Source organism: Boleophthalmus pectinirostris, unplaced genomic scaffold (assembly GCF_026225935.1).
Source record: "Boleophthalmus pectinirostris isolate CB_2022bp ecotype Guang Dong unplaced genomic scaffold, ASM2622593v1 HiC_scaffold_19, whole genome shotgun sequence".
NCBI classification, from domain to species: Eukaryota; Metazoa; Chordata; class Actinopteri; order Gobiiformes; family Gobiidae; genus Boleophthalmus; species Boleophthalmus pectinirostris.
The window spans coordinates 24111387-24255565 of record NW_026571140.1 but is presented as its reverse complement, the minus strand read 5'-3'; the positions used below and the strand labels follow the sequence as shown (position 1 = coordinate 24255565).

At 38.1% G+C, this 144179-nt stretch overlaps 6 protein-coding genes and 1 long non-coding RNA gene across 7 annotated transcripts in view; 5 read left to right on the top strand and 2 right to left on the bottom strand.

Annotated features, from left to right (window-relative positions):
* Positions 1-54459: 54459 nt before the first annotated feature.
* On the bottom strand, positions 54460-57133 carry calca (calcitonin/calcitonin-related polypeptide, alpha). Its single transcript, XM_020939037.2, has 5 exons — positions 56819-57133; positions 56305-56387; positions 56120-56236; positions 54824-55005; positions 54460-54629 (listed from the first exon to the last, which is right to left on the bottom strand). The coding sequence occupies exons 2-4, from the start codon at positions 56379-56381 to the stop codon at positions 54843-54845; spliced, it is 357 nt and encodes a 118-aa protein (XP_020794696.1). The 5' UTR covers positions 56382-56387; positions 56819-57133; the 3' UTR covers positions 54460-54629; positions 54824-54842.
* Positions 57134-61105: 3972 nt separating this feature from the next.
* On the top strand, positions 61106-63956 carry LOC110172818 (vitamin D 25-hydroxylase). Its single transcript, XM_020938753.2, has 5 exons — positions 61106-61404; positions 61842-61983; positions 62067-62699; positions 62783-63112; positions 63201-63956. Exons 1-5 carry the CDS (start codon positions 61168-61170, stop codon positions 63416-63418), a joined length of 1560 nt encoding a protein of 519 aa, XP_020794412.1. The 5' UTR covers positions 61106-61167; the 3' UTR covers positions 63419-63956.
* A 635-nt stretch (positions 63957-64591) lies between these two features.
* On the bottom strand, positions 64592-93416 carry pde3b (phosphodiesterase 3B). Its single transcript, XM_020938752.2, has 16 exons — positions 92371-93416; positions 76411-76461; positions 75551-75799; positions 74751-74899; positions 74295-74395; positions 73921-74146; positions 73267-73361; positions 72101-72258; positions 69087-69221; positions 68901-69012; positions 68680-68793; positions 68403-68602; positions 67638-67841; positions 67367-67528; positions 67024-67282; positions 64592-66946 (listed from the first exon to the last, which is right to left on the bottom strand). The coding sequence occupies exons 1-16, from the start codon at positions 93256-93258 to the stop codon at positions 66729-66731; spliced, it is 3321 nt and encodes a 1106-aa protein (XP_020794411.1). The 5' UTR covers positions 93259-93416; the 3' UTR covers positions 64592-66728.
* LOC129409143 (uncharacterized) lies at positions 78406-81750 on the top strand. Its single transcript, XR_008632268.1, has 2 exons — positions 78406-78640; positions 79492-81750. It is a non-coding gene; the product is annotated as an uncharacterized LOC129409143 (long non-coding RNA).
* Positions 93417-94267: 851 nt separating the features above from the next.
* On the top strand, positions 94268-100938 carry copb1 (COPI coat complex subunit beta 1). The gene is made up of 22 exons (XM_020938828.2): positions 94268-94417; positions 95473-95624; positions 95700-95929; positions 96006-96175; positions 96267-96381; positions 96481-96573; positions 96671-96808; positions 96892-97011; positions 97090-97197; positions 97275-97421; positions 97537-97682; positions 97978-98074; positions 98172-98332; positions 98411-98531; positions 98608-98835; positions 99067-99246; positions 99336-99480; positions 99562-99681; positions 99773-99918; positions 100027-100116; positions 100210-100365; positions 100693-100938. The coding sequence occupies exons 2-22, from the start codon at positions 95534-95536 to the stop codon at positions 100750-100752; spliced, it is 2862 nt and encodes a 953-aa protein (XP_020794487.1). The 5' UTR covers positions 94268-94417; positions 95473-95533; the 3' UTR covers positions 100753-100938.
* A 1343-nt stretch (positions 100939-102281) lies between these two features.
* rras2 (RAS related 2) lies at positions 102282-123089 on the top strand. The gene is made up of 6 exons (XM_020938779.2): positions 102282-102706; positions 118637-118724; positions 119911-120013; positions 120666-120774; positions 121155-121273; positions 121358-123089. Exons 1-6 carry the CDS (start codon positions 102605-102607, stop codon positions 121443-121445), a joined length of 609 nt encoding a protein of 202 aa, XP_020794438.1. The 5' UTR covers positions 102282-102604; the 3' UTR covers positions 121446-123089.
* Positions 123090-138711: 15622 nt separating this feature from the next.
* Positions 138712-144179, top strand: part of tub (TUB bipartite transcription factor) — a 17050-nt gene continuing 11582 nt past the window's right edge. Inside the window, exons 1-2 of the mRNA XM_020939052.1 lie at positions 138712-138749; positions 142412-142463. Coding sequence (XP_020794711.1) covers positions 138712-138749; positions 142412-142463 — 90 coding nt within the window. The remainder of the gene's footprint in view (positions 138750-142411; positions 142464-144179) is intronic.

Sequence of the window (144179 nt, the reverse complement as noted above, 5' to 3'; positions counted from 1 at the left end):
GATCAAAAGTTTCCATGTATTTCACACAGATGTGACTGGATTACCAAATGCCTTCTTCCCTATTTTAGTTCTGACGTGTGGCATATTAAATCATCATCATAACAATGCAGGGAATAATAAAAAAAAAAAAACAATACAAAAAAATTGCTAGGTGTTGCATTTGCCATGAAAAATAAGAAAACATTTGTTGATGTTTTTTGCCCAACAATGCACTCCATACTAACATAGCTTTGAAAATTTTGTGTTCTTTGAGTTAATTCTTCTGTTTCTTCGTTGTTACAATCTGGCTGCTGTTTAGTCCATTTTACTCCTATAACAATTGTAATCTACAAAACACAGTAGATTGTTACAGTTCCAATAGCATCACTCCGTGTTCTGGGATGAGCCCTATTTACTCATTGAAATCAGTAAATCAGTGCTTTGTCTTGAAAACCATGCAAATTGTAACAAAATAACACAATTACAAAGTTTTCATTGTGCTTCAACAAAACACAGAAAAAGTCTCATATTGTCTAACTACAGGCGAACAACATCATTACGAGGAGATCCGGCATTTCCGCAGAGAAAGGCTTCAGGATGATAACAGCGTAATAATGAAGCTGATGGCCTATTATGTGGCACTGCAAATCAAATATGGTGTGTGTTTGGCAGGAATGATCGTGGGGAGTTGGCATGTATCCAGCACGTTCTTCCCCTGTACACTGGGACAGGAGCAGGTGCGATGCTACAGGAAGAGAACTGAGTGGTAACAATGCAGGATGCTGAGAGGAGAATGATTGTGCAGAGAGGATGGCTGTAGATGGCTTTGTAAAATGCAGGTGTTCAAATCCGTGACCTTATCATCAACTCGCTACAATCTCTCATACTCCTTCCTCTTGCACTTATTTGATTGTCCCCATTGAAACTTGTTTATGACTAAGATAAGAGCGCGTTCTAGCTTTGAAGATATTGTCAACTTTTCACGCCACTGTTTACCATTGCAGCCATGTTTGTTTGGTGGAGTTTTGTTTATCGCTTGAATCTAGAGCCTTATTTGCCCGGGTATTGGGATGTTGTTTGGTTGTCATCAAAAGGGAGCCCCCCATCTATGAAAAGTTCTTGTGTTTTTGAAGGAGAACTGAATTTTGAGCATTAAAAATTAAATGGTATATTGCAAAAACATCACTTCTTAGATTCGGGGCAAGTGTTGGAGCAGATGTTCCTCCAGTGATCTGTAAATAAGTGGGGATTGTAGATAAAGACACTGAGGAGGCTGTAAGATATTCAGGAAGCGGCCCAGCCCTGCTTCACATCCACTCTTAGAAAAATAGCGCAAAAGCAAGTCAAAAACAGTTAAAGCGCATTTGATTTTTTTTCCCTTCATTTTCAGTTTTAGTTCCTCTCCCTTTCTCCTCAGACCCTCTCCGCTTGAACTGGGATGCAGTGGAGGAGGGGGGACCTTGAAAAGAGGGGCTGTGAGATGAAATTAATCATTGGAGGGAGGAAAAATATCACTAAAGTATGCATAAGTGTAAAAGAAATGAAAACAAACAAACATATATTAAGAGCGTATCTCGGTGGAGCGGATGGGAGAGAGATGGTTGTGTTAGTTGTGAGTTGTGTCTTGCTGTGAAGATGGAAGAAACTGGCCTCCGTGCTGTTACTGTTTAATGATAATATATAACAATTGTTGCTCAATCAGAAGGAGCGCTTGTTTAAAATGCAAATCAGCTCTTGTCTGTGACACACTGCAATTAGACAGAACAATGGCGTATTATTTGTGTGATCTTTCTGGGCGCTCATCAAGGGCTTTGAGAATGGGACAATGATTGACCACCTGGTCTTGCTACTGTAGCTAAATTTATTAAGCGCGCACTCTTTAGAAAATCAATGTGCGATTGTACAAGTGTTGCCGGGTCAGGATTATTTCTCATAAGAAGACGTAATTAGGCTGACCTGTGACTCTGAAATGCTCGGGATTGTTCAGCGCTGACAGTTTCCACAAAAATGTTTTACGTGTATAAAATGAGGTTTTACATGGAATATGCAGTAGTTTCCTCAAGTTTATATAATAGAAATTACCACACTAACCACACTATACAGTACATTATAAGGTGTTTACTAATATCAAGTATTATGTACAATTATATTAATATTTAAACAATTGTTAAAATATCAATATAAGATCATTCAATATTATTATGTTATTGTAACGTTAACCCCCTACCACACACACACACACGCACACACACACACACACACACACACACACACACACACACACACACAAAAGTAATAATAAATCAAAAATCTAAATTCTAAATAATCTTAGAATATTGCAATATTACAGTATATTGCATAAGTCAAGTTTACAGTCATTCACCTTGCTTGAAGCTTGAACATGATTTAAAATACCTAAAAACAATGTCAACTTTTAAAGCTATTCCCAACTTGAACATACTGTAGCCACTTTGAACAAAAACATCCTCAATTCTTTTTTGCCTCCAATTCCTAATCTCCTTTCCTTAACAAAATGGCTGTGTGAAACTCTCCCTGTCTGGTCTCTGGAGGCAGTTTATAATTATTACATTGTGCCTTAATTGAATTTCATTTGCGTGCTCTCGACACATAACGCTCTATAAAGCCAGGCTGATGGATCCGCTCATTCTGCTGCCTGGATAAATTAATTGGATTAAAGGTTTGATTACCAGTTCCTTTTGTGCAGTCGAGCTGAAATGTGCACAGTAAACACATTGGGAATAAACACCAACATATGTTAGCGACTCCCAATTATACACCAGATCACACCAGAGACTCAGAATAAGCAATATGAAAAGGACGCACCAGTAACTTTTTACACAGACGCACTGAAGGTCTAATTCCCCAAACGCTTTCATTTTGTTTTGTATCATAACTTTAGATTCATAATGTTGTCTTATTTACTAAATGATGAGCTTGTTCCCATTAGGTGACTGATTGAAGCTGTGCACGCTACATAAACAGCAAGTTAAAACTGGCAATATTTAAATGTCTATATTCAAAGAAGGAAGAGGTACTAAAAACTCAAAAGTAGAAAAGTATGTTTTTTTTTTTTCAAATAAGTTTTACTAAAGGAAAAGATACAGTAACCACAAAAATACAAAATAATATACTTAATATGGCAATCTAATGCTCTTTGGAAGACCATATGGCAAAATAGCATGTAACATAATGATTCGTAAGTTAAGTAAAAGAAGTGTTAAGTTAAAAATATGAAGATAGTTTTTTTTTTTTACAAATCTAATCATAATAGCTATTTTATTGATACCTAGACCTATTTTTGTTCCTTTTAGCCATTGATCAAAGTTCAAACTTCACCACTTAGAAATGACAAAATATATAAAATATTTAAAATTCCACAAACTGTCTTGTTCCTGACAAAACATTCTTTTAACACATATTTCACACGACATAGTCTCTTTATCCACACATTTATAGATCCAGTTGTGAGTGGTGACAGTAGCCGCGGTGGGTGCTGGGTGTCAGGAGCAAATGAAGCAGGGAATCATGGGAACAGGAAGTGCGAGGAGGATGAGGAGTTCACAGCCCGGTCTACTTTCACACCTGCAGCCACTGAAGCACGCTTTAAACCCAAATCCACAGCCATGTACGCCGCCACACCATGCCACAACACTGCAGCAGCACAGCACGCCACTCGTCAGGCCTCTCCATCACCGGAGCGCTAATCACATGCTAATGAATACCCCACTGTCCTCGGTCACAGCAGTCACGTTCACAAAGTGTCTCAAAATCCTTCACATGCAACATCTCTCCATTCCAGCTGGAGCGTTTGTGGAACCTAGAGTGTTTTTTTGGAATCACCAAATCAGTGCAAGTACAGTACGGTGTCAATAAATCAGGATATGCAAGGCAGAAAAGTTTTTTGAATACAGAAAACTTATTTATGGACTGAAAGTTGGAGAATTTGTATATTTGTTATGTATGGTTTGATTTGACATTTTAGTCCTACAATTTATTTACAAAACAGCTGTATTGTAATATTGTGCTCTTTAATCTTCATATTTTCTTATGTATTATCTTTTATTCCTTCTGACTTGCATCCTGAATCGGGGACATATTCAGCATCAAGCCATAAAACTGTAAAGAGTATACAGACAATTTCATAATTTCACAAAGTTGAACTCCAGCTGTAGCTTAGTAGAATTAATATGCAAACTTTCAATAATATACGTTGGTGACCCTGAAAGCAGAGGTCACATGGAAAGACTCATTACAATAAATATTTCCTAATATTATATTTAACAAACCAGATTTAATTATATTTTTCAGTTTGTGGCCTTTGGAGCATAAAACCTGTTAATGAGTGCAGATATAACTAAGCCATCTGATTTTTTTCTATTTAAACATTCTGTGAAAATCTACTCCTTACATCCTCATATTGGATAATGTGAAACCATAGTGTTTTGATCTTATTTTTGAAATTGTACCTTTTGAATGAAATGGATGATTATTCCTTTGTGTGGCACATCAAACGCCCTGGTCTGGACCTGCAGTGTTCTAGGAGCTCCACAAACATGACTGATGTGCTGGAGTTTGTCACACTGACTTGCATCTCTCTCTTTGAGATTTAATTTCATTTGAATACATCCATAATCATTATCACCATTCTGAAAGGAGCCTATTACAACCATTTGCTGAGACTTCAAAATGTTTTACAACAGGCCTGAAACATCAAATGTGAGCATAGCTGAATAGTCTTTAAATGCACTCATTAAGGCAATTGAATAATGTTGTGGTGTAGTGATCAGAAGGCAGCTTGTGTTCAACCACGGGTTAAATCAGAGCCACAGCACCTCAATACAGATCCCCTTTTAGAGTCATCAGATAGTTTGGAAAGTGGAGCTTATAGATTGTGCTTTAAATTGAAAATAAAATGATTGTTATTTTAGTTGTAAGGATGTTAGAGGGCCATTAATCTGAAATGCAAATTCAGAATTGAGTCTCTCATAGTAAAGCTGGCAGTGTAGCTAGGTAAAGTGAACAATGTATCCATGGGCCCTCCAGAAAGGGCCCTGAGGTGTGTGTGTTTAAAGTTTTTATAGTGTGTATCAGTGCATGTGTGTAAAGGAGGATCCTCTGGTCAGCATAGTTATAACAACAGCAGGGCCCCAGGAACTTAGATTTGTCTTGTGCAACAATGTATATTATATGTATATTCTGTGTGTGCAACTTATTAACTTTAACTTTTTTTATTAGTACATCGAGATGAAAGTTTAATAGTAAAGCATATTGTGTATATTAATGAAAATGAATAATTATATTAATTGTTTAAATAAAATACTTTTTTTTTTTTTTTTTTTACTTAAGGCCCCTCCACCAGCTCCACTTTACTTAAAAAAAAAAAAAAAAAACTGTATGTAAATGTTACATCAGTCTGTCAGCAGCAGCTGTCTCTGTGCTGAACCTTTGAACTCAAACACCACAGACCTCATCACGTACAGAGGGAAAGTTTGCCATAACTTCAGTAAATGGAGAGACTGGTCATTAGAACATAAGAAACATCTATCCATTAACCTTTTTCGCACATATAGTAATTTTAGCCTTTCAGCCCAGTGAAAAATCATATAGTTTTGGAGTTGTTCTGTGCTGTATGCTCTATATTGATATTCATCTGTGAATAGAATTCAATATGTCATTCCCAAACATTTCCACCAGAGAATCACTCCTTTCTCTATAATTTCCATAGAAATTTTGTGTGCAAATGCGGTAATAGACACATTTATAACATCAAAAGGATTCAATTTTCTTTTCAATCACATAACAGTATGAATAGCTTTTTCCATTGAAGCTAACAACGAGAGGCCATTACCACATGCTAAAGGATGGGTTGCCGCCACTTGCTTTTATGAAAGTGTGTCAAACAATTTTTCATGTCTCACATTTGTTCTAACACACGGGCCTGTCAAACAGGTTTATTTCTAATATGTCAGCCGGAGGTCATTTTTATATTCAATTGGTGTGTGCAATCATCAGTGATGCACACACATATGTACAGGACATGCACGTTGTATTTTAGTCCCTTTAATACATTAACTCCGGTAAAGACCAGCATACTTCCTGACAACCAGACTGGGCTAATTGCAGCTGGTAAATTATTTGGAAATGATGACATGCAAAGCACACAGTGATTGCCACACAGTGAGCGTTCGGCTGCTGCCAGTGGCCAGTGTTCAAATAGATGGTGATAAAAGCAAATATTTTCACCTCAATGGTGTAATGGCTCCGTTTGGAGCACTTTGGAGAAAAGGTTTGTAGTAAATGGCTGGAAAGGGCTGAGTTCCTCATCTTTCAGGCATATTGTGGCTGGACCATTCGTCCAGGCTTTTTGTGCTTCTGCAGAAATCAATTCTCAAAAGGCAATTTCAATGGGATGCCAGCATGTAAATAAAGAGAGATGAAAATATGAACTAGCCACGCGCCACTATATTACTAAAACTATGTGTGAATACCACTCTCATTTAGAACATTTGTAAAAAAGATATTAAACTCAACATATTCAGTTATAATAAAAAGAAAAATATGTAATAATTTTAAACAGATGAATTTAATTTCTTAATATGAATGTTTATATTTTGATGTTAATTGAGTGGCTTGCAGTAATTGGTAAAATTAAATAGATTTGTACAATTATCCTTTCGTTTAACAATAATAAAGAAAAAATATGGATTTTTAAAAATTCGTTTTATATTTTTCTCACTCCCTGTGCCTGTAGAAGCTTCGAGGGTCTATACCCATGCTCAGTTCTTTCTGTATTGAAATAAAACATGTATTGACTGTGTCTCTAAATGTGTCCATAACCATGAGCCTATAAATCTTTGAATCCTACAGAGAATGATACGGTAAAGGGAATACCATTGTATCCTTATTATACAGTTGAAGGCATTTTACTCATTTATTTATGCAGCCCATAGTCACTCCCATTCAGCATGCTCTAGTCTTTTTTTCATATTATCTGTGCTATATGCCTCTGTTCTCCTCCGATCAATCAAACAACTCATTAGATAAGAAAAGCCATGTCAAAGCATTGATGTGGTGCAACACAACCTATAGACAAACTTTAATTGAATTCATGGCTGCTTTACGTGAGCAATGAGCTCTTCATAATTGCGTGAAACATCTCAATATCCAAAAGACAGAGCTGAAGGAGTTTCTACTGAAGCGTGGACTGCTGCAGTCAACAGCGGTATACTTGTCAGATTTACTTAAAAATGACTCCATACTTGAAAGATAATTGTAATTAGGATTAAATTAGGAGTATGTGAAGAAGAAGTGACAGGATATGCAACATTATTCTAAATGGATGTAAAGTCTAATTAGATATGTGCTCAATAGTCAGACAGATTTTTAGAAAGACTTTGTAAAAAGAGAGGTGCATTGATTTAAACAGTGTCTGCTGTAACCTTCTCTGACCTGAGCTCTCAAAGGTAAAGATAAAACTTACATGTCCGAGTAAAAACTGCACTTTTTATTTTGTATATAATTACTAAACTAAACATCTTTGACCAGTGTTTCAAAATGTAATAATTTAGTCCTTGGCCCATCATTCACTTTATCTTATTCTTTCATTAGGTTCAAAGGTTAATAAAATCTATTATTGTTTTCAAATACTACATCACTACAGTTTTTACTATATATAGTCATGGTCACTATGATTTTATGAACATGTTCCTACTCTAGATTGACTTTTTAGCTTAGACATGTTTTCACGCCCCAAAGCCTTATGGGTACTGTGTCCCAGCTTCTACTTCTTTTTTGTGCCCTGTGAGACCATCCCGAGTGCTGTGAGGAGGACTTGAATGCCACTGCACCTGACAGCGCGTTGACTCTAACTCTCATTGTAGTGACATGGGACGTTGTGGAGAGTGGATAATTGTATCTGGGCTCTCCTGCATGCTGCTCCTTATTTATTCATGGACCAACAGAAAGAGCTCCTTGTAAAAACGTATGAAAATGCTTTTAAGTGTCCTTTCTCCTATCCCCCAAATTCACAGCTGCAGCTATCTGCTTTTGTCAGTTGCAAGCACTGCCAACTCAGCTTTTAAGGCCCTGGCAGGCCGATGGTGGCTTATATTTAACAAAGCTGACAAGGCGGACAGTAATGCAGTTGTCCTCAGCTTTTATTTCTTGCTCGGGTCTGGATTTTGAAAAGGCCCAACACATTAGAATAAAGTGGCTTCCGACAAGAGCCACATGGAAGTGGAACTGTGGCAGTACGCACCCAGCTGCAAGATGGAGGAGGCTGTTCACAAACTTTGGAGATGAGCAGTGAAGAAATGCATCATGGAAAGTAACAAAACAATATTCTGGTTTGTTTTGAATAATTGCAATGGTCAAATTGAGTTTAAGATGACTTTGCTTATTCACTTGCATTTAGTGTGATGATGAGCATGATTTTGGAATGGACATGACTTAGTTCATCATGAGCAAATAGTTTATTAAGAATGATTCAAGCTTAGTCACTTCTTAAGTAATACCTATTCCTAACTTCTAAACCCTTAATTGAGTAGTTACTAAGCCTGAATCATTCTTAATAATATTTTTATAATATTATTAATTAAAAAATCATTAATTATTATTTATTCATTATGCATTAAGTCTTTCTTTGTTTTTGTCATGCTAGTTAATGTGCAATCATTATATAGTTAACTTTCGGACTAAATAATGATAGTGTGAACCATCAATAAACAGAAATAAAATTGCTTTAACAATCACCAATAATTTTAAGCAAGTACTGGTAACCACCCACCCAAAAAAAAAAGAAGTAATTTATTACAATTTTTTTTATTTATAGATGGTTCCCTCAACCTCTTTAGCTGCTTCTTTATTTTGTTCTTTCTCTTAACATCTAAGGGTAATGCCATAAGTGACTTTTTGCATTGCCTTACAGTACCAACACACCCTCTCTGTAGCCTAGTGGGTGGGAAGGAGCCCAGTGCCAGGCAGCTGGTCCTCTCCATTCTCACTTATGGGGACACCCATAAAAACCCTGCCCTAAACCAGAACTGTAACAATGCACAGTGCTACAGCTGGAAGCTATCAGAATGAACAGTCTACACAGTAGGCTTCCATTTTCCACCAAAGCCGCAATGTTACTGTGAAAGTCATTGTGCTGTTGTCAATTTATTCTCCTCATTATCCATAAATAAAGAAATAAAGCAAGACGTTTGCTTTTACTGAAAGCATGTTTATTGGATTTGGGCCTCTGATTGATCAGTCATGAAAATACATGTGTCACTACATTGATCTTTTCCTCCAGACAATTGCACTGGGTTTGAATATGGGATTTGGCCCGGGGCTGCTCCACGGCTATGTAGTTATTGTGACAAAGGTTAAGACTCCATTACAAAACATAAATTCATACAAACACCTCACAGCTTTTGCATCGCTGACCAAGTACTTTTCAGAAATATAAAGAGACTATAATGATCTGAATTTTTGGGATGAATGGAAATCGCCAACAACAATCGCTTCAATAGGGAAATAGGAAATTACTAAGTATCCTCTGCCTGGTCCATTAATGTGGCTGGGACTTGAACCAAGACTTCCTGAATTGACAGGAAGCCATACACATGTTGCCACAGAGTGATGGAGTGTGTACAGGAAAGAGGCGGGGCCGCTGGAGGACTCACGGACCTGGCAAGCCCAGACAAAAACATTGTGTGCTTGATGAGCTGGAGATGGCCATTCATCCACACCAGTCAGGCCTCCATGGCAGTGATTAGCATTGTCATCCAGATGGCCCATGTGCTGGAGGTGCCAGCCTCAGAGTGGCTGTTCTCCCCTCGCATAATCACTCTCTGGCCTCTGCTCTCATCTGTCCTCTTTATCCCACCAAAAAAGTATTCTTCGGAAATTTCTATGGCCATTTCATATTCATTCAGTATGGCACTTGGATTGTCAAGAATAGACTTTCCAGTTCTAGTGACGCAATTGTGCCGCTCACTCTTTTGGAGAAGCTTACACTGGCATTACCAACATTTGATCTTTTTAATCAGGCAAAATCAGCTTTCTGTTGCAATCTTAAGAGCATGTAGCGTAGAAGATGACAGTTTAAGGCAGTGAAAGGAGAGGTGGGATCAGCACACTAGCCTGGGGCTCTAACAGGGCTGCCCTGGGCTCTGGTGCAGGCCTCACAAGATACACACAGCAATTAGGCCCTACCACCATCAGGCCTGTGAAGAAGAAAGCATCAAGCCAACAGGATGCGGATTGAGTTTGAGCCCTCATCTCCATGCACCCATGTCTATAAAGTCATCCACAGACTCTGACAAGCACCTTGGCCTCCCCCTCTCCACATGATAGGACTAATAATTAAAGCAATTCTATATGGGCTGAAGAGCTGCAGAGCCCCCTGACATGATACAGAGGGACAGCACCAACTATTAAATATCCATCACGCCACGCCACATCACTTCTAATGCAATCAGAAACACATGAGTACGCCGGCTGAGTCTCCCTCCATCCACAATGATTAAAGAAGTCTTTAATTTCAAAGACAAATAAAAAATGCAGGATAATTTTATCAAAAATGTAAATGAGCTGTCTCTCTGGATGGCAGGCAACATAGTGTGAGCTAATGTAAAACTTTGTACCTTCATGCTTGTATCATGCACGGGTTGACACCCATTTTACGTTAGCATTGTCTGAACTTCATTTCAAGTCATGCAGCCATAAACACGACCACTTAAATTTGTACAGTGATTGCCATAAAAATAGAAAAGTTACACAGTACTACCCAAAACTGTCCAAAATGTCAACATTTAGATCTGTGTTATAACTGAATTAAAACCATATTGACCAAACTGTGTACATCTCTGTAAAGGAATTGGTTAAAGTAATTTCTTCACTGAAAGGTTTTGTGTCTCAAAAGCAATTAGCTCCCTGCGTGGAGTTCAGGTTTAGGGCACTTCACTATTTCCATTGCGAGATGTCCTTGGTAGAGATTTTCTCCAATGGCCTCTGTATTTAATTTTTAAATGTGATTCTGTACATTTTTGTACATTAAAATACATGTTTTTTCTCTTTCTAGATTTATTTATTTATTATTTGAGTTATTACCCTGAATGAAAACTTTTTTTTTCTCTCACAGAACTTCCTGCAGTGTTGCCTGTACTCCATCTGTACATTTTGGTTTTAGAGGAAGGATATATGACAACACAGCATGTCGAAAGCACAGGCAGATATCAGAAGTGGTTCACGTGGTGCTGCTCACTACCACCTCCATAGCACTCATGTTTATGCAGAGAAAGACTGCACTCTTTTGATTCTCTTTTTGATTTGGGGCTGAGTGTCTGCTGGCAGCCTTTCAACGCTCTACTTCAGCTCTTCCTAATCACACTCAGGTGGGGCCGGGCTGGGAGGGTGAGAGGGCGGATGATCTAAATGAGTGGTAAATAGGAAAGATTTGGAGAGAAAGTGCACCACCTTCTTGGTAAAAGTCAGTTTTCCGTGGTGGATTCAGTTGTCCCAGTATCGTTCCAACTGTTGTGTGATTGATGTACACAGAAGCAGTGTCTCTGCCAAACAGGGCATGAGGCCTACTTATTCAACTTCATTCAGGCATAAACAACATAAGAGACAAATCATGCCAGCATCATCGGCTGTGATGAAGTTTCTCTCAAGATTATCTGTTGGGAATTCAGAAACTAGACGATGAGAATAAGTTTGTCTATATAAGTAGGTCACACTTGCCTATATTCAACCAATTTGGTATAAAAAAAAATTCAGTAGTAACATGTTGCATTTAATACTTTTAGAACTACTTGAACACCCCTTCCAGAGGTAGTCTTTCATATTGTGTATTTGTTTTTCAAATCAGGGGCCGCTTTGTGCCAATCTCTATCACTGGGGAATATCCCTCTGAAAATGAGAATCACACAGTTTAATTGTTATTGTAATCTTTGGTGTATTTAACAAACACCATAATTATGCCAAATGGCTTTCTGGTAGAGTGAAATAGTGAAATTATTTTGCTCATTGTACATCTAACAGTTGGAAATGTAACTACTAAAAAATGCTTGAATTGCATGAAATTGTATGGATCTTGTGTTGCATATAATAGTAGTCTTGTCAGGACATGTTATATAGTCTGGGTAGGGATTTTGCTGTCCCAGACACAAAGAGCCTCCCACATCTCATAACAGGACTGCTGTGCAGTATTGATTAGTTGGCTGCAGCTTAAAGAATGGAAATGGGAACAATTTCACAGAGCCGGGGTCAAATGCAAGGGTAGTGTTATTGAGGAGTGCCCTGGATTACATTAGGCAGCATCTCACCTAAAGATTCCCCCAAATGATCTACTAAGCCTGTCAGCAAGAGGGCGCGGGGGCGGGGCCTGGGGCGAGTCAGTTAACATGACGAGAGGACCGCACAGATAAATCACAATTCACTCAGGGAGCAGTCACACTCAATGACATATTCACTGGCTGCCTCTACAGCTCATTTGATAACGCTCCTGCCACGCCATTCATTTCAGTGAGGGATGAAAGGGAGGCTGCAAATGTCATCAGCTCACTGAGGCAGGGACGCCACTGACTCCGAATAAAGAGGGAGGTGCCTCATAATTAATTAAGTTTTTTAACCCCTGCGATATTCGCACACAGACGTCCCACTATTTTCCAGGGATCTTTCAATTAGACATGCGTTGTAATTAAATGCTATGTCACAGTGCTATTGGGGCCTGCCAGATTTATGCCCTGGGATAAGTTACTGCCATTCATTATAATGATGGATCACTCCACCTAAAAGGGATATTGTCAGGATCCTTTGAGCAAAGCTAGGCCTGTTGCATAATACACATGTATCTTGTATTTTTGTGAATACTGCCATAGCGTTGGTGTTTGGCTGCAGGCATTAGAATTTCCCAATCCTTATTTCACAAGCAATTTATTTTTATTTTTGTGTGATATAATAATTTCCACATATCTTCCTGTTTTTCTGTCTTAGAATAGTTCTTAACTATTAAATATGTCATAGAGCTGAAATACAATTTACAATCCCCCATCTTAAAAAACATCAAAGTCTACAGAATACAGTGACAGTGGCTGCCTGGGACTTGCTTCCAGGTAAAGTCTTGTAGTACATCATAGAGCTGCTGCCTGGTGATCTGGTCCAACTTTCATGTTCAGAATGGCCCCCTCTCTGGAGAAAAGCCTGCAGTGTGCACCAGTGTCTTCTGATCACACACCTTCTGTTTCATAGGACTGGGATCACAACATAACGCAACAAAGGTCAAAACAACTCCTGGTACTATTATGTGGAATTTCTTATGTTTTCATCATTGGGTGGATATTCTGTAGATTATACAGTTATAAAATTCTTTAAATGCATTTTGTTGACATTGTAAGTAGGGCTGGGCGATATGGTGATTGAATTGTGATCTGATCCATGACTCAGGGGTAATTGGTTATACTTTTCTGTTAGCCTAATAGCCATACAGGAGTATTTAAATGTATTCTGTATTCACCTTATATGACACAGGATTCTTCAGCTGACATCTCTTGCACTTTAAGTATGGTACAATCGAGGTGCATCATTTCTGAAATTCAAAATACACCCTTAATCTTTCTTCTGTCATTCAAAAGAGACATTTAACCATTTCCATGCCATTTTTGTATGATGTCCCATGACCTGTTATTTCCTTGGCTTTGTTAGAACACTCTTTCTGTCACTCCTCCTTTGGTTTCTGTCCGTCTCTCACCCAGACTCCCAGTAAAATTGCTGCATACTCTTGAAAAGACTGGATCATTTGAGGGCCGCATACAATAAATGTAGTTGTAATTCCCCCTGTCATGGCTGCAATGAATGTTCCATGTTTTCTATTTTTCCTTTTGCTTGTTTCCTATGTGTTGACAGCAATTTACATGAGGACGTTAATGTAACTGTCATGTTCTATCCAGAGGCAGTGAGGCAGAACTACTAAAAGACAGCCGAGACACAGCACTGATACTCCAACCACCAAAGATTGAGACGCAGTACAAAGGTAATGGAATTAAGGAAGGACATCCACCAAGTGCAGCTGCAAGGGAAATAAAAGTAGCATTTGAAAGAAAAATCTTGGCTCCAAAGAAACAGGGAAAATACTGTTCTGGTTCAAAAAGCTTCAGAAACATGAGTTATAATAGACTGAGTTGTAGTGCAGTTGCCTTTGCCAGTGAAGTTATGTTGGTGTTGTTTGGTTGCTTTGTTGATAAATAATTTATCTATATACACTTTGCTGACCTTTTCTGCTCACAAAAGGCAGAAATTAAAAAAAAGTATGATAAACCAGTTAAAAAACTGTACAACTTCATTCATTATTCACATTTTTTGGTATTGCTGTGGTGAAGCTACTGAGGTAGACTGACAAAAGCGAGGCTGCCAATCTGTGCCAGTGACTCCTCCAACCACCACACGCACACACACATGCACACAGACACACCACATTTATACCAGGCAAAGTGGCTGAAGTGTCTTGCATAAAGAGGACTCAAAGGCAGTTTGCATTAGAGGCACCGCTGCCCGACTGTGGCACCTGGTATTCCCAGTGGTCTCCTATCCGTCCCAACCAGGCCTAACCCTGCTCAGCTTTTGAGATCAGGTGAGATCAGGCCTTAGTTTTAGTGAAAATGGCATCTTTGTTAGAGAAAATGGCATTTACCCCTGCATTAAGAAAGCAACACAGTTCAATTTTTCCCATCCCTGGCTATTCTCCTAATGGAGGAATATTGCTACATGTATTGCGGAGTTAGCTGTGGTATTGAATTGAGGTAACATTGGGACCCTCTTAATGGTCTTCTGCTGTATGTTGAGTTGAACCTTGGTCCTCATTGAGGGCTTGTTTTATGTCAGACAACAAGAGGCAGCCAGGGACCCGGACAGACTGTTCGAATGCTCTGGGAGACATGACGGAGAACCAAGGTTGTTTACCACTGTTTTAAAGCGGCCTTATTTTCACCAGGGAACACACGTGCAGAAGCAACACTAAATGGAAGGTCAGGGTGGACTTTGCAACAGAATCAATTCGGAAAAAATATAGACTATCGAGAAAAATGAAAATCCTGCAATATTCATCCAAAACTGAAAAAAAGTTAATAAATAATAAAATAAACTACAACACAATCCTTTTTTAACATTGTTATGTTAGAAAACCTCATGCAGTTGTCATATAATTGGTGGTTTTAAGAGCTGTGGAATTATTTTTTACTTTTTTTTTTTTACTTTTTTACAATTACAGGACAAGTTAAGCCTCAGCTTCAAGGGCTCAGAATATAATGTTATTTTATGGGCTAACCTGTTTATGCACACCATGTAATAGTTATTGTTATGTGCTCTGTAATGCTTGTAATTGTTTAATTGCTTGACATCACTGCGTGACTAGTTTGTTATACATGCTGAATTGTTGTGTAAATAAACAGAATTGTAACATTATGCCATCCATAATTTCTATTCCATATCATTAGAATTCCTATTACATGGAGTTAATGGAATATGCGGCCTATATGTAAAGTCAAATATGAGCTAATGATGTAAAAAAAAACAACTGTCAGTTATTCTTATTATTTACAATGTTGAAGATGCATGTGGGAACAAGCATTATATTTATATTTAATTCAGTTTCAAAACTTCACCTGTCACCACCAATGAGCAGCAACAACATGCTTGTAATAAATGAATATGATATCTATTCACTTCTGATTAAGCCCTGAGGTATTATCCAGCCATCGACTATTACCTCAGTAATCATATGTATATATATTCTTTTTATCTTACAAGTGTCACTGTCTCCTCCATTCTCATAAGCATTCTCGGTTAACCCTGCCTGCTCACTACTACTATACGGGACCTGCATTAATTCACAGAAGAAAGGGAAAGTCAAATCAAAGACGCCTCGCTCTTGATTCGTGCCTTTGAGCGCATCACTTAAATATAATTTCTTGTTTTATTTCAGATTCATTTCAAATCAGCCATAACAAACAAAGCATTCTTTCCTCGATAGAAAGGTAAGATGCAGAGATGGTAGGGCGCATATGACAGCATCTGACTTCAAAAGCTTGTGAATGTAGGGTGCAAGGGTGCAGGGCATGATTAGCAGCACCTCTTGTATATACTACATAGCAGCAGTCACCTTGCAGTCGCCTAATTAACTGTGTCAACCTTTACACAACAAAGTACAGTGTATAGCACCCACTTCACGCTCTTGCCTGACTGGTTTCTGAGTATTGTTGGATGAAAGGTGATGTTCAAGATGGCTACTTGTTTTGAAAAATCATTAGACCTGGCAGCGTTTGAAGGTCCACACACACTAACAATTTTCTATAAAACAAGCGAGTAATGCTGAGAAGTGTGCACTTGGAGGTAAACAGGTCGGCCTAGACTCACTAAGCTTTGTCTTGGCTCACACAGAGACTGGACCAGCGGCAGGTAAAACTTCGGCAAATTATAGCCTGAGGGCAGCCTTTGCTCCTCAGTGTTCAATGCTGTTTGATTCTGACTGCGTGCACTTTGTGAGGCACTGCAGGTTTTTTTAGTTTGTTGTTTGTTTCTTCTCGAGTTGTTTTGTGATGTGCTCGAACTTATGATGCCATATTGGGGTTAGTCATTATTACAGCAGGTAAACTATCAATATCTGAAGTCGGTATTGTTCAAATGTATTTTTCTCAGTCCAAAGAGATCTCAAACCCGTGTGTATTCGAGCTAGCCTTGAATCTGGAATATGTTGTCTATGGAAGCGTGTCTTGTGTGAAATGATTGTACGTTTTTTTCTTGTTTTAAGTTATATTATCAACTCTCTATTCTAGTTCCATACAAAAGTGCAATAAATCTCCAAAATAGTTTCAGTTTTTTAGTTTTAGTTTTTCACTGTGCCAAGAAAAGTAGCTGTATCGTGTGGCTTGGCCCTTGTTAAGATTTGGACAAAGCCTTTGATCCTGCTAACCTGCAGGTTGATTATTCATGTGTCCGTGGTCTTTCTAAATTATAATACTCGGCTGATGAGAATACCAGGTGGCACAAAATAACCTTGTCTGTTTTTCCTTCCAAAGAAGAAATTATTTGGTACATGGAAACTATTGCGTTGTACACTCTGGCACTGGTATGTACACATTCTATGCATTAATAGCGCATATGAGCAAGCTTTGTTGTGGGTGGTTTTACTGTTCCGGGTAGGATAGGCCTACTCTGTAGACGTGCTCGGGGTGGGGGGTCCGGGCAGACTCAGGAGATGCTGGCCCCATCTCTCTCCCTCTCTCTCTCTCTCTCTCTCTTCCCCTCTCTTTCTTTCTCATTCTATGTCTCTCTCTCCCTGCTCGGGAACTGCTTGGGATGCTCTGCGCCTCTCCCCTCACCGCTATAGGCTCTGCTGGCTATAGCTTGTGGCGCTCCCGGTGGAGTAAGCTCTTTCCACTAACAAAATGCAAAATACAAAATTAATAAAAACACCCTTTGAAACTGACAAATATGCCTCAGGCAAACTATCGGCCCGCCGGCTGCTTAAAATTTAATCAGTATTTTTTCTTTATTTATTTATTTTCCACGGCCATGCTCATCTTTTTAATAACATGTTGCTCAGACTGTCTGTATACAAAGTTTTCCTCTGTCAAGAATTACATAGGGCCTGTCAGTTCATGGCCTGACTCCCTCAGGGCCTTTCCACAAAATAAAATAAGAAGATTTTATTTCATCTGCTTTCTGTCCTTGTCCTTTATAATGAGGTAAGGCTCTAATCCATTTGGCTCTGGTGTGACCTATGACCTCAGCTAGGGCAGGGCTGCGTGGATGTACGTAGACCATAGAATTCCTCTGCATTGTGTTCTGGAGCAGGAATCTAAATACTGTTCGCTCAAACTGTAGAATTGTTAATGTCTAAAGCAACATTGAACCCCCCATAGCCCCCACAAAAATATAATATTCATGGTCTCATTTATAATTTAATTATATTAACACAGGGCTGCAGTGTGAGTGATGACAGCCTGTCAAAGTGTCAATCACACTTTCCTAATACCAAAGGAACAACACAGGACCAGTGGAGACACTGGGGACTCATCTGCTTTTACTTGGTTTATCTCCTATTACTAACACTTTTTTCTTGAGACTTAGTTCTCACGGTGGTACAGCCATTTTATTTCTTTCTTTGCTATTTCTGGAAATATTGTGCATAAACTATTCTATATTTTATTTTATGTGAAATACATAGGCATAGCACCACAATGCACTGAGTTTTGTTACCTTTTATTCCCATTATTATTTTAGTGATTATCTGCTCTTCTTCAACTAAAATGTAAAAGTAGATATGCATGTCATACATGTATATGCCTGTATGAATATTTGTTAATTTTTCGTTAATAGTTTAAAAGTATTTTAAAATAGTCTTGAAAGACAGAATAACTATAAAGACCATTAATTCAAATATTACCATTTGAAAACACACACACACACACACACACACAATAAAAATAAAGGAAAATTGATAAATGGATCAATTGCATTTTGAACATTTTGAGGCTGCAAAGTTGTATAAAATTGCAGACTTTTTTGCTGTCTCTCTCCTCGTGAGCAGCAGCCTCTTGTTCTTACACATAAGTGCGCCTGACGCTGACTCAAATTCCCCTTAGCAGCTTTTCTCCTCTGTGTAAAAAGCCTTCAGTTTTGTGCTGCTTCTTCCTTTTCTTACTTTCTGAGTTATTAATTGAGATCATGAGAGTGAACGTTCTCAGCAGAAGACAAGAAATGCGTGAACTTCTCTCCGCTATTAATATTCAAAACCAATATATTATGCATATTATTCTTTAAATACCATATAAAATGTGTTTTTGTGACCAAGTCTTAATTTTGCATATGCTTTTAAGTAGTATGCATTAAATAATAATTGCTATTAAATTGATGGCAGCGGCTTCTCTGCTGGTGTCAATCATGTTTGTGCAAACGCCCTGTGACACTTGCTGTCACCACTGCAGCCTCAGAGCCATCATTGTTCAGTGGCACATCTCAAAGTGCAGCAGATTCAGCACAGGGCGTTCAGCACTCTCCTATCTGTACACTTACACAGGGTCACGCAGGTCATTAGAGGAGTGCAGATATTTCATAAGCACGGAAGAGGAATTAATATGAGCTACTGCAATATTCAGCCTAATGTATGGAAAAGGCCACAACAAACTTACTTGGTTAACTAACTTGGGCCTAGTTCTGCCTCATTAATAAGATGGGGCTCTGTTATTTATGTAAAATTATTTCAGATGCATAGAATGATACAGTGCGTTATAATTAAGTAAATGGCAATTTAGTGGCTTATTTCCACTGCAAATAATCTAACTCTACCCATTCCCTAGTGTCTTGATTTATAGACATTTTCATATAGCAAAGTTTCACATTTACAGTGACCACACTCTCCTTCTGAACAATTGTAAAGTAAAAAAACATAATGATATAAAGATAACAATCTTCTGTAACTATACTTGCTTCACAATACTTTTTTCATTCCTATCTGTACATTTTTTGTACGTTTTTGTACCTACAACTTAAAAATCACATGCCATAATGAGACATTTACATTCTCCATAGATTTTCACTGGTAGAAGATTTTCTTTTCAATTTCATTCTCCCATTGGGAAACTGCAGCAAGTAAAAACAATTATACATTATAACTGCAAAACAGATATTAATAAATCACATGCCCTGCCTGGCCTGGGAGAAATCTGTGAAGTTAGATATATGAAGACTCAAGTTTTTTGTTTTTTTGTTTTTGTGCTTTGTTATCACTTAAATCTCTCAGCAGATAAACAGGAATTGAAACAACTGCCAGCTTGGTGGCGTAAGATTCTCCCTGATGCCCTGTAGACTTTCAGTGTGTCTCTATGGGACCAGGACCACAACACACTATTCTTTATTAGAACAGAGGCTGCTGGGGACTGAAGCTTTGATGTGAGCGATCCTTATTCCACTAATTATACAAACAGGGTAACAACAATGGGGCTGACAAGCTGCTGTGTGTTTACTGCTAATAAAGATCCTTAAGCCATTTAGAGAACACACACACACTGTCACACATTGCACTAGACAGCTGGGCCAAATTCTCAGTTGTTCCCTGTTCAGAGCATAATAACAACAAACAATGAAAAACGCCTCACATCAAAGACAAAATGATGATACATTAACATTTCTTTAGTTTTAAGAAAGAGATTGTTAATGCGCTGAATTCCTCTTAGAGATAATTGATGTTGCCTGATAGCTGCAGGACAATGCTTGTATTATGATATAAACCCTGTGCTTTTGGGGAACACGTCTTGTTGTTTGCATATTTATTATCAATTTGTGTTTTCTTGCCCTGCCTGAACTGCTAATGTGTATCTTGTGTGCATGGAACTTGCAGGTATCTGATTTTGAATAGTATGGTAGAAGGATAACAAGCTTCTTTGTAACATTTGTTCTCAGTCTTGCACAGTGGCTGAATACAAAAACCTTCAGATGTTCTTCAAAAGTACTGGACAACTGCTTTAAATTTTTCATTTGAAACATGGATTCTTTCTTTTTTTACCTGTGAGAGTGTAAAAGAATGGGTATGACTGCATGCATCAACCTTTCATCATGCCAGTCTGTCTAATAGGCCTGCCTATCGCCCCATGCATTAGAGACACATTACATTTGGAATCACAGCACTCCTCAGGTTCAAATAATGAGCATTTAATTATTGACAGGGAGTATGAATATTTAACCAAGACACTGGTGGTTCACTTGGTCCAACTCATAGAAGAGGAGGACATGAGGTCCCCATGACCCAGAAACATACCTATTGTAAATGTTCAACTACATGAACAATATCTCCTGTACAGGTTGTGTCAGCTTACTGTATAGTAGGAATCATTTTTCACTGCAATTGCTAGATTTCAATGGTCTAGACTGGACCATGACTAAATCAGGACTAGAACAGGATATAACCAAGTCTAAACCAGGACCAAACTGCCCAAAGTTAAATATTAAAAATAACTGCAACTGAAAAAAATAATCACATGTGCTTCTATTTTCTCTTGCTGTTTAGTCCATCCTTTCATGTGAGCCATAAGTGTGTTTTTATTCTTTTAGCCATCATAAGCATTAATATATATATATAATGATGCACCAGTTTTCTCTGTTGTGTTAAAAGATACTTCCAAAGGTCAAAAGTTTTTAAAAGTTAACAGTTCCAGAATGTCATATTTAGTTTGACTGTATTCAAAACTTTATGTTCATATCATAAATCTGGACAGGGGAAAGAGTCTAAAAGAACAAAAAACATAATGTCAAGAGAGAACACTATGTCACTGGATATATCAGGCCCTGAGGTGTGTTGTCAAAAGCACAGGAAAAGACAATATCACAGCACAAGAAAAGACTGACACTTCCTGTTTTCGGCTAACTTATACTATCATGATTCACGTACTGGTCTGATGTTGAGAGGCGAGGATACTCTTGTGTCTTGTGTTCTTTCTGTGGGACCTGCTGCTCATGACCTGTGGCTAGGACACTCCAGAGAGGCTTGTATTTGAAACAGAAGCGCTTATACAACAGCTTGTGATGGTGGTGAGGTCCAGGGACAGTGACCTCCCATTTGTAAAGCTCTTTGTCGTCTTCACTGTATGCACCACTTTAGATTCTATACCACCACTGACCTACATGCTGCATTTTAATTAAATCTTTTCAAAAAACCTGTTGAAGCCTTTTATTCAGCCATAATCATTTAAACCAAAGAAAAGAAATAGTTATGCGAAGTGCTAATGAAACAATCTATTTAATAAATTTTGGATGTCTACATACCTTATCCCCAAATGTGTCCTTTGGTGGAATGGTTAAATCATCGCAGTGCTCACAAGTAAACCCCCTGCGATGCCTCTGACAGCTGAGAAATGTCATTACAGGCCATAACGAAGAATGAAATCAGTTATAGCATCGCCACACGCCCAAAATTTAATTAGCACTTTTGAAGGTCAGCTCTAGTGCGCACCGCGTGTGATGTTTTCATACGAGGATGTTTGGTGGTAAATTTCGCTCCCACTTTATTTTGTGTCGCAAATATCCCCCAACAAAAGAAAAGTTGGCCTTCTAAAGAAATATATGGCAATGAAAAGTAATTAAAAGTGTTAACTGTGGAACTTGTGAATGCCCAACAGCGAGCAGTGTCGCGACAAAAGCAACTGATAAGACATTGAGATTGAAATGAGGTGCGGAGAAAAGGCTTTTTATCATCCAATGCCATACCTTCACACAATGTACAATTAGAGCTCATACGCTGGAGTGTTGCATCAATTTGCAGATCATTTAGTCTTTTCACTTGCATTGGGCTTCTGATAAAACAGCAGGAATCAAAGCTGGATAAAGATGAAAATAGAGCATGACGGAGGGGTGAAAAAAATTGTGAATGCAAATGACTTTTGTTATTGCACTGATTTTATATTTGAATTGTAAGCGATCATTCTGCCTTTTAGTTACAGCTGTCAGCGCTCATTAATGTGCATTATAAATTGCATCAAAGTGCATAAGGCTGTGTTTGATTAATTTATACAGCTCTTTACGTAGGAGGAAACTGCAGGTGCTGCATGGAGCCTAATGACTTGGTTTGGGTGCAGCCGAGTCCTGCGTCTCTCTCTCTCAATAGACCATGTTGTGTGTCAGCTCTGGGACGCATCTGTCACAGCACCTCTGTATTTACACACTGCTCTAATAACACACTGTAACCAACACTAATGCATAATGCCTGCGGCTGCCTCCACAAGAACAATCAGGACAGCCCCTATTACCTCAGTAAGTCCTTTAACCTCGTGTCATTTTCAATTAACACATGTAGCCACAATGCACATGATTGACTCGCAGATCTAGAGGCCCTTTGCATGTGAAATTACATAGTGGTTAATAATAATAATAATGCTTTAGACATATGTAGCTCTTTTCCAGCCACTCAAAATCTGCTAAACACTATATTCATACTAGGCAAAGCGGGTTAAGTGTCTTGCCTAAGGACACAATGATAATACAAGTCCTAACTATGACCAACCTTACTTAACATCCAAAAATAAATGTGATCAGGCACTGGTATGCCACACTGCCTAGCCTATTTCTTGTTAAGATAAATAGCAGTGTGTAAAACCAATTTGTATAACTGTTTGTATGTATCCAAAAAGTTTCAATAAAATGACAAATTCTACAGATAGAAGTAGGGGTGTAATGATATCCAAGTCTCACGATACAATATTGTCACTGTATGAACCTCACGGTACGATATTTATTGCGATATCATAAGAAAGCTCACAATATGGAGGAGAGGCTCACAATTAGGGATGTAACAATATCTAAATCTCTCAGTATGATATTTTCATGATATACATCTCATGGTACAATATTTATTGAGATATTTTGTGGAGGCTAATAAAATTGTCAGTTTGCTACTTTTTTTCTCTTAAAATGCCTTGACAAGACTTAATCCAAAGAACTAAGACTTAAAAGTGCTTACAACTGTTATTATAAAGGATTATGGTCTAAGTAGTCCCCTCTGTCTTTTTTCTATTGCTGCACTATAACTCTTAATTTAAGCAAAGAGACGTGTGATTCGATATATTTTGATGGTCCATGATATTACTGTGAGAAGGTTGACGATACGATATCACGATATTTTGGTTATTGTTAAATCCCTAGTTAGAAATGATATGAACACTGACCTCTGCCAAGGCAATGGTGCTATCTTGGGATAGTTGTCCAGGCTATTTTTCTACTCTTTTCTCTTCAAGATTAAAAAGGTTACTTTACCATTTTAATAAATCTGGAGTCTAATTTGATTATTTTTGCTCATCTCAGTCAGGGTTTGTGTTTATTGAAGCTCTTAAGAATTGACCAGTGGCAGTGGGGACAAAGGGATACAGGCAACTAAATGTTCCCAATCTTTCCATTATAAATGAAAACATACTTCCAGAGTACCTCCATGTTACTTACTAAACCTTTGAGCACTTTAAGACCTTAGTCATAATAGGATAAAGATATTGTTCTCTGACTTTTCTCTTTAATTTGTGATTTATAAGACCGCCCGAGCTGAGAGAAGAAAGAAATGGATGTAAGAATATGAAACTATCAACAGTTCTATAAATTATGCCTTCTTTATAGACTAAAGAGTCACTGAGGACTTTGCAGCACATATGCATTGTTCCACAGGTCTCTGAGGGAAGATAAAGTGTGCTTCTGTGAACTTCACTTCCCACTGTTGGAGGGCATACAGTCATCTCTATAAAACCAAAGTCTTTTCCCATTCTGTTGTCTCAGCGTTGTGCCTTATGTTGTGAATTAATGTTTGAAATGTGGAAAGCGCATGCTAACTGTTCACAGACAATGCTTTTTTGTTTGTTTCAACCACCATGAAAATCCCCAACCATCTCACTCTAATTAAAAGATAGCACTCCATCCATGCAAAAATTACACAGCCTCAGAAGATAGAAGTCTGCCACTAATTACATAATTACAAAGAGATAATTGAGTTGGAGATTACTCATGAAGGAAGAATACAGGCTTGGACCCCAAATGTGAACACCCTGCCACACAACACACACTTAATACTTTTATTTACTAAAATGTTTATTTACCTGTCACAAGAACATTATGTTTGCAAAATAGGTTATAATTACTTTATATATTTCAAATGGAGTGAGTGGGAGTCTTATTATTGGAGGCTTTAATTACCCAAACAGTATAGAAAGATCAATTAAATTCTTATTTTAACACATTCAAAGAAATGGATTGTGCACAATGCATGCTTTGGCATTTGGATGTAAAATAAATCAACACAAACAAAGGTACAACAAATGATCTGAACATTTCAGCTGTCATTCAGATGGTAAATTTAATAATGATGTAGTATGTATTATCAAAAGCACCAGGGCATATTACTGGTAATGTCCATAAGAAAGACTAAGATAAAAACTATGAAACTTTTTTATTACTGATATTAAAATACAGAGACAATATTAAGGTTCATTCATATGTTTGATATTTTTAACCATAGATCATCTTCTAGAAAATGTAAAAGAATTAGACCAAAACAAAGACACGACCAATGATATGAAATAGTGCACAGCTTTGGTCATGTAATCAAAAATTAAAGCATTCCTGATGCGAAGGGATTTGGGGGGTAAGGCACGACCATTAATTTAAATCTGCATATATTAGCAGTGGTTAATTCAAAGGTTGAGCTGTGTGTTTTGATAATTTTGGCTTTAATAAATATTTAGGCTTTGATATAGTGATTGTCCTGTGGCAGGCTGTGTGGGGCAGAGGGGAGGGCGTGAGGCTGCACAGTCTCGTGGCTCTAATGAGAAGGTCAGAGCGCACTAATTATCTCAGGCAGAGCAGAGGCACCCTTCAAAAGGACCCCAGGAAATCTGCCGCTCCACACAATCATGGGCCCGGACACAAACGCAGACAAACGCAATTACGCTTTTATATAGAGCAGGTAGCAACTGGTAATTATGTCTTCTGTTTTGCACACTGGCTATTTTTAGCCCTAGGTCAGCCATTTTATCAGAATAATGCACGTTAAATATTGTTCATGTATGCATCCACAACAATGTATCATGTTTCATGTATGAATTTATGATTATTGGGCCAGTGTGGAAGAGCTGTGCATGAGTTTGTGGGCAGGACGGCTCTCAGGGGGTGAGCCATGACCCCACCCCCACAGGTCCGTTTAGGAAGAGTATTCAAAGGATATACACATGCAGTTCAACCACTGATCACTAAACTGAGTGGGACTGTGGAATATTTTACAGACATACTGTCGTCGTGGTTTCAGCACATTATCACAGGTGTCTGTTCTCAGAGTCTGCAACAAAGACTTGGTTATGTGGACGAAAAGGCTTCACTTAAAGAAAACATAGGCTTTTTTCTACTATATAGCTATACTCTATGACACTATCTATGTTTATGCAATTTGTTGGACATTTTAAATTTAATTCTTGATCTAGAAGAACTTAATATAAAAACTTAACTGCTGTCTTCCAGTTGAAAACTGACACACTTTCCCCCCCTGCCTTTATATGGTACGTCACTGTAAACGTCATCACAACAAAGTGCTGCACCGACAGATGATTCTGACTGCTCGCCTATAAGCTGTTGTGTATGACCACGTATCACTTCCATGTGTATCACCAATTAAGATAAAAAGTACAGAACAGTGCATGAATGCAGGAGAATGATACAGTTATTAGATAATTATTTCATTAATCTCACTAAAATAATTTTTCATTTTCACCTTAAAAATAGGTCTAGATTTTGAATGTCTTGAAATCATCTTAGGCCCCCATTTCATTGTCTCATGACCCATACACCCCTTTGGGAACCCATGTGTTAGGTGATTAAAATGTTCTTAAACGTAGGAGTGACTGTGCATGTATAATTAAGTGAAACCTGTATTCAGTTGCCCACAGTTCTGGGTAATAGACAAAAAAATAAAAAATTAAAATACTAGGAGAAACAGATCAAAATGAGGTGCTAAGAATGACTTCTGTCATGAGAATGATCTCATCACTCACCTCTCTTCATTATCCAACACTACCAGTGTTCTAGGTGACTTCAGTATTCATGTGGACAATATTAGTAATACTGTCTCCAAAGATTTTTCATCATGTCTTGATAATTTTGGTCTAAAGCAATACATCCCTTTTCCTACCCATTGCAATGAACTTGGTATACTGTTCTGGTAAAACGATTGAATGCAAACTCCATACACTCTCCTTCACTGACCACCTGCTTATCACTTTTAATGGTTGATCTTAAAAATTTTGGATAAGTGCATTATCCAAACCCTCCCTCACACCATCTCATTCTGCAAAATCAAGCACATTAACATCAACACTTTTTCATCTGTTATTAACTACTTCCCCTGTACAGATGCCAACACCCCATCTGGTGATGTAATCTCTCTTTACAGTAACAAATTTCATACTCTCCTGAACTCCCATGCTCCACTTAATAGCAGATCTGTGTCTTTCTCAAGCTCTGTACCCTGGTGCACACTTCAACAACTCAAAGCCAAAGGGTGACAATTCATAAGACCTCAAAACAAACCTGGACTAACACTACACAAAGAAATGTACAACTAATCTTAACCTTGTATCCAAGATCACTTTCATCCATCATCACCTGACCTGCAGTATCTGGAGTGGACTCCTCACATCTAAAATTAACATTTTCAACATCCTCCCTCCCTTCCATCTTAGTCGTCCCTGAACCTTTTCTCAAATCAAATTCATTATTATATCATCTCATCCTCACACCACTGCCATACTTGTCCACAGTCTTGTCACCTCCCGGATCGATTATTGTAACACTCTCCTCTTTGGTCTCCCTAAGAAATCCCTCCAGCAACAGCAGCTCCTTCAAAATTCTGCAACAACTTCATTTGCTTCACATAAAACAAAGAATCTACTTTAAAACTCTCCTCACAACATTCAAAGCTATTCATAACCTGGCTCGACAGTACATCTCTGACCTTGTCCATATAGCTACTCCTTCTCACTCTCTCCACTCCTCGTTTCCTCTCTAGCCTTCTGCCCCTTCTGCCTGCCTGGTCACTATGGAAGGCAGAGCATTCAGCCGCTCTGCTCCCCAGCTCTGGAACTCACCTAACCTACGCAATATTGACTCCCATCCTCTCTTCAAATCCACACTCAAAACTCACCTGTTCAGAGAATCCTACACCACATAAACATTATACCATCATACAGTCTTGTATTGTATTGTGTGCTTTTATTGACATTTTTATGTCTTTTTTTTAATGGTTCTGTACAATGGGCATTTGACAGGTGAAACTGAAGCGTTATAGATAGATATATTATTCATTTTGTCTGATAGGTCTTGAGCTGAAAACAACACAATACATTATCCTGCTCTTCTGACTGATTTGTCTAAGGACTGGGTGTTCACTGGTCCCTGATGCAAAAATATAATAAAAACGGAAATTAAAAGCATATGGATTGCCTCTTAACTACCCAGTGGCTCCCAGTAAATTGCCTGTAAATTAATCTAATTAGCAAAGCCACAGTATGAGTCAGTGCTCGCTGTCACTGAGACTAAAGCATCTTCTATAGTTCACAGTGGAGCTCAGTATTGAGAAATAAAATTTGTAACAGAAGTTTTGACATTTTTGGCAGCCATGGGCAATGAATTAAAAAATAATGGGGGCGGGGCGAGGCGAGTAAACAAGCTACAGTAGATCTTGCACGTTAGCATGAAAAGAAGGCGAACAAGCTGCACAGTTTGTACCAGCCACTTTTGACCAAGAGACTGCAGAAGTGATGCTTTAAGAAGTCCCGTTAGTACGTTTGAACGCATCCTACCAAACACACTATCCTTATATATCTTGTTCCTTCACAGACAGCAAGAGCATTTGACATGTTTTGGATTACACCAGAGACCACTTTCCTTGCAGCTGCACAAGAAAAACTTACAAGCCATGGCACAGAAGTACAATCGTAATGTAGAAGACAGCATCAATTTTCCAGCCTACTTGAGCCTGGGTCACCGTGGAGTAACAGTGCAGGCGCAAGATGAAACATTTCTTTTTCTTCAGCCGGTCCTGCCTCACTGCAGCGTTTTATCAATTGAACGCACCCCCGTGTGTCCTCTACCTCTAATGGATTCTACATGACAACAGGACAAGAGCAGGGCCCTCCTCAAACTTGACAACCATTAGGCAGTTAAAGTGGGAAGGACTGATGGTTTTTTTGTGGGTGGGTAGCATCCTGTACAATACTGCCACAGTGGGATGTCTGTGGCTCTAGTGTATACTATTGTTGTGTCCTTTGGGAAGGCACACTCCTTGTCTTAATTTGATTTGTGAGTATTGGAGTGTTGGTGGTGATAAGAGTGGCCCATGGCGCAGACTGAGAGCCTGGTTTTCATCAGTCTGCCCCAGGACAGCTGTGGCTAGAATATTAGCTTACCACAACCCAGGGTGGAATGCATGAATAATGCACTGCAAATCATTATTTATAATTGATATATAAAGCCAATACAGTATTTTTAAGAAACCATATTTTTCATGTTTGTTTGTAATAAGAATTATAATGGTGTGATGAGGGTGGATGACTTTGGATGAGCCCCCAATTTGCTTTGCTGTAGAGGAAAGAACAGTATTTCTCAGTCCATGTAGACAGTACTTTTACTTAACAAGTACACATTTGTTCAGGATGTACCCTGAGTGATACATCACAACAGGACAAGATCACTGGCCTGAGATGACAACCATTAGTCAGTGCGTGGGGGAGGGGCCAGTGTGAGGGGAGGGGGTAAAGCTGATGTGTCGCGTGGCGCTCCGTGTCCCGTGGGTGCTCCTCCGATGGATCCACTCTGACAACCGTCTCGTTCCTGTCTCTGCTGTGTCCCCGCCAGCCTATTATCATGAGGTCCTGTATGTGAACAGTGGAGCATTCTGGGAAGTGGTGCCACATAAAAGAATGATCAGGCAAAGCTTTCAGACATAAGTCATCCGCACTGGCAGCCTCTTTGTTGAACAAAATGGAATTGCAGCTGTCGTGAGAGGTGCACCTGTTGAGTGTCCTGGTGGAGACACAAGCACTCGTACTTGGCATTATGGCCATTATTATTTATACAGCGCTGTCAGCTAATAATGCATGTGTCTCTCACTGGAGCACTTCCTTCCAGCTCAGAGTCATGGAGCGAGCCCCTGGTTTTGTCACATGAGGGTGTTGTCTGAACTAGTCTCTTCCACTTGCACTGATATAATGCATCTGGTGCGTTGAGGAACTTTTGGCTCTGATGTTTGTGCCAAGGTTTGAATAGAAATCCTTCCGGGCACAGGCAGAACCTGCACAGAAGTGTCTTTTTCTGAAGAAATTATAATAGCCATTTCATTTGAGGAGGGAGTATCACAATGGTTAGAAAAGATAGAAAACCTTAAAATGTTATAAAAAACGTACTTGTGTGTACCTTAACTTACAGTGTTATCCAAGGGCTTAGAAAAAGAGTCTCAGGCTCTCAGATTATAGGTGTTAAGATACACAATATGAGGCTTATTATGGCTTTCTGTGTTGTTACAGTACGTACAGTAAGTTATTCATAGGTACATAACCGCTATTTTGGAATTAATTGACATAAATCTCTATGTATCATAATGGAATAGACTAGCATTTTTGAATATATAGCTTTTATCTTTTATTAAATATGTATTTAAGGCAGACATAATGACACATGTTCTCTAACTTGACAGACAAAAGAAGCCCTACTCAGCACGTATGACTTAGCAGTACATTTCCTGTGAGCTTAGAGCCCGTGGCATGTCAGAACTACTCTTAAAGGGTTAAGGGCATTGTTCACTTATCTCCATGATAGGGACATTTTTTATGCAAGAGCGAGCCCTGATTAGAGGGTGAGTTTTAATGACAAGTAATTAGCCAACCTCTTTAGCCTTGGCGTAATGATCAAACGAGCTGTCATCGTGTATACCTGATACAATGATCCTCTCACCCTGATATATTTTATTCCTGTGCAATTATGCGGCCCCCACTGCACCACGTGTGTTTATTGCCTGGAGCACACATGTCAAATTAAAGTGCACCGTATGCACCTGATATTTAATTATTGCCTGCTGCAGCACTGTGCACAATGGGAAAATGTCAAAGGCGGCAATCTACACTACTTCAAGCTGCAATTGGTAGCGAGCGATCAGGAGCACTCACACAGACAGGCACGCGCAAAGAGGAATTTAAATATTGAATATGAATGGGAAAAATATCTCCAGTGTCTATGCTTTAGTTGAATCTTTATTGCTTTCTATGTCATTGTAAAGGAGATCTACAAAATTGCATTTCAGACTATACAGGCTTTGAGAAGAGATAACTCATTGAATGTCTGTATCGTGGTTTGCTTCTTTTTGCTCTCTTTATTTTGGAATATGGTTTTTGTGCTTAAAAATTTGCATAAGGTCTCAACGTTGTGACAACTTTGTGAAAGTGTAACTAAAGTAAAATCAGTACTGAATGGAATTAGTACATTAATATAATTTGAGCTGCTAAAGCAACCACTAAAACCATTCATGCTTTTACCTCTGCAAGTTGTATCTACTCCAACAGCTGTTTCTACATCTGATTTCTACATCTACATCTCCAACCCTCCCCACCATTTTACTTACATTTTTTGGCCATGTGTGTAAAATATGAATGAAAATTGAGTACATTTTAAATTTGTCAAAACATTTTTTCTCGATAGTGAAACATAATTTACCAAGGTCTTGGAATTTAAGACATTTCAATAACTTGTAAAAATGCAAATTCGTATAAACGTAAAGCACACATCTGGAAAAGCAACTGTTAATGACAAAAAGCCTAAAAACATTTTCATCTAGATGTTTTAGAGAAATGAAATTGTATATATTTCTTTGTTCTAATCACACTTTTGTTTGTTAAATAATAAGCAGATGCACTGTGTAGTGAGACTGCGTGGCTCTATGTGTTTGCACTAAGTGTCCCTGTGGTTTCTCAAAAGTACACCCAGCTCTAACCATTACATTTTTATGGATAATTGAATTATTTGACAGACCATGAAAGCCGACTTGTTCTGGCATTAGTCAGAGATAACTCCCAGGTCTTTGTCTCCGCTGCTGTGCTTTGACAAATTTACGGCCGCACAAAATGTGATCCTGATTATTCCGACTCTGCTAACCCACTGTTTACCCCATCTTTTATGAACTGAAATAGCTGATTTTTAATTGCCTTATTCTTCCCATTTATTCAGAACGCAATACTGTGGTCAGGCGTTAAGTGTTTAATTCTTTCCGTTTCCTTCCTGCACAGAGCCAAGTGCTGCTCAATTGATGTTCAAATGTGTTGGTCTCCTAATTATACACTTCTTCACAACAGATTGTCAGGTTGGCACTGTTTCATAAAGTACTTTTTTTAAAATTGCACTGAAGATAAAACATAAGCTGGAGGAAAAAGTCGATGACAGAATTCATGAAACTTGAGATATTGAGAGAGAACACTAGGAATGTGCTGGTGGATCCTGTATCTTGTTTCTACCAATATTTTTTGTTTGTTTGTTTATTTGTTTTTCTTACTTTAATACTAGGTCAGTTATTTTATTCAGTTACATTTATTCAAGAAAGCTTCTGATAACTATTTTGAACCAGTTTAACAGCATTCTGGTGTTTTGTGGGATTGGAAACCTTACTAATAATAATAATGTAGAGAAAATGTTCCCAATCACTTTTTTTTCTCTACAATTACTCAGTTTTATGAAAAGCATTTACTTCTGACTTAAAGGGCTCATATTACACCATTTTGTGATCTATGTTATAATGTTATTACCTCATCAAAAACATACCTGAGTTCTGTTTTATTTCATTCTCACATGTGAAACACACAAACCCTGCTTATTAAGGTTGAGTTAATCTCTCAAACTGAAAACACCCTTTACTACCTTGTGATGTCGTGATACTATAGGAAACGTTTTTGAACTCCATACACCTTCATTAGAATCATTTGGTTAATTTTAGCCCTGGAATTTGCAATCTCTACTGAACAAAAGCTAGTAAAAGGTAGCTGTTAACTTGAAATGTATTGCTTCATGACATCACAAGGTGGAACAGAGCATTGTGAAGCTTTGGAGATGAGGTATATTTTGGATGAGGTAACAACATTCTAACATGGCTTAAAACTCACAAGAGTCAGTTTCATGTAACAGGACTTTTAAAATATCTATTGTTTCAATGTATATTTAGGCACAATATCTTTACCATTGCGAGACTGGACCAGTGCCTTGGCAGAGGTATTATCATGTTTACTATGCTCATATTTTCCTGTGCTTTCCTTTGATACACTGTTCTTTATGGAGTGTTTGCCTAGACTTTGCCCTGTAGTGTACTTCAGCCCAGAATACTGACATTGACATATTTTGATGGGATGGCAAAGGCAGCATTCTGACTGTTTTATGGACTGGGCTGTTTTATGAATCGTCTTGATTAAAATATTAATTGCTGCAGCTCTGGTGAATTAGTGAGGTGACATGGTGGGGGATGATTGACTTAAATGTCCCCTCATGTGTTTGTGTCACATGCAATAAATCTGAGCTGAAATATGAATTTGCTCCAAGTTCGGGGTCGGGCCTTGTAAACTATTGTGATTTAGGAGATCTGACACTGGCCACTGGTCGACCAAAGCCATGGGAGTGTATACGGGCTAGAAGTAACTCTCCCAGTCTGTATGCAAGAAAAATACTGTTACTTCTTCAACCCACTTCCAACACTGGGACTGTTGTGACACTGTAACACCTCATAAGTTATGTTTTTGTTGAAAACATGGTTTATGTAAATGTGTTGTGTTTTCATTTACTAAACATATTCAGACTTAGAATAAGCTTTATTGTTATTGTCAGTCAACATTAATATGTCACTTCTTTAGTTCAAACATTTAACAAAGAGCACTTATAATAAAATGCACTAAAATAATATTTTTGATAATAAACAAGGATTAAGAATAACATAACTTGTAAAATGACATACACATCTTAAATGAAACCCACCAAAGTTCTTATAGGGATACAAATGCAAGAAGCAGAAACTTAAAAGTGTATATATATATATATATATATATATATATATATATATATAGATATATATATAGATAGATAGATAGATAGAGATAGATATATATATATATATATATATATATATATATATATATAGAGAGAGAGAGAGAGAGAGAGAGAGAGAGAGAGAGAGAGAATAGAAAAGCATAGCACAATCAGATGGTCAATGTCCAGAACTTCTTCAATTTTAGATAACGTTTCTGCAAAAAGCCTTCATCAGATCATTTCTTTTGCTTTGGACCACAGTACACATCCTGCATATGTCTTAAAACATTGAAACTTTATGGCAGGATAACTTTGAGATTAGCCTTCTCCTGTCCTCGTGTCTAATCCCAGAGAAAACACAACACCTGCCGGCCCTGTCACAAATGTTGATGGATGTTTCTAGTTTACAGAGATAATGAATTGTTTAAATGTCCCAGTGTGTAGAGCTCATTTACAGTCATTTATTGTGATCCTTGCCAGGGGGAGGAGCACCGCTGATGCCCTGCTCATGTCTCTGTTCATTTAGAAAGAAGCTAATAGTTGAAGTTGGCATTGGACATTAAGCTATCCTCTTTAATTACACATGACTGGTTCTTTATGGTCTAGCCATTCTTATGCTGGAACAACTTTGTGAAATTGTGCTTGAAGTACAAGTAGGATAAGCAAGAAACATAGTCCAAATTTACCCAAAGATCTTTCCTTTTATTGACTTTTGGCTTAAGTTTCAAAATTCAAAATCAAGCCCCGCTGTGCAATTCATTGAATTTTAATTGAAATCCAGTTGTCTCTTAATCGATAAAAATCTGATTGCGTCTTTATAATTACTACAGCCAATCCTCTATCAGTAAAGGCATGAGGTTTTGGAGCAGAATTCTGACTTGACAGGAATACACTGAGCTACTTTTGTGTTAAGTGACACCGATTAAAAATACTGAGAGACATTTTTTGTTTGGTAGAAATAAAATCAAATTCAAAATCTGGATTAATCAAAACAAATCATGATATATTTTTCTTTTGCCATATTACCCAGTCCTTCAAATATGGTGCTTAAACATCGTGGAATAGTAAAACCAATACTGCTACATGTAAAGTTACCTTGATGTGCCTATATCAGATGACTTTAACACACTCTTAAAATCATGATCTGAATGAAGACATGTTGTTGTTGCCCACAGTTTGTTTGGATGCAGGGAAGTCCTTGGACACTGAATACATGACTGTGCATTTTCCCACTGCCTTAAGAGTGTGTGAGTGAGTAATTACTCTTTTATGCACATGCAGCGTGTATATAAAACCTTTAACAGAGAAGAGCCATGCGGTCAGCCCCGAGCGCACTACAGCGGGAGAGCACCTGTTCACTCCACACAGCTCAGGAACGCTGTCTGGGGAGGGGGAGGTCCGGCTGACGGTGCCCCTGATGCCAGTATAACACAGATGTTGTAGTGTTGATCCAAAACCACAATCACAACATATGGTAATTGCTGCAGAATTATTTCTCTGGCCTGGGTTCTAACTAGGGGATGATAAAATGGAGAAGTCAGGCTCGCGATGCTCAGTGGAACCAACAGCTGCCAAATGTAAGTACAGAGATGTCAGGAGAGACAGGAGAGAGGGGGACATCCGGTAAAGACATCAGGGCTAGTGGACATTGCTATAGCACTTCGCAGGTGAACAAATATCCAGATTTTGAATTATTTGAAATTGATCTGTTGAAATTGTGTTCACACTTACTGATATGTTCCTTGGTCCGACTTTAGACTGGTTTAGTCCTCTTATAGTCGTGGTTTAGTCCTGGTTGAATTCTTGTCTAGTTCCATGTCTAGTCAGTGTAGAAGTTTGAATATAGCGATGCTGGCAATGAAATACCTTTTATGTAACAAAATTAAACATATTTTTAATTTTTGAGTAATAAAACGGTGTAATCTTGCAATATTGAGTTCATTCAATTTGTCAGATGTGAGAAATATTTTTGGAAAAATACTTGTAAAAAGAATAAAAGTTATTGGAGTAAATGTATTGCTAATGTTCATTGAGACTAAATTGAAAAACCACTTACATTTACGGAGATTGTAATTTGTAGACTTTTTTTTTTGTTTCTACTTTCCAGAACCAGTACTGTTGCATTCTTCTCTATTCATCTCTGTATTTGATCATCTGTGCCCCTCTCCTTTAACATGCTCAGCGACTGTAAAATTGAGTCAAACCTGTGTGCGCACTATAGGCAACAAAACACCAAATATAAAACCGCTTTTAAAAATGTCTTGTTTTTTCCCATATTCAAATACATGTTCTCATCTGATCTTTTCCCATTTATTCCGGATGCCAATGACTTTCATATTTTCTCCCCTTCGCACAAATGCAGATACTTATATTTTCTGTGCACAACGTGTCAAATTGAGTCATTTCCAGTGTTGTTGAGGCACATCTAAATAGTTAGGGTCTTGTGAAGCATTCAGCAATCTCCACAACCAGCAGCAATGCATTTCATCTCCCTCACACAGGCGTGCCCCAACCGCCTTCCAGATATTCAATCACTAAAGCTGTTTCTTAATTGTAAAATGTTCAAAAAATGTGCTTGTTTTGCTTTGGCTATTAGCTTTTTTTTTTACCCTGTGAGTGTGGAATGTGTTAGGCTTGAATTCAGCCATTATTCATCCATCGCCCAGAAGCTGCTGTCGGGGCTTGCTTAGAAAATAAGGCGCTTTTTTTTTCTTTTTTTTTTTAGTGTTATTTAGTTCAGGGTAAACACCTCAACACACATGAAGAAATACAAACCATACAAGAAAGTATGTGGTCAATCGTTGAAGTTTTATTAGTAATATTACGGTTACATCAGCTGAGTTACTTCAAATAAATTGTACAGTTAAGTCATAATTGTAACTTCTATTTTAGTATTTTTATTTGAAAGTTTTGAATTTTTCTCAGAGTAGATTTTTATGGCTGCTTCACTGTGCATGTCACCTGTGTTTCTGTTTAGTTAGTTAGTTGTGAAAAAGCGACCACACAAAATTATACTTTTAATTGTTGTATATCTGTAGTTTAGATTTTTTTTCATGTTGTCACCAAAAACTCAATATAACAGTTATTCTCAATATAGGTAGTCAGCTTTTTTGAGAAACATTTATCTGTATAAGTTGAACAGGTTCAAGAATTGTTTAAGGCACAGTGCAGTGGAAAGAAAACGAAACTGTATTGTGTTTTATTTTTAAGTGATAAAAGGGCCTACTCTTAATTCTAACTACCTATCTACGCACGAGTCCTACCGAGGTTGACTTTTTGAATGCTGAGTTTTTGGCTCCCCCACCTGACTATGAAAGGTACTGCAGCTGTACGAGTTTGTGGAACATGTAATACTTTGTGCTCGACATTTGGGCACATAAAAAAAACAAAAAAACACACACACACTTCTGTAATACTTCTACATGATTTAGTTTCATTTTTCATCAATGATCCTGTAATGATAAAAAAAAATAAAAATAACAAGTGAAATTATTTAAATGTATCTACAATAATCAATAAGATTCATGCAGGGTTAAGTTGAGAAGATTAGGGGGAAATAATTCTTAACTCTCTGGATGGATTAACTCTTAAACATTGCTTCTAATGTGTGCTTTATTATTACAAATACAATACTATTTCACTATTAAAGATAACAGGCCTATAACATCTACATTATTTTAATAAGTGTGTCAGATCTAGGCTATACATTTTCTACAATTCCATTCCCAAGAAACACATTTCTGTCTCTTTAATCTCCTATTGTCTGTTAAATTATAATCTGTATAATGCAGCTTGTTCTAACTCACCTATCTTTTATTCCAAATCCGAAAGTGATTTATTTGGCCCAGTCGTGGCACAGTAGCTGTATTGATTGGTGGAAATGAAATTGGCGAGGAGCGTTTCTTTTGCTCTGCAGGGGTGAGATGTTAAAAGAGAGGGAGGGGGCGGTGGTTAAAAGCGCTGGTATTATGGCAGCTGCTATTAAGAGTCTTGATTTGCGTTTGAAGGCAGCCGTGGGGGCGCCCTGGTTCAGGGTGGAGGGGCTGATGTCAGTGAGGGACAGGTACAAGGGGTGCAGTATTTTTGTTTTCAAAACTACCTCCCACTGTGAAAATTTGGGCAATTAATACAAGCAGCTTTATGTTTTGATTTGCATAAAAAGCCCCAATAAAGACATCAGGCTGTATTGTTGCAGGGCATAAGAGGTTTTATCATCTGCTGTGAATGCAGCAGACAGTGCAGTAGTAATAGTCACATTTTATTGTGTTATTGATTGTCTCTTTATTGAAATCATCTAAATACTGAAATCATTTAGTAAAAGCATTTTGTGATAATCTAACTGTACTAAATAATTTGATCCTTGTTGTTAACTTAGCCTCACACAACACATACAAAAACTCTCTATCCATTAATGTTAGTCCCACTCCCAGATACATAAAGAGAATTGTATATATCTTATAATAAAACACATTTGTAAGACAAATACAGTTTAACACTGCTCAAGCCACAAAAAGACTCCATAATTGTCAGGGGAAAATATATTTGCTGCTGGTTTTTATGTAGAATATTAAGATATAGATATTTTTTCTCAAACTTTGCAAAAATGTTTGCCAATAGAAAACCTTAAATGCTGCATTCTAAAGCTTACATCTCATTGCTTTACAGTAAAATGTTTGATCAGACCAAGTGGTAACAGACAGTCCACACTTTGTTAAAGAGCTCTGAAGTAAACTGCGTAGGTTCTGGTCCCGTGGGTGCTGTGTTGAAAATGTGATGGCATGAGTCCATGTACACAGAGTCCTGCTCCGACACATGTACTCAGTACTCACATCAGGATGCAGCCTTTCATCTTCATTAGGCTGCATGTATAACACTAACTGACACTACTGCACTGTGACTGTGGGCTGTGTCCAACCTTAAGTGGCTACTACACACTGACGCAACATGTAACTTAGCAACACAATTCAACCTAGCATAGAGTCATATTATTTCAGTTATTCCATTTTAAATGTGAAATAAATATGAAGAGTTCGATAGCAAAAACAGATCTCTCCCATTTTGAAAAAATGCGAAAAAGTTGTATTCTGTTTGTGACCATTATCTAGAGATATTAGGAATGACAATAATAATGACAGCAGTAAAATAAATTTGCCTTTTGAAAATATTGTTATACTAAGAGTAAATAAGGTTACAATGACTTTTTCAAATGGCACTTTTTGGCCAGTTTTTGCAAGCAAATAAACTTTTCAAATACATTTAAGCAAATTTCTTCTGTAAACTGTTCTAAGCAATACACTTCAAGCATTCAAACTAGCACAGAGTCATATTATTTCATTAATTACAATTAAAAGATCTATGTCAAATGCCTGATTCAGACCTTACACTTACTTTCTCTACAACTGCAGTGAGCAGTTTGTAATCTTGAAGTAATGGTTGTGTCCATATGCTGTTTTCCTATCTACTTGGGTTTATCTATGTCTATGTATACATGTGACAGTGAGTACAAAGTACATTTTTCTTGTGAGACAGTACAAGCCTTTATGAAATTACTAGTAGATTTCAAATGAAGCCATGCAGTTAAATAACTGGGATAAAAAAAATGTTCAAAGATTCAGTGTGTGTGTGTGTGTGTGTGTGTGTGTGTGTGTGCTTTTTTTTTTTCTTTCTTTCTTTTCTAGAAAGATTCAGAAGTGAGGCAGCTATAAGGTTTTCCAGTTGGTGAAATTTTTGTTGCAATACCATTATGGCTCAAAATAATGAAAAACAAAACAAAACAATTAATGCTGTTTTGTTCAGTATGACCTAATAAATGACAAATTACTTACTAATAAATATTAGGTCTCCACCACACTCTTGACAGTGCATAGATCATAGTTTCATATAGTTTCAATTTAGATTCTTTTTTTGTTAGTGTCAAGATTTCACATGATTACAGGTGTAGAAACAATATTTCTGTATATATATATTTTTTTTTTCACCGTTGTGCTGAAATAAACTGTTTAAAGGTTCTGTATTACTCAAAATTGTTTTGTGAGCTGTAAGCCATGTTAGAATGTTGTTAACTCTTCAAAAACATACCTGGAATTGTGTTTTGTTTCATTCACACATGTCCACACATTTATTATTAGTCTATGTACATACCCAAAGCTCAAAATTCTCTGTTCCACCCTGTGATGTCCTGAAGTGGTAGTTTTCAAGAGACTGGCAATTCCAGGGCTGAGATTATCCAAATGATTCTAGTAAAGGTGTGTGAAGTTTAAAAACATAGTGGAGCACTTCCTGTATTGCCACATGACATCACAAGGTGGAACAGAGTGTTTTGTGTTGAGACAAGAAACATGCATAAGTGAAACAAAGCACAACACTGGTTATGTTTTCACAGAGGAAACAACATTGTAACACTGATAATAAAATAGCGTAATATAGGCCCTTTAATAATGTACAAAAAATAAAAGAAAGGGGGAAAGAAATAAATACCCAAGTATGTAAAATTCTGATTGATTTAACAAGCAGCCATAGAGAGATTTACCTAAAGAGCTGATCTATTTGTACTGTAGACTGGCTCTTTACTTTGAGTCTAGTCTTATAAGGTTTGTATTTGGGAGCACAGGGGCACTTCATCCACTGAGTCGCCTACCATCACAGAGCACTGGGAGCTAACCATGCAGAAAGCAGCAGACTTAAGCAAAACTTGTTCCTGTTTTTAAATGGATAGGCTGTAAACACTCCCCAGTGTGGACAAAATGTATATTGGATACAACTGACTGGAGCTCAATACAGTAACTGCACCAGAGGTCAACTTTATATTAAGTGGAATGTTGGATTCTACACAGAAATCAGTATTTTTGGTCCCATAAGATTATCATTCAGCTATAAAATAAAATACTCTATGACTCCACACCATATCAGTCACGGTACAGAAAAAGTATGATCTACTCTAAACTAAAATCCTCAGGTTGGCTAAAGTTATGGTAAAATGTTACTTATATAACTTAAATAAAATAAAAAATCCACCTTAAATTCAGATGGATAATTGTTAAAAACACATATATTTCAATACCAGATATGTGTTGTTTGTTGTTTTAATTTTGTCCTATAAAAATCACAATCCATTTTTATACACACAACACAACCACATATATTATTCATTTAATGCTGACAGTTATATTAACAGATTTTATTTATCTATTTTGTGGCTTTTTTTTTTTTCAAATTCTTCCTTAAATAATACAATATATAGAAAATAAACAGTGCATTCCATAAATAATACAGATACCCTGTTTACAGAAGTGTACAGCTGAGAATCAAAGAACCAAGTAAACATTCTGTTACATTATTGACCTTGGCTCTTTCTTTCAAATCCTTCTATCATACTCTCTCTCTATCTCCCTCTGTTTCTCTCTCTATCTCTCTCGGTTTCTCTCGCTCCGTCTCTCTTCCTCTCTCACTCTTTCGCTTGCTCTCTATCTGTCTCTCTCTCTCTCTCTCTCTCTGTGATGCGCTTTACAACAAACCAGAGTATCTGTAAAATTAGGCCTATAAATTTAACAACCTCATATCACTGGACAGAAATTTGATGAAGAATTTGATTTGACATACTGTAAACATACTTTATTTATCTCAAAATACTGATGTGATTGTTACGTTATCATTACACATTCAGCAATTACTTGTTTATATTCTACGTTTATATTGCTTATTACTGAGGAGTTTTACATCTAGAAAAGTGTGATTTTCATGACATTTATGTATTCATAGACACAAAACACTTAAAGATATAATAATAATAATAATAATAATGATGAAAAATCTGATGTAATTCTTGGAAAGTAATCCCCAATTAGCTCATCATTTTACTCATAATTCCTCCCATAACTCCCACAAACATGTTTAAATTGCTCCTAAACAAGAGCATTACAGAGACCGTAGCTTTGTTCTCTTCACTGTATTATTTATGCAATGATTATTACCCTGTATAGAGCCTTGTTTTCCTTTTGAACAATAATTAACAATACAAGAGGGAGAAGCAGTGTAAGAATACACCATTATAGTCTACATGTTCATGTACAAACTCCCTGGAGGTGATTCCCCTGTGAGTAAATAAACACTATTGTAATGCACCAGGACCCGACCCAAACGCAGCAAAATCTCCCATTAGGGGCCTAAAACTGCAAAGCTTTGTGGGTAATTAGTGAACATGGTGGCAAATGTTAGCGGAGCTTGGCAGGTGTGTTTGATCAGTGGCACCAAGCTGAATGAGTGTCGACAGTGAGCGAGCGAGAGAGAGGGAGAGAGGGTCTATAGAATAAAAAATACACATTTCATCATACATTTCTGCTTTAGGAGTATTTGGGACCAAATACAAGCTATAATTTCAAGTGTATACAGTAAAACGAGAGAGTGCTTAGTTTGAAGCCCATATAGTAAATTAGGCTAAACTTCATTATAAAGACAGAAAACCCCGTTGGTGTGTAGCTGAGTGTAATGCTGAAGAGATGGTGAAGGTGCAGTGTCTGAGCCTGATACAATGTGAGTGAAGAGCCCTTTAATGACTACTATTAAACACATCTTATGCTGCTCAATTATTAATATGACTGTGTGGCAGTGAGCATGCCTCAATGAGGCCTAATTAGGCCAGATACACTAAAGCTCATTTGCAGATGCCAGGAGCATAGTTTATATATAAGAGCTAATATTTGAAAGTCAAATTCAACTTGAAAAGGCCTCTAATAACTGTTAATTAACTCAAGTTTTTGTTTTTTTCTTTCTTTCTAAGCCGTGCTTAAATTGTGTAGAATATTTCTAGGGATAGTGCTTAACATTTCGGCCACAAAGATAAATTTCAAAGCTTTGAATTATTCGTTTGATGTAGTATTCTCTGTAGATTATATATTATTTTAAGATGCCTTTGTTCAAAAATTCATTTTTATTATCTCTGCATGAAATGCATGGCAATTCCCCACATAACGAAGCATTGGTGCAATTAACATCTTCGATCTCGTTCATATTCCTGATAATTTATACAGACATGCACCTCCCCAGTGTACACGAACAGGGCTGGTCCACATCACATTCATTTGTGCAGTGGCTCTCACATAGAGAAAAGACACTCTCACTTTAATGAAGTGGACTGAATGTGTCTGTAATAAAGACTTTGAAACAACAGCAGGCAGCGGACAGCTGTGCGGGTGTAGGGACATCAGACCAATTAAGAGTCAGCATTAATATTAACCCAGTGAAGTCATAAACATGAACCACATGGCTGAGCAGCCCCAGTGTGTGAGTGCTACTGCAGGCCTCTGCACACAGCTCAGGCTGCTGCTGCTGGCCTGTAAAAATACACATGAACCTGTACATACTGTGAACAACAAGCACTTTTATAATTTGTATTTCTTCTCCCAGTTTTTAAACCCTTTCACAATGAGACTGCTGTGTGTTTGCTCCATTTTTTTCCCTTAGCTTTTGCATTTAATTAGACCCTTTTTAAATGTTTAATGTTATAGTGTGGGCACATTAGTCCTTTAAAGACATGTATTAATCTATGGTTTTGACTTTCTGCAATAACATACCTGAAGGTGATGCAAAGAAGAGTTCTTTTATAACTATACAAAGGCTGGAGACGGCAAACTTCCAACTCTGTCACTGTTGCTAATAAATTGTGCGGATTAACGCATACTGCCTTCTTAATATTCGCCCTCTTAATGGGCTGACACTGTTGAATTATCTATAGGTCTCCGTGATTCAAAAAGGACCATCAAACCCCAAACTTGAGAGCAGTGTCTTGTAATTGAATAATACATTACATGTGGCAATTATTTCTGTTAGAAGCAGACTGAGAAATCAATAACCAAGGGATCAAATCAAGGAGTGTGCGGCTCTTGTCTCTATTCCCCATGTGACCAATTACATGAGCACAGTTTAACACCTGCAGAGTCACAGGCGCGCCACACGCCCTCTTATTGTATTAGCTTCACAGCACTTTCACATGGACTAAGCCTGTGTTCATACTGTATTCATATAGAGATATCAGTGCAATGAGGACAGGAAGTGCAATGCTAAAGTTATTCATTTTAATTTGACTTAACAATAAAAGAAAAACCTTACAGACAGTGGGTCGACATGCTCCCAGCCACATTCTCCACTCTACTTAACCGACCAAAAGAAAAGATGTTTGTTATAGGATCAGCTGAATGTTGATTTAATCGCCCATATTACGCTTTTTTCTTATCTTATAATGTTGTTTCCTCGTCAAAAACATACCTGGTTGTGTTTCATTTCATTCACACATGTTAAACACAGAAAGACTACATGTTTAGGGTGAGTTCTTCTCTCATACTAAAAACTCTCTCTTCTACATTGTGATGTCATGTGGTAATGCAGGAAGTGCTCCTCTGTGTTTTTAAACTCCATACACCTTCACTCTAATGGTTTAGATTATTTCAGCCCTGGAATTACCCATCTCTACTACACTAAAGCTAAAAGCTATGGATAACTACCACTACATGACATCACAAGGTGGAACAGAGCCTTTGGAGTTTTGGAGATGTAGACAGACTAATAATAAAGGATTACTCAAACATGTGTGTCTTCAGGTATGTTTTAGAGGACGTAACAGAATTCTAACATCACTTGAAGCTCACTAGAGTAAATTTTGCATCATATAAAATCTTAAAGATTATGATTTTTGTGCATCTAAACCCAGTCAGAGAATTACTACCTCTCACATTCATTCACTATTGGAAATAAAAAGCAAATGTAATGAATGATCAATATCTTGCTTTAATTTGCAACCAAAGCAGACTTAAGAGTACATTTTTACATTTACTCCAAACTTGTGTGGGGTACAAACAACCCTTGCCTAGAATGTAATTTAAATGTTTTTACCAGTTTTACCCAATTAACCCACATTAAGATGTGCTTGCAAATAAGCTGCTGTTGGAGTTGTGCATCTTTGTCCAGATAAAATGCTCTCATCACACGGGCTGACCTGTGCTTATAAATGATGCAGTGGTTTTTAGCTGCGGGCAGTATCCTCCCATGACACACGTGCAGCTGATTAAGAGAGAGTCAAAGTGCCCTTTATCAAGCCTCTGTACACAAAGGTACCACTGCTCTGACCTGCCATTCTGTGATCGTGCTCCTGACAAACGCCTAGTCCATTGGTATTCAAGAAAACAATTTGCTTTTATGTGAAATATTCAGTGTTTAAAAAGGCTGATATCAGGTCTCATTAAAAGTTGATGGTGCGAGTGAGTAAGAGAATACTGGCTACATCAAAGGCCTGCTTATGTCCAGTGCATACTAATCTGAATGTCTCAGCAAAGCCATAACTGTAGGGGACTGAAACACAGCCTTCTCCAGGACATACAACATTGAAATAATACTCAATATTTGATTGGTTATTGGGTCAATTTGTAACAAGGGAATGTAGGTCTTAAGAAAAGAAATGTCGATATTTAAATTGTGGAAGGTTTCTAGTGGGGGATCTCTCAAATGCTTTTCTCTGTGGAGATGTTTTTACTTTGTCTGGAATGTTCCACTGTATTGTATTAAACCCTTCTGTCTTCATGGAGACCAAACCAGACAAAGTTACATCTCGGGAGAGACAAGCCCACTCACTGTCCGAATGCCTTTTTTCTAGGTAATTCTGAGCTATAAAACCAACTATAATTTAATAAATGTAATGAAAAGTTGTTTAATGTCGTACTGTGGAACATGCAGGCAGAGCAATGACATTTCCATAGAAACAAGCAGGTGATGAACCCACAACCAAAAAGTTACGTAGTGTATCTTTAAAGCAGTTCAGATAATAATTAGGACTGGGTATCATTAACAAGTTACGATACATAGGCCATGATATGATACGTATCCTGGTACAGTGAGCTTTCGATTTGATACGATATATTTCAAATCGATTCGATATGATTCAATGAAAGTGAAGGCTAAATCAAGGCTGTGGTACTAATAGTCTTTGTTAAACCACTTCTTGTGCAAAGTGAAAATGATACATGCCCATTTTAAATCATAAAAACTGTGAAAATGTCAAATGTGTCACATAAATGAGTTTCCTTCTTCTGAACAACAACAAAAGTGTAGCGCTGTACCAAAATAATTCAGTAAAATATGCCAAAAAATACTCTTGGCGATATATATCAATAGAGCAACCCACGTTACTGATATTTTATCATCACATTAAACGATATGATACATTGATATTTCTGTATTCTTGCACACCCCTAGTAATAATGTTATATCAAGATTTATGTGGACAAAGTACTTTGAGCCATACCACCTTAAAATGCCTGATCTTTCTTTTTTTATGTATGATTTAGGATTAGGATATTTAAAAATATAAAACACAATTTACAAAGAAATGTGTAATATCCAGTGCTAAGATAAGATATTAACAGATTACAATGTACACACCATAAAAAATAGAGAAAACAAAAACGCCAAAATGCATTAAAAAAAAAAAAAAGAAAGAAAGAAAGAAAGAAAAAACCTACAAAAGGGGGCTGAAAAATACAAAAAACAAGGAATGATTACAAATTTGAATATCATGAGGATTGCTAGAACCAGCACATAATACCTTTGTGTCCATAGGCAAGACACTTCACCCACAATGCTTTCTCATGAAATTTAGTGTGAATGAGAGGTTTGTAGTCAGAAGGATTGATAACTCTGCTTTACTGCTGTCAGTCTAACCCAGGGAGGCTAGAGCTAAAATAGTAGCTTTCCACCACCACGTGTTGAGTGAAGGAGTATTATTAAGTGAGTGACTACTGTTTTTCATTCAAAATCTGCTCATTGTACACCCTGAACAGCTTTCCTTAGATTTTCTGTGTACTGCCTTTTCAAAAACTTCAGCTCCCTAATTGCCTGTTTGGATCTTTAACAACAGCAGCGAAAAGTCCCAGTCAGAGCCATATAGAGAGCTGTGGAGAGGAGAGAGTTTTACACGAGGTTAAAACATCCAGGGGCGAGTGGATGAAGACATGCATAAGCCCTACACTTCAAAAGACCCTGTGTTTTCAGCCATTCTCTGTGTGGGCCTCACTCTGCATATTTTCTAACAGCGAAGATCGGATCCAACTTTTATTAACACCTTCTAGATTTATCATAGTTCAGTAACACATTATAATCACTACTCTATTCAGAACCTTAACAAAGCATGAAGAAAGACATGATTCGTAATGAACAAATAGTTCAAAATGGGAGTAATTCAGACTTAGAAACTATAATTAACGAGCTGAGATTAAATAAAAGTGTTAATAGTAAATTCAGTATAAGTAATAACAAAAATAGTGTAGTGTCAAATAAAGCATAATTATCCAAATGTCTATGTACAGGAGTTAAATTAAATATAGATACAGTGTATATAGTAATAAAATATATATATCTCGGCTATGAATGAACTCTATCTTCCTGCATTATTATGACTAATTAAGGTGTAGTTATTATAAAGTGTTACTAATAGTTCTTCTGCATTATTCCAATTTGTTATCCCATTAATAGTGCTAACCCGATGGAAAAAGAAGAGGCAAAGCATATACATGGTGTTGTTTTTGCCTGACATAAAAGCCTCCAGGTGACCTATGGTTGGAGTCAGACCTTTAGAAGATTCAGAGGACAATCAAAAGGACAAATGGGACGGGCCTCCTGCATGAGAGACAAGATGAATACGGTTTGTGATGTCTTTGACCTGGCAGTTCAAAGCTGCTGTGGACTCTGGACCCCTGTTCAGAGCAGGAGCACCTCAGACAAAAGCTTTGTTCATAATAAAGTCAATCCTGCACATTGTTCCTTTGAGCCCCACACACCACTGTCAGAAGCCGGCCTGATGGTTTCCACACATCTGCAGATAGTGTCCAGGCCTGGGTTAGAATTTCAGTTTATTTGATAAAATGTGTATATTGATATGGGGAGACACAGACTAAAAATATTTAATGTATTCTTATTATCTTCTTTTTGTTCTTTTTCTGATAATTTACCAAAAATATTTCAAGGCAATGTAATATGTGCCCTCTCTTTTGACTGCTGTTTTTGATCTAGTATGTTATAATGTTGTTTCCTTATCACAGACATACCTGGAGTTGTGTTTTGTTTCATTCACACATGTTTAACACACAAACCCTTCATATTTAAGGTGAGTGCTTCAAAAAATATTCACAAGTTCTACATTATCTTTAGTCCTGGAATTGTAAATCTCTTCTGAACTAAAATCTATGTTATCTCAGAAACTACTGCTTTATTCATGGAACAGAGTATGTGAACTTGGGAGATGTAGATAGACTATTAATAAACAGTGTAAATAAAATAAAATAAAACTTCACATATGTATCCAATGAGGTAACAGCAGTATAACATGGCTTAAAGCTCACAAGAGTCAATTGTGAGCAATATAGGACCTTTAAGCCTAAATGGTGAGAGGGGAACAAGTTTATGCCAAATCAATATGTGATTTCTGTTCCCAGATCAGGCAGATTACTATCAGGATGTAATTCTAATTTAGTTTATTAATTTTCTGTCAACCGTCAACATTACAATAAAAAGTAAAATGTCTTTCAGTGCTATACCCCCCTGCACAAATGTACTTCTGCCAGTTCCTAGGGATCCGTTACATTTCTCAAGGGTCAATACCATCACAGGGGTTGCCAAAATAATGTATACTTTTTTCATTTCAAATTTTAGATTTTTCAAGTAATTTAAAATGATATATGGACTGTGCTGGCATGTAACTAAATCCTCAAATTTTAAATAGAAAATAACAATTAAATGTAACAATTTCTTTCTCTGGCAATGATCTTTACAGTACTTTTCCCCATCTATACTATACTAATATATTTTAGTTTGAAGATTTTCCTCATTAATGGCATGGCAGAACACCAGGCTGAGTAAACAGACTGTCCACACCCCTACATTGGATGTACACTATTCTCAACAGTGCGTCCTTGTATCAGGGGCAGAATGCCCCTCTGTTTGGGTGGGACAGGTTATGTAGCGGTGCACAAGGCAGCGTCCTGTTGAGCCCTTTACCCCGCCCCTCGCTCAGCGCACACCACCACCACCAGAGCGGCGCTATCAGGAGGGCCCGTGGTCATGGTTAACACAGTGAGAGCAGAGCTGAGCCTGGCCTCTAGAGACACAAGAGAGAGCTTTGAAGTTAAAAGTGTGGCTGCCAGACAATATAACAGCAGAGGGTGCATGTGAGACGAGCAGAGTGGACCCAAGGATCACTGTCCTCACAATGATCCAAAAAAGATTTAATAAATATATAAGTTTTGTATTAATTAATCATGTAAAGCGGATGACAATAGTTGTCAAATTATACTGAGGCCTTGCATGATTTATTAAGCTATTCACCTAGACCTGCCACAATTACAAATTTTATCAATTTTGAACTGCGATACATTGAAACAAATCTATAGATGATAAACAATAATACTGAAGCTAATTAATGCAACTGACATAATGACCCAAGAGCAGATTTAAACTGCAAAAACTATTCTAAATTTACAATAGTTAAGATATTGAGCTGCAATAATTAAACAGCAGAATGAAACAATTTGCATCTGTAATGAGCCATAGACGTTATTAATTCAACCTTTTGAAGCTTAAATCTTATCATATAAAAAAAAGAAAAAATCCCACTGGTGCAAAGAAAATGTACACACGATACATATTGAGACAAAATACCTTGTTCCAGCTTTCATATACTGAATGATAAGTCGATGTAGTAATTATAGTGGCAGGCCTATATTCCCCTAAATGATTGTCCAGACTTCTTCTGACTGTTTTACTCTATGAGTATAATTTCTAATATAAAGCAACTTTTTCTTTGCAATGTATGTATTTAATTCTCAAGATCATTAATTATTCATCGGAGCTACACAGTTTGTTGCATATATGTACTATTAGTTGTTAATTGGTTATTTTTTATACACACGTTTTCTTCAAATTTTCACTTTTAATTTTGAATTTACAGACATTTTGAACTATTTATTAGTTATATATTTATTACCCACTTAATTGTTGTGATTCTTTTACAGGCAATTTTATCTTGAATGGGACTTGTAAAATAGACTTTTATGAGCTGATTGATTCATGCACTTCCCATATGTCCTGCATTTGAAGTGCTCAGAAAATCCCTGTTTTCATCTACCCCCTTGCTTTGTATTTACTTGTGATTGTGATTGTATTTAGATTTGAATTTGATGTCAGGTTAAAAAAATGTCAGGTAGCCATTTTCAAACATAAATGAAAATCTGCTGCTTGCTGTGGTGATGCCACTATGAGGAGGATTCTCAGTTGTGTTTTGAGTCAGAAGCCATGGACCCCTTTCTGTTATTAAGTTGTTTAAGATCAACATTGCTGTTTACAGTGAATATACAGTTTAAAATAATGATCTATATATGTTACATGTATGTTAATATCCCCCAAAAAGCATAAAACATGGTCAATTAATGTAGTCTAACCAATAAATCAAATCAGAACTTTGCTTGGGCCCTCACTCCAGCTTGTCCAGTCCACATGAGAAGTGATCAGAGGAGATTCTCTCCTGTCAGCTGCTATACTGTATATTTCTATAGGCATCTGTGATCAGGACGCACAGCATGCTTTATACACTTATTTAATTATCCCTGCTGGTCCCATGACGACCGCCTAATGAGAAGACTAACAATTAGGACATGCAGCTACATGGAGGCCCTTTAAAAGAGCATCAGATGGGATCTTTATCAAACACGTATTATATAAAGTCTGGTGTCATTCACAATTAAACAGATGATCAGCAGCGGCACGCATATGTGAACGTGGGCCTGCTTTCCATCTCCCAGTCCAACAGGGCATTCCTATACTTACAAAGGGTGCCTTCAGAGGGAATGGTTAAAACAGGCCAGAGCACAGTCCGTTTAATGTTGTCTTTAGAAATATCTCTCGCACACAGTAAATAAGCCCCTGTGATGAGTGAAGTTTTGAAATGGGACAAAATGGACCCGGGCTGTTTGCTTTCAGTGTCAAGGAGGCCATCACCAAGTATCCAAAAACGAGCTGAAAATCTGGGTGCTTATTGACACATTTGCAAATACTCATTAAATGTAAAAAAGTAAGTGCTGACTTGTGAGTCTGCACCATCAATATCACACATAAATCGATTGTAATTTTGCAATGTACATTTTGGAAATAATTTGTTGATGAGATGATCTTACAGCGAGCTTGTGCATTAATTATGAACTGTGTAAATCTGGTCATGAAGAAAACAAAATAATAAACCGCAAAAGAACATTTAAATGGAGTTTGGGAAGTTTTGTGGCTTGTTGCTGCCATCGTGAGGTGAACACATGGAGTTACATGTCTTTGCAACTGACATTTTTATTTATATATTACTTAGAAGCAATGTATTTAAAAAAAGCAACAATGATTGTACGAAAAAACACAAAAAAAACAATTACCTGTCTTTAACAGTATAAATCTCTAACTCAGCTAATGTATTGTTGCTAATGTTATGTCCTAATTTCTTCAAAGCAATCAAAGTTTTCACTGTGTTTCATGCATAAGCCACAGTCTAAATTTATATTTTGTCTGTTTGTGGCATTAAATAAAATCTCAACATTACAGTTATATGGTGAAAGTGTATCCACATTTTTGTCTGGTCGATATAATGGGTGTGTTCAAATGCTTTGACTTAAAATAATAAAAACTGGATGACTTAATAAATATAAAGTCTAAACTGTTTCTTGTTTTCATTATTGTTTAACTGAACTGTTTCACATTCACTTTATTATGAACAATAAAAATGGACTGAAAAGGTAGTGCAAAAGGCTGATCCATTGAATCAGTATACACATTTGTTTATTTGGTTCTTCAAAACACACACACACACAAACAATCAAACATCACATTTTGGGTCAGCAACGACTGTTGTGTAATCATATGTTTGAAACAGATTAGTAATGTTCACTTTGTCATCAGACAATTCTTATGTAAGAGACTTTTTGAACTTTAACCTTCACTTGTTTCATGTTGTCAGGTGTCCTGAGGCATGAGTCCTCAGGCTGTCAAGGTAAAAAGAACATCATCTTTTATCGCAGAATGATCTGATATTTAAAAACAACAGTGTGCTGTTCTGTTTATGTCAGTTCAAAGTGAATCATTGTGGCTTCTCCTACTTTCTGAAACATCCCAAAAAGCTGTCCTCTGATGTACTCTTTCCTAATCATATAGTCTTTTTTACTCCCACAGAGAGCCTTCAGCCAGGAACGTCACACATCACTGATGTGTACAATTTTCTGAATTTCTATGGCACATACTAAATGTAAATGTAAATAGTCTGACGTTTAGCTTGGATTTAAATGAACTGTAACACAACTCCGTAAATGTTTTGTTATCATTAATGCCTTTGAGTTTAGAGTTGTTTATTCCCAGTGTAAGGTCAATTCACAGGTGCATATTTCTTTAGGTGATACTTTGTGTGGAATGTTTAAGAACAGCAGAGGTCAGATATTTACCCACTATCGCAGGGGCAGGAAAAATAATACTTTTCCTGGCTTGATTTCCAGTCAACTATTCGTCCTCACATGCACTGTTAATCACTATGCACTGTGTGTGCACTTGCATCCACATGGTGGTGCTGTAGATAAATATAAGATGCAGGAGTGAAGGTGAAAGTTATTGTTGAACGTATCAGTGAGAGTGATAATGTGATCCGTCAAGAGGACCGTCATTCTTTGTGGATCCCTTGATTAATCATTAGATTGTGACAGACTTGTGAAATTTGTTATCAGTTTTACCCAGATTTATCTAAAGTGGTGCCACTTGAGAACATCTCAAAGGAGGTAAATGTTTTTTTTTCTTGGCAATAACCCCCAGATTAACATCAGTCATTGAGTGTAATTACTGGTGTGTCTAAACCTCTTCCCTCATTACATCATATGTTTGGGTGTCTGTGTATAATCCAGACAGCATTTATTTCATTACTGAATAATAATAAGTTTGACAATCAGTTAGTTGTGATCAGTTGATTTACTAGTTTCAGCCCTTGTCTAGACTGGACTGTAAGCATGTGCTGCTCACAGGTTCAAACTGTGGACTTGTTACAAAACTCAATTAGACTCTGAACTTCCAATCATTACCATGAGCTGTGTCACAGAACAGCAGCTCTAAGCACAGTCCCAGCTGAGCCTCAGACAGTGAGTGGTGACAGCTCTGTCTGACAGCTCCTCCGAGACCCTCAGCTCAGTGGTTTCTATGTCCATACAAGTTTACATGTGATGCTGGGAAAAGGAAAGGAAGTATTAAAATAGTGATTGAAGCATACCAAAATACAGAATTGTACAAACACAATGTATTTATATCACATCTTGCAACAGCTATGTAAGCACAATGAACAAGACATGGTGAAAAAATAAGATTGTTGCCATAGCTATTAACAGTTTCAAACAAAACATATATAAATATATACATGTCCTTAAAAGATCATAACAAGAAACTGAAACATAAATAGAAACACATGCAATAATACACACACTTCTGTACAGTTTTACACAAAGAGCCTTTATAAGCCATCTTAAATGAAATAAACAAAACAACAACAGCAATATAACTATTTTTTCCTACTCCTTATGAGCATTAGACCTAGAATAGGCCTACATTCATAAAGTTTACAACATTATTTAACAGAGGAAAACCTGAGCCTCTGTGATGGTGTTAAATGCAGGGTCAAGTGACTGTTACAACAAGTGTATCAATTAGAGACGCCTCAGAGGCATGAAGCTGTTACTGAGCTCCAGAGGCTCAGGGACAACACCCACGGGTGCTATTAGGCCTGTAACAGATGACGAGAGAGGCGCCTTTGTTTGGATGAAAAGGTCAAACTGTGGGCTTTACTGGGACAGTGATATTCAGGAGTCCGGAACATAACAGCAGGCTATAAAAAGTTATTTTCTGCCACAACAAAAGTGTAGTGCATGTTAAAATAGTGTTCAGATTCAACTACAACTTAAAATGTGATATTGTTCCTCATTTACAGTTTTCCGGGTCATGTTTGCAATGCCATTTTACTCTGTCTTAAAGGCCCTATATTACACGAAATGGACTTGAGCTTTTGCCCATGTTGTAATCCTGTTACCTCATCAAAACTTACCTGGAGTTGTGTTTTGTTTCATTCACACATGTTTGATTAATCCTTAAATATTAGTCTGCCTATATCTCAAAGCTCAAAATGATCTGTTGTCAAGTTAACAACTACTACTTTTTTGTTTGTTTGTTTGTTTGTTTGATATTTCTCTTTTCTGTTTACTCCTTTCGGGGCTATGTTATAAATCAACATATTATACAGTAAAAAAAAAAATTAAATAGATAACAGCCTTTTAACTTTAGTTCAGTGGAGAATGGCAATTCCTGGGCTGAAATTATTCTAATGAATCTATTGAAGATGTATGGAGTTTTAAAACACAGTGGAGCACTTCCTACCAGAGTGTGAGAGAAGAACTCAGCCTAAATATGGAGGTTTTGTGTGTTTAAACATGTGTTAATTAATCAACACACAACTCCAGTTATGTTTAAGGCTAACACTGCAATGCTATGTGTAAAGTGTCATCATATATCTGCTTTATCATGGCAACTATCATGAAACCCATTTTGATAATGAAACCAAAATCAGTAGCAGACCTGGTTTAGCTAAAATACAATTTATTTTGAGTTCACAGTTATTACAATATTCAGGATCATGTCACGTTTGCATTGTGCACAATGTTACTATGAAATGAAATGCTACATATCAAGGCACTGACAGCCAAGTGGAGTGAAGGCCAGACCGAGAAGTGATCATTATGAGCGGACTGAGTTGGGTTTTCCTGGGCGGTGTCTTCTTAATTATCCTGGTGGTCACAATGGAAATGCCAGTTACTTTCTGTTGAAGCAGTGAAATAATGCCATGGTCTGCTCAAAATCACAGTTCATTCAGTTACTGCATGAGAATCTCTATGATGCAAGTACTCCACGTTCATTACGACTCCAAGCTGAAAGAAATGAAAGTCATATAGATTACTCTTGACTTTGTTTGACATTGGGGCATTTAAAGGTATGAAACACATTAATGCTATGCTTTAATTGCCACTCAACTACATTAGGTTACTTTACAGCAGTAAGTACCTCTTTACTGTAGAAAATGCTGATTATAACATAAGCTCATAAACGCAGAGTGGTCCATTACCCGCTGCTACTGCTGGTTTTTACGCGGCTCCATAGCGCCTCCTTCTGCCAAAAGCCTGCGATCCCACGTTGGTCGGCACAAAGTTGCTGTAGCCGAGTCCCCCCGAACGGCTCAGGAAGTCAGCCAAGCGGTGGGTGACGCACGTAGCCGTGTTGCAGCCACGCTTCTGCAACGTTGTATTGCTTGGAAGAGGTAAGATAAACTAGTTTAATCATTTACACTTTTAGAGAATAAAAAATCGATAAGTAATTGGAATATTTCTTACCCAAATTATTTAACAGAATTAGACCTACTTTTATTTGGCTAGATTTATATATATTTTTTTCTATTTTTCTTTCTTTTTATATATATATAAAAATGAGAACAAATATATTCAAAATGACAATGGAAGGTGTTTTAATTCTACAAACACTGTGATAGATGTTAGTTTACATGCAGTTCGTACAAAGCTGAATGGGCATGCCAATGGAAATGAATTAAGATGGATGAAGTGTTATTTGAAAGCTGTGCCAAATGGTTCAGCTACATTTCTCTTCTTCCCAGGCGTGCCCGCTCCCACGTCGGTGTAGGGGAACCTTTGCAGTTTGTGAATGTCCTGGGACAGTTTGCCCAGGACGCAGGTGCTCAAGCCAGTGCACCGCTTGGACATGGGTCTATCCGGGCTGTTAGAGACACAAAGGTAAGCCATGCACTTAAATAAACAATGTTAACGTGCAAGTATTCCACATGCAAAGAAAATAATGAACTCATGCTAATAAATAAAAATATGAAGAATACTACCAGACTGCCATGCTGCTAGGATACGCAGTTTTAAGTTTTATTTCAGGGAAAACATTTTCTTAAATTGAATAGTTTTTTTGGGAGTGCAGTTATGAGCAAATGACAGATTTTGTTTTCAGTTTGAATCCAGATCTCTACTAAAAGCTTTTTCCCTTTAAAATTATGGACAACTAAACAAAAGATGAATTGCTTTTGTAATTCCTTAACATTGGGAATTGAAGTCAGCATGTTTCTCTAAAACAGAAGACATTTTCTGTCTTTTTTGACAAAATCTGCTTTGGCACATTTTTCCCATTGATTCTTCTGTGTTCATCACTGATAAAGCCCTGTTGTGTATATTTAATCTTTATGCCAGTCCAGTCTCCAGCCACTTCATTTAATGCAGTCTGGATGAGTGCTTCTGCAGTGAGGGAGCACAATGCCAAAAAGGCTTTCTTGGACCATTTAAAATAAGTTTGCTGAATAATTCCCTCTTTGCGTGATCCAACCTGAAAACCACAAAATAACAAGCTCTACCTGTTTTCCTCGGCTGTCTGTGTGTCTAAAGTCGTTTGCATGAACTCCCTGATGGCGTTGAGTAATCTCTGAGCCTCTTCCTCTGACAGTGTGATCCCATCTGACTCCCTGCTAGATCTGAAAAAGCCATATAATGAGTGTTAATAACTTTTTGCCATAAATATTTTAACTATCTGTTGCCTCACCTGGATGGGGCTGCATATATCTGGCAGATGACCAGGGCGTAGGCGACAAGGACAGTCCACAGTTTGAGTGTTATCATGGTTTCCTATAAAAATACATTGAGTTTCAGAGATGATGATGGTTTTAGCACTGCACACACGGTGACCCCGAGCCATAAAACCTAATGGCATTGGATGTGTGTCTTCATTATGTGTCCAAGCCCCCCCCCCCCCATCACATATACTGGAATGTATAAATCCTCCCCCCTTTATACCACCTCAGTGTTAACGTCACTGACTTATCTATGATACAGTGCCAGCCAATTCTGCTGCTGCTCCATTAGCGAAATTAACTGCAGTGGGCTAAAAATAATAGAAAGTCCACAAACCCGCACCATTGCAGTATAGTTTTAAAGTTTTTTTTTTCTATTTACTTATTCATATCTTCAGTTAAACATGCACTACCCAAATATCACTAATAATTTACGACTTTTGGAAAAACTTAATATGCAATGAAATAAAGATAAAGTATACTTACTGAGACTTGTAGGAGCAGTTTTAAGTCGCCAGTTCTTGTCAGTTGTGAATCTGCTAAACAGTCACTCACAGCAAGCTTTTATATACTGTTCATTCTCAGTGGGATTCTGCACCAAGACGTCCACCAGTGTCTCTCCATTGGCCAGTCAAGTCCCCTATCACAACTTGCCAGCCAATCACACGCTCTATATGCATCCCAGGGAGCCAGTCACAAGCCTGATGGGGAATGACATCAATGTATGGTCACATGGGTTTAATTCACAAAAAGATGCCAGGTCCGAGTGAACTAATGTATGCATATAGACCAGGGGGCTGCACGGGCATGTTATAGCCCGCTCCAGTGCTGCTGCATGACGTAATGCTGAAGATGGGATTGTTTGCTCCGTGGTCAATCAGGAGTGCAATGTTTAGATGGATGGTTTACACAGGGGCTTTGTGGGGAAAGCCACATCTAACCTGAACTAATATAACATCATCATTGTGTAGTCATTGATCAAGTGTGTTTTATTGGGAGGAGAGAAAGTTTAAAGCACCATCTCAAGATTTATGAAGTCTGCAAAGTAGTGGGTGACATTTGGCTAGAGCTAACACACTACAGCAACACTGCAAGAAATGGTAACCTTTAATTAGTTAGACACACAAATTACTAAATAGGTTTGTACTGCATTATAATAACTACACCTCTGTTAGCCTTAATAAAACATGAGCAATAATTTAATTCATAATTAACAGATCATTTATTATGAATTATACTACTATTTAATTAAGGGGTTAGGTATTAATTAAGTAGTTACGTTAAGTCTGAATCACTCTTAATAAACTATTTGTTCATTATAAATTATGAATTTTATCATCATTATAAAGTTTTTGTTCATGCTTTATTATGGCTAATTAAAGAGTAGTTATTTTTAGGTGTTACTGTATTCATTTTAACTAGTGTTAAGTGTTTTGTTTGACATAACACCTATTAATTTTGCCAAAGTAAATCTGCTATACAACAAGCACAGACCAGCCTATTGTTTTGGCATATCCATTATACTGGTGCCAGTTCTAGTGCAATTTCTTCCTTCAGGCTTGAAAGGTTTACTAATAATCCTTCAACTACAATTATCTTTCTGCTTTACAGTGATAGATTGTGGGATCAGCACAGTAAATTATGTGCCCCTAGTGGTCAAGTTTTTCAGGTTCCAGGAATAAAAAAAGAAGAGAGGAAAAAAAAAAAACTGAGTTTAGGATTGGCACATATACACAATGACTAAGACATAATACAGAAATATGGACAGTTTGGACCAAAATGCAATATCACTTATCACTTATCACTGCAATTGAGTTTTATTTATAGGCATTGTTTCTCGCCACACCCGTATTGCTCATTATATGAAGTACCAGAATATGGGCTGTGTAATGTACTTGGACGATTTAAAGTTTTTGTCATCCTTTTGCCGTTCATTACTCTCCATTGATAAAGCTTACACCAGAATGCAGAGGCTTCCGTGCATTTTTTTCCCACTTAATTACTGGGCTGCTGGGTTGAGGCCATCTTCTAATTCCCCTTATGTAACAATAATTGATGATGTATCGTAAAGCATCCTGCCTCCCCGCTCGCATTTACGTCACAAGGAAACTCAATAATGTGAATGGGCTTTTTAGTACTACTACTTGGCAGACGCACAAGGCCCACACCAGTGCACTACATTATGCTTTAACAGCTTTACATGCTGTTGCAAACTGGCCAAAGAGGACTGGAGACTGTCGAGCAATCAGAAGCATCAGAAAACCATCTTTAGACCTGTCAAATGGACACGATTTAGATTAGTAAAAATGATGAGCGCTAAAAATTCCAATGTAGATCACTCAGATCTGGGGTTTTTGATGATTATAGCTAAAACGTAGAGCATTTAAATCCTGAGTCACAGTATTGCCAAGATGTGGTGGCTTATCCTTTTTGGGGTAGCACAGTTAGCAGTTTGCCTATGATTTCCTTCTTCTAATGAAACTGCACCAAAAATACCCACAGCAGACTAAAGTAACTAAAATTACCTAAAAGCAGAACTCATAAAAGTAGCAGACAATACACAAAACTGTTCTCTGTAATGACCAAAAGGGTTAATTACCACTTACCACTTTTATACATTTTAAGGTTATACATTATAAGGCTACAATAAATTACATATTCAAACAATATTTTTTATCTTATTTGTTGATATTTGCAGGTATTTACATCAGGGGTCTTAATCATCACTTTTATATGAGTGCTTTGTGTGCATCTGAACTATTTTATGATTTAATAAAGTAAACTAATAAAGTTTATTCTTTTTAGTTTCTGATTCATGCCAACTAAACAAGCTTGGAGTTGATGGCAAATATGGCATTGTGGCATCACCACCATCAGCATTTGCCAAGAATAGTTGCTCTGGACTGCACCACTCTTTGGTCCAACAGACACAATGACGACATTCCAAGGGGACACATGAATTGTCAAGAATGCAATTATGCCACACGGTTCACCGTCATTAAAACTTGGGCATGAATTGGCCTGGAAAATTAATTGCGCTCAGAGGAGAGCATTGATGACAGAGGGCAGCGCTGGTCTCTCTGCAGCACTCAGCAGTGACAGTCTGAGGCAGTCACATGCACCACAATGCTTGGCTCCAGTTTGTGCTAAAAAGTCCCAAAGAGAATTTCCTTAAAAACTCTCAAATTGAAAACTTTGACATAGAATTTTGTATGTTCAGCATTTGATAATAGCAATAGCATCAAAAGTACAAATTGGACATAAGGGATCTAAGCATATTTATTTTATTAGACCCAAATGAGAGTGTTCGCCAACCATTTAATGCATTAGACTTCCAAATCCAGGCTTTTAACTGTGCCAACATTTACACACCTGCAGGAAGGTGCACGGCCATTATCTGGCTCTTCCTGATTCCATTAAGATTTTGGACAAGATTGAATTTAAAGTGCACTTGAGCTATCCTCATCTGTACATGGCTTAGTGACCAGTCGTAGCCCCACTCACTCACAGCTGGTAATTGTCATTGAAAGAAGTGTAAAAATGTATGCACATTTTAAAATGTGAAAAAGTTGTAATGTTTGGTAATGTTTCTTTACTTTATGATAAACATGGCAAAACAAATACATCAGAGATTGGATCCTAAAACTTAGATCCTGAGCATTTCATTGACGTGTGAAAGATTATGAGATCAGTATTTTTTTTAACTTATGTAAATATCCCTGTTCAAAATAAAACTCACAGATTGGCACCTGACACGCTGGTGGCTGCTGAGGTGATTAGCCCATTTGCTAACAGGATAATACTACAGTGAGGACACGTTTATTTGATTACATCTGACAGATGTGTTTAATGTCTCCAGAATGACTTTACAAACTGGGAGCTGGCAGGAAGCAGAGAAGTCATTTGCAAGAATGTTCTCATTAGATGGCCTAACAAATGTGAGTGACTGGGAGAGGCCTGGAGAGGCCATTGGAGACATGGCAGAGGAAGAGAAGAACCAGAGAAAACATGGCTTCCACCACAGCAGGAAGGACTGGCTAAATAAACAAGCCCTTAATGAGGAGATGAACAAGAACAAACCACACCAAAGAACTGTGCAGTTTTTAACTTCACTAATGACTGAAACTTTAATCAGATGTAAACTTGAAATGTAAAAAACATATATATTTCTGTTATTTATATGGATTTGTCTGTGGTTTGAATGATGCATTTTAAAGCAAAGGGGTCAAAAGGCTGCGGTACAAAAAAAGAAAGCATTGAGCTGACAGTCTGGAATGCAGTCTGTGCCCTGACCTCTGACCTCTAAATGTGGTTTAGAAACTTTGCCTCTGCCTTGCAGATGTGCAATATGCAAACGTAGACTACTGCTTTACCTTTGTGTAATTGATGAGTTTTTTTTCTATATTAGTCACAGTAGCCGATGCATGCACATGTAATATCATATGCAAACTACTGAAATACTTTTTGCTGCTGTTGAAATACTTCCAACTGAGCCGCGTTCTAAAGCTCATTTTTGTGAAGTAGGCTACGCTTAAATAAAACCGCAAACACATGCGCAGACTGTGCAAATGCGTTTCAATTTAAGAGTTAATTCGATCGTTCTAAAAAGTGATGGTTTTGGATCCATGCCAAACTTTAGCCCGTACCCAGTCTACAATTATCCGGATTATTGATCAGGAGTAGAACAAAGTTCACCAACAGCTGACTCTGTCTTTCTGGCCAATCTTAGCCAAAGAGGCGGGGGATAGAAAATGTGCAAGATGATACTTGTGGCTCAGTTTGTATAAGGAGAAGCAGGAAAGTCAGCTGAGCTCCTGCAGAAACTACTGACAAAGATGGTTTCCATCAGAAGTCCGGGACTGATGCCGGTGTCGTGTGCGCAGGTTCTGCTCGCTCTGGGCTCTATGACTTCCGTGCTGCTCGTGCTCTTGTTGGTTCGTCAGCTCGTGAAGCAAAGGAGACCCGCGGGATTCCCCCCGGGTCCGTCCCCCATCCCCATCATCGGGAACATGATGTCTCTGGTTACTGAGCCGCACGTCTTCTTGAAGAAGCAGAGTGAAGTTCACGGACAGGTAAGCGCTTTGCCCTTGCGCTCCTTTGCGGCGTGTGACCCGACAGGCGCTCCCCCTGACGCGCGCGCACATACACACACAATCATACTTACAAGTATAGGCGCACTGCTCGGAGACACTGAAACCAACCACCACACTCACTCATGCATCATTGACTTTTAATGATGGTGGGGCTTAAATACTACATGTCATACATAAAACAGCAAGAAAAAAAGAAAACACTGACTAGACAGAAACACCCAATTCCAACACCAGCTGTCTACCAGAATGCAAAGAGTCCCACAAAATTCACAGCTCACTGCATAAATGTAGAAATTACTGCAAGTAAGGAGCCCTGAATAGAAACATGCAAATGCTACTGAGTCAATGATTTGGACATAAGCTGTGTAGGATAATCTTTAACGCCAACTGTTAACAAGTGTGACTTCATGTTGCAGATCTTCAGCCTGGACCTTGGAGGTATCCTGACTGTTGTGCTAAATGGATATGACTGTGTGAGGGAATGTCTGTACCATCAGAGTGAAGTGTTTGCCGACCGGCCATCTCTGCCTTTGTTTCAAAAGATGACCAAAATGGGAGGTAAGACACTGAAGATTGAAGAGGCAGCCATTGTTGTCATTGGTGGTGGTTAAGTTGTGTGTTGTACTTTCTGTGTTATACAGGACTTCTCAACTGCAAATACGGCAAAGGCTGGATTGAGCATCGTAAACTGGCCTGTAACTCCTTCCGTTACTTTGGCAGTGGCCAGAGGCTGTTTGAGAGGAAGATCTCAGAGGAGTGCATGTTCTTTGTTGATGCCATAGATGGATACAAAGGAAAACCATTCAACCCCAAACATTTGGTGACCAATGCTGTCTCAAACATCACTAATCTCATCATCTTCGGACAGCGCTTCACATACGATGACAAGAACTTTCAGCACATGATTGAGATCTTCAGTGAGAATGTGGAGCTGGCAGTCAGTGGCTGGGCCTTCCTGTACAATGCTTTCCCCTGGCTGGAGTATGTGCCGTTTGGAAAGCACCAGAAGTTGTTCCGAAATGCTGCGCAGGTCTATGACTTTTTGCAACAGGTTACAGATGGCTTTTCACAAGGCAGAGTGCCACATGTACCAAGACATTATGTGGATGCATATCTGGATGAGTTAGAACAAAATGCAGGAGATCCTTGCTCTTCATTTTCTAAAGAGAACCTGATCTACTCTGTGGGTGAACTGATTATAGCAGGGACTGAGACCACTACTAACACTCTGAGGTGGGCAATGCTTTACATGGCCCTCTACCCAAATATACAAGGTGAGTTCAGTAGCAAATGGATCTATATGATAATACATAATATGGTGATGATGATTCTAATGAATGTATTTTCTCTTTTTCAGAGAGAGTACACAGAGAGATTGACAGTGTGCTGACCAATGGCAGGATGCCCACTCTAGATGACAAACACAAGATGCCATTTGTTGAGGCTGTCCTGCATGAAGTGCTGCGCTTCTGCAACATTGTCCCTCTGGGAATCTTCCGAGCCACTTCCCAGGATGCAAACGTAAACGGCTACAAAATTCCCAAAGGCACAATGGTGATAACCAACCTCTACTCAGTACACTTTGATGAGAAGTATTGGCAAGAGCCTGGAGTGTTCTCACCACAGAGGTTTCTGGACAACAATGGCAACTTTGTTCGGCGAGAGGCCTTCCTGCCCTTTTCTCTAGGTTAGTTTGATTCTTCGGGAGCATGTTTGAGATCATTTTATGAAATTCACAAAATGTTCTAAAATGTGATTCTTTCTCTTTTGGTTAGGAAGACGCCAATGCCTGGGTGAACAGCTGGCCAGAATGGAGATGTTCCTCTTCTTCACCACATTGCTCCAAAGGTTCCACCTGCAGTTTCCTCCAGGAACAGTCCCCTCGGTCACTCCCAAACTGGGCATGACCCTTCAGCCCAAGCCTTACTCCATCTGTGCTGTGCGCAGACAACACAGAGGCCCGAGCTCTGCAGACACTCCTTATCACATGTAGAAAGTGTACTTGTATTTACTGTTAGTACTGTTCTAGCTGTACTGTGCGTGTCAGAGCACTCAGCTTGTGTTACTGCACAGATACTGTGGGGGTTTGAGCTTGCTGCTCTGAGCAGGTTTTCTAAGGACAGAGGGGTTGTTCTTAACATACGGACACACTGTTTTTTCACGTGGTATTGAGATCTTTCACCGCATATTTGCACAATTCTTTAATAAGAATTAGCTGGGAGAGTTCCTGAAAACACAAGTATGACACTGAATGTTGCACAGACAGACATGGGGATGTCTGTGACCCTGGTGTAGGTGAATGATTGACAGTATGTACACCCTCATGGTTCATAGGCCTGACTCCTCAGGACAAGCTCAGGTTAGATAAATGACACAGTGGATTGGACGTGTGGATCGAAATGAGGCTTTCCACGAAAGTTCTGATCCCTGTGAGCTGGAGCTGAACACGGGCCAAGTCTGACGTCATGTGGGCTGAGCGCCTCCCTCTCCTGGGAGTGTGCAGTGGAAAGTCTCAGAGGGACCGGTACAGCCCTGCTGGTTTGAAATACGGTCTCACTTAATGGTGCTTATCAGTGCTAACAAGCTCTGAATTGTATGTAACATTGTTATTGTGCATTTCTTTTGTGTTATGGTTTATTAAGTCTTGATAAAGTTTCTTTTTATAAGTTGGATGTTGTCACCTGTCTTTCTTAAACACTGGAAAATATGAGATTCAATGAAGATTTAATAGGCACTTATCAAACAAGGGATTACTGTGTGAACCCCAAAACATCAACCTATTACCTATTGGATAATGGAAAAGCCCCAGTCTTAACACACTGCAAGCTGCACAGTGACTGACCTGTGTCACCTACACCACACTATACCACAGGATTTTAATGAGTGTTCTTTGTCACTACATAATTGTATGTAATGTGTAAAACAGATGTTTTCAGTTATTATCCAGACTTATTCCACAGATGGAAAAATGGGAGGGGCTTTGCTGAATTTTAGATGTCATGAGATTTCTTGTGTAAATAGTAACCAACTCACAGTGTTGTCAAAGGATTCAAGTAGGACTATTCACTGTATTCTGGACAGTCAAAGGACAATGGAAAATGGCAGTGTTGTATGTACAATATATCACACAGACACACAGACCAATAAAACTAAAGAGAAGTACTGATACTTTGGGATGGTGCTTTATGACAGCTATAAATAACAACAAAAATCACTTGCCCTCACAACGTATGCAGATAAGGGTGAAGGATTACATTAGACAAATGTACACATACTGATGCTACATTTAGGGAACATTTGAGGACATTCATGGGTGATTACTCAAGAAGTTTAGGCCAGGAAATGTTGAGAACTAAGAAGGCTTTAATGGTTCAGAATGGGGGTGAGTATGTGATATGTGTCAGGCAGAAGTTGAAGTTATGGCATATTGTTCCACAGACCTTAAAGAAAGGAAGATAATGCTTTGTCAAGAAAATGTAATGAAATCTAAAATAGTTGAATTGGCAGAGTACAGCAATTCAGTAAATATTGGAAAAATATAAAAATATATTAGAAAATATTTCAATTAATGTACTGAAATGCTTAACTTGTTTGTTTTTGTTTTATTGATCTGTGGCTATATTAAAGATTAAATTCTAGGCTATATGCAAGCTTAATTTGTTAGTATAGCAAAATGAATATGATTCATTGAAACAGTGGTAATCCTAATGAACATATGCCACAACTTTTATTAAAATATCCACTCCCTGCACACTTCTAAAATGGAGTAGACTGAAGCTCCAGCAACACAATGTAATTTCCAGGAGAGTAAAAAACAGATGCATTTGTTTCATTGTTTAAAAATATAATATATTATATGCTAATATTTTTGTACAGAGGCTTAACACTTGTTTGGTATTAAAATGTGCACACCTGTATTCAGTAAGGTCTTGTATGTATAACGAATACAATGCTTCTGATTATTAATGACAGTTAATATGACACAGGAGACTAGACCTTCTCTTTCATTAAACATTAGAGTTATTGTATTGGAATGCCAAGTGTTCTTCATCGAGAAAAAAATTAAAATAAAACAAAACCTGGATCCCTTCTTCAAACACTAATTTGAAAACTAAAAAGACGAGAATAACTTAATTAAAAGTTCCAACACAGGTATATGCAGATGAAATACAGTCTTTTTGTCAAAAATACCTGTCTGACATTAACAAAAACATTTCTCCATTGAGCAAGTAAACCTAATGCAAGCAGTGTATGAATAGCCCCTTGAGTTGTTTGTTGTGGATGTTGTTCATGAAGAGATTACAAACTGCTTTCATCACCCAGATTTTAATGATCTTGTTGAAAGTGTCATATAAATGACAGAAAATTTGAACTTTTTGAAAATCCTGAGTTACCTTTAAAAATACTTATAATCAAAAATATGATCTGAATGCAGTATTCTTAACACTAGAGGACATTTGACTGATTAGGTGCCAATCATTGAAAGGACACACAAACAGACACACAAAATAACATAATAAAATAATAATAAAAAATGTGCTCTCTTTCTCCCTGTCATTCTCTGGTCATGCCCCTAACCCTCCAAACAAATAGTTCAACATAAAGACAGGTGGTACACATGAATAAAAGCATCCAAAATGATGCAGGCATAATGCAATTCATCAGTCAACTTCAGTTAAGTCCCTGTGACTGAGTCGATACAGTGTTTTGTGTCGCCAGCAAAGAGAGAACTACACGAGCCAAGGCTCTGGGCCGATATGAGGGATCAGACAGGCACATTTGATATACTGTGTGTGTGTATATACAGTGAGTATATACTCTATTCAAAAATAGACTGACACAGAGGCTCTCCTAGTCTCTTGTCCTCCTTTTGCTTGAACTTTGGTAAAGGGTTTTAGGTTCTTCATAACTTCTCTTGCTTCTGTGTTGCCTCTACTCTGTTTCAAATAGAAAGGTTTGTTTTGTACCTAAGGGAGGTTTAAGCGCTTCGCATTAAAGGCAGCATCACAGCCAGGTTACCATGGAGGCCAGCAGTCTTCTTCTGCACTCTCCTCAGTTCTGGGCTGCCAAGACGCTCCATGGGCTGAAAGTGCATAGGAGTTGGGCTCCCACTATTGCAGCAAGGATCCGCTCACAGTAGTAAGGCCATTTAGTTTCTCCATAGAACATGACTGCTAAGCAGAGTGTCTGCACAGTGAATCTTCAGATGTGTGTGAGGGGACATATGTGCATCAGTCTGTGTGTTTGTTAAAGGCATGTGATCTCCCCTACACTCTACAGTATGTGTGTCCTTCTTGGGTGTGCTACTGCCGTTCGTCTCCCTCCTCTTCCTCCTGGATGACCTGGATGTCATCTGATGATGAGGTGGGGAGGCTGGGCGGTAGGCTGGTCAGCAGACTCTCCACTGGCTGCTTGTCTTTGCTCTTGTCCTCCTCCTCAATGATTTTCTTCCACACTTTATGGTTCTCTGTCAAGTGGTGCATTATGTTGCAGAACAACCTGCGCCGCTTCTTCCTTTTTTCTGAAACATAAAAGGCAGATGTTTAATCAAGTCCACTCTTAACTGTACACATAATGTGACATGTCCTAGACTCTTACTTGGTGCCAGCTCATCTTCAAGCTCATCCTCTTCTTCATCATCTTCCTCTGACTCTGAATCCTCTGGTCCCTCTTCATCATCTTCATCTGATGCGTCCTCATTAATCCACTGCCCTGGAAGAAGGCCTGCTGCGTCATATGAGTTACACAGTGGCCCCACTATATGAGTGATGAAAGACTCCTGAAGTTTGGCCAGCTGCGGTGACGAGCGGTCCATGAAGGGGCTGATGGGTAATCCCAACTGGGCCTCCTCATCCCCCTATATATCAACGATGAGAAAATCCACACTTTAAGTAAAACTTGTGATGTAATTAAATATTTAGGCAAACAGACACTTGACTACCTGCTCATAGAATTCATTAACAATGCCTTCTGTCCACTTGAGGTGCAGATCCCGGACTTTGGCTGGTCCGTTAATGTCTGCCAGCTTAATACACACTTGGCACACCAGCAGTCTGTCATTCTCATTGGTCCAATCAATTCCTGGGCTGTTCACATCATTTACCTTTAAGATAAAACAAATTTAACTAATCAGGAAAGATGATTTGCAGCCTAATGCATATGCCATTATGACTTTGCTATGATAATAAAGTTGAGAGTTTGTTATTTTAGACCTTGGAATTGAACTCAGCCAGGAAATCAAAGTGCTTCTTGAGGTCTGTGGCCAATATTGCTTCGATGACGAGGAAGCGGAAACGTTTAAATTCAACATGATCCAAATTGACCAGGAAGTTAAACTCAGGCCGCGACAGGTAGAGGCTCCAGGCAGCTGCTGCATGATGGTTCTCCAGCACTGAGCGGTCATTGTACAAAACTGCCTAAAGCACATACAGGGAAGTCAATAATAATAATAGTCAATAATCATAATGTGCAAATTAACAAAGCCAAAAACAAAATGAAAGTAAGTATACTAGGTTGTGTAACTCTGTTCTCTTGAAATAGTGATGAAACTGCACTGTTATATGACTACAGATAATGCTGAGGGCTTATGAAGGTAAAGGAAGTTGTGGCGGCTAGAGATACTAAAAAAATGATCTGTTTAGAAACACAATCATTATCTACAATCAATATCTTTTGGTTCCTCCTCTTTCTTTTAACCCACTTTCCTCGGAATTTAGACAATATGAGCCTTATCGTTGGCCATGTTGTGAAAATACAATATTTGAACTAGGACACAGACCTCACCTCCTGACCGGACCTTTACTCAGCTGTCTAACGATAGTGCACACGTTTCATTGACTAAACTTAATTTAACTATTTTTATCTTTCTGTAAACAGGACTTTATCTATGTAGCCCCATCTTAAAAAGGAGCAATGGATTAAAAAAAAATAATAGAGATTTAACAGAAATAGTAAAAAATACTCTGTATATTTAGTACCTGAGGTGCATTAGTGGCTACTAGAAAGGCATTGGTGCGACCTGGATGGTCATAATCATGCATTGCAGCTGCTACATAAAGGGCCATTAGCTCCAAGGCGGGTATGTTCCAGGTCAGACAGCCATAACTGTCATCTGATATCGATGAGCTCTTTGACGAGGCGTAGGACACTCTTCCTGGAGAAATCCCACTGTCTGAGTCTGCAACAGCATCAGGTGTGATTATCCACTCAGTGCCCACACTCTTTTGAGAGACTGAATATTTTGTAAACATTTACCTGTGTCACTTCCTGTCACATGCTCACTATGGATTTGCTGGAACCCAGGGATTGGTCGAGTGGTTAGGTACCAGACAGCATGGAGCACATCAGTAGCATGAACCCGATTATGATCTGCAACATTTTTACAACATGTGGAACAACAATTTTTTACAAGCCTGTATTTCATATTAGCTAGCTACAAAAATCTGGCCTTGACGCAAGAGTACTACAGTACTTACAGGGAATGTCCCTGTAGCCACTTTCTAGAGCACAGAAGAATGCCATAAACTCCCTCACAGGAATTTTGAAGATTTCAAAAAGACATGTGTCCTGGAAAAGTGTGTATGTAACCTAAAACAAAGAGCAGACAGTTAACTTCAATGATATATTAATAAACATTTGAAAGGTAAATGTTTAATACTGACATAGCTGAGTATTCTTCCTGTTTTACCCCCTGTTGTATCGACCAAATCAAAAATCTGAAAGTTCCACGTGTTCATCCTCTCCATCAGCCCTTCTTGGTCTTCCAACATCGGGTCGAGCCTGAACTCCTGCTCCCCCTGCAGAAAAGTGTGACTTAAAACAAATCTGAATTGTTTATTTGTTTTATGTATAAGCTAGAGCTGGGTGATTTTCCTGGAAAATAATAATTGTAATTTTGTTCTCCATTATTTTCTCAATTTTCTATTATCGTTTTGTTTCCTCCTCTCTACTAAAAATGTTCTGCAAATGACAGAGAATGGTCAAAACTGAAAAGACTGTATTCAGATCATATTTAAACATTGGCCATTAGAGAAATATTTAATGAATGAGAAAAAACTATTACGAATATTTAATTAGACGCCCTGTTCTAACCTGTGACTACAGTGAGCAGCCATTCTTGCATTTTCACTGCTAATTCCAATGCAAGAAAGTGAAGAAAATAAAAATTTATTTTCTTCCAAACAAATAGATCCATCCATCCATTTTCGTCCCCTTATCCGGGGCCGGGTCGCACGGGCAGCAGCGTAAGCAGGGACTCCCAGACTTCCTTCACCCCAGACACGTCCTCCAGCTCCTCCGGGGGGACCCCGAGGCGTTCCCAGGCCAGCCGAGAGACATAGTCCCTCCAGAGTGTCCTGGGTCTTCCCCGGGGCCTCCTCCCGGTGGGACATGCCAGGAACACCTCCCGAGGGAGGCGCCCAGGAGGCATCCGGAACAGATGCCCGAGCCACCTCAACTGGCTCCTCTCAACGTGGAGGAGCAGCGGCTCTACTCCGAGTTCCTCCCGTGTGACTGAGCTCCTCACCCTATCTCTAAGGGAGCACGTTCCATCCTCCCCTCACTCGTGAACAAGACCCCGAGATACTTGAACTCCTCCACTTGAGGTAGGGACTCTCCACCCACCCGGAGAGGGCAAGCCACCTTTTTCCGGTCGAGAACCATGGCCTCAGACTTGGAAGAGCTGATCTTCATCCCAGCCGCTTCACACTCGGCTGTAATGCGAACACAGCTCCTGCTCTGGTCATACAGGGACCGGACAGCCCTTAGCAAGGGGTCCCGGATCCCATACTCCCAGAGCACCCCCCACAGGACACCACGAGGGACACGGTGGAATGCCTTCTCCAAGTCCACAAAGCACATGTGGACTGGTTGGACAAACTCCCATGAACCCCCGAGCACCCGATGGAGAGTGTAGAGCTGGTCCAGTGTTCCACGACCGGGACGAAAACCACACTGCTCTTCCTGGATCTGAAGTTCGACTATCGGCCGGATTCTCCTCTCCAGTACCCTGGGGAGGCTGAGAAGTGTGATTCCCCTATAGATGGAACACACCCTCCGGTCCCCCTTCTTATACAGAGGGACCACCACCCCGGTTTGCCAGTCCAGAGGTACTGTCCCCGACCGCCACGCGATGTTGAAGAGGCGTGTCAGCCAAGACAGCCCCACAACATCCAGAGACTTAAGGTACTCAAGACGGATCTCATCCAACCCCGGAGCCTTGCCACCAAGGAGCTTGCCAACCACCTCAGTGACTTCAGCCAGGGTGATGGATGAGTCCGCCTCCGAGTCCCCAGCCTCGGCCTCCTCCTCGGAGGACGTGACGGTGGGATTGAGGAGATCCTCAAAGTATTCCTTCCACCGCCGGACAACGTCCCCAGTCGAGGTCAACAGCTCTCCCCCTGCACTGTATACAGTGTTGGTGACGAACTGCTTCCCCCTCCTGAGGCGCCGGACGGTTTGCCAGAATCTCTTTGAGGCTGTCCGATAGTCCTTCTCCATGGCCTCCCCGAACTCCTCCCAGCTCCAGGTTTTTGCCTCCGCGACCACACGTGCTGCAGCACGCTTGGCCCGCCGGTACCCATCAGCTGCTTCAGGAGTCCCCTGAGCCAGTAAGGCCCGATAGGACTCCTTCTTCCGCTTGACGAAATCCCTTACTTCCGGTGTCCACCACCGGGTTCGGGGATTGCCGCCGCGACAGGCACCACAGACCTTACGCCCACAGCTCCGAGCAGCCGCATCGACAATAGAGGCCGGGAATGAAGCCCACTCAGACTCCATATCTCCAGCCTCCCCTGGTATCCGGGAATAGCCCTCCCGGAGGTGCGAGTTGAAAGTCCCTCTGACAGAGGGCTCCGCCAGACGTTCCCAACAGACCCTCACTACACGCTTGGGTCTGCCAGGTCTTTCCGGCTTCCTCCTCCGCCAGCGAACCCAACTCACAACCAGGTGGTGATCAGTTGACAGCTCAGCCCCTCTCTTCACCTGAGTGTCCAAGACACGTGGCCGGAGGTCATATGACACGACTACAAAGTCGATCATCGACCTCCGGCCTAGGGTGTCCTGGTGCCACGTGCACTTATGGACACCCTTGTGCTCGAACATGGTGTTCGTTATGGACAAACTGTGTTGAGCACAGAAGTCCAATAACAAAACACCGCTCGGGTTCAGATCAGGGAGGCCGTTCCTCCCAATCACCCCTCTCCAAGTGTCACTGTCGTTGCCCACATGGGCGTTGAAGAAACAAATAGATTTGAACTTCAAATTTGATTTCTCAATTTAATAGATTTTTTAGCCCTAGTACAAACTAAAATATTTTTGTAGAAGACACAACAATAAATAATGCTCATATTTAAAATCAGAGAAAGGATGGAAGGGAAAAAGCATAAAGGGAAATGTTGCAGCTAACAAATGAAATAAGGGTGTGACCAAACATCTGGAACAAATGTGAAGCATATGTGTCTAATACAAGGGTCCTTCTCAGGGCAAACCAAGGTTACATATTAAGACCCAGTTCTACCTCTCTTTGCTCTCTTTTGTCATACATGAAAGAATAAGCTGAGAAAGAAACCAGGGCAGTCCCATTTCCAAGTACTGTGTTTTCAGCCCTATCCTTAGCTCTTATTTTAAGGTGCAGTGGAAGGACTAGGACTTTGGCTAAGGGTGGATGATAACTCACCTCTGTTTCCTGAGTTTGCTGCTCTGAGCTGCTCTCCCTCTCCTCTTCCTCCAGGACGGAGCTCCCAGCCACATCTGTCCTGCTGTCTGCACATGCCTCGGCCTCCACACTCTCCTCCCTGATCAGCGGCTCTCCTGTGAACTCTACACCATCACAGCCTGCAGTGGTAATAGCCAATGTAAAACAGTATATTAATTAGATATGCTCATGTATTATGAAAAGCCAGTCAATAAACATAATCCTCATTTACAATTTATTTCTTCATTTATTTCAGGACAGTGCATATTAATCATAATTTTTGTAAATATGCCAGACTTACCAGACAAAGTAATTTCTTTGTCTGTAGACCTGGACAGATTCAATAATTAAATATAACTATTACTAATAATGATGAAATATAACTATTAAAGAGCATCACTTGTTTGTGTTATATGCTTTTTGGAGACATTATATTAAATTGCATTCCCTTTCTTGAGACCGATTCTAACGTTAACCATACCACTTGCCTAACCATAAACCAAATAAACCCTCATGTTGTTGATCTTAAGATCTCAGTCCCAAAATGTGGTAGATAATCACCCAAACATAAACACATCATTTTAAACAAACACAAACAGACACAGGGTAAGAGGCCAGTAGGGGGCAGCGAACGCAGGATCAGACAGTGCCCACCCAGTTCTGCGTCAATGAACCTTTGTTTTCACTGAATTTTCAAAGATAAGAGTCTATGTATCTCATGGCTGTGTGAGTTTCTAATGTGAGGTGTGAGTTTTCATTCTGAGGTAGATTGGCCAAATACACTTTTCCTGGAGATAATGCAGTCCTCTCACTGCTTGGCTATTAGATTAAGTCTTAAATCTTTATAGATTATGCAGAGATTTGAATGTTTGACCATGTTTGCAGAGTAATCTGTGTTTATGTATTATTTGAGAGTGGTGAGAGAGAGAAGTTTAGGCATGTAACAGTATCAGTGACCACATGTGGGCCAGAATATGTTAATTCATTACATGCGAACATTTGAATTCATTTCATATCATGGACAATGCTATAATCTAATAAATACACACATGTTAGTGTTTGACCATTCATTATATTGAAACATTGTATAGACTGGGTAATGGGAACACCTGAACTCTTTAATAGGTATAATACAGTAAATTGTGTACCTGAGCGTCTTCGCTGGCTCTCAGTTGTAAAGGACGAAGGATGAACATCACTTGTTTCACTTGTGGAAAGTCCTTTCAGTATCTGACGTCCACAACTACATACAAAAACACTGCTGGTGATTTAAAGAATACATGCTATGAAATAATGACTTTTAATTGTATTCCCTTCTCATTTACTCACTCACAGTTGTATTTATTATTCATGTATGTTTGGGGAATGTTTTATTCCTCTACATTGAAGACACCTTTTGCTCTGAAAATTCCTCTTTTCCCCCAATATACACCCACTAGTTATACTTTTCAATCTTTTTTTCTTATCATGATACACATAGGATTCAGCAGTGTCCACCCAAAAGCTGGTTACCTTTAAAGCGCGATTCGGTAATTTCTAATCGTCAATTACATTTCTTTATCATGAGATATTTCATCTTTTTTATATGAGGGTCCTTAGGTTTTGCTTCATTATGGAGCGGATTACAGCAATACTCAGCCAATACAGCCAATGTTACTAAAAGCCACTTGATGATTTACATAATATCTGTAATATTGTGAAGGCTACTGAGTCATATATATGTATTTAAGGTCTTAGTTTACCAACAATTATGAATTACTTTCTAACTCTTTTAGGAAAAAAGTGTGCCTATGAGTATTTACCTTGTGCAAAGCTGAAAACTGGAGCTGCGGCTGTTTTGCTGGAAGTCTGGGGAGCTGAAGGTGTAGTTGAGGGGCTTATGCAGGTTGAGATTGAGGCTGGGTTTGGTGAGGAAGTCCGCTGTGTCAGGAAACTCCACTGGCGATCGGGTGACGAGCGATGATGATGCACCCACAGCGGGAGGACTGTGGCTGGGTGAAGTGACCGGGCTTAGGCTTGGAGAAGTGCCTATGGAAAATAAAAGTTTAAAAAACTGTGTTGGGATAAATACCTTTATGTTTGTTTCACTGTTTGTTATGCATTTATAGTCTTTAAAAGTTTGCGCATTCAAATGAATATAAAAAGACTGTTGGAAATCTGTATGGCTGTAGCCCACCTGCTCTCCTGGGCCCGGAGTGATAGGTGAGGGTGACGGAGGATGACCTCTGTTTGGGAATGGTGAGGAGGTTTGCATTGGGTCCATTGGACATGCCTGAGCTGAAGGGCAGAACACACAATTGTTTACAATATTATTGATCCCTACTTGTGTACTCTCTCTAATGTGCACAAAGCTTTTAGTCCCTGACTGCCTCAATAGAAATCAAGACCTTGATGCAGAGCCTCAACAGCCATCTGCTGCCATCCAGTGGTGTTAAATTCTCACTACGTCACAGAGCCTCAGAACAATCATAGCATACTGAATGTCTTAAGTGGATATACAGGAATATTTTGACTTTTAATACAATTTTTTTCTGCCTTCCTGTTTATTTAGCACTACTGTATTACCCAATATGGATGTTCAATATGCTTAAGAATCTGCCCTTAAAATGAATGTATCGTATGCACGTGATACCTGGTCATATTAAGGTCAGGGTGTGGTCTCTTCCCATTGTTGCGTTCCCACCGTAAAGAGGCAGATTCGAGAAGAGGGAGAGTAGAGGAGGAGGAGGTGGAGCTTCTGCGCGGCTGAGGTGTGGGGAGGCTGTTTCTGCTGCTTAGGCCCTACAGAGTAAACATTCAATCATATTTAACTACTGTGGACTTTATGCATACAATAATACCATAGATTAAATGGATTCTATAGTAATACAACTGGAGATAAAATAACTGTTTTTGTACCCCATTGGGGAGTATATGAACAAGAGCAACAACAGGATAGTAAAAATATGCATGCACAGTATGTAATTCTATTCAGTTCTTAGACTACAGTTCATATTAAACCAATGTTCATAAATTAATGCCACTTATTTTACTCATCATGCAACATGATGTGTTTAATTCAACACAAATGGGTATTTGTAGGCTTAAGTCATGATCAAACTAAATTAGCTCCATGACACAGCTCTGTATAATTAGCACCGCATGCATGCCTTTAAAACGTTGCAAAGTTTTCCATAGGGCAGTTATTTCCAAATAACTAGTTATTCAACTTTTAATCATTGCAGATTTATTAAACAAGTAGAGCTTGACACATTCTCACAAAAGCAAAAATGCTAGCATAGTAAATAAAACATTTAATGCTAAATTGTTATAAAGAAATAGCAAAGTTACATGAAGATAAATTGTGAATGAAGTGTAAATTAAAGCTGATGGAAGTACAGTGCTGCACTTCTTAGTCTTCCAGGGATTATCAGTGATAATCCACACACCCACCTTTATAGATTTCCTGTCCCCCCTCTCCACAGAGTCCTCCATCTCATCACAGGGGTAGAAACCAGGGAAGGGGGTGAAGGGGTTGACCCGGGGCCGGCACGACCCTGAGAAAGTCCCCATGAGGCTGGAAACACTGCGCAGGACGGAGACAGTGTGTGGAGACAGGGACGCGTCCATCAGCAGGTCAGACACCAGGTTTCTGGCTTCATTTATAACAGAGAGGTCCACACCATTGCCACTCACAGCCCCCTGTGCCAAACAATAACAAAACCTCAGCAACTTTGAATATTTACATGACTGAAGTAATGTGCTGAACCAAGTACAAGTACACTACTGCACTAACTACTAAGCTGCATGATGAAGTGCTTCAATTGAGTTTTATTTGTTAAACAACATTCAACGGAAATAAAAAGGTAGGACTATGCTAGGAGTCTAGGACATGATCAAAACTAACCCAGGCTTAAACAGGATTAAACCAGAATACATATTGTGGTAGTTGCAATTACAAAAACAAAATATTGAGGCGCTCCAACAGATGCAAATATTGTTGTTCTTTTTTATATAAATCCTTGTCAAGTACATGGCTGTCTGAACTAAATAAATACTTTTGGCTTATGAGAGCTAAATTCCTTGACAGATTACCCCAACAGTTCAAACAGGACAAAGAATGTCTGCATAAGATAAAGTGTGGCATGACTGAAATTTCAAGGTCGTGATATGCTGCCTTTTCAACTCATTGTGTGTTTTCCCAGACCAAAAATAACAACAGGACTGATAGCAAATGCTTACACAAACTTCAACATATTTTAAAATACACATAATTTATTTCTGCGTTTGAGAATGTGAATTTTAATACTGACCTGATACTGAGGTTTGTACCAATGTTTCAAATCCCAGTCCCATAGTATCATCTGCAAAACAGGAGAAGGAAATCAGTTAAGTTATCTGTCTGTGCTCTGATAACACATAATTTATGTGACATTTTTAAGCGTGTTTACATAGAATTTGCACAGTATTTGACCTCTGTATGAGTTTCAGTACACAAAGCTACAGAATTTTTCCATGGGGGTACCAGCAGACCAAAGGAAGCATTGTGACTTTATGGTGTTGCTTATAGAAAGTGTAGAAAGACTTTACATTGAGAATTTCCTCCACTACATTAAACACTTTACACTGCAGATATGCTAATCAACACAACTCTAGTGACAGCTGACTGAAAGCAAAAGTAGCAAAAGTAAACCACTAAAACCGCAGTGGTGCGTCGACAATGGAGCAGTGAGAGCTTATCTGGCCCTAACTACGTCAATGGGCTGCATTTCCACACTATCTGTTCATAACCAAACAGCTCACACACATTACACCAGTCAACCTTGTAACTCTAAGACGCACAAACTCAGGCAACTTCATCTGCTCAATCAAGTGACAAAGAAATCATGTGTAATGAATGCTGCAGATTTTAGGCTGCAATATATTTACTTTACATTTACAAAATTTTGTATAATCTTTTTAAAATAAAACTTGGAATTACTTGCAAACCAAATATTGAACTAAATATAAAAATTTTAATTCTGCTAAATTTGTTATTTATGTACTAACCTATTTTAATCAAAAAGGTAATGCATTCTCCAGTCTCACCACTAGGGGGATTTGTACATTATTCAAGAAACCTACACAAACAAAGCTGTCTTAACAGCAGAAAAAATCAATACTTTAATGTGACTTCCTCCCAAGTAATGCTGTTTAGCTCTGCTGAGCGATGAGTGATGCAACAATTCTCATCTCCAGAGATTAAAGATCACATTAAACTATTTGAGTCCATAACTTTATAGTTACACACCTGAAATGTGTAGCACAGACCAGTGCTTGTTCCCTCATCTTTAATCAGTGCCTTTTCATTGATCAAAGTGGGATGTTGGGTGTTTGTCATCAGCATCTGTACAATGCTGCCAAACATTTAATATGGCAAATAAGCCCTGCCATGGCAACCCGACACAGAGGCCAGCAAACAATGCTCTGTACTCCATGGCAACGGGATGGCTGGAGACGGCCGGAGGACAGGGCTGCTGGCCTTCTACTTGTTTACGAAGAAGACAGGTAGAAAGGTTGAAACAATGTGCAGCTAAAGCACAATATTCAACTATTATCACATGGAAAAATTTGTATATATATTTTTTGTGACTCTTGTAGGTTGTACCCTGACTTAACATACATGGTAGCATACATGGTAAACAAAGTAAACAGTGCAGGAGGGCTCCTGGGTGTGTTAACTGAATAGAGAGTGCAGTGCTTTCAAAACATGACAGTAAAATCTGTCAATGAACAGGAGGTTCTGACATGTTTTGAAAACACAACATGCACACACAGCCCCTCTCAGACACACGCACCACTGTAGAGTCCACATGGCCACTTTATAGACAATGCAACTTTCAAAATCAAGTATGAGTTTTTAATGTTTCTGTTGTTAAACAAACACAAAAAAGTCAATGGCAATTCTCTTTGAAAATGAGCTGTGTACATGTCATGTCTCTTTGGGGAACAGCGTAATAAGACATAAAATGTGTGAAGCAGCAAACGTGATTAAAAAGTCTTACAGTGTAGGCTTCTCTTCTAAGGAGTTAATAAACCTGAGCCCACCATTAGATAGCAGTTAGTTACACCTGCATGTCATATTAGCTGCCGGTTCTCACTGTGGTGTGAGAGCTGTAGGGCATTGCTCAAAGTGCAGAAAACATGCTAATAAGAGTGCACTGGGGAAGGGATTGAGGTAGTATTGATATGAGGAGGTGCTTTTGTATGAAGAAGAGCAGGCCAGTGCTGATGCCGGGCACCACGCCACGGCGCGTCAGCAGCACACACATGCACTCTCTGATAATGAGCCCCACCAAAGAACGGTCTCCTCCTCTGCTTTAGGACGAGCAGTGTACTGTAGCCTACAGGAGTCTGATCTGCTCAAACTGAACAGAGAAGGTGGATGGCAATTTGGGCCTGACAACAGCAGTCACCACAAGCACTGTCTGAACTTTTACCTGAGCCTGCACTTCAACTAAACATACGAACAAGAGGGAAGACAAGAGAGATTTTTTTCTCAAAGTAATGTATACATATTATCTAAAATATGTAAAAACTGTAAAATGCTAACTGAGCCATCTTCAGTAACTATTAGTCTGGCTGATCTGGCAGGTGAGTGGAACATTCTTTCAGCAGTGAAAGGAGCTCATGCAAAATGTCATTGGTGTCTTTCACACTCTTGTACCACTTCAGGATACTGCTGTTGTTCAGACCAGCTGCTTTGGACACATTTCATTTATAGTTAAAGTGGGGTTTTGTGATTAATTACATTTTAATCAAGATCGAGATTCCGTCATTTCTAATTGTCAATGATATGCTTAGGTCATTTTAAGAGGTCAATAGCCAATCCTCTATCAATAAAAGCATTTTGGAAAAGGACATTGTACTATTTCTTGTGTTAAATGCCAATGACCAAAAATGTGTGTGTATATATATATATATATATATATATATATATATATATATATATATATATATATATATATATATATATATATATATATATATGTATATATGTATACACATACTGTGTTATCCAAATTATCACTACAGCTACTTCTACAGCTCATGGTATTGTGACATTACGGAGTGAGCGGTGAACAGACATTTGTCAGTGCATGGAGCTTACGAGGCTTTGTTTACAAGAGCCAGTGGATGTACAGCACACACCCTATAGACACACACCCACAGATCCTTTGAAGGAAAAAGATATCAGCCGTGGTCTATTTCCTGACCGTTACGCCACGTCCCCAGACCGACCAGGCAGGCAGCACACGCACACAGCCAAGAGAAACACTACGTCAAAAGGTTACAACTCAGGGGGAATTCAGTACACTCAGCCAACTGCCTTCTTTCTATTTTGTATCTTTTAGGCACACAATGAACTTACAACACAGCCTAAACAAGAGAGTGGAGTTGAGAAAGAAGGGGAAAAAGACACTGGCAGAGCGGAGGGGCTGTTAATAGGCCACAGACTGCAGGTGTGTCCTCATTTCAGCAGAAATAGAAGAGGATACATGAGGATCAACACTGTACAGGTGGAAGAAAGAAGTATTACAAATATGAACTAAAAAGTAACATAAAGTTACTTAAAGTTGTAGTATGTAACTTTTCTGGAAGGGAGTCCGCCACCAGCAGCTTTGTTTGGAATGTTCAGCGGTTTGGTATTAAACGTACAGTATCTATCTTGTATTTATTCAATTACAGGGAAATCTATTGCTAGAAATACCTTGAAAAACATGTATTCTTATGCTAAGTGGTATCTCTCTCCACAGATTTGACCTGTAATTTAGCATGATGATAGATAAGATTAATGCCTTTATATTATTTTATTCACTGACCCAAGTTTGGTGGTTTGAATCCCGATCTCGACATAAAGTTTCACTGACCCACAGGTTGGCGGTGCGATTCCAGCTCACACAGATGAATGCTGTTGTTGTGTCCTTGGGCAAGACACTTAACCCAATTCACCCCCAGTGTCTGCACACACTGGTGTATGAATGTGCTGTGAATGGGTGAGTGGTTCCTTGATGTAAAGTGCTTTGAGTACCTTGAAGGTGGAAAAGCATTATATAAAATGTGATCATTTACATCCGCAGAGACAAAAAGGTAGTGGGCCCTCCACCCATTATTACTATTACTACTATTAGGCTACTTATCAGGCCGATATAAAACATATTTTTATATAATGTAATTGTATATACTGCTTATATATAAACACATGAATTGTTAAGAATGTGGATGGGTAGACCAACTTTTCAGACAGTTCTGAGCTTTGCGTGCTCTGGTGCTACAAATTCAGAGTTATGTGCGTCAGTAGATTAAAAATGTACAATAAGATATTCTCTTATGGTGTATTGTGTCATTGGCCTCATATCATTGTTGGAGTCAGACTTCTCATTTCAACCATTGACTCACACACGTTTGTGCAGTTGGCCTGTTGCCAGAGAAAGTAAAGCTTGCATAATGACAAACATAATATGCAGGCATAACACAAATGCCACAATCTGAGTAAGGTCAGTCTAAGTACGTCAGTGATGAACTTTTTCTCACAATGCTTCAGTTTCACACTTAAATGACCTGCGATTTCAGAATTATTGGCAGAGCTGCTACTCTGCCAATAAATGTGACTAACACTAACTAGAGGGAGGCAATATATCAAATTATTGTGAATGTTGTTTTGAATACTTGGTTTATTTAGTATAAATAAAAAATCACCATGCTGTACAAAGAGCTGATTAAAAATTTAATAGAATTTTGTTATCTTTCCAACAAGAGTACAGTGGCATTTCTGCACTTTTATGGGTCATTTTATAGTCCTTCTGAATTTTAAACCTCAGCGTAAACATTTACAGTCATGTTTAGAAAATTTTTGTTGGATTGGATTGCCTGTGTAACCCCTGCCAAAATATATCAATAAATTTTTGTCAATATCGTCCACCCCTAACTACAACTACACAAATATAGGCACACTAAATATTAGATACTACAGTCCCACACCTGACTCATACTTTGGAACTTCTGAGTGATTCTAAGATAATTATTATTATTTTTTTTTTTTTTAAATCATGTAAATGCTGTCCAAAACTAAAACGATTATATGGTTAATATTTTCAAGTTTCCAAGTCACTTGGTCCCCCATACCACACATTTCTATGAGAAATATATTTACATTCTGTTTTAGATTCAAATCAGCAACAAGAGAACAACCAGATGGACCTCTTCATTAAGTCCAATGCAAATTAAATGAGAGAAGAAAGTGACAGATAACAGCTGTAGTGATGTGATTTTTATATAATGGAATAGGATTTAACCCTAGAGTGATGCTGGGTTTACTGCAGCCCCACTCACTAAATCAAGTCTATAAATAGCTGCAGGTGGTTTACACACAGACTATGCAAGTTAAAATTTACCCTATATAACCTCCATAAACTTAAGGACTTAAGCTCAAAAGAACACTAATGCCAGAAGGTATATCTCTTGTTCTTTTTCATTAATTACCATTTTATCTTTTTGAAATTGTTTATGAGTTACATCACACTTATATGGGCATTTTGGATCTTTCAGGCAAATCATATTAAGATAAACGAAACACTGTACAATGAAAAGAATAAACATACGCATAACCTAAACTGCAGTCTCTATATCCTTATTTTATAGAACTATTTAAAGCCAATGACATTCCTTCACAGTCCCCACTTATGACTCTGAAAAGCTGCTGGTGTAAAAACTTTTCTTGACTTCTGACTGCATAGAGGTTGTTATACAGTCTGTATAACAACCTCTATGCAGTCAGAAGATGTCTAGGCTGGGCGATATTGATCAATCACAATTTTCAATTCAACTTTATTTTGTCTTATTGAAAACACATCAAAAATGGCTTTCAAAATTAATTACCTGAACATACACACTTTCAGTTACTGCTATTCAACACAAAATGGTCAATATGTTCCCTCCAAAGTCTGAACTCTCCAAACCAAATATGGCTGTAGACCTCTCGATTAAAAGAACACAAGCATATCATTGTTGATTGGAGATGAGTTTCTGTATCAGTTAAAATGTGTTTACTTGCACAGCCCTATGTCCATGTTGAAAATGTTCATTCCCCTGAGGCATTTTCCAAAGCATTCTCAATACTTTTTTGTTTTTATTATTACTTTTTAAAGTTTAAAATTTAAAGTACTTTTCAACGACCCATTTAAACAATGAGCAGGCCCAGAGGCAGCTGGAGGCAGAGGCCTGGTTAAAACAGGAAGGCTCTACCTGATATGGACATAGAGTGCATCAGGGAGGCTCACAGCCTTGTAAGGGAACATCTGGTTTTATCATGGAATCAGCACAGGCTCCTCTCATAAACACAAGCTAACGCCTGAGCCCTACAGCACCAGCCAATAACAAGCAAGTGAACGCAGCACCATCCATCAGCCTCAGCCAGAGGAGGAGCAACCAGGAGAGAGGGAAGTAGGGAGAGAGGGACAGAGGGGGAAGAAAGAGAGGGAGAGACTGATAGATAGAAATGCAGAGTAAATCATTTCCAGTGAGGCGCTGACAGGCCTGGAGCAGCTCCACATCCTCACTCTGCTTTATGAATGACTTCTCAAAGTTGTTATTAAACTCTTCAAGTCAGGTCAAAGGTCAAAGACACTAATGTTCACTTTTAAACACCTTTACATCAATCATTCCAGTTGTACAACCTGCTCCGGGCTCCATTATACAAATCCAAGAGCATTAATAAAATAAAATATGAACTGCTAAAAAATAAAAAAATAAAAAAATCAGAAAACAAAAAATCATGCTGCAGTCTAAAACTACAGAGTTAAAAAGTTGTTTTCCATAAAACAGGGAATTTTAATTTTCCTAGATAATTGCAGTACTGGTATGACATTTTCATGCAGTGTATTTTAAATGTTTAATTGAGTCCTGCAATGGCGCATAGAACTACAACAGGAACTAAAAATACTACTGCAAAGCACCTGATGGTGATAAAGGGATGATTCATGACACTGCCCCAGGTCTTGACACAGGTGGGGGCTCCGGCGTTCTGCTGTTGGACATAGAAAAATATAACACAGATATACAGCTAGTGTACTCAGCACTGGAAACACATAGGTTATCACAAACTTGTTGCTATAAAATAGCACAACCCACTGCCCTTGTCAAACATATTTTATTGAACACGAGAGACAAAGTCAAACATAACTCTGGGGCATGGAGGAATCAACATGTTGCACTAGTAGCCGTGGTGCTATAGCTCTGCCTATATAAGCACAGGCACATGGCACACACTGGAGTATAAATACTGGAGCAGCAGCTGACAGTCGCCACAATCAACACAACAAACCCACGGCAGGTTTACTAAACACAGAGAAGCAGAGCAAAGGTGAGCTCTGCACTTCATAACACACTTGTCACTAATACAGTAGGGCTGTTCATGGTTACAGTCACTCCAAATAAACCCCACAGGAACATATACTGTACCTGGATTATACTTTGAGAACTATGGATATATACCGGTGTACTCTGTGTCAGTCCCAAGACTGGATAAAGGGAGAGTTATATCAGTAAACTAACCTAGAGCAAAACCAATGCCAAATCAATATGTAAATCACATATGGATGATTAACCTCAAGAAGGCTTAAATGTTAGTTCCTGAAACAATATATCGCATGATCTGATGCCTCGACTTTATTGACCAGAGTAATGTGAAACCTCCTATGGACTTAATGATGGAGCCAGCATGTATAGTCTGAAGGCCTATGCCCCAGGCCTCAGGCTGTGTATATGTATATGAAATGTATATGTGTGTATATGTGTATATATGAGGGTTAAAGTTGATCCAGTTGATCTTTTGATACAAGGTTGAGTACGGAAATGGAGGAGGGTCACACTGTAGCCATAAGTTTAAAATGCCAAGAGTGTGTGGACTTAGGAGGAAGCCATTTCAAAAGATGCTTTAACAGATCAAAACTGTCATAGCAAACAACACATATATATTCAGACTAAAGGTAGTTTATTATATACTATAGTGTTATAGTAGGAATATACCCCCTAAACCAGGCAGCACTTAAGTACAGGTACAAGCTTCTTCTTCTATGAAAATGTCCATCATTTATTTAGATGTTACCTTTGATTTGCACTGAAACATTGTTCTCATTAAAACAGATTTATAAAGCCAGATTAAAAAATAACCAATAATTCATATTACTATAGATGGTAATGGAAGATAAATAAAGAAGTTAAAGAAAACTGCAGTATAAAACAAGGTTGTAGTTTGACATTGCATCACTTCAATACTCAGTCTGTTTTTAGCACATTTCTTTTGTATTGCAAAAATATAATCAGATTATCTTTACTGGAAGAATAATCAAAAACAGAGAGAGGCAAAATGACAAAAATGACAAGATGAAAAAGACAAAATGGCTTTACCCTGTCAGTGGCTTAGGATAACTAGTACTTGTAATCAGGCCTGTTAACACTGTGACAATAATCTGTGGCCATATCCCAGAGTTTGGCCTCTTGTGAACAATACAGAGGACATGTGGTGTAATGAATCATAAAGTGTATGTGTGTGTGTGTGTGTGTGTGTGTGTGTGTGTGTGTGTGTATGTGTGTGCGTGTGTGTGTGTGTGTGTGTGTGTGCGTGTGTGTGTGTGTGTGTGCGTGCGCATATGTGTGTATGCGTGTGTGTGGCTAAACTACTAATGGATCAACCAAGTTTATCTACTCTAGCAAGATGTTTCCTAAGAATTAAAGTTCCATGCACACAATGTAACTTATTAACCTACATTTGCAACGTCCCGCTTGAAAAATTGAAGCGGTAAACAAAGACATCAATTTAGTGACTGCCCTGGTCAGTTCAAGCAGTTCAGATTTCACGTAAGGTCACTAAACGAGGACGAAATGGAGGGGGGTAGAGAGGAGGACGACGAAGTCTGGGAATTGATTACATGAACAATAGAAAGAAAAAGAGCTTTGTGGAAAGAGCCCGAACGTAAAAGAAAAGTTCAAAATTATTTGAAAATAGCTTGGAGACGTTGAGAGTTGGGGTCTCCGACTTGTGCGTGCCTTGTGGGCGGGGCTATGGTGAAAAAGAAAAGAACAGGCAGTAACAGAGTAAAGAAAAGTGGTAGGGGGTGGGGACTGACCAGCTTCTCTCCTAAAATGACCCAAACCTTATTGTTTTCAAGTATATACTTATATCACTGTATAGTCTGATGTATAAATCAAAGTGGGTAATTGAAAATGGCAAATGAGTTTGTCGAAGCTGGGATTTTCATTGCAGTGACTAATAGTGGTTCACAGTTTTGCCCTTTTCAGTGGGATCTGCCCTCAGCTGCTAAACACACACAAGCCCTCCTCTGTAGCTGCAGCTGACGTCAACCGTCACTTAGCAACCGCCTTTTGGTGTAAAAGCAGCAGTGCTGACACCGTTTTCAAAAGAGAGACAGAGAAAGAGCCAAAGAAATTCAGAGAAACCAGAGCAGATAGAGAACAAGAAAGAATAGAGCAGAGAGGAGAGAGGAGTCTGTGCTCCAAACAGTGTACGTGTGTGTTACAGATAAATTAGGAAACGTAAACCATGTCACTCGCACACTTTACATTTGGACTGGACACTTTTATATGTCCCTTTAAGGCAAATGGAAAACTATGAGGCTATGTAAACTCATCTGGAGACAATTAACAGCCTGTAAATGATTAAAAGTATGTAGACAATTACACAGAAATGGGAAAATCTAGCATGCTGTTCATCACATTTTCTTCTTTCCACTTTGCAATTACATTTGGTAAGAATCACTGTCTGCCACAGCTCATGATTTAATAGAAAATCATCTCTCTCTGGCTCTTTTTAAACGCCTGCGACTGAGCACAGAAAACAGACGACCCAAAGTTCAACAACCTCATCGTGAACTGAAAAGTCAAGCACAGTTTGCATGGTGGGTCTCGCACTAACTCGTAACTCACACAATCTGGGCTCATGCAAGACATTTCTGTACTTTTGTTTTTACTTTAAAATGCTTTTATTGCATTTGTTTGTTTGTGTTGCATGATGAGTGAAATGTACATGTAATAAGATAAACAGTTTATTTATATTTGTATTAATTAACATTATTATTGTGATGCTTAAAAACAGCATTCAGTCAGTGTTCTCAACCGAACCAGAGGACTAACTATCACTCATCACTCACTCGCCACTCATTTTATATTTATTTATTTATTTATTTAATTTTTATTTATATTTATATATTTATTTATGCGGCCAAAAGGCTATCTTTAATATAAAATAAAATCTTTCTAGAATCTTTGTGTACTAATTCCAAGTTTCACTACAGATTTTTGTAGTTAATACGTATTTTAAAGTAGCACGAAAAAATACAAAAGGCACTTTAGTACTCCCCTCAGGTAACTAAATGTTACTTAGATACCAATAGAACAAAAGAGTATGTGACCATAGTATCTGTAAGAATGAGATACTGAATGCCTTATATGCACACAAAATATGCACAAAAACAGTCTAGTCCTTGAACCAAGTTACCATACTTGACAATGACAGCTGTAAAACAGGATCACAAAAAACACACAGAGGTGCATTTTGTAATACAAGCAAGAGCATTAAATACAATAAAACAAGGAAGTGTAAAATATCAGAAACAAAAAAAGTACAGCAAAAGTGAAGAACTAAAGGTTTAGTAATTCGTTGGTGTGCCCTCCTTTGATTGAGCCTCATCAGACACTGCAGCTCTGGTAGACCTATCATGAAAACTTAAGAGCTGCAAGCTAATTGCTGGTGATCATGACGCACACGGGTTTCCATGGCGACATGAGTTTTGGAGTAGGCTCCAGCATTTCCTCATCTGTTTGCACTCACAGCAGCAGGCTGACAATGCAGCCGCTGCATCCTGTTTCAGCCTGCACCGCCAAGCACGCGGAGCCTACTCCACTTAACCCTATCTACTGCTCCCAGATGAAAAATTAAAGCCAGGACTGACCTGACAGGAAATTGAGATTTACATTATTCACAGACATCTCAGGCTTTGTTACAGTAGCCCGCGCCCCAAAGAGGCCACATTTTACAGGGTTTTCAGGGCAGCACTCCCACCACAAACCATAAACAAGCCTACTTCAATGAATGCTTAAGCATCATTTATATATCTAAACTACTAAGCTACAAAAGCCATCTGTTCCTTTTCTAAGTACACTAGTAAAAAGTACACACAGCATCCATTTTCAGATCACTATTGTTAGTATATTAAACTAATATAAGAATACAATGTACCAATAAATACACAAATACATTCTGTCCTTTTTTCAAGAAACTAATTTATCCTAAACTCTGAGTTGAGCTCATCTCACAATTAACAGTGTCTGTTTCACTGAGCATTAATCTAAAACCTGGGCCAGTCACCACAGTAACTGTGAATTAACCTGGTCCAGAGCAGGATTTATTCCTCTCACCCAGAGTTTAGTCACAGTCTAAAGCTGAATGAGAGCTCTGATTGGACAGTTCACTTCCTCTTTCACACAACCACTGGGGGGAAAGTTAAAAACAGGATTAATGTAACCGGCGAGTCATCAGGGCAGGATAATGAGGATTCAACTTTTATAATGTAAATACATTTTTCACTTTCAGTAAATGAATACTTATAATATCCTTTCATGATACTTAACAGATTACTTTTATCAAGTTTCTTTGTTTGATGTCATGAAAAATTTGCTTCAACATAAAAAAAAGATTAACATGACACTGTGTGAAAAACTTTTGGGACTGTTACGTGATGATGTCATCAACTTGACTTTGGCTACTTTCAGACCCAATGAAATTAGCTTCGGGCTTTGTATAATGCTGTGTATAAAAAATGCTTTGTATAAAAAATATATATAAATCAATAAAAAGAAACAAAGGTGATATGTGTACTCAAGTTTACCACTGGAGAGGATTTTCAGACATAAATTATGCCCTGATGCCTTGTCCCAGTTTGTGTTAGTGTCTATGGAACCTTGAATGTTTGGACCCAAACAACTGTGACGATGTCACACTCAACAATCCCATAATGTTAATTAACATGGCATCATGTGATGAAAAAATAAATAAAAAATACACAACTATCTCTGTGTTTTGTAAGCTTCTAAATACAATAATACGAAGAGACTAATGTAAATGTAATAATTTTATAATTATTTATTACTTGCTATTACTGTATTTATAACTTGCTTGTCCATAGTCACATGACTTCTTATTCCTCTAATATGCTAGTCTCCTCTGGTTTATTGTTGCCATGGTGCATCCTATTTTCTGTGCTTCATTGAGCATGGATTTCCTCCTCAGCCAAACTCAAGGTAAATAAGATTTAAGATTTTGGGTTAAGATTTAAAGGCAAAAAATCAAACTATTTTGTGAAAGAAAAAAAAATGAAACAAGTTAATAGTTTATATATATATATATATATATATATATATATATATATATATATATATATTCCTTTTTTAATTAATGTAAACATATCACAGCTGGTTGATTTAATCACTTGCGGTACATATTGTAATTTACTGATCACTGCCTTCCTTCATATTGGACACAAGATTTTTGTTTTGTTTTTCTCTTTTTGGCTCTAACTGTGTGTGAGCTATTTTTTTTAATCTAAAATAAAAAATAAGGGAAATTTTTAACTTCAACAACACCGTTGTTGCACAGCTGAATACAGTTTTGCAATGCTGGTAACAGGTATAACCCCAGTGCCTCCGTCTGTAAAGCATACTGTCTTTGGGCTCTCGGCTCCTCTGCTCTCTGCTGGGGGCACACTCTATATTGTACAGGGCCATTAATAAGACTTGGCATTTTTTTTCTTCTTTGCCATCACCATGAGGTACGTCACTGGGCTGTGACGTCAATGTTATATCATTCCACATGGCTTCAGTGCGAGCGAACGTGACAGCTGAGCGCAGCGCGGGCTCCTGCTCCTCTGCAGTCTGTGCCTCTGTACGGCCAGTTAAGTGTTATTCAGGCCTGCCCCTCCTCTCTCCTCACAGGAGAGTCCACACACAAGACAGGCCTGCCCCGGGCCCAGCGCTAATGGAAGCTTCTCTATTAGGATGTGCATCAGGCTTTTTACAACCAAAAAACCACATTCAAATCATTTTACTACTACTACTACTGTACAATGACCAACTCATGTACATTGAAAACAAAAGGATATATTTTTCTGAGCAAAAGATTTGGATGGATATTTACCTAAAAGACAAATAATGGTAAAATACTGTAAGAATATCTTAGAGCAATGCCTAAAGACAATTTATAGTTATATAGAGTGGTAGTATCAAGAAACACTGTCTTAAGTTACTCTACTGACAATAGTTACACACAATTAAAGCTGAGTGTTCAGAGTTGTAATACGGTCTTCTCTCTCTCCAAACTTCACCTTTCAGAGCTGTAGTGCACTGCTCCTCTCTCATGTATGTCTGACTTTACCATAAAGTGCCATCCTGCAATCACTTCTGCCTTATTAAGCATCACATGACCGCACTGACAATATTTATCTATATGTTCCTATGCATCCCTTATCTTACTCCAGTTTCACCGTCTTAGCAGTGAGAGCTGGAACAACATCCGTGCAGTTTAGATGGAAGTGGTTATGCTAAACATTCTCCTTCTTGCACTATTGTTGCATTATGAGTAAACAGTCTAGTGCTGTGGCGACCATTGCACTACAAAACATCAGTGCTCATAAAATGCATGGTAATGGTAATTGCAACCAAAAACTGTGAAAGAAATGGAAAAATATGCACAAATACAAAAAAGTTGTTTTACTTCTCATACTGGTGGTACTTCGTGGCTTGTGCAGACTAAAGCCCAGTGGACAAGATACTTGCAATTTTATTGTTGGAAATGATGACTGGATTTCAACAGGGCTTTCACAACACTCAATGTTAAATGTGAAATCAACAATAACAACAATAATAATAATTTGAAACTGATACATTAATATTATTTTAGATCAGGCATCTCCAGTAAAGTTGGCTGGTTTACACTGGTTAAATGTTTGCAAAAAAAGTAATTGTACATCTCAGCAACTGATTAAAACTTCAATCCCTTTACAATAGCCCTTGTTCTTTTGTGAAAATTTAAAAAACACATTAACAGGTCTGTCCCTAAGGTTTCAGTCTATTTTTTGTTTCAGGTTTTCATGGTTTTCATTTGAATAAAACAACATAATATTTTATTGAAGTGACGGTGAACATCTAACAGAACAGTCCTGTTTGGGCGATGGGCTCCTGTTAATGTGTACAAATAGGAAGACCATGTGTAACATCAGCACTGGACCCTGCAGTGACTCCTCCTTTCAGCCCTGTGACCTAGAGGAAGAAGTCAACAATATTTATGATTTCAAAAACATATCTACCTGGTACAAGGAGCCAATGTGGTATAGTAAGAAAACAAAAGTGACATTGCGAGTGGTGAGACTGCAAGTCCACAGTGCCTCGCCAAACACTGGTGAACAATAATGTTTTTGTTTTTAGTTTTTATCCTTTAACAATAATATAAAAAAACAAACTATGAACCAGCATTTCATTGCAATATGTGTATCATGCCATTACTGTATAATGACTATACACATAAACAAGGACAGAAAACACTGCTTTCTCCATTAAGCATACAGCTGCAAACGTCAAATCCAATATGTAGTATTTCCAAAAAAGTAGAATAGAAAATTAATTCAAATATATATTTATTTAATTTGTATTTTGCTATTTGTATGTGATTTGTTTATCACATTTTTTATTTTTATTTTTTTAAGAGTAAGCCCATCTGGCCGTCATCATTTTCACATAAACATAGAACATGTGAGTGAAGTATCTTGCCCAAAAACTTAATGACAGCATGCACTGACTGGAAGTATAATGCACAGTGTGCATGAATAGGCCTTGAACTCCATAGCTAATATAGTAATAGTCTGCAATGATGTTGAAAACAACTACTGGAAACAACTCAACTAAAAAAGTACAATTTAGTTGTGCCAAGGACACAAACAATGTGTCCAGAATACGCTGGAGAATTACATGTTACTTTATTAGGAGCAATGTTTCAAAAAGCCCAAACCATCCAGCAAACAGTGCAGGTTTCTACAACTACATAGTCACCACAAGGGCTGAGCGATAGTGACACAAACGGATATCTACATATGTTCTTATTATACTGTCTGATAACAAGCAGTTTAAGGTTCTAGTATTGATTTTAAAATGAACTACGAGAGAAACATAACACATCTTTTGCTTATCTTTAACTGACACAGGTTTTTATTTTAAACAATTATATTATAATTTAAGACAACTTAAAATCTACAATTTTAATATAATTTTCCCCTGTATTTCCAAACCCTGGTCATTACTCAGTAAAGGTATGGATGTGATTTTATTTTAATAAAGTAAAAGCGGGCTCTCTGGTCGTGCGAGCTGAGGTACTGCATGTAAACAAACTGGTTTAGGAGCATGTGCCATGGCGCAATGACAAGTCTAAGACAACTCTCAAATCATTTCACTTTTTTAAAGCTTTAGTCATCTGAAATTTAACCATACACCAAACGAAGACATTTTGACTGAAATAAATCTGCTCCTGCTGTGTTCCAGGTAGGCCTACATGCTAGTCATAACAATGAAGTTTATTCTGGAAGTGCACTTTTAGCTCAAATCCTGATGTAGAGTCGATTTAGACCTAATTTCATCAAGTTTTAGCCTTCTTTAATCCTCTTTTTTCTCTGTTAAACATTTCTTTATGAATGTAATTTAGGATAAGTTAGCATAGAGCTGAGCAAACACTTTTCAAAGTTATGATTTGGTGTGAAAAGTTGTGACCAAAGGTGCTAGGCAAAATGAGTGTCTTTGTCATTTAGTTTACAGTAAAAAACAAACAAACAAACAAAAACAAAAACAATAACAACAAACATTAGAGAGTTATTAAGGGAGTTATTACAAGGTATCTCATGATTATTTTGTAAATATAGGTATTTGCAAGTAGCCTAATTTCATATTTAGGAAGTTTTAGCATTATGTTGCTGAATACACATAATGTTCAAATGTGTGAGTACAATAAAGCAAAAGAGAAAAAATCATAAAGATTCAGGCCATGTGGATCTTTTAATCTTGGGGCAGGAGCTTAATTCATTGTATTTTTAAATAGCCTAAAGTAATCACTTAGGCTGCGTAAGCTGAACATAGCCTACAGGAGGACTGGGCATTAGTGTGCTGCATGTGAGACCTACCTGTTCCCGTGATATACAGGGCAGTGATGGTCTGCGGGGCATTTTACAGCTGCCATAGTAGCTGGTGGAGGTTTCTCCCAGAGAGACGCAGCTGGAGCGTCTTCTAGGCCGGATAACAGGCACCTTCTCATCCGTGCTGGGGCTGCCGCAGGTCGCCTCCCTCGCAGGGTAGAAGCGGTCAAAACACAGCCCCAGAAGAGAGCCGCAGAAGCCGGCGAAGCAGGCGAACAGCGGCCTCAGGAGCACTGGCAGTCCGCTCAAACTTGTGAAAGAGGCGAGCCAAACAACACTGGCGAAGACCAGTATGAGCACACTGTGTTTAAGTTTGAGAGTGGGCACGAGTGTGAGTAGACCCACACATCCTAACACGAATAACAACCTGCCCACCATTTGTATCTGGTGCTGCTCTTCTCCCCATTGCAGAAACCGCAAAACCAAAAAATCCCCGAGGTAGCACGATGCTGGCAGTGACAGGAGCCAACATTTACTACTTTCTTTCTTTTTCCGTCTCAAATAAAATGTTAAAAAGAAAAAGGCGCATCCTATACTAAATAAAGGACTAACTGACTGAGAGAACCCCGACAAAAAAGTCCTCAAATCCCAGAACGAGTCACTTTGCAAGCTCCTGGATATGACAAACGAAAGCGCAAAGAACACAAACGCGCCCACATACACAGCGGAGACCTTTAACACTTTGGAATTCAGTATGTCTTCATTGCAAAAGCTGCACAGGTTGAACAAAAATCCCCTTTGCTGGTCTTGTTTTAGGGGGGTGACGCAGCTCTTCACATAGCCGTTCCTGAAAGCCTCGGAGCTGTTTACACTTCCAACGCGGTCGTGGTGCCGTAGTTTACCGTGCAGGAGTTCTCCGTCCTCCCGTGCAGCCATGACTCGACCGATCGGTCCTCTTCCCCGCACGAAAGCCCCCCTCTTCTGCTATTCACGCCGTATTAGCGCTCAACTACATGACAGCAAACGCACTCCATGGTCACCCAAACGTGCTCCACCACTTGGACTAAAGAAAGAAGGTGAGATGTTGTTTTTACAGAACTGGGACTCCCTGTCGCCCCCCACGGGCCACAATTCAGTCTTGCACTTATATTGTTCTCTGTCACATTGTAAGTTATAGTAAGGTAATAAACAGAAGGCCTACTCTTGAGACAAAAATGTGCAGCTGTAAAAGGCAGCTTTATCCAAAGTAAAACAATAGCTAAGACGCAATGTCTGTCGTTCACTTAATGAATAAGTCAGGATCCTAATGTAGGTTCAAAGCTACTTAAATACCAGCACAATTTATAGAAAGAAAAAAAAAATACCTTCAAGATTTAAATCTGACTGTAGTTGGCAGTAATGATACACGCGATATAAGTTTTTCTTTTTCAAATCAATTAAAAAACCTTTTTGAGTTTCTTTCTCAATTGAAATGAGTACTTTCCCATATGCCCACTAGAGGGTATCACAAACCATTCATCTGGGTCAAGTTAGGCTAGAATCCAAATGCACATTAAAATTATTTAATTTTCTTCTAAAACAAATAACAGGTTATTTATTTTAAGCCATGGTTAATGATTTTTATACACACACATAAACATTTGGAAGTTTAATAGAAAAGCTTATTGCAAAAAGAGATGCTGCTGGCAACACAATAATAGAAATCTATTAGGTTTTTGCACATAGGCCTATGTTTTAATGTTTTAATTTGTTATTTATTTATATATATATATATATATATATATATATATATATATATATATATATATATATATATATATATATATATATATATATATATATATATATATATATATATATATATATATATATATATATACTTTTATCATTATATTGTGAAGAGAAAAAAAATGCCTCAATTTTTGTCCCTCGCGGCGCGCTGTAGTACTGATGTGGCTCAGGAGGTAATCTTCCACGTCACGAGGAAGTGGAGAGGAGAGCCGCAGCTCGTCTGAACACTCACTCAGCTTTTCACACATGTAAATACTAATACAAGGCTCTGATAGCTTCCAGAGGATACTAGCTGTGCATTTTGGTAAGACATGTTATCTTTTTGTTCCTAATACGCAGTTTCTCTTTCCCGATCTGTGTTTAACTTGAGCTAGCCGATGTACTGTCCTCCATTTCATTGATGGCCTTTGCAGAGGCTAAGTTGTTTTGCGCTAGCATTTAGCTTATGGCTTATATTGTAGTAAGTGATCAAACTCCTACAGATGTGTTACTTGAACTCATATGACATGTGACTTTGTGCCTTTGTGCGTTTAAACAACCGATTGTCACTGCGGCCGGGTTTTTAAACGCATAATATGGACTCAGATGCTACGTGTCAGATTCCGTCAATGCTACACAGTTGTTTGATAGAGCAGGGTGACTAGACGTCCTTATTTACCCGGGACAGTCTCAGTTTTGAGCCCTGTGTCCCCTGTCCCAGCAGTTTTTTATGCAAAACCAGTGATTTGTCCCAGTTTTTTTTTTTTTTTTTTTTTTTTTTTTTTTCCCTATGATAGTTATTTTCTTATGTGTTATCCACCCGTCTTCTATGCAGGGTTCCCAATCGAAATATTATTTGAAAAGTCATGGAATTTAATATCTCTTTCACGCAACTACATCGTTCTGTTAAGTTATCATTAGGCTTTTATGATTATTTCCGAACGTATGCAGCTGTTGTTTAAAAGATACTACAATAAATGCATTGACAGTATTTTGAATGTTAAAAAAACTATAATACCATAAGATGAGTGGAAAGGGTTAACATTTCAGATTTAGCCTTAAAAGTATGCAAAATTTTACACACATAGAATGCTGTAAAATTCACTTTAGGTCATGAAGAAATGGAAAAGTTTTGAAATTTTGTCAGTGAAAAAGAGTGGGAACCCTGTCTATGTCTTCCTTTTGGATTTGAGATATCTGTTGCAATGGCAAATGTCATTATATGCTTAAAAAGCAAAACACGTTTTTCTGGCCCCAAAACATTTCTCGGCTATTTGATAACGTAATGTCCCACTATGCTAGACTTTACATTATGCTGTATAATGATAATTTAATGCATTTTTATTGCAGTTTGTAACCTATTTCTTTTGTCTTGCTCAGATGTTCTGTCTCCCTCCACTATTGTGAATCTATATAAGGAATTAAGTTTAGTAGCAGCAAGATGACAGCTGCAGAAAACGTTTGCTACACCCTGATCAATGTCACTTCTGATTCAGAGCCTCCCTCTGAAGTCAGCCTCAAAACTGACTTGGGTAACTATTGGACTACTAGTTAAAAGTGAGGTAATGTACAGAACTGTGCCTGATTGTAGTAATTTGTATTTGCAGAAAAAGGGGAGATCAAGGCAAAAACTGAAGCACTAAAGAAAGTCATCATTATGATACTGAATGGCGAGAAACTACCTGGACTTCTCATGACGATCATCCGTTTTGTCTTGCCACTTCAAGACCACACAATCAAAAAGTTGCTTCTTGTCTTCTGGGAAATCGTTCCTAAAACGACTCCTGATGGCAAGTTGCTTCAGGAGATGATTTTAGTCTGTGATGCCTACAGAAAGGTATATTTGGTATATTACAATGTTAATTTGTGAAGTGTAAAAGTATTTATTAAGTGTGTCTTGTTGAATTCTGCAGGACCTGCAGCATCCCAATGAGTTCATCCGTGGGTCTACGCTGCGCTTCCTGTGCAAACTGAAGGAGTCTGAGCTGCTTGAGCCTCTAATGCCAGCCATTCGTGCCTGCCTTGAACATCGTCACAGCTATGTCCGCCGCAATGCAGTCCTGGCTATTTACACTATCTACAGGTACGCCCAGTGTCCATTGTTTCTTGTTATTTGTTCACTGTAAAACTATAGAGATAAGTTGTATAACAGTACTCACTTGATTTTGTTATAGGAACTTTGAACACCTCATCCCAGATGCCCCAGAACTCATTCACGATTTTCTTGTGAATGAAAAAGACGCAAGCTGTAAAAGAAATGCTTTTATGATGTTGATTCATGCTGACCAGGCATGTAATATTTTGTATTCATATTGCCAAGTATTTATATTTTATATGTGTCCTCTAATAATTTCTCTATTTGTGCTTATGTCACACTTGTTTTTACAGGACAGGGCCTTGGATTACCTCAGCACTTGTATTGATCAAGTCCATACCTTTGGTGACATTCTTCAGCTTGTTATTGTGGAACTGATTTACAAAGTACGTAAAGGGGTTGTGGTTTGTTTAAAAAGTTAGATTATGTCTAACAATAGAACCTAATATCTATTTCAAATCTTTTTTGTTAACCAATTTCTAGGTCTGTCATGCAAACCCCTCTGAGCGGGCCAGATTTATCCGATGTATCTACAATTTGCTTCAGTCCTCAAGTCCAGCTGTTAAATATGAGGCAGCTGGTACTCTTGTAACCCTTTCAAGCGCCCCGACAGCTATTAAAGTACACAGCACAGATTTTTTTCCTGCAATTATTTAAATACTTGTTCTAGCATTTGTACAATGTCTTACAAACTTTTTTTCCAGGCTGCTGCCCAGTGCTACATTGATTTGATCATAAAAGAAAGTGACAACAATGTGAAACTGATTGTCCTTGATCGTCTGATTGAACTTAAAGAGCATCCCACTCATGAACGTGTACTTCAGGTACTTTTTGCCTTTTCTTTTTTGATGCTGCAGTGAGTTGATTTCTGATCTTAATTTGGTTTTAATCCTTGACTTCAGGACCTTGTGATGGATATATTGCGTGTTCTCACCACCCCTGACCTGGAAGTGAGGAAGAAGACCTTGCAGCTGGCACTGGACCTTGTCTCATCACGCAATGTTGAAGAGGTATGTTTTTTGTTGTTTGTGTAGTTAGTTCTATATCTTTGAATACATTGCATTCTTTACAATGATTTATGTTTTAGCTGGTGATAGTTTTGAAGAAAGAGGTGATCAAAACAAATAATGTAACTGAACACGAAGATACAGATAAGTACAGGCAGCTGTTGGTGCGCACTCTTCACTCATGCAGTGTACGCTTCCCAGACATGGCGGCCAACGTTATACCAGTGGTGAGTCAAATTAAACAGACCGAAATGAATCCATGCTTTTTAGACCGACATAGCAAAAGTTTATATGTTTATTTAATAGGAAAATATCTCAATGTGTGTGTTTTGTGGTTTACAGCTGATGGAATTCCTAAGTGACACTAATGAGGCGGCTGCTGCTGATGTACTGGAGTTTGTGCGAGAAGCTATTCAGAGATTTGACAACCTGAGGCCCCTCATCATTGAGAAGATGTTGGAGGTTTTCCATGCCATCAAAACTGTAAAGTAAGCAACACATACATGAGCACATGAGAAACATTAATCATGAATATAATTTGTTAGTACATTATAAAAGGCCATGCACGGGTCATATTGTACTATTTTACAAACAATGATTACATGCATAAAAAAATATGTGTGAGAAACATAATATATATATTATTGTGTAGATAGCACACTTCTACATCTCATTGATTTCTTGCATTTCTTCAAGCACTGTAGTTGTAACATTGCCATTGTGTCATAGACTGTATTATTGGTGTACTATTTAGTGATCATGTTAAATTCTTGTGTCCTAAAGAATTTACAGAGGGGCCCTATGGATACTGGGAGAGTACTGCAGCACAAAGGACGATATTCAGAGTGTGATGACAGAGGTCCGCAGGTCTTTGGGAGAGGTTGGTTTTTGCTGGCATTAATTAACTTGTATATCATAAATAAATATATAATATTAAACAATGGTGAGAACCACCTGACTATGATTTGAATTTACAGATCCCCATAGTAGAGAATGAAATTAAGAAAGAAACAGGAGAGGTTAAACCTGAAGATGAAGTGAGTGCAGCACCAGCTCAGAAACTTGTAACAGAAATGGGAACATACGTGACCCAAAGTGCCCTCAGCTCCTCCAGGCCGTCCAAGAAAGAGGAAGACAGGTAAAATTGCCATTTGTTTTCTTTCGCTTTAAGCAGTCATCTAAAATTGTTTAAAAATACATGGCCTATATTTTATAGGCCTCCACTTCGTGGTTTCTTGATGGATGGAGACTTCTACGTGGCTGCTTCTTTGGCCACCACGCTAACAAAACTAGCTTTACGTTACGTTGACATTGTTCAAGACAAAAAGAAACAGAATGTAAGTAAATTAAATCCTTGCTCGATTTATTTACATATTCATTAACAACACTCACTTTGTGATTCTGTTTTTTTAGTCTTTTGTTGCAGAATCCATGCTGATCATGGTCACTGTGCTGCACCTGGGCAAGTCGTCTCTGCCTAAAAAGCCAATTACAGATGATGATGTGGACCGCATCTCACTGTGCCTGAAGGTGCTGTCAGAGTGCTCGCCGCTCATGAACGACATTTTCAATAAGGAGTGCCGCAAATCCCTGTCCCACATGCTGACTGTCAGACTGGAGGAGGAGAAGCTGTCACAAAAGGTAACAGTATTTGAACTCAGCACTTAACCTCCTGCCAGCAGTCACAACAGGAAAGCACAGTGTAAACAACTCAATTGTGTTTTGATATTTTTTGGTTTGAAGCCAGTGCACTGTTATTGTGTATTACTGTTTTCTTTTATTAGATGAAATATTATTATTTGTTATTGTTATTTCTTTGCTATTTCTCTGCTGTTGTTATTTCTATATTTTTTTATCTTCCCTTCTCTACAGAAAGAATCTGAGAAACGTAATGTGACAGTACAAGCAGACGACCCGATCTCATTTATGCAGCTCACAGCCAAAAATGAGATGACTTCTAAAGAGGACCAGTTCCAGCTCAGTCTTTTGGCCGCTATGGGGAACACTCAGAGGAAGGAAGCAGCAGATCCACTTGCTTCAAAACTCAACAAGGTTTAGAGATCTCACTAACCTTAACATCACAGATTTTTATGAAGTTATTCTTGGATGGGCTCATGATTAATTGTTTGTGTATATCTCAGGTCACTCAGCTAACAGGCTTTTCAGACCCAGTATATGCTGAAGCCTATGTTCATGTTAATCAGTATGACATTGTCCTTGATGTGCTCGTCGTTAACCAAACCAGTGACACTCTTCAAAACTGTACTCTGGAGCTTGCAACATTAGGTATTAGTCTAGTCCTCATTTACACCTGTTAGACTATTTGTCTAATCAGCACACTTTGATTGTCATTTCTACTTGTTACAGGCGATCTCAAATTAGTTGAAAAACCATCTCCACTAACTCTGGCTCCACACGATTTTGCCAACATTAAGGCTAATGTTAAGGTGGCCTCAACAGAGAATGGCATCATATTTGGAAATATCGGTATTTCTTTTTCTTTGAATAAATGGTAGCTGAGAATTATTTACACATACAACATACAAATTTCAAATCTCTTTTGTATTTTTATCCACAGTGTATGATGTGTCGGGTGCTGCCAGTGACAGAAACTGCGTTGTCCTCAGTGATATTCACATTGATATCATGGATTACATCCAACCGGCCTCATGTACTGATGCAGAGTTCAGGCAAATGTGGGCAGAGTTTGAATGGGAAAACAAGGTAATATTTTTTATTGCTTATAAAATATTTCATTTTGTATCAGAAAACTTACTTTAAAATGTAATTCGTTAAAATAACCATCCTTTTTTTTTTTTTTTTTAAAAACAGGTGACAGTGAATACCAACATTACTGATCTCAATGAGTACCTTCAACATATCCTCAAGTCCACTAACATGAAATGCTTGACTCCTGAAAAGGTTTGTAGTCTTACAGTGATACAGAGAGATGAGGTTGTTTGCTTGGGAATTAGTATTGCAGACTATATCAGTATCATGTTATTTTTTCCCCAGGCCCTCTCTGGTTTCTGTGGCTTTATGGCAGCAAATCTTTATGCTCGCTCCATCTTCGGTGAAGATGCCCTGGCTAATGTGAGCATTGAGAAGCCCATTCACCTAGGGCCAGATGCACCTGTCAATGGTCACATCCGCATCAGAGCCAAAAGCCAGGTAGGTCTCAGCTGCTGCTTCACCTGCTCTCACTAGCCATTATCTTTATATGCCCATAATAAATATGCTCCAAAATGTTATTTTCACATGTTTAAGAGTAAGTAGTTTTATTCATAATTATTTTTGAATGAGAAATAGTCATACATTTGGTTTAGATTGGTTTTAGAGCTGAAACGTTTATCTAGGTAAAAACATTTCTTACTACAGTCCTTGTCTTAAGTAAATGGATATACTTAAATTTTTTTTCTTCTATCTATCAGGCTAACAGTGAAACATTATTTAATTTATCTTCTATATTCATCCATTTTAACCCATACTGTTTTACAGGGTATGGCCTTGAGTCTTGGTGATAAAATTAATCTCTCCCAGAAGAAGACAAATGTCTGAAGCAACTCTGCGCTGTAAAGTCACAGATTTGTGTTGTATCTCAGTCTTTATTCACAGATTATTAAGAACATTTGATCATTTGCTTCTGTGCTTTTTTACTATTGTCTAAAACCTTCACTCTGTAATTTACTTGTCCAAGCTTTTCTTCATTTATCATTTACAATAAACATGTATGAATGCACAATACTATGGACTTTGTCTAAATAATATTTATATAATATATATGCAGTCTCATCTAGATTCTGGACATTTGAGTAAATATGCAAAATATAGCATTATATTTAAACAAATGACATGCCACCTGATGATAGACTGCCATATACCATGGTGATCATTTCCCAGCTCAGTGCAGTTCTGGGAATACGGAAGTCAGGATCACTATAATTCAAATGTGTCAGAAAAGGTGAGTTGAAGGCTGAGGTAGATTTAAGATCTGAGTAAATGTTGTGAAACAAAGAAGTGGAATTGTCTTAAGTCTGCATACAATGGTGGCAGTTGACTTAATATGATTTCCTTAAAAAAATACTCCATTTAACACTATGCACTATAGTTTTAATAATAACATATTTTCTTAACTATTAATAATAGTTATATATTTAAATAATTATGATTGGCTCTGTTTCTTCCTCAATGGTTAGATCAGTAGTTACATTTCTATATGTTTTTCATTGCCAGATTGTTATTGCATCAACGACATAATGCAAAAGAAATCAAGGATGTAGCCTATAGCAAGCCTTTATTGGACACTAGATGGCGCCTCAGAAGTCAGAGACTCTACAGTAATTTAGCAGGTTTACATCTGTCATGACAACACCGCCTCTATACCTGAGTCATAAAGCCATAAAAAAAATCTAACGTTTCATCATAACTACAGAGTCACACTAGGCTGATATAACTATGAGATGCACTATATACCACTTTATAGAGTGGATTTTCCTTACAAAAGTATGTAAGGAATGCTCAGTTTTGAGGGATATGCCTAAATGTAATTTTATTATAACAAAAATAGCTGACCCTTCTTAAAATTGTGTCTGAACAATAAAAAAAATAACAAATAAATAAATAAATAAAACTAAAGGATTATGAAGGCAGAGATAGGCCCTTGCCTCAAAACAGTAGTTTCTAGTAAACACTTTTTAGCTTAGCCTATAGCTCATACTAGACAATATTATATTATGATAAAGCATTTCTAAAGTGACACTGATAATTACTGGTGGTCTATTATAGACTGCCAATAGGAGTGTGTGTAACAAATAGGGAAGTGGAAATGCTAAAGTTATAGTCTGTGTCTGGCATACTTTGGAATGAACCATATGAACTCCCTTATATTATGCAATACGTGCGTAAAAGTGTGTCACTGACTTTTAGACCTTTTAAGAATATATTCTTGCCCTGTAGGCACTATTCATGCCCATGTATCTTTAGTGCAGCTTAGCCTACCCCTTCCGAGCAGGAATGTGACTGCAGGGGTGTGTGATATTCGTCTTTAGGACAGAGCCAGAGGCAGGGCTGGATTGTGTGTGCGTGTGTATGTGTGTGTGTCTCTCTCTGTGTGTGTAGGGGGTGTAAAGCCAGCCTGTAGAAGGGCCCCTAGCGCCAGACATCAGTATTGGCCTGGCTCGCTCGTCTCACTATCGTCTCTACGTCTTGAACATCGCAGTGTTGTTTCAGCTCGGGCGTTTAATGGACCTCCTCTCTCTGCGCTCTTGACGGACTACACTCACCAATTTGCCTCGTATTTTTGTTCCACGCACTCTCCGTCTCTCCACTGCGGGGCCTCTGTCAGTTTTTTAGCTGGAGAAAAGTGGGTGTTTGCTGCTCACTGGTGTTTCAGCGGCGATAAGTGTACTCGATGGCTGGCTGGAAGGACGGATCAGTGCAGGAGAAGTATCGCCTGGTTGTGGTCGGGGGCGGTGGTGTCGGCAAATCGGCCCTCACTATCCAGTTTATCCAGGTCAGTAGCCTTCCTTCATCCCTCCACTGAATTGTGCCCCTCGCTTAGATTTTTCCGCGTCTCCGGTAACAGGGCGCAAGACGCGGGGAGAGGCCAGACTCAAGCACAGTCCGTCATTAGTCCTACTTAGTCCGACTCTGCTCTGTTCTCCACTAGACTTTGTCGAGGCCTGAAACTATTAAGACACGACGTGCTATTCCTGTATTATGTTAGCCTTGAGAACGTAGCGATGGGTTATTTTGTACAGGGAACGATAATATGTCGCTGTCACTTTAACTTGGCGGGTTGCAAAAAGCTCTACTTCCACTTTATACCCCCCGCAGTCGAAAAAGAAACTAAGTGCCAGTGGTTGTTCTGTTTTATGGACTCGCTCTTCAGAGTCAAGTAGCGGCAATTAGTTACAAAACCTGACTTGCCCACTATGCGAGCAAAAATCAGGGGCACAAGCTGAAAGTTAAGGCAGAAAGAGATGAGAGGTTTTAGAGGAAGTAATCTCAGAAGAACAATATCTTTGAAAGGCATATGTACACAGATAATAGTCACTGAATGAGGCAAATATTTTTTACACAGTGCCCTCCTAGTTAATTAACTGTTCATGAATGGAAAGTGGGGGCCAAAACACAAGAAGAGCAACATTATCTTGAAAATAAGCAATAACACATTTGGAGATGCATAGGGTGTATTCATTATTTTTTGCTGCTACTTAGAAGAACTTATATCGCCTGTCTGTATGCTACTACATAGACAGGCATGTAACAGTTTGCCTCCTTCTATTACTGCTGGCATTCCAACACAAGGCAGACTTTAGGGCCTAGACTATGTGCATTGTGTTGACCTTCCAGACTTACATCATAGTCTTTTTGCACATGGGCTGCCCACCCACAAACACTGGTTTTAAAAGAAACCCAAGCTTTTGCGCCTGTCATGTCGGTGATGCTTCTTGCTTCGTAACTTCCAAGGGGCCAGACTGCAGGCAGCTGCATGTCTCCACACAGAGACAATAGTGGGCTGGCACGCTTTTTGGGAGTGGGGGTAAAAACTTGGTGAAAGTGTGTGTGTTTGAGGGGGGCTGTGTCTAATGAGGGTTCAAAAAGCTCATTAACTGCATACCATGTAAAAAGGATCAGATAGTAGTGGCATGGTCTCGTGTGATGGCCTACTGACCCTCTTGGAGGCAAAGCGACAGGCATGAAACACCGTAAGAACAGGTTTGATCTTAGCCCATTTTCAGTTATATTATGTTGTGTTATGTTATGTTCTTTTGGTTTTGGCTGTCATGCCACTTGTCAGAGGATTTCAAGGTGTGCATTATATATACCCAACTATGTTCACTAACTAAATTATCAATTTGGTACAATTAAGGAGAGTTTTGGAAGACCAGTGTGAATGATGTAGGCCTATACATTTTTGGACAGAAAGAGCACCTAACCCCTACTTACTCAAATCAAATCAAAGTTTCATTCATTGTTTTTCCATTCTAATTCCCACTCTTCTTATTTTGTGTCTCTTTGTAAATAAAAGAGCATTGAGGCATTTTGGGCATGATAGGAATGTACAGTTGACAGAAGTCTCTAGAAGTCACCTGCCAGTGGAAAAGCCGTAACAGCTGGTTGTGAAGAGCAGGTTCTGCCCTAACTATGGAGAGTTTAGGATGGTGTGTGTGGGGGCGCGTACAGGGGTGGGGGGTCTGAGTCAGCCTGGGTAGGTAATGGTCATGGATCATGTGGAATTTGGCCCTTTAGCAAAGGAAGTCCCTTTTCTGCTGCCCACTCTCATATGGAAAACGATGACCTGCTTCCTCGATCCTGTTTGTGTAGTTGTGTAGTTATAGTGGTCAGTAGTTTATTAGCTTTTTACAGAGTATTACATTCAGTGTAAAGTGTTTCCCCAAGAATATTAACTCAGCGGAAAGTTGACGGCACACCACATCTGTGTCCACACTGAGTGAAATGTGGGCCTAGTCTGTATTCTATAGTATTATACTCTGTATCTATTTATTACAGGAGAGATTCTCATATCAGTTTTGAATAAATTTAATTGAGATACCCCATGTGACATAAACCACTTTAGTTATTCTGCTTTAGGATCTGGCACTAACCTGTAATCTCCTGTTTCAATAAAATATGATAATAGCTTAGCTATTGTTAACATCCTTTGTTACCTATTTGGGGTTATAGTCCAACATGGATACTTAAATGAGTGACTGTGTCTTTAAAGCACCCACTGACCACCTCCATGCCAAGCAACTGATTCTAGCTGAAATATCTTTGGGATGACTTAACACTGAGTCATCTGACAAACGTTGTACTTGTTTAATGATGTATTTAGGGAGGAAGCAAAGGAAAACATGACTCATGTCAACCATGTGAAGAGTGCATATAGGAAATAGTCTCAATGTTATTCCAAGTTTATTAGCACATCATACCAAGTTTATTAGCTACAGTAGGCTACAAGCAGAGGACTGTAGATGTAAATGTTAATGCAGAGTACAGCGATTGCTGCATCAGGAGGTTTATTTGACCTAAAATGTGTAACCGATGATACATTGGCAAATCATATATAACAGGATGAGAAGGGTTTCCCATTTGAAGTCATAAATTTGGTATGTAGGCAGTTATTCAGAATGATCACGTCTGAACAGATAAGTGGAGGATTTCAGGAGATGGATTTACAGCTGAGGCGTATTTCCCTCTTTACTTGGCCTTGCCCTTGAACATATTTCTGAGCATTTCTATGATAGCTCAGATATAAGGTCATGATACTGGAATGTTACCATAAGTAGTGTTTCAATAGAATAAACATGGGTTAGCAGGCAGCTCTGTGTGGGCATGTGCAGACAAGGTGTGGTAATGATAGTATGGTTTTAAAATGAGTGTGCTGCCTGCTATTCCGTGTAGATTTTTGGTGAGTTTGCGACTTTGTTTTGGTGTTTGAATAATCTGGTACCATTTTAGGATACATGCACATTTGTAGTGGGCCTGACTGACTGTTATGTCACATGCCATACCGCTGAGTGCAAACAATTCCATTTATATCCCGACTGCTGTTTCTTCATCTCCTTTCAGGGAGTTAATAACTTTTCTTTGTTACGGAGGACTGGACTGTTAGCTGTGGCCACTTTAAGCTAGTGCTTTTGGTTTGGATGTTTCTAGTTAAAATGTGTTTGTCTGCCAAATAAGAGGTGCACATTGTTCAGATCAGTGCATGAAAGGGCACCTGTTGGTTTCTCATACACCACTTCCTCCCTTACAACACACTTCTTTTATCTTTGTTTAGGTAAAAATGTTACATAAAAAGAACATACCATAGCTGTTTTTTTTTTTCAAGTTTATCCAGATGTAAAGAAGAGTACTGGGGTCACAACTTCATTTGGTCAGAATAAGATACAGTTATGGTACCATACATGTCTATTTTTAATGTTAATGTGTATTCTACTGCGCGCTGTCCTAAGTCTGTGCAATTCATTGCATTTCAGTTACAATTATCATTATACCTCTAATCATAAGGGGAAAAAAGTAAGAAAAAATTACTATTACTATTGCTATTTGCTGTTTATAAAATAACTGGTTTCAACTACAGATCAAAATATGTTTTTTGTCATGACCAGTGCCATAAGCTCTGACGATATTTTTATTTTATTTTTGGGCCAATATATGTAACCAATTCTGATCATTTAAATTTAGTACGAACTCACCCACAGCCCTTTTTACCCTTTTACCAGAAACCATAAAGTGAGAGCAGTGTTGGCACTTTGGGGAAATAATCTCTTCTCACACAAATGTTAGAATAAAGCATTATGCATATTCTTTAGGTAGCAGGTCGGCCTAAACTAAAGATCAGCCTCTGTTGGAGATTTAAAGCCAATAGCCGATTTGCTAAAAGTGCAAATATTTGCCCTCTCGAGTTTCAACAAGTTACGTTCACATCCTAACAAAAAAATGGTACAGTTATGAAACGGATACTATGATTGTTCAGAAATAGATATGACAACCAATGAGCATTTCTCAAAAGAACTGCTAAGTTCTTCTTTTAAAGATATACTTTAAAAAGGCAGCTATCTATTTGTGTTTTGTGGTTCGACCAATCTGTTGCTTACATATCTTCATCTAGATTGTGGGTATTGCTTTTGTAGGACATTGCAAAGAGTGGTTTGACAATAAAATATTGTTGTGTGTACTGACGAAGACCGCTGTGGCATCTTTAAATCTAGTTTCACTTATGTGTCGTCTGCAGATGTTTTAATTTACTAAGAGAATGTATTGATTGTGAAAGGAAAAATGTCAATGAACAATACTAGATTTAGGAACTTCCCATTGAATCTCTTGAGGAATCTGGCAGACTATCTGCACTGCTGAGAAAAACTAACAAGAGTCCATCCCGCTGTGTTCGATTATTTTTGATTCAGTGAGTGTAGAGATACAAGAATAATGCTGGAACTGAAGCAAAGACAGCATGAAGTTCTGATAGCAATAATAGCATATGATATGATATGATGATAGCAATGCTCAAAGTTAAGTTATTTTGGTCATTGTAAATAGTAGTTTTAGTACAATATCTTATATATACAGATGTCCAACAATGATTTTAACACACAAATATTGCGCTTAAGGGCACACCTTCTGGAATATTTCACATTCCGTAAATATTTGACAGATGAATCACATCTCCCTGAAGACATTTTCTTCTCTTTTATGTGTATAGTATTAAACAGTTTTTGTAAATGCATTGTATTAGTAAATATATTATGAGTAAATCCTTAACAGACTGTTCAATATTTATGTATTTTTTTTATGTCAGACTTGCCTTGATTTCTTGTCCAAACCCATATCAGTAGATACTGATTCTGGCAATGGGCCATGCAGACCCACCATAGGAATGCTTTTGTGAAAGGGAGTGGAGACTGTACTCCCCCACCTTTGCAGGAATGCTCCCAGGACACCCAGGTCATCGCTTTAATTTTAAGCTAATGAGAAAGTAATGGGCACCCAGGGAGAGACTCTGCTCTTAATAAGCAATTGCTGAATGTGCATTAAAGCCATTATAACGACATTAGGCAAATCTAGATAATTGTGTATTTTGGCAAAGGGTGCTCCATTCTAATTATATGTAGTTTGTTTTGCAACTAGTTAGATAGCAAGTCACAACATTTTTTGTCTTGTGTTAGTAATTTTAGTTTTAATTTCCATTTTAACATGCTTGTCCTTGCTTGTTCCAATGGCACACACATGGTTACATGTTACATCAGATTAAACAGAGATAGCTTAACTTCCTTTGTAGACATTTCCCTATTCTCTGGACTACTTATCATGACTCATATTGTTTTTTCATGCATTTTATAACATCACATTTGCCACCATTTTATATTTGTAGCTTTTGTTGCTATGGTATATAGTACTCCCTTTGGTTTGGTATCAGGCCTCAGATAAAATAAATGCATAAAAAGACACAATGCAACTGATGATTAACTGTTACAATTTTTTTTAATGAAAATATTTAAAGTGTTCCTTTACTTTGAAAATTACATCATTTTCCTGTATCGTCATATTTGTTTTATTATGTTGATTATTGAATGAAATTTGAAAATAATGCGATTCCTTGCCTTGAATCATCACAATAAAAAAACAACAACAAAAAGAATATGATTATGTCCAAAGTAGACACCAATTTGAATGGAATTGAATTATCAGAATAGCTTTTAGTCTTTTTGTTACTGAATGAACATAGCCCCATAAGCTCTGTTATTGCTGTCCTTCAGGCTGCCCTCACTCAGACAGTGGAGGCCAGTGGGTTCTTCCGTGTTGTTTTTGGCGATTATTGTGCAGTCACACATCTGTCTGTTTCAGAATAACTGGCCACAGTATCAGGTCTCACATCTCCGAGTCATATAACAACAAGCCTCTCTATGGGAAACTGACAAGCTGCTGCTTATTTTAGATACTCTCCCCCCTGCGCTCCCGCCACCATCTGCTAATAGGCACTTTTATATTGGTTTATGTTTCATCTGCCCTGATAGTGATGTGTTATAATGCAGTCCCTATCTTTGCAAAGACACATAGTGCTTTAGAGGTCAGAGACTCACTCCCTTTGTGTGAGTTGTTCATGCAGTGTCCAGGCTGGCGGTGGGGCAGCTGGTGAACATTTGGCATGTCCCATACACAAACAGAGGGTCGGGGCACCTGCTGTCCATCAGGGAATGGGACAACTCCTCAACAGGTGACAATACACACAGTCTGAGAGCCAGGGTCCAACTGTGCTAACAACCAGAGCCAGTGCGTCTGCGGCTGACACACGCCTGCTCTGTGATAAGGACATGTCATTTAGAGCAGCTCAGGTGCACCACGGACAGCTGTTATGTGACCATTACAGCCACTGTATTCTGTGGCTCACAGCAGTTGTCAGTCATTCTATACTCTATAGTTGTTTTTTAACAGGCCATAGACCATGTCAACAGCTGCTTCAAACAGACTGTGTGTGGTATCGTGCATTTTAACAATCAGCACCAGCAGACAGGAATCTGATGCTAAAACTGAGTGCTATAAATCAAAGGAATGCTTATTATTTGCACTTGTGTTTAGTTAACAAGCTATGATTTATAATTCACAGTCCTATTTATTCACATTTGATAGTTAATACATGCAGTGACAGGACTATGTGGGGAAACTGTCCTTTTTTGTTTCTTATTTATGTATTTATTTTGTTACATGATATCAGGAAGAATTTTCCTAGCTATAGCTGCTGTTTAGTAAATGCTTGTGTTTGCCACTAAACATCGCTTATTTTTTATTTTGTTCTGTTCCAATTGATCCTATAGGCATAAAGCCACAGAGGAAGTGTCCCTTGCGGAGGAGGGCACTGTACGTCCATTAGATCTTATTTATGGGGAGCAGGCTGCTGAAGTAATAACATTTGCACTGTCTGTGTAATAGTGTGTCTGCTGGCTTAAAAGCACACAGTGGTGATGCTGCTCTGTATCTGACATGATGCCAGTGAATGGCCCCATTTCCTTTGACGTATCACTCTGTAGCAGAGTTATGGTCTGCAGCAGAGAACAGCTCAGCATTTGCCCCTGTGCACAGTGAGAGTGAGACCAGCACACTTTTGCAGGTGCAGAGGATTCATACTGTTCTCTTAGGCACAAAGAAACTGTATCACACCATTTGTGGTATAATCCCTGTTTATGTCCATGCAACACTCAGACAAGCCTTCTCTCTCTGTTTTCACTGCTGAGAAGTGTCCCATTATTTCTTCAGTCATATGGTTTTCCTGGAGCTCTACACTTGATGCTATGAGCCACACTTGTGTGAGGGAGTTTGCCAGGGCTTTTGAAAGTCACACAGTGGCCCTCTGTGCACGAGTCACTGCAGTAGCTGCTGTCCTCTCTGGAGGCCATCACAGTGGAGCTTTGTTGAGCTGCTTCGGAACAAAGGACTTCATCAAATCATGAACAGAGTGAATGAATTCTCACAAATGATGTGTGTATTGCTATTTATTTTGAAGATGCCATGAATTTGGTCTACTCATTTTCATTTAATACAATACCCAATGATTGACAAGACAAAAGTATTTTCAAAATAAACTGCAATTACAAGTAAGAACTCAAGTAAACCGATAGGGCATTGTGACCACTAGATAAATACAGAACATGAGTGACATATTAATATAGATATGAAGGAACGATGGGCAAAAACATAGCCACACTGCTGTCTTCATGCTTTGGTCAGAGTTTTGTGGACTCCACTTCAGAACAAACAGCTTATCTCTTTGGGCCCATTTATTGAGTGGTAAGGGGCGCTTTAGATGCCTCTTTGATTCGGTCCCTTTAAGTCAGTTCAAAAGTGCGCCTGGTCCAGCACACCCTGATATTTGGCCCAGTGATTGAAGTTTTAATGTCAGAGAGGTGAGAGGACAGCAGGAGCAGACTGCACAGGAGGGTTAAGCCTTCTTCATCGGTCATTCATCCAATGCTTTCTTCTCTGTGTGGGCGCATAAAGTGTTCTATAGAAATGAAAAAGCTTTAGATAGTGTGTGACTAACCCAGTGGATAAAACACGAGACTTGCATTGTCGTAAAGGGTGCATATTGTGCTGTTTTCCGATCTATGTTATAATATCGTTTCCTCATTAAAAACATAACTAGATTCATAGACTATATAAAATAGTGGACTAAGCGAGTGTGACATTACCTGTTAAGCTCCACTCAAATGTAGCTTGTGATGCTAGTGGTAACAGGGGTGAATTTGGAGCCAGGCCCTATATTATTATTGTAGAGTCTATTAATAGGATTTTTTCGACAGACAAAATAGCAAAAAAACAAAACAAAAAAAACCCCAAAATGACAAGGCTCACTGCAGCAGTTACAGAGAGGGATGACAATATTCCAGTATAAGTCAATGGGAGTCAGGGTCAGTAGGAGCCAGAAGAGCCGCATGTGAACTTCCTATTCGGAATGCCGCGGCTAGCGTGTTAGCTATGTCCATTTATTTATACAGTCTATGGTTTCGTTTCATTCACACATGTTTAACACACAAATACCGTGTATTCAGTCTGAGTTCTTCTCACAAACAGAAAACACTCCACCTTGTAATGCCATGTGGTAATACAGAAACTGCTCCACTGTGTTTTTAAACTCCACACACCTTCACTGAAATCATTTGAATTATTTCAGCCCTGGATTTGCCTATCTCTACTGAACTAAAGCTAAAAGGTGGTGGTTAACTACATGACATTACAAGGTGGTCATTTTAAAGTTTGGAGATGTAGGCACACTAAAAATAAATCATTGAAATATGAAACAAAACACAAATCTTGGTATGTTTTTGAGGAGGTAACAACATAATGACTCAATGACTTGGCTAAAAGTACATTTTTCATAATACAGGATCTTAAAGAACTTAACTAGGGACTGCGTAATTTTAGTGTAATAAGAATATAATGAGTATTGGATCAAAATAAGTCAAAATGATCATAGGGTGTCCAATAGGAGATGTGTGTAGTTATATTTTGCGAGAGAGGATGAAGGGGACTAGCACTAAATACAATATATATTTTTTTATAGTTAGTTGTGTTTGAATATTTTTGTGCTAAATAATGCTTTCTTTCTTCATAACAAATCTTCTTGGCCGCTATGGGCACATAAAAACTCCACACTCAGCAGTTCAATTGAAGTCTGGAAACAGGAGTCAGATGAGGTAAAGCACACTGCCTTAGCTACAGCCCTTTTCAGTACACATTTGGCATCAATCACTGGCTACATTGGCCAAAAAGTTGGGATAAACCAGAATTAATGTGAACTTTATAATGGTGTGTCCTGCATTTTCAGCGAAGTCTTGATGGATGAGAGGTATAGAGGATTTGTCTGCTATAAGGCTGTATTTCCCTTTCGCCGGTGACATTAAAAAAGAGAGAATGATTAAAGTGACGCGCTATTGATCCTTTAGGCATTAGGAGGAAGAGCACTTGTAAGAGTGATGTGCAATGGGTTCATTTCATTCGGCCCTAAGCCAAGCCATACCCACATAACTGTCTGTGTCAAATGCTCTATTACAGCTTTCTTCATTTTAAGTCTGTCGCATTGTGTTTTGGCTTTACTAGGCCTGTCACAATAACATATTTTCAAGTGACTGCTGAAGTAAATGTAGTCGATAAACAATAACACTGAAACCAAACTATAAAGCAGAATTATCCACAAAAATGTTCTAAATATACAATAATGTTAAAGAAATTAACTGCAATAAATAAATAACAGAATGCAACACTTAAAGATGCATTGTGTGACTTTTCTGGTGGAGGATCCTATCCACAGATGTGTCTTTGTCTGTTTCACAGTATAGTATTAAACCTTTCTATCTTCACGAAGACCAAACCAGGCTATGTTACAGGTCAGATCTGGTGAGAAGCAACCCCACTTATAGATAGAATGCTTGTTTTTCTTGGTATGTTTTTGTTATAATACCACCTGTAATTTAATACATGTAAAGTAGAGCTTTTTAATGTCATACTGTGGAACTTTCCAAGTAGAGCAATGACACATCCATAGAAATAAGGAGGTGGCGGACCACCAACCAAAACATTACTCAGTGCACCTTTAATATTTGAATAATTAGTAAGTGCTCTAAAGTGTGCAGTATTGTAAAGTCCCATGTAGTGCAGTTTAAGTGTATATACACTTGGTTAGCATTAGCTTTGCAACACAATAGAGCACCCAAGCTCCTTATAAACATCGTTTATTGTGTGTACAAGTTTTATTTTGCAGTATTGCAGAAAAATAACCAGAATGCTCCCACTAGTGCAAATGAAAAGTACCCACGATAAATACTGACCCCCAAAAAATATGGTTCTGTCTGTCATGTATTGATGTATATGTTGTATTTATCGTGACAGGCCTTTTACTCAGTGACTTTTAAAGGCGGACTCTATATTGTCTACAAGATAATATCAAAATTGGTGTGATGTAATTTTTCTCGTGGAGGGTCTGGCACCTGCTTTTATTGCATGTGCAATAAAAGCAGGTAAACTAAAATAAAAACATAAACTCTATTCCATGGAGACAAGCAGGCGACACCACCAGGCAAAGTTACAGGTTAGATCTGTGGAGTGGCAGGATTTTGCAAATTTCTGATGAATGGTCAGATATGATTTGAATATCTTTCTCTGTAGATTTAAAAGGAATATTGACATCATTCCCATTTCTCAATATTGTCCTCCTCGTCCCCGGTGGGCCTTTAAGGCAGTGGACAAACCGTGTACTCTGTGCATTAGGTATTGAATTAGTGACCTTTCTAGTTTGTATGAGCTCATGGGAAAAGTGGGTGTTTCCACAGGAAGTCAAAGCCTTGCCCTCCCCCTCTTCATTCTCCGGCTTTCTCCTGCAGCCCACAGCCTCTCCATGTTAACTCTGTCCTAGTATTTTCACTATTTGGCACTACGGATCTATTAAAAGATTATGCACAAACTGATTCTTGCAGATTGGTTTGTGTTTCTAAGGCATAAGATGGAGAAGAAAGATTGATATTTGAATGTCCATAGATTTGCCATAGATCAGGTCTTCCCTCTCATCTGGTTAACATTAAAGTCTTATGGTGACTGTGTGATTACTGACAGCTGGGGAGACTCGCCCCGGAGGTTCAGCAGAGGTTGAACTATCATCGTCTCAGGACAGGAAGTGGACTTTAAAATTTTGATAAATCCAGAATTTTAACATAATTCATCCCAGAGTGCAGTTGATGAGCAGCTTTAGAGAAAAAATATGCACATATTTAATATTAGACACATCTGAGCTACTTAAGTGCTCATATTAGATTCAAACTTCAACATGACTTTGGTTCTTAAATTGTAGTGCAATGAAATATGAGGATGTGTAGCAGAAATCATAGTAGTATACTTTGATTAAGCTTTATAGAGCATGCCTGTTTGTGAGTAACAATGTGCGTCTCCCCTCAATGATTAACATAATAATTAAACAGGTCCAATATCCAGTCTTGCCCACCCTGTGGACTGTGCTCCTTTGCTGACATGACAAAAGCTGTCTTGAATGTGAAGGTTGTGTTCCAGACAGTATTTATTTATCAGTTTATTTTGTTGGACAATGTTTAAGGTTACACTACTTGATGTAAAAAATAGTGTGCTGTGAATTTTGAATATACAATGATGCTTTTCAAGATAGAATATGTCTATTGTTCGTGGTTAGACCTCTGTGGAAAAGGGGATGTCTCCTGTTTCTGTTGAAGTGCAGAGGAAGTGGGTGCAGAGCCTGTTTTTGATTACACGCCCACATTGCACCCATGCACTTTCATTCAGTTTTGAAACAGATTTAGCTTTTGAATGTCAGTGTGTTTGTACAAATGTTGCTCAGTTGTAAATCTATAAACTATCCTAATTAGTAGTAGCCTGTTACTGATCTTTTTTTTCTCTTAATTTAAACTTAAAATGAACTTGAATTCAAATAATATGTAATATAAAAATGATTAGGAATGATTAGGAGTTAACAATGTGAACTCCCAGTTCTCTAATAGTTTCCTGGTGTAAAATATGTGTGCCTCAGTGGGGGACCAAGATGTGAGGTTGGAATGTGCCTTCATAGTGATAGTTTTGGACTTTGGTGGGTGGGCGTGGGGAAATCATGTCATCTGTGACATCACTGCCACCCAAAGGCCCGGCCTGCTGCCTGGAGGTGGAGTTTCCTTCCTGCACACAGGATGAGGTGCGGTGTGGCCTGACTTACCTTATACTAGCATCATAGCTGTATGCCACTGAACATCCTGCCTAGGGACCATTCTCTTACTTGTAATTTCCCCTTTTAAACATGATATTATAATTCAATAAAAATAATATAGATTTAATATTACTGTCCATTGTTCATTTGTCATTCATCATCAGAGACAAAAGTGCTTCCTCTGTCGCTGAGATTGTGTTAGGTGTTTTGTTTTGGTTCCTAACACACAGTAATAATATCTATGGCCATTAACTAACCTTGGTTTTGTTGCTATGTTGTTTGAGAGCTGTAAAGCACAGGCTTGATAAACTAAAAACAGATTACACAGTGTTAATGATGATGTTCATAATCCTGCAGTTTCAACCTCAAACACACACACCCTGTGTAGTGGTCATGTCTGTACTGGCCTTATCATTGCCTAAGTGCTTTGCTCTGTTTTTCCTTTACTTCTCTCCCTGAGGGTATCCTGAAGGTTAGCATCTCAATCACTGAATATGATCAAGTACTGGTTACCAAGTACTGTGGATTTCAACATTTTGGATTTTGAGTATTTTCAGGGGGAAATTCATTTTATGACTATGATAGTCTCTGAAGGAATATGGTCTGTATTTGTAGTGGTTGTGGTATCCTGTAATCAGAGTTGTATAGTAGTAACAATAGTTACGTTCAGCTATTTTTACACATAGGTCTGTGTTGTTTAGGTGAACTTGTTTGAAATTAAAATAACATTTTAAAAGTCAGTTTTCAAACGACAAATCTGAAAATTGTATTTAGTGTGATTACATCATCATCACAAATGTATAGATTTCTATAAAGTTACTCACTGCTGCTGGAGATGCAGGCTTTTAATGTCTTCTGAGAAACGTGCTTCCTGGTAGTGTCCTGACTCTGAGTCACCATTGGCGTGGTCACTGTGATTTGAGAACTGCTACATCATTTCTGTGCTCAAGAACAGAGCGGTCATCTCCGACAGAAAAAAGTTCAGATAATCAGTGATGTGTTTACCTGGGTAACAGCTTATGGTGATGGGAAAAATACACTGAAAAAAAAAATACACTGAAAATCACCTTGAAAAACACAAGCATGATTTCCTTCCCACAGATCTGACCAAAACCATCACATCTCCATGGTAACATGCAGGTGGCTCCTCCACCAAAAACGATTACACAGTGTACCTTGCAGATATGATGCACTTGTTGTCTAGCTGCTGCAAATTTTCTGCTTATAGTCCCACCGAAGGTCCCTGTGTTGGGGAGGTTAGATGAGACCATCCACCACCATCACCCCCAAAACAGAGGGATATTAAGAAAGGCCTATCATGATAATGTAATATTAGTACATTTGAATTGACTCTCAGTATCTTTAAATATATACAGTTTTGCACCAGATTCGGCTGACCATTTTGTGCTACAGAAAACATAGCTCACAACAGTCACAGTAAATCATTTATTTGTCCTGTTGTAAAAGTACTTAGGAATGTTGTCAGCATTTGGTTTTTGTGATGAGTCCATGTTTAGGGTGTTGGTTTGACATTCCCTGTGCACTCCCCTCAGCTGTCACCACTTAACTAGTCTCTGAGGAGAGCCAGAACTAGAAAACATGGGAAAAATGTCAAAAATGCCTAACTCCTCCCCCCCTCCCTGTGGCTCCCTGCCCACTGGCCCCACCCTTACGTTTGGGTTACTAGGTGACCAAATAGACCCTGGGATGTAAGCACAGAGGTATTGTCTTTTTGGTGATAAGGGTGTCAACCTAATGGGTTAGCAAGCATACATCATTTGATCATGAAAGGAACATGCACCAGGTTCACCCTGTCCCAGTGCATGTTCCTTTCCTGCAATATCCTTTTCCTTACCTTTCCCTTACCATATTGTTGCAGTTGTTAAAAAAAAAAGTGTAATTATACTTTTACTTGTTCTAAACTATAGGGATAGTACAAGATCTCGTGCCACAAGATCATGCGAGACAAAACACACATGAGAAAAAATATCTTGTGAGATACAGAGCAGTTCTAGATTGGAAACAAAAATATTAAATCAAATAAATAACAAAAATGATAATATGAGGCCAAAACTGGAAAATGAATCCTCAAATGTATATTAGGAATTATTTTCAAATCTCACCTTGGCTCGTTCTAGTGGACTCAATCATGTATCCCGTCTTATGGAAATTGTGTCTCGTCCCATCTCTACTAAACTGTATTAAAATACTTTGGGTCAAATTGTTGCTGCAGTATTTGTTCAGATTTTGCATTTTGCTTCTTTTTATAGCGTTGTGTATCTCTAATCCTTACTGCATTGCTGAACAGTTAGTCCAGTGGCCTTTATTGTTTATCTTTTGTCTTCTCCCTGAGGGTAATTGTGTATGCAGCATGCCATTCACTGCAATGCATTAGCTGGAGGTCAGTCCAGGTAAACATTTACTCAAATGGTACTTGCCACCAGAGAGCTCTCTCCTGAGCAAACTATCAGAGTAAACCCTGAAGAACTGTGCTGGAATTTAGTGCACTGATCGAACTGAGACTTTGTCTCCCATTATTCATTCATGTCAGTATTAGAAACATATTCAACTAAATTAGGGTGAATGTGTATAGAATGTGTATCAGTATGTAGTAGCCACTACCATTACTGTCAAATATAAGCATTATTATAAGTAGTAATAGTCAAATTGTGTATATATGATGTAATTACTTCTTAAATACATTTTTCTACAGCTGAATGATTTGGGTAAAATATCTAAATACTATTAAGATATTACGATATGAGAAGCTTTGCAAGTGCAGTTAAATTAGTAATTCATCTTTCAATAATAGGATTCTGTTCAAAGTTTACATTTTAAACATGTCCAGAAAAATTTACAAAAAGACTGAAATATGAACTGACATACTGAAGAACTACACTTCAGAACATATTTGTGCTGATCTACATTATAGGGTTAGTAGTTTTTACTCAGAATAAGACAGGATATTTTGTGGTTTGAAGAGGAAATTTTGATACTTAAGGAATTGCAACCTTTGCAGTTGACTAATTCTGTCCATTCAAATTGTGATTTTGATTCAGCTGTGATTAATAATGTAGATCTATATTTTTAATTTCCAATGTCTGCACAAAAAACTTTTAGTTTAGTTGTCTGCCATGGTGTGGGCAATGAACATTGTACATCTAGGCCTGTCGCAATTGCACATTTTGAAGCTCAGTATATTGCTACAGGAAAATATTGGGATAAACAATAATATTGAAACTACATTATGGAACTGACCAAAAGCAAGATAATCCCAGTAAACCAATTTTTAAATATACTATGTCATTAAAAGTCATGAGCTGCAGCAAATAAATAGAAGAGTTAATGAATAATATAGCAATATAAGTTACTTATTAAGCCTTTTACAGCTCAAATCTTGTTATTACAAAGAAAATGGCAAATATCTATTCACTATTGCAAAGAAAATATAGCCCCAAAATATATTGTCCTAGCTGTAATATTCTGAATAGGCCAATATAGTAATTATCGTGACAGGCCTATGTACATCTCCTGTTTGCACTTTGGTAATAAAGGTAAAGGTCATTAAGCTCTCAGGCCTGTTTCAACCATAAACACTAGTAAACAATGTTCCATACACACTGATAGTAGTGCCCCATCTGCCTGCTGTTGACACAATGTTGAGGCCTCACACATGTTCTTTACGTGTCTCTTTTGTGCCCTCTGCTCTCTCCTCTGTAGTCATACTTCGTCACTGACTATGATCCAACCATTGAAGACTCCTATACCAAGCAGTGTGTGATAGATGAGAGGGCGGCGCGTCTTGACAGTAAGTGCAATTGCCACATCGAAAACATACCTGGAGTTGTGTTTTTTCATTCACACATGTTTAGCACATAAACCCTGCACATTTAGGTTCTTCTTCTTCATAGGTTAGTTCTTTTCTCAAGCAAAAATACTCTGTTCCACCTTGTGATATCATGCAGTAATACAGCAAGTTCTCCCTTGTGTTTTCAAACTCCATTCACCTTCACTAGAATCATTTGGATAATTTTAGCCCTGGAATTGCCAAACTGTATTGAACAAAAGGTAAACAGTAGCTGTTAACTTGAAAACTACCACTACATGACATCATAAGGTGGAAAAGAGCATTTTGAGCTTTGGAGATTTAGACAGACTAATAAAGAGTTACTCAAACATGTGTGAATGGAACAAAACACAACTCCAGGTATTAACTCAATTTTTGCATAATAAACCTTTAACCTGTAACATAAATTAAGAAATGTCTATGTGTGTGTGTAAGAAATGTGAATGAAATGTGAAGTTACTAAACAGGGCACTTCTCATATTACCACATTTGATTCTCAACAGAATATGGTTTAGTTTATAATTAATCCGTTAGTACGGTGATTCATTGTAAATAAGACAAACACATTGTCCCTTTACATAGCATTGGCTAAGCTTGCATTTAGCAACAGAAAAACATTTCAAAATAGTTTCTATATGATTAAAGTAATTAGCGGCCATAGCCAACATTGCAAAATTAATAAACAAATGCTCACTCACTATACCACAGGCCATGAACCTTCTTCCTTCGGTGAGCTGCCTTTACAAAACGAAACTGTCAGAGAGCGACTAATTTAACGCTTACGAAAAATTGAGTAGAAGAGCCACAGCCTTAGAGGGGCACAGTTAGATGCCTATGAAACTAATCATTATCTGTTTATCAGTGCACTGATATAGGCATCAAAATGATGCATATACAACAGTAATGGGCATTTAATTAACAAAATTGTAGTTAATTTCAGCACAGTACATATAATTCAGAAAACCCTTGGTGAGCTACTTAGAAGTGGGTGGAGAGCACCTGGTAGCTCCTGAGCTGCACTATACACTATAAAAGGTGTGATGAAGTTTTAAATAATGTAAAATATAAATTGTATGTTTGATATGTATTGAATTAGGTTAATCAATACAATCACTCTCACTTATATTTGTGTATGTGTGTGCTTTAGTCCTAGACACGGCTGGACAGGAAGAATTTGGAGCCATGCGAGAACAATACATGCGCACAGGGGAGGGCTTCCTGCTCGTCTTCTCAGTCACTGACAGAGGAAGGTGAGTGACACCAAAGTCACAGCTTCATGTGCTCTGTTTGTACACCTCTGTTTACTGTTCACAACTGTGCACCCTCCCCACTAACACCCACCCACCCTCACCCCTCCACATGTAGCCTATGAGCTATAACACATACTTTCACTCATAGAACTTCTGTTACTGTTAGAGGTTGAGGCTGTTGGCATTGTGTATTTCTTTTTTTTTTTTTTTGTCTATTTCTATTTTGATACAGATTATAAGCACATCCTTTTTCTCCCCAACTTTGATTCAACGTGGATTTAAATGTATAAATAACTACTTATATTACTCTTCTGTTTTATATCAATGTGAAAACTCCTCTGTCTCCTTTTAAATTGACACATACAATTGAAATATATTTGCAGAAATATCAGTGTGCTCTGTGTTTTAAGTTGTATTGTAAAAGTTCCTAATGTATTCATATTGAGGTTACATCCCCCTGTTCCCTTTAACAGTTTTGACTTCCTCAATTTTATACTGGTCACTTCTTTTCATATTTACAATATTTTGAACTTTTAACTTGTGGCTTAAACAGTATATAGATGTGTGTTGTGATAGTGTACTATTACTTACTGTATGTCTTTATTCACCTTACTCATGTTCTAAATGCTGTGCCTGTTTGTGTGATTCACAGCTTTGAAGAAATTTACAAATTCCAAAGACAAATTCTCAGAGTCAAAGACAGAGATGAATTTCCCATGATCCTTGTAGGCAATAAAGCAGATCTGGAGCAACAGCGACAAGTAAGTGAGCCACACAGAGACATGCCAGGCCTGTGATCATGTTTACAGATAACAGCCCAGCTGCAGCTGACAGCTCAGGAACAGGAAGTGAGTGAGTGTATGAAAGAGACACAGAGGGAATCGCGCTGTCAGGAGATGAGCTGGGGCACAAGAGGGACGATTCTTAAAGGATGAAAATGTAGCTGTTGATATGCAGTCCCAGAACATATCCTACAGTGGACTTACGCTGCCCCCTTTTGGTGAAAGGGAACACAAACATAAACGCTGTGCCCATAGAAAACCATGCTCAACTTTAGATTGTTATCATATAGATTCATTTAAGTGTAATAAAATCCATATAATTTGTTAAACATGCCTTGTAATCTCTCTTTGTGTTTTAGGTAACCCAGGAAGAAGGGCAGCAGCTAGCCCGACAGCTGAAGGTCACGTACATGGAAGCCTCAGCTAAAATCCGTATGAATGTAGACCAGGCTTTTCATGAGTTGGTTAGAGTAATAAGGTCAGTTGTGTTCATTAGACTTTTATAAGAACTGTATCTTATGCCGTTAATGTTCAAATGGTTTCTGTTTTTTCTAACCTACAGAAAGTTTCAAGAACAAGAATGTCCACCTTCACCAGAGCCTACGAGGAAAGAGAAAGACAAGAGCGGGTGCCACTGTGTGATTGTGTGAGTGGCCTTATTTCACTGTAACAGCCCTCTGCCCCACTGCTCTGCCTCACGCATCCTCTGAGGATGACTGCCTTCTCACCTGCATGACTCCAGACAGATCTGTTCCTCTCACCAGGAACCACTGTCCCAGGACATCTGTATGGACAACAGACAATGCCAAATTAACACCACTTTACCTTCAGGTGTATAAAGTCCAACACTAAACAATGCCTTGTGAAATCTGCTCGACAACTTCATCTTTTGTACTCTGAAGGACCTTTCTTGCCTTGTAGTGACCTTTGTACCTGCTACCAGTGAGTGAAACTATATATCAAGAATGTTAATGACTTCTTAGTTGCCTCTTCTGACTCACAGAGAGGCGATCAAATGAAGCCTTGTGTACTTTGTGCCATATCCCCCTTTACTCCCATGTGCTTATCTGCTACTGTATATATGACTTTTTTGTGATTTTACAAAGTGTATTTCATGACTGATTAAATCACCACAGTACAGTGTGTGAGGATGATTTTGGTTTGCATATATGAAACTGAATATGAGTTTGTATATACAGTGACATTATAATACCTTGTCAGCCCTTAAGCCCGCTCCTGTGTTAAAGCTGTTTTCTACAGCATCTTTTTTCTTTGTCTATAACTTTTACTTCATCTCAATCGTCAAATCATGGGTGTCTACTGTATTTGATTTTAAAGTCTTAGAGGATGTAGGATTCATATTCAGCACCTGTTAAATGTACAGAAATATCAAAAGTTCAAACATATTAAACTAGACATCCGGAACACAGTGGTAGCACATTTTCTAGCTTTTACATGTTTTAATTCAAGCTCTGAATATTGTAAATGATTATATGTGTTAATCTTAGACTCATACAGCTAGACCCCATCACTTGAGTCCAGATCATTCCAAAACTGTAATCTCTATGAAACATTTCATTGATGTCCACAACAAATGTATTATCATTCCACTTTGTATTTGTCCTTGCATTCTGCAGAACTTGTTGTAAACTTGTGTCATTTGTAACAAGGACAGCATTGAGATCACTGCATAAACTCCAGTAGGACCTGTACTCCTCTGTGCCGCTGTGGAGTCCCACCACACAAAGTGCTGTTATAGCCTCCTCGGTACTTCTGCTTGGCCATAATGAAGTACTGACATCTGTCGCCTTGTCATCTTGTAATATAACCAACACACATCAGATGGTGGAAGTATGGACTTGAGTAAATGTTTCTACTTTTATACATTATTTTCTTATGAAACTAGTATTTTTATATGTTTATAAGTGAATACACATCCGCAGCTCAGCTGTATCTATATGTAAAGAGGAATATTTAATTCTCTGTTTTAAACTAAAGATTACTGTTGGCCCTAATTTAGATAATTTGATATAAAATATTCCTACTATAAAAGTAGAAGAGTATATTTATCTGGGGTTAGCTTCAGCTTGGTGTAAAATGGTGAGGCCCAGTTTGAGATTATTCTTTTTGATAATGTACTTTACACAAGAGCTTTAATTAAATATTATATTATTGCCATGGTCCATCCTGTTGAAAATTGTACATTGAAATCATAATGTGTTTTTTTTTTTTTTTTCCACAACAGTGTTGCCTGTGTTTAGCGTTTTCATGCTAAAATAAAACTACAAATATGAGCTATTGGCTTATTATTGATTGATTTCTTTCACACTCTACAATGTAGAATGGTTTAGTCTATAATACAGGTAGGACAAATAACTCAAGGATATCCTAGCTGTACTTTGTTTCAGTGTGAAGATGACCATAAATGCTTTAAGAATAGGGGAGAAAAAATATGTCTTGGATCCTGCTTTAGGCTTAGAGTGTTAGATCTTTGGAATAATGTTCTATCCATAAAATCCTTAAAAATGGGTAAGAATTAGACTCCCATCAGCCCCATGTCTCATTGAACCCCTCCGCGCTCCCCTCAGCTCACAAGTGGTACAACCCGGAGGAAGAGTCCGTCTCCCACCGCTCTCCCTCATTCACTTGACAATTCCTTTAGTTCGCTTTAGTGGCTCAGGAAACGGGTTTTATTCCGTGTCTTTTCGCCGTAACACGTCCGGTCTGTGGGGACATGGAGGGAGTGAGCAGCAACAGGAGTATGTCTTACAGTCGTTGGAGTTATGACAGGTAAACGCATTATCATCATCACTACACCTGAGCACTACGCTGTGTTTGGGTTTCTTCTGTCAAAGTATAAGCCGAGCACCGCCTGACAGAGAACAGAAAGGGCAGTTGGTGGCTGGTTTAGTGGGTTAAACGTGTCATAAACGGGCTATTGTATGGAAACGTTGTCTGGAGCGTTTTTCATATTACCTTGGCGACGCGGATGCTTGATGCAGGCATCTTATCCAGTCTCTTATTACGTCCACTGTCATTCTTATATCTGAATACGACCTTTTATCAAGTCAATATCTTACAAACCCCTGCAAATATTTATTGATTGATTTTTGTTTCGAGTTTGTGCCAGGAGAGAAACAATAATCATATACATACTATTACATATACATTTATATATATTTATCATACAATTTGTGTGTGACATTGTGCATTGTCTGTATGTAGCTAAAATGTAACAAACCAACAACCTATTTTAGCCTGTAGATAAAATATATTATTATGCAGTTGTACACAAGATTGATTGCATGATACATTTGCATTGAGTAACCTTGTAATTGAAACCAGTTGAAGTTCCTTTTAGTGCAAAGAGCCTTACAATTGTGTGAATCAAGTGTGAATGAGTCAGGGACTGAATGGTTCAAAGCTAAGAATGCCTATCCCCTATATACAATGTGAACTGTGCAATCAAAATGCTAATAATACTGGATACCCACCAGACTAGATTAATTACCAGGCAAATAACAAGCTCTCTGACCTCGGCCATTTTACTGGACTGTCTTACTGCTGTAAATTGATTTCCTATATGGCTCAGGGAAACAAGATATTGTGCATTGTAAGGTATGTGTAATATGTATAATGAAAGTGTATAGTTATTAAGGAATTGTTTGGTTATTTGTTAATGCTACAATTATTATTTGTTGAGTTCCAAATGGCCATCTCTTGAATTTGTTTATTATGATATTCCAAATTGTATTTTGTCAAAATCCTATATCAACATATTATACCATATTCTTTTTTGGACTTTGCTGTCTGGGGGTTGCCTAGTGGAGTGGGGAGGTATGTATGTTAATAATATATTATATCACTTAAACTGACATATTAACCTCATATTAACCTCTAAGCTGTTGATAAGCATAGACATTTTTCTGTAGTCTGAATAAAAGGTTTTGGTCAGTGATTTAATTCATGCAGAGCCTTTGGGGTGACCTAGAGTGTACACTGTGTCCTGGCACCAGTCAGTAAACAGTGTATCCTGGAGATGGATGGTGAAGGTGGGCCCACAGATCCTATTCGAAACCCGTCAAATACAGCAGTGACTCTCTCTAATTTAGCATGATAATGGCTCTGTACTTGAAATGTAAAATTCAGGAGAGGAAACTCACACACAAGGTGGCAAACTCCGAATGTTGTCAGACTTTTTTTCTTTTCTGTTCCTTGGCTCTCAGCACAGCACCTCTTAGGCTGCAGTGGGCTGCATATTGATTTGGCAATGCTGAACTTCTTTATTCAGTAAAAAACAGACAAATCTAAACTTGCTGTAATTGTTGGCCATTGCTGGGTTTAAAATTACATCACAATATTCTAAAGGGCAATAATATTTTATTCATCCACAAGGATGATTTTTCAGCACTAGTTCCTAATAGAAATGATAAGATTTTGAGATATTTCTTATTGAAATACGATGTAATCAACAGGGGGAACTGGCCCCTGCTCCCATTTGGGGGAATGACATCACATTAATCTGAATCATCCATTTGTATGTTCACCTTATTTATCTTGACATTACACCTGAAATTTACATTATATTGCATTGCATGTGCAACAGGAACACCTGGTTTACTTTGGTTGAAGGATGATGACACCATTATTATACAGGACAGTATACTGACAGAGGTCAAATAACTGCTGATATCCACATGACAAAGTGATGCTAGAGTTATCTTCCTGCTACACAAAGGCCCTGACTTCCAGTAGGGCTGTAACTAACAAACATTGATCACTGCTGGTGCCCACTGAGCATGTCTGAAACTCAGTCGAATGTCTCTGTCTGTGTTTAGATGCTTAGTCACTCTGTTTACCATACCAGTTTGTAAGGTGGTGTAAAAAGTATTTATCTTTTTCAGTAATTCAATAAACTGTTGTAATGTGGCCAAATGTATCACTACTAAGCTTTAGTTGTTCTGACATACTGGAGTATGGCATCAATGCACTGCCAAAAGTTGTTCCGATGTGAGTTTTTGGTGCTTTTTTTTTTTTTTGTGCCACATACACAATAGTCAATTATCTCTTACAGTGTATCTCTTACAAAAGTACAGTATGTAACTTTCTAGAGCTGGCAAATCACCAGCATGATTCCATGGAAATAAAAAGTTAAAACCATATGTTGGAATATTCTCCGTGGAGATATAGTTGTGTTTTATGCCATACTGTGGAAGATTATAGCCAAATGAACAATATTTCAATGGAAACGAGCAGGAGGAGGCCCTTTTCCAGGTCAAACAAGAGTCAGGTTTGTGGAGATGCAAGCCCGCTCCAAGTACAAACACGGTTTTTAAGTTTTTCTGTGCAATAAACATTTAAAAAAATATATATTTTAGTGTATTTTTTGCTAAATAGTTATATACCGTGGCTTTAAATTAAACTTGGACGACAATACACTTCTTTTTTTGTTTTATGAAGTGAAATCTATGCAGTATTGTGAATCTGTATTGTGTCATGCCTCATCAATCTTCTGCTTCATTGATTTGTATATTTGGAACAGAGCAGTAGCTTTTGCAGGTTTGACATACAGCATGTTGCTCAAGTGGAAAATAATTCACAGAGAAAATGTGCTAACCACTGAAACATTGTGTAAAAATTATTATTTTCCTCCTTTCTTCAAATATCTCTTCCCTCTTCATCTTCAAAACATCCAAAACTACTCCTGCTGGTGTTGTTCCTATCCCTATAGCTCGGAATTAAAGGAGTGTTAGTTGTTTGTTGACTGAAAATATATAATTCAAGATCTATTTTTGAAACTACTGCTTCTTTCCTACCAACCCTCACCCTCTCATGACACTTCCATACATCATCATGATTCGATTTTGACACAAATGACACCTTTATAGGGCTGTAATATTACTGATATACTGAGTTCTTTTTATGTGCACTGACTCTGATCACATATTTCCACCAGACTTTATTGAACTTTTATTTTTAGTTAAATATCTCTACAACTTATCATTTTATATTTTGAATTTGCCTCCACATCACTGGAGCTAAAATAGGTAAGACTAGGATAACAAATTTTGAAGTGCAATGTATTGCTGAAGAAAATATAGATGATAAATGATTATGTTGACATTATGCCTCATGCATAACAACCTTAAAGCAGGATTTCCCACATTAAACAATTATATTTCTACAATATTGTTAATGAACATGAGCTGCAATAAATACATGAAACACCTAATGAGTCATATACTTGCTTTATTCGGTTCTCTACAAGCTCAAATTTTATCATAGTATAGAAAAATAACTAAAAGTTCTGCACTAATACAAAGAAATAGTATATATATTGACCATGTTTCATGGTCATGACCAATAATCATGTTTAGAAGTATAGTTGATATTGTAATTATGGTGACAGATGTATAAGGAACAGCTACACGTTTGATGTGAATGAAAATGTGGTCCTGCAGAATAACATGAGCTCTGACACTGGAGTCTCAGGGGCTCCGAGCTGCTGCAGAGGTGATACATTTAATTATAACACCACCATTCTTCTTTCCTTATCACTATATGTCCCTAATAATATACTGTGGAGGAAAGGCATTTTTCCAATTAGTGTAGTTCTCTTTAATCTGTACTATTGAACATTCTTATCTCATTGGCAGCACTGGATACAGCTCCAGCCTATTTGCCCTCATTATGCACTATTTCTTTCTGATGCCTCATGAATGTGTGTGTGTGTATTATATATATATATATATATATATATATATATATATATATATATATATATATATATATATATATATATATATATATATATATATATATATATATATATATATATATATATATATATAATACACACACACACATTCATGAGGCATTATTTATTTATTTATTTATTATATATAGCTTACATAATATATTATAATAACAAAGAGAAAAATCTAAATATAATAATACATTCGAAATATGTAGCAAAAATACCAAAAGACTGTGTCAAATAAGGCATAATTATATTAATGTATATGTACAAGTAAATGAAATAAAATAAAATAGAAATACGTAATAAAATATCTCAGGTCATAAAGAAAACAGTGAAAAGATGGTATGATGACTGACATCTGTTACATAGTGGTGAGTTGTTGAACAGTTGTGGGGAGCATTATCTGTTACATAAGGGTGAGTTGCTTTATGTCTGTATGGAGTATGGTGTGTGTGAGTGGAGCTGTAGGAGCCTGTTGGAGAATGAGCTCCTCTGTCCCTCTTATGTCTGGTGCAGTGGGTGAGCAGGAGCGTCCATGCTGGATAGCAGCTTCATCGTATGCCAATTAGATGTAGCTATAATCTGGAAAAATTGAAACAATTTGTATTTTATACCCTTAATATCTCTTAATACTGTTCATTCAAATATTAAACTGTATTCCACTGGAATTACTGAGAGAAGAGTCAGTAATGAACAAAATTATTTTTGATGAACCAGGAAAATTGAATGAATTCATCTGTTTCTAACAATTATCATTATATCAGTATCATCTGTCATCTGTGTTTCTGCAGAATGAGAAGGATACCTTAATATGTGGGCGGGAAATCCAGATGTAGAGTGATTTTACAGCGCCTCCAAGCGTCCGTAAAACCTCACTGCACACGCTGCATTGGCCCTCCCTGCTGGTCACAATGTGTACTGCATCAAACTTCAGCTCCTGATTTTGTGCTCAGAGCTTCCACTGCAGCACTAACTCTCAGATCCATCAGCGATACGAGCGCTGACCAGACATTGATGTGATTGTGTTTGCACATTTGTGTCTTTTCCCTGAGACAGATCTTGTAGTTATTCTGGTGGGCTTTTAAATGGTAATTAGTCAGTGCAGTTGCCATGGTCACGGGATGAACCAGCGCGAGGAGGCTGTGACAGCGGCATCAGCACCTACTCATAGAGATGCAGGGTGAGGAAGCAGGTCTCGCTGATGTTACCACCAAACAGGATGAGGTCCACAGTGTGTCTAAGATTGGGAAATTTAAATATCAAGCAGAGATATCCACTCAACCATAACATTTTCAGGGAGATTCTGTTTGAGCTTCTGGAGAAAAGAAAGAAAGGAGCTACAGCCAAATTGAAAGGAAAAAAAAAAATATATATATATATATATATATATATATATATATATATATATATATATATATATATAGTGCTGTCATGCGATTAAAAAAATTGAGAGATTAATTAATTATGATCTGTAATTAATTAATCTAATTAATCTCATTTTAATCTCACCTAAAAATTGCTGAGAAAAAGCCTTCAATTTGAGGTATTTTCATTTAAATTCATTATTACATTATTGTGGCAGATCAAAAGACTGATATAGATTAAAAAAAGTGACTTTATAAAGTAATTTATTGTTTAACAAATCTCTCCAAATTGTCTGTTGAGCCCAAGTCTCCATGAATAAGAAACTGTTTGCTGTAAAGTAGCAAAGACTAGGAAATCTGAACATCATAACTTTTGTCTACTTAAAGACAATAAAAAGTCCAGTCTTTCCTTCACCATATTAAAAATATTATTGATAGAGAAATGCTTTATATATGAGATCACTGGTTTTAGTCCTGGTTTAGACCTGCTTTAGTCCTAGTTTAGTCCTGGAATGGATTAATCCTGTTTTAGTCCTGGTGTTAGTTCTGGTTTAGTCCTGGTTTAGACCTGGTTTAGACCTGGTTTTAGTTCTGGTTTTAGTTCTGGTTTAGTCCTGGTTTAGACCTGGTTTAGACCTGGTTTTAGTTCTGGTTTTAGTTCTGGTTTAGTCCTGGTTTAGTCCTAGACTGGTTTAGTCCTGGTTTAGTCCTGGACTGGATTAGTCCTGGTTTTAGTCTTGGTGTTAGTTCTGGTTTAGAGGTTCACAGGAGGAAGCGCGGTTTACGCAGCGTACGCGAGAAAACACGATCCACATGCGGCGCACGGGAGCACGTCGGTGTCCACGCAGTAACTACGGAAGGAAACGTGGTCCACGCGTTCTCAGGTTGATGACGATGATGAAGGTGTGTGTTTGTGTTTGTGTGTATTTGTGTTTGTGTGTGTTTGTGTGCGTGTCCCCTCATGTGGCAGGTCACTATAGGACAGTAGTGCAGACATCATGAGCCTATGCAGGTTGTTTTCACCAGTGACATTTAAGTTGTAGGCGATTTTATATTTGTTATTTTCTTTTATATTTCACGTCGGGAGAATAATTTCCAAGACACGAATGCGTTTTTACCTGTGCACTGCTGCTCTGTTCTACTGGCTCTTCGACTTCGTCCATTGTGCGACAGACGTTTACATCGCTCTTACTGCGCGCGTTTTGTGGGGGTTTCCGGCAATGAGTGGAATTACCGAAATAAAAAAAATTATAAATGTGTTTTTTGTGTGTGTGTGTTGTTGTCCCAACAACACATAAAAACAGGTTTTATAATAAAGCAACTCACATACAGAAACAGTAAAGTTAGAGATTAAAACTGAGATTAACGCGATAATTTGACACCCCTAATATATATATATATATATATATATATATATATATATATATATATATATATATATATATATATATATATATATATATATACATATATATATATACACACACACACACACAATACATATATATATTATATATATACACACACACACACACACACACACACACACACACACATATATATATATATATATATATATATAGCTAATTGGACTTGATTTTCATTCATGATTAAATTTATTTATTTATTTTTATTCACAATTTGAGATTAGGGTTGTTAAAAGATTAATAGTCAGATTCTAAATAATACTAAAACTAGCCTCAAAATTAGATACTAATTTGAACAAGCATGCAAAATGATGCTATATATTGTTTTCGCTGTAGTTATAATTACTGCTCATTCCAACTGTCCACTTTTTCCTTAAACAAAAATAGAAATTTATTTACAATTACGTGCGTACAGTGATGGCAATTAAATTTAATGGGCAGTCTTAAAACAGCTCATAATGAGTGAGTCACAGATCATAGATGCTCTCCTTTCCCATGCGCGCACAGTCTTTTAGTGGGTGAGGGCCGGAGTGCGTCAGGCGTGTGGGAGGAGGCACTTCTCATCTCAAGACTGTCATTACTCTGAAAGGACATGTTAAATATACTCATGAACCTATTTCTATTCATCGCAGGTGAAAAGCCCTCAGCAGTTTTGTACATGACAGCTAAATTAGGGGTTAATTTGGTTCAAGCACTTTTTAAAAGTGCGCTTAACTTTAATTTAACTTAACTGTAACTTTTCTGGTGGAAAGTGCGCCACCTGCTTGTCTCCATTTGTTTTTCTGTAATCATTTTCAATAATAGCATAAAATTTATCTTACATTTAAACATTTACTGGTGTTTTTATTGCTCATAAATACGTTGTGTATTTTTACTATGAGCAGGATCACTTCTCCTCAGGTCTGACCTGTAACTTGCTTGTCTCCATGACGATATATTTAATACCATTCAGTGGTACATCATTCAAGGTAAAGCAATAATATCTCCATGGAGCAGGGACTGAACCCTCTACTAGAAAAGTTACACAGTGCAACTTTTAAGTAATATCTGAACATAATATCTGAGTGTTTTGAAGTGGGCCTAATTATAAATTTTCAAGTAAGTTACATTTAAAGCTTTGTTTACTGTCAACAATAATGAACAATGTGACTAATAATATAACTAATAATATTTCCATACAGACCTGATAATTGCACAGATTTGACCTTATCAAAACACCAGCATTTTGAAGACAAATCTTACCTATTTAATTACCCCCAAAAATCTATAATGTTACTATTTGTCAAGTAGTTTCATCCTCTTCACTTAAATAATAATGTAATGTAATGTAAAAACTCTAGAAGCTTCTATTATCTGAATTCCTTCCACTGTTTGCTTGAAGGTATAGGTGGTGCATCTAAGACAGGCACATCTTTGTCTGTTGCCCCTGGAAACAAGAGGGACCTGAGATACTCATTGAGGGACGGGTGTAGTGCCATTATAAAGCACACAGCTAAGTGCTATAAATGTTCTCCACTGGAACAGTACAGCACACGCTCATCATGCTCTAATCACTTAAATCTTATTATAGCGGCAAAGAAGTGGAAAAGAAAATCAGCTGCATATGATTATGGAAACAAAAACAAAAATCAATTCCAATCTTAAATGTTTTGAGGTGAAGGATAATTTAGATGAAATTACCAGTGCGTTTAAATGACATATTACTCAATAAAAAGATAAGGTGCAACAAACTGGAAAATGGTAAACACAGTAAATACAGAACATGTTGACCTTGAAAACTACTTCTTCTTCATCAGTACTTTCAAAGACATGTTTACTGTAGCTTATTCAGTAGACGTGTTTTCATCTTATGCATATGGAGTTGTCTACAAGTAACTTTGGGCATTATGCCTAAGCTGACTCAGACAGACTCATAAAATCATTGAAGTTTTTGTGATTTTAAAATATCTATATGGCAGAGAAAGGAAACGAAACACAGTACAAGAAAAAAACTCTGGTCTGCCATCTGCTTGTTGCATGGAGATAGAAAAAGAACAGAAAAGTTAGACAGTGCATCTTTAGTACTACATTTTTTAAATAATAAATAAAAATACATTCTCTTTGACCTCTCTGAAGACTGCTGCATAATACATGTGAAATGTTTACAGAGCAGATCAAGACTGCAGCAGAGGAACTCTTGTGCACTGAAGCAGTCCATCTGCTGCCGCTCTGTGGCACTGGGACACTGTCTGATCCACCATGACCTTTTGTAATCCAAACATGTTTTATGCAATTCCCTCACAAGCACACAAGGAGAAACTAATACAAATACTGTATATATTTGCTTTAAATGTGGTTGTTTTTGCATCATTTGTCATATGTGAGATGAAACTGCAGATAATCAGAGTTTAATAACTGAATGAATAATGCATAATCGAGATCAGCATTAATTGTGTGTTCAAAGTGCCAATACTTGTTACTTAGAGTGGAAAGCTGTTCATGGATTGTACCTTTTTACTTGTTGAGTACATTTACAACAGTCTATTTCTGTGAGATGCGTCACCTAGATTTTTATTCATCTTTTCTTTCTCATTTTAGGCACACCACCTTCTTTAAGCAAATAATTGTTTCCAATCACATCTATAATAATGTATCATAATATATACTGGTGCTTTATCACATGATTTTCAAATAATAATTATACAACATGCACATTAATGCAGATTAATCAGTATGAAACGATTAATCTGTTTTCCCTACACAAATTCCTCACCTCCTCTTCTGATGCTGTGTGGTTTGCCTTTAGCCTACATATATACTTGTTCTCACTCTTTCACTCCAAATTTACTACTTCCCTGAAATAAAAGAGCCCCTGTTTGGGGTAACTGCCTCTCAGCAACCTCCGGAGAAAGCCTTTAGGATGAAGGCCTAGTAGTTTCCATGTGTTATCGGTGAAAATCCAGTGCACTCTATATGTGCTAACAGTGCTGATTCATACGGGCTTCACTCTGTGGGCTGTTATTTGATACACTATGTGTAATCTCTGTTGGATTAGTCACACTGTTCACGAGTTGTTCAGGAGCAGGTTGTTTCAATGTATAAAATCATGCTAAGTGTTAAGTTAAGTGTTATATTTCATTCATGGTGATTTTTACCGAAAGATGGATTACTTATATACCTATTATCTGTCTAACTAGTTCAGACCTCACAAACACTTTGGCTCAGTTCAGACTTTGGGGTTAAATTGCGATGATACTGAACTAGAATTAAAAGGAAATTGTGTTATATTTTTATTAGAACCAAATCAATCAAACTGAAAAAAAATATATAGTGTATAATTCTTGTCATATTTCCCAACCTTACCTGCACTGATAAATGTAAGTGTGCACATCATGGAAGGTTCTATTTCGATTGATTCTGTACCCTGTTCCCTGTAACAAAGAACAAAGAAAATCAAAAGAATGCTTTCCTGTTGCATTGTTTGTATGTGGTGCTTTCTCACACAAGACGCCATGACAGACTGTACAACATGTAGATGCTAAAAGAGGGATTTGGAGAAAGCCTTGTGTTTGTGCAGCAGCTGTGTTTGGTCCATTGTGCCCAGACAAGCAGACACAGGCCAGATATCCATTTTCACATCAGCCTCCTGTGCCCTGGGACCATTATTTTAATTGGTGGCACTGCTGGCCTCCTGTTATTAACAATACCGTGCCCTTAGGAATTGACTGGACAAATACTGAAAAACTCAATTTGGCAAAAGGGATCTGCTCATTTTCTGTTTAAAAGTGGATAATAACAAACGAAAGATGATTGGAAGAAAGTAGGAAGCACAGCCGTTAATATGAGACCAATTTTCTCCCTAAAATGAAGTGTGAACTCCTCAGGGATACAATAACTTCACCTCCGTCAGCCGAGCATTAAAAATGAAATGCAGCTCAGTGTGCTGTTTACACCTGTTTATCGGTGGATTACTTGTTCCATTACTACCATTTTATCCCACCAACTATCACATAAGGGTCAGGGGCAGCAGATATCCTGTTTCCTTACAACAGTGTTATATATATATGTTTTACAAAAGGCACTGTACCTGATTTTAAAACCTTAAAAACTCACTTACCTTATGCAATTATCCACTGTGATGAGTTTACAAGCTTACAACTTTACAACTCTCAGAGACCAGTGTGATATTAGCAATAAGCATGCTAACAGCACACTTCCTGATTATTGGACAATAAAACACTTTCTTATTAGATAAAGACAGTACACAGCTGACTTATTTTGATCTGCTTATACAATATATCTCTGTACTAAGGCAGACTTTGGTCAGTTACATGAGAAAAACATGTCCTTTAAATGCACGTTATCTGTTTTAAATATTTAAGGGCACAGCCAGAGAGACTCTTAAATGCATGATCATGGCACCTGAATGCTTTCGAAGCAACTTTTAATTTAAATTGTTGCATAGTTATTGTTTTTTATTGGACATTAAGAATTTCTTTTGTGAGATATTCTTCCTCCGCAAAATGTACTTCATCCAAATTCATGCATTTTTTGATCATGCAATTGGCCATGCATAGGTGCTGATTGACTGATTGTAAGCAGACATTATCACTTGAAAATAACCCAACACTTTGGCCCAGACCATAGACTTTATAAATGGACTTAGCTAACCCGGTAGCTGCCGCATGTTCATGAAGGCGCTTCCGGCTCCATCGACTCTAACCCCAATTGAATTTACACTGAAAAATTGTCATCCCTCTCTCTGTAACTGCAGCAGTGAGCCTCATTGTTTTGGGCTCATTCGCATTAACCTGCTCTACATGATCCTGGTGTTTTTATTTTGCTATTTTCTGCGTAAATAAGTTCCTATTCTAATATGGACCTGACTCCAAATTCAACCCTATAACTCTAGCCTTGTGAACTTCATTTGACACTATGGGTGACCTCACACTCCCTTTAGTCCACTTTTTTTTAAAGTCTATGGTCCAGACTGAACTAAAACTCAATTCTAACTGGTTATTATCTTAGTTGTTGGTTTTGTGTTTCTATTTTTGGTCTGTAGATTGAATTCATTCAGTCACTGTGTTTTTCTGCTGGTGTCACAGAGAAACACCACAGTTACTTGACATTTTGAAAAGGCCACACCATTAGAGGAAACAATCAATGTTTCATTTAGTTTGAGGTAAAGAAGTGACAATGGCTGCGGGCAATCAGTGGCTTTAGTGGTACAGCACACAAAACTACAGAGTGTCCCAAAATTTCAGAATGACCATTTGGTTTCATTTGTCTACTATTTTACTAAACATGATGCAGGTTTTGTTGAGTTCTTTTTCAAATTCCTATATTACACAAAATTGACCTTTGTGAGCTTTAAGCCATATTATAATGTTGTTACCTCCTCAAGAAACATATGCGAAGTTGTGTTTTGTTTCATTCACACATGTCTGAGAAACTCTTATAATTAGTCTGTCTCTCCAAAGCTCAAAATGTTCTGCTGCACTTTGTGATGCCATTAAGTGGTACTTTTCAAATTAACAGCTCATTTTACCTTTTGTTTTGTAGAGATTGGCAATTCCAGGGCTGAAATTATCAAAATGATTCTACTGTAGTTGTATGGCCCTTAAAAACACAATGGAGCACTTCCTGTATTATCTCATAACCTCACAAGGTGGAATAGAGTGTTTTCTGTTTGAGTGACAAACACAAACACAACTCCAGGCATGTTTGTAATGAGGAAACAACATTATGACATAGATCAGAAAATAGCATAATATGAGCCCTTTAAATAACTTTATAATAATTGTTATAATTTTAACAAAATTGTTCCTTCCATTTATAATTATAATACATCAAACATATATAAGATGTTTTGTAATACAAGAAAAGAACAACAACAAACATACATACAAACACAGATTATGGAAAAGCAAGTTTGATTTTGCACCGTGATTTGGAGTTCTGTGAATCTGAAGTACTATTGCAGGATAAGGTCTAACACACTTCCAGAGAATCCCCTTTGAAATTCCTGTTGATGTTTGCGCTCCCTGAATGATTGCAATCGGAGTAGTTAAAATGTCATGGTGTTATTGTAGGCTGCTGTTCTGGATGTTTTCATTTTATTTAGTGTTTTGGTGCAGCACAATCAGAACTTCAGTGTTTTACCTTGGGCTGTTTTGAAGGTTAGAGACTTTGATCATCAGTGAGTGCTTTGTGGGTATTTTTCATACATATTTTTAGGTGTCTCGCTGTTATTCAAAGCTGTAATCATGTCCTTTTTAGTATTATGTTCTATAGATCTCGGTGTGACAGACAGGTGTTGCAGAATGGAGAGTGGAGGCTGGCCCTTACTCTTATAAAACAAAATGTATGCTGCCCACTCATATGCTTTTGTGTGTAGCAGGATCTAGGCTATCACTATAATTTTTAGTATTAATTAGTAATGAAATGTATTGTATTCATTTTCTTTGCAGACAGTGGAGGATGTTTTTCTTAATTTTGTGTACAAGTAAACAATAAGATTGAGCTGTAGAAGGCTGTATAACTACCTTATATTTATTACTATTCTATTATTATTCAAGTTTTAAAATTTTGTATTCTATTATTAAAGTTATTACACAAAGTGGATTCTTGGGGGCTTTTAGCCATATCAGAATGCTGTTACCTCATCAAAAGATACCTGGAGTTGTGATTTGTTTCAATCACACATGTTTGAGTAACACTTTATTATTAGTGTGTCTACATTTCCAAATCTTAAAATGTTCCACTGTGTGATGTCATGAAGTGGTAGTTTTCAAGTTAACATCTTAACCTTTTACCTTTTGTTCAGTAGAGATTGGCAATTCCATCTGAAATCATCCAGATAATTCTAGTAAAAGTGTGTGGAGCTTAAAAACACAGTGGAGCACTTCTTGTATTACCACTTGATATCACAAAGTGGAACAGAGTGTTTTCATTTTGAGAGAAGAACGCAGCCTAAAAATGCAGGATTTGTGTGTTGAACATGTGTGAATGAAACAAAACACAACTCCAGGTGTGTTTGTGATGAGGAAACAATATTATAACATCGATCAGAAAATAGAAACAGTTTCATTCTCCTTTTTAATTACAGCAGCTCATGTTTTCCATTTATTTTCCATTTAGAAAAGGTTTCATAGGAGATATTGTGTCAGTGGCATAATCCAGTTTGTTAATTGTAAAAATTCCTAAAACAATATATTGCTCTTAAAAATGTATGACGATTAGTATGAACTGGTTAGAGACTGCTCAGCTTCTTGCCCTGAAACCTAAAACAGACATTATGTGCTTTTGTGGGGCTATAAATAAAGCATAAGATTAGCACTAATATTATCAGTGATCATAATCTTTTGGCTGATGTCTTTAAGCTTATTTCCCAGTGTGATGCATGACACCCTTAATGACATGAATGTATCTCCTGTGGCGTGCCATGGTGACAGTGGATGGGGGCTTGTGTGTGTCTATAGATGGACTCTTGACAAGCCCTGGGAACACAGTGAGTGTTTATGTAGCGACAGTCACTAGGGCCGGAAGCAGATGTGTGTGAGAGCCGCTTCAGAGCCGCCGACCTATCACAGGGCTCCTTTGTGTTCCTGTGGAGAGCGCTGAATTAAAGGCTGTTAAGGCTGGTCCACACACTCATATGCTAATGCCCTGCACGCACTCGGGGAGAATAAATAAAATATATCAGAGAAAAGAAACCAAGCAAGTCCCTGATCCGCTAAGAAATGAGCTCCAATCTGAGTCACTGTGGATGAAGAGGAGGAGGTTCAGCTCAAAAATAGCACCGAAGACGCAGAAGGGAACATCAAAGAGCTAGAAGACAATAGGGGGTCTTGCAAAACATCATTTTCTTGCATTTGGTTTGGATGTGCACAATCCAGGTTGGGAGATAACACAAGAGATAGAGTGGGCAAAGAGGCAACGTGTGAGATTTAGCCATATAGAGAAGAGAGAAAGAGAGAGAAGGGAGGAGGAGGGATTTAAAGGGCAAGTATACAGAGGTAGATCGAGGTAGAGGGGCAGAGAGAGAGAGAGCAACAGCGCAAAGCAGGGGTTGGAGCAGGAGAGAAGACACGAGGACACTCACTGGACACATGGAGGAGACGAAGACGATGATTTCTGTGTGCACTGTGCATCTGCATGGCTGAGCAGGAGTGGACGGCGGCTCTCTATCTCCACTGAAGGACATCATCAAAAGGATACAATGGTCACACTGCGTTTACGTGTAGAGGATGAAGAGGAGAGGTGCTGCTGCTGACTGCTGTCCTCAGATCCTCACAGCTCGTAGATCTGGTGTGGAGGCAGGCCGTCATTAGCCGCGCACACAGGCAGCGGTGAGGAAGAAGAGGAGGAGGAAGACTGAGACAGAATGAGCTCCAAGCACTCCTCCGACTGGATCCCCTACAGGTACGGTGCATTCCTGTGAGCAGCGACTGACACACTGCTTCTGTGCTTCTCTGCAATGACAATGGAAACCTATTACACTGTGGCTGTGTGCTATGGTGCACACTGAGCTTTAAATGCATTGCTTTGACTGTAGTAGATTTCTTTTACAAATACACTCACCATATAATTGAAGATTTCCCAAAATAACTTAGTATATATGCAATGGCCCACACTAAAGGGACTTGTAAGTTTACACATTGCATGCATAGGGTGACCACTGTTATTTTAACACAACGATAACTGTCTTGTCAGTGACTGTAATCATCATTTTCTTCCTAATTAATCAACGCATAAATGTGAAAATCAAAGCAAGCTGTTTGTCCACTGTAATTGTTTCTGGTTGATTTTGAATCTATATTTCTTATTCTTCCCTTTGCTGCCACAGTAGTGCATGACTACGGTACATTTCAGAATTTCAGTTCAAGTTACAAAGTGAGTTACAGATGAATTCACATATTTACAATCATGCAAATATATTCCATTCATTAGAAAAGGTCCCCCTTTGTAGTATTTTTTCAGTAAAGTTCTTAGATATGGAGTCTCAATAAGCATGTTTCTCCTCATGGTGTGAATCTTCCATTAAAAATGCATGGGTCTGTGTGCAGAGTTGAAGACAGCTGCACTATGGAGCTCTTTCATCTCATTATAAGGATATACAGTGCACACACTCACTGAGACAAGCAAGATGACACAAAAATCTCACAACCAATTTTTCACAGCATGAAACAAAAGTCCCTCCATCTGGGAGACAAATTCGTAAGATTAGTTTGAGAATCTCTTCATTAGGATTGACAGTGGAAATAAACACTGAATTATAAGAAGGCCCACAGGGACTGTATTGCATCAAAATAAGAGGAGATTACTCATGAATATTGTCTTTTGCTGGAGGAATATTGGTCTGGGAGAAAGAATTGTTTGTGACCCTTGGCTGGCATATCTGTAATAAATTATTATAGTCACATCTTTGCAGCATGATAGTTTCTCCTCATAGATAAACAACTCTCACCATTGGTTTGGTTTGGACTTTTGTGACAGGTGGGAGGTAGATGGCGATTTTTTAAAGTTATTTTCATCAAGCAGTAACTTCAGTTATCTTTATAAATGCATGTAGTTATCTTATTTTCAGAGTTCACATTTCACTGTTATTGGATAAATCTACCTGTCACTCACTCAGGGTCTAATGAAGGCTGACCAATAGGAGGAGGGGGGAGTGTGCCTGAGCTTTAGAGCTGCATTCGATTCAAGGGAAATGAAACACAATATAATTATAAAAGAGCAGATTGTCATAGGGTTATATCACAATTAGATTATCACAACACCGGCCAGCCCTTTTTGAGAACCCCTATTGTGTCACTGAAATACACTGACACTCTTGAGACCAATGACCAATTTTAGTGACAATCTATTAGGTTTATATAATTTATTCATCAGATTTGGATGCATGGGGCTTTTAGTGCAGAGGCAATATAAATTAGGACAGGCAGATTTAGCCTACTTAGTAAAAAAAAAAAAAAAAGAAAATTATAATGTCAGTAAATTATATAAATGTTGCATCAAGCAGAGTGCACCCCACAGACATCTTAAAAGCACCACTGGAAGAAGCATGCATCTCTCAATGTTAGTCACAGAAGTCACTCAACCTGCCCAGCTAAGTCAGTCAAATCTACCACATAACGGTCTCTGTGTCAGCAGCAAAGTTAAAAGTACACTATGTAACCTTTCTAATGCTAGTCTCCATGGAGATTATTGCATTACCTGAAATGTTGTTATTGCTTTTATTCAATGGCATATGTTTTAATTGTTCAAAATACCTTGAAAAACATAAATTTTTACTGCAAGCCGGCTTGCTTCTTCACAGATCTGACCTGTAACCTGGCCCGCTGGTGTCATCTGATTGTCTCCTTGAAACTAGATATGTTTGATGCCATACTGTGGAACATATAGGCAAAGCAATAACATCTTCATGGGGTCGAGCAGGTGTCGGACACTCCACCATAAAAGTTACACAGTGCATCTATAAATTAAAAGAGATCTCATAACACATGCTTTATCTGCAGTTGGTAGATTTTGCCAACTGTCTCACGTAATGTCTGAATTTAAGCTTTTGGAAGAGAGCGTGTAAGCCTGCCTTGTATTTTAGAACCACTGTACTTTGGCCATGACAGTTTTATTGAGTAAATGCACTCTTGGCTCTGAACAAGCTAATAAATGTCCTACTGGTTTAAAATATACCAACCCCACAGTTATGCTAATACTGTATACTCCTATGTGGTGCTGGAGCCTCCTATGGGCCTATTATTGCTATATGTCAGGACAGCATTGACCCAAAGCGCTCAACGGTAGAAGCTGTTTGACCTCCAGTGAAATGGAGCAGTGCTGTATTTCTCTTCTATTCACATGATGATTACACTGATTACTCTGATTGCCGACATGGAGGGCTTTGTTTGTCAGTGCGTTGGATGAGTGGAAGTAAATACATTTTCATTGTGGCAGGGATGTGTGATTTCTGTTGGCAAACGAACCTCGGGTGTACAAAGCGACAGGTACATTCCCAAATATGAGCTCTAATTAGTGATAAGCTTTGAAAATGGGGGACTTGTGTTGCGGTGACAGTGGCGATCGTTGATTAAAAAGAACATTAAATTAATTATTTTATATGTTTGCATTAAAGTATGTGTGAACATTCAGACTTATGAGGTAATAGACAAGTAATATATACGTCACATTTGAGCAAACATATGTATTTGATTTTAAAGGTCCTATATTAAAACATTTTGTTACCTCATCAAAAACATGCCAGGAGTTATGTTGTGTTTCCTTCACACATGTCTGAGTAATCCTGTATTATTGAGTTGTCTTTTCCATAGCTCAAGATGCTCTGTACCACTTTGTGATGTCATGTACTAGTATTTTTTTTAAGTTTAGAGTTATCTTTTACCTTCAGTTCAGTAGAGATTGGCAGTTCTAGAGATGAAATTATCTAAATGATTCTAGTGAAGCCATATGAAATTTAAACACAGTGGAGCACTTCCTGTGTTAACACAGTGGCATCACAAGGTGGAGTGTTTTCTGTTTGAGAGAAGAACTCATCTTAAATATGCAGGGTTTGTGTGTTAAACATGTGTGAATTAAACAAAACACAACTCCATGTATGTTTGTGATGAAAAAACAACATTATAATAGCCCCATGTGTGCCCGTTAGCGTTGCATACACAGTATTATAACGTGATACCATTACCAAAAACACATACCAGCACTACTATGTAAACAGAGAAATCAAGGTATTTTTAAACATAATAAAAAACTCAGTTGTGCTCAAGACTGTTATGTCTATCCCAGTGGCCATGTTTGGCCAGTTGACTACTTAACTCTTAAAGCTTCCTACGGCAAATGAGCTTCCACCTCCTAATTATTTTGACCATGATCATTTTACTAAAGTTCAAAATATTCTGTACTTCAGATTTGTATGTAAGTGTCTATTATGCTAATATTTCATTTATCTTTATAATTTATTAAACATTAGGTGTTTTTCTGAATAACTGCAGTTACCAGTGTACCATTGTATCTGACAGACACCATGCACATGCAGTTTTTAACCCTGTGTATGTGTCTGTTTCTTGCAGCACTTTAGACGATGAGGGCACTAACCTCCGACAGCAGAAACTGGACCGGCAGGTAAGACTTTGTCCCTCAGCCAATCACAGCTCTCTCAGAAAAACACCATGACACAGCACTCTGGACACACTGTGACTCTGCTGCAGCTCCAAAGACAGATGGTCTGACAGAATTTATTTCAAGCAGACCAGAGGAAATGCCACTGGAAAAATGTTAGTCACAACAGAAACATAACATGTACCTGTGAAGGGGGCTTGATAAAAGTGAGGATTCACACTTTGTTTGCTGATGGTGCTGTTGATACCACCACCAACTGTGGAGTCACTCAAAACAAACATTCAAACAAACATCCACGTTCAATGCATTTAGATGAAATAAAACCTATAACATCTATGTTTTCTGCTCTCAGTGTGTTTAGTAAGTATATAGAAATAGTTGTATTAATAGTAATAAGACAACAAAATGCGATAGCAGTAATACTAAGATATTTTCATATATTTGTTTTCAACCTTCATAAATGTGCATCCGCAAACTATTTATCCCTTCACATTTATACACTGTAATAGCACAAAGGTGTCTTGCCCTAGGACATAGCAAAAGTATGTATGAGTCAGAGCTGTGTTTTAACTAACTAGCTTCCTGCAAGTGTGTAAAATGTGAAAGCACCCATTATGGGCCTGAATGATTATGCTAATATGACCCCACTGCAGTTTAATAGGCTTAACTAACAAACAGAAACTGTAAACAAGTAGGTGTGTAAGTCTCAGAGTAGTTTCAGTATAATTAGCTCCTGTCTACAGGCAGATATAAGGCAGTGTCCACCAGCGTCTGACCTGAACGGAAGAAGCAGCTTGGATGAGCTATGAAACATATTTGACCAAAATAAACTTTTGTCCAGTTGACAAATTAAATTTCTCCTCTGAATAGCTTCCTGCATGTGTTGAACAACCTCCAACGGTTTTTATTTCAGCATAAAAGGGTAATCTAACTGAGATGTTAGTAGTTCGCCAATAGAAAACAATTCTAAACAACAGTTGACACCATAGTGATCTGTGATGTGACCAATGTTAACAAAGCCCTTTGGAGAAAAACACAGATGCAGCACAACCCTCTACTATCAGAGCCTATTCATATTTAATGAGGCCTTGTTTGAAGATATGCAAACAGGTGACAGGTAATCCATAAGTCATTTGGCTCTATTCAGGCCTGAGTCACACACTCTGGACAGACCTGACGGACGCTCTATAGATTTGGTTTTGTTCAGAATTATTGACCGATTGTAGCTGATTGAAGTCATCGTCAAATGTTCTCATTAAAAGGATAACTTACATAACATTAAATACGACAAGTTTTTTTAATGTGTTTCAGTGATATAACTGAAGTGGTAGCTATTGGTAAACTTGCATTCTTTTATATTCAATATTTCATAGGGACAAATGCATATTCAGTGTTCTCTTCAGGCATTCAATAGTTCAGACAATTTAATGACATGGTACACATGGTTAAATAGTGTCAGAAAGAGAAAAACATGCATAAATAGAATGTTTTTGAAAGTGCTTTTAAGATTCTAGTTGAGCGCCACTTGAAATCTTTACGGTGGTGGGTGCTGACAAGATCATGATGTTAGTAAATATTCTTTTGTTACAGTGTGGAAGTTTTCTTTGTCATATCATAAAATCTCAGAGAGGAGATCTTGACAGAGTAACAAAACAACAATGGGGCATGTTTACTGAAGTTGTCAAAATCTCTCATCTCCCGTGTGGGTGTGCTGATGTA

Excerpts from the sequence above, each read along its gene's own strand:
- calca (XM_020939037.2), bottom strand. The coding sequence starts at position 56,381 with ATGATAACACTCAAACTGTGGACTGTCCTTGTCGCCTACGCCCTGGTC. Across the intron at positions 56,237-56,304 it reads ATATATGCAGCCCCATCCAG|ATCTAGCAGGGAGTCAGATG; the intron begins GTGAGGCAACAG and ends TGGCTTTTTCAG. Across the intron at positions 55,006-56,119 it reads CAGACAGCCGAGGAAAACAG|CAATACAACGTTGCAGAAGC; the intron begins GTAGAGCTTGTT and ends ACCTCTTCCAAG.
- LOC110172818 (XM_020938753.2), top strand. The coding sequence starts at position 61,168 with ATGGTTTCCATCAGAAGTCCGGGACTGATGCCGGTGTCGTGTGCGCAG. Across the intron at positions 61,405-61,841 it reads AGAGTGAAGTTCACGGACAG|ATCTTCAGCCTGGACCTTGG; the intron begins GTAAGCGCTTTG and ends TTCATGTTGCAG. Across the intron at positions 62,700-62,782 it reads CCTCTACCCAAATATACAAG|AGAGAGTACACAGAGAGATT; the intron begins GTGAGTTCAGTA and ends TCTCTTTTTCAG.
- pde3b (XM_020938752.2), bottom strand. The coding sequence starts at position 93,258 with ATGGCTGCACGGGAGGACGGAGAACTCCTGCACGGTAAACTACGGCAC. Across the intron at positions 72,259-73,266 it reads GAGCCAGCGAAGACGCTCAG|GCTGTGATGGTGTAGAGTTC; the intron begins GTACACAATTTA and ends TTACCACTGCAG. Across the intron at positions 67,283-67,366 it reads TTAATGAATTCTATGAGCAG|GGGGATGAGGAGGCCCAGTT; the intron begins GTAGTCAAGTGT and ends GTTGATATATAG.
- copb1 (XM_020938828.2), top strand. The coding sequence starts at position 95,534 with ATGACAGCTGCAGAAAACGTTTGCTACACCCTGATCAATGTCACTTCT. Across the intron at positions 97,012-97,089 it reads CTCATGAACGTGTACTTCAG|GACCTTGTGATGGATATATT; the intron begins GTACTTTTTGCC and ends CCTTGACTTCAG. Across the intron at positions 98,836-99,066 it reads AGGAGAAGCTGTCACAAAAG|AAAGAATCTGAGAAACGTAA; the intron begins GTAACAGTATTT and ends CCTTCTCTACAG.
- rras2 (XM_020938779.2), top strand. The coding sequence starts at position 102,605 with ATGGCTGGCTGGAAGGACGGATCAGTGCAGGAGAAGTATCGCCTGGTT. Across the intron at positions 102,707-118,636 it reads TCACTATCCAGTTTATCCAG|TCATACTTCGTCACTGACTA; the intron begins GTCAGTAGCCTT and ends TCTCCTCTGTAG. Across the intron at positions 118,725-119,910 it reads GAGGGCGGCGCGTCTTGACA|TCCTAGACACGGCTGGACAG; the intron begins GTAAGTGCAATT and ends TGTGTGCTTTAG.